General features: G+C 40.7%; 2 protein-coding genes and 1 non-coding gene across 6 annotated transcripts; all 3 read left to right on the forward strand.

The window, feature by feature from the left end:
• Nucleotides 1-16183: 16183 nt before the first annotated feature.
• Nucleotides 16184-46484, forward strand: VPS36 (vacuolar protein sorting 36 homolog). Its single transcript, XM_019447664.2, has 14 exons — nt 16184-16340; nt 22452-22520; nt 24583-24653; nt 27418-27532; nt 28598-28687; nt 29408-29494; nt 37177-37209; nt 37333-37410; nt 38046-38180; nt 39795-39860; nt 41257-41321; nt 41937-42021; nt 42928-43004; nt 43088-46484. The coding sequence occupies exons 1-14, from the start codon at nt 16245-16247 to the stop codon at nt 43179-43181; spliced, it is 1161 nt and encodes a 386-aa protein (XP_019303209.1). The 5' UTR covers nt 16184-16244; the 3' UTR covers nt 43182-46484.
• Nucleotides 46485-49565: 3081 nt separating this feature from the next.
• THSD1 (thrombospondin type 1 domain containing 1) lies at nt 49566-78162 on the forward strand. 4 transcript variants are annotated; one of them, XM_053899991.1, is made up of 5 exons: nt 49566-49701; nt 50501-52707; nt 57048-58013; nt 69394-69552; nt 76536-78162. In XM_053899991.1, exons 2-5 carry the CDS (start codon nt 52650-52652, stop codon nt 77903-77905), a joined length of 2553 nt encoding a protein of 850 aa, XP_053755966.1. In that variant the 5' UTR covers nt 49566-49701; nt 50501-52649; the 3' UTR covers nt 77906-78162. The 4 variants fall into 4 exon arrangements, with proteins under 4 accessions (XP_053755966.1, XP_053755965.1, XP_053755969.1 ...); XM_053899990.1 differs by having other exon boundaries at nt 49567-49701; nt 52557-52707; XM_053899994.1 differs by lacking the exon at nt 49566-49701 and having other exon boundaries at nt 49767-52707; nt 76457-77443.
• Nucleotides 75913-76014, forward strand: LOC128776650 (U6 spliceosomal RNA). Its single transcript, XR_008421824.1, has one exon. It is a non-coding gene; the product is annotated as a U6 spliceosomal RNA (small nuclear RNA).
• Nucleotides 78163-144179: the final 66017 nt, after the last annotated feature.

The raw sequence follows: 144179 nt of genomic DNA on the forward strand, positions 1-144179 counted from the left end.
TAAAGTTTCATGGGACAGGCTGGGTAGCCAGGGATTAAGTGACAGAGAACAGTTTAACAAAATACAACAGTAAAAAGAGTGACTCAAGAACCTTTAACCCATTATGCTAAGTGAAAACCAGCTGCAAAAGGTCACATATATGGTATGATTCCATATGAAATATCCATAATAGATAAATTCATAGAGAAATGAGACAGATTGGTGGTTGCCAGGGGTTAGGGGTAGGGGGGAATAGGGAGAGATCACTGAGCTGTTCCCTTTAAAATGGTAATTTTATGTTATGTAAACTAAAGTGTGTGTGTATGTGTGTGGGGCATGGTTAAAAACAGTGACCCAAACAAAACCCTGAAGAGCTCAAGAGGCTGAGATGGCAGGTTGGAAATCCTGCAAAACTGCTAGGTTTTCCAACATGGCACTTTCCCCACAGTCTCCAGACTTACCCACTCCAAGAGTGGTATCTCTTTAAAGACACTTTTCTAAAAATATCGTCATCCTACAATTGTTGCGGGAAAGGCAGACCATTCTCTAAAAAGATCCAAGAGAAGAAGTCCTTTCAGAACAATTTTTCAACAACACAGCTGACCATTTAACTGCAGCCACCTGGAGTATCTCTGACCATCCTCCTGTGAAACAAGGAGAGCCCCTATGGGAGAACAGGATAGGACCATCCAAAGGATAGAAGGAAGACAAAGGCAGGGCTACGACACAAAGTCCAAGGAGGAAGGTGGCTAAAGAAAGAGGTAATAGTCCAGCGTTGGGCACTGATGAGGTCTAGTAGGATTGAGACTGAAAGGAACCATTGGATTCAGAAGCTAGGAAGTTCTGGCAAAAGCATTCTGCAGACAAGTACAAAATATTGCTGAGAGAAATTAAAGAAACCCTAAATAAACGGAGACAGATAAGATGTTTTCGCATCACAAGACCCTATGTTCCTGAGATGTCCATTGTCTCCAAGTTGATCTATCCAATCCCATCCCAATAAAAACCCTAGAAGATTTTTCTATAGAAATCGACAGATTGTGAAATTAAATGGAAATACAAAGGATGTAGAGAGGCAAAACAATTTTGAAACAGAACAAAGTCAGAGGACTAACACTACCTGATTTCAAAATGTATTATAAAGCCACAGTAACCAAGACGGTGTAGCTGGCATTGGTGTAAAGACAAAGAAATCAATGGAATTCAATAGAGATGCCAGAGATATACTTAGACCTCTATGTTCACTTGATTTTCTGCAGAGTTTCCAAGACAACTCAATGGAGGAGAAGGATAATCTTTCCAGCTAATACAGGTAGGTACAGGGACAACTGGATATCCACAGAGAAAGTGTCAACCATGATCCTTAACGCACCTCTTGTACAAACAAACCTCAGAATGGAATGTAGACGTAAATGTAAGAACTCAAACAATAAAACCTCTAGAAGAAAACATAGCGGGGGGGGGGGGGGGACACCTGAGTGGCACCTGAGTGGCTCAGTGGGTTGAGCGTCCGACTTCAGCTCAGGTCATGATCTCACAGCTGATGAGCTTGAGCCCTGCATCGGGCTCTGTGCTGACAGCTCAGAGCCTGGAGCCTGCTTCAGATTCTGTGTCTCCGTCTCTCTCTGCCCCTAACCCACTCACATTCTGTCTCTGTCTCTCTCAAAAATAAATAAACATTTAAAAAAAAAAAAAGAAGAAGAAAACATAGGACAAAAATCTTAGTGATTTGTGTTAGGCAAAGTTTTCTTTCTCTTTTATTTTAAATATAATTTATTGTCAAATTGGCTTCCATACAACACCCAGTGCTCATCCCAACAAGTGCCCTCCTCAATGCCCATCACCCACTTCCCCTTCCCTGTCAACTCTCTGTATTTTGAGTTTGTTCTCTGTATTTAAGAGTCTCTTATGGTTTGCCTGCCTCCCTCTCTGTTTGTAACTTTTCCTCCCTTCCCTTCCCCCATGGTCTTCTGTTAAGTTTCTTAAGATCCACATATGAGTGAAAACATATGGTACCTTTTTCTGACTTATTTCACTTAGCATAATACCCTCCAGTTCCAGCCATGTTGCCACAGATGGCCAGATTTCATTCTTTCTCATTGTCAAGTAGTATTCCATTGTATATATAAACTACATCTTCTTTATGCATTCATCCATTGATGGGCATTTAGGCTCTTTCCATAATTTGGCTATTGTTGAAAGTGCTGCTATCAACATTGGGGTACAAGTGCCTCTATGCATCAGCACTCCTCTACCCCTTGGGTAAAGTCCTAGCAGTGCTATTGCTGGGTCATAGGGTAGTTCTATTTTTAATTTTTTGAGGAACCTCCACACTGTTTTCCAGAGCAGCTGCACCAGTTTGCATTCCCACCAACAGTGCAAGAGGGTTCCTGTTTCTTCACATCCTCACCAGCATCTATAGTCTCCTGATCTGTTCAGTTCAGCCACTTGACTGGTATGAGGTGGTATCTCAGTGTGGCTTTGATTTGTATTTCCCTGATGATGAGTGAAGTTGAGCATTGTTTCATGTGTCTGTTGGCCATCTGGATGTCTTCTTTGGAAAAGTGGCTGTTCATGTCTTCTGTCCATTTCTTCACTGGATTATTTATTTTTTGGGTGTAGAGTTTGGCGAGTTCTTTATAGATTTTGGATACTAGCCCTTTATCCAATAGGTCATTTGCAAATATCTTTTCCCATTCTGTTGGTTGCCTTTTAGTTTTGTTGATTGTTTCCTTCACAATGCAGAAGCTTTTTATCTTGATGATGTCACAATAGTTCATTTTTGCTTTTGATTCCCTTGCCTTTGGAGATGTGTTGAGCAAGAAATTGCTGTGGCTGAGGTCAAAGAAGTCGTTGCCAGCTTTCTCCTCTAGGATTTTGATGGTTTCCTGTCTCACATTCAGGTCTTTCATCCATTTTGAGTTTATTTTTGTGTGTAGTGTAAGAAAGTGGTCTAGTTTCATTCTTCTGCATGTTGCTGTCCAGTTCTCCCAGCAACATTTATTAAACAGACTGTGTTTTTTCCATTGGATACTCTTTCCTGCTTTGTCAAAGATTAGATAGGCAAAGTTTTCTTAAATAGGAGACAACACAAACTATAAAAGAAACAGTACACTGGATTTCATCAAAATGAAAACTTTTGCTCTTCAAAAGACACTTTAGAAAACTAAAAGACAAACTACAGAGTAGGAGAAAATATTTACAAAGCATATTAATAACTTATACCAAGATATGTAAGCCTTCTGACAACTCAATTTTTTCAATGTGCAAAAAAAAAAAAAAAAAAAAAAAAAAAAAAAAAAAAAAAAAAATTGCACTTCACCAAAGAACATAGGGACAAAAATAAGCACATGGAAAGATACCTAACATTCTTAGTCATCAGGAAAATGCAATTACTATCAATGAAATACCACTCACTATGCATCCACTAAAATGGCTAATACTTAAAAGATAGACAATACTAAAGTTTGGCAAGGAACTTGAACTCTTATATACCACTGGTACTGATACAAAATGATACAGCTACTTAAGAAAACAGTTTGACAGTTTCTTATAAAGTTAACCATGTACTCACCATATGACCCCGCAATTACTCTTCTAAGTATTTACCCAGGAGACATGAAAGCATGTACGCACATGTTTATACTATCTTTATTCACAATAGCCCTAAGCAGCAAATTACCGAAATCTCCATCAGCCAATGAGTGGATAAAAAAATTGTGACATAGCCATACAATTGACCATTACTTAGCAATAAGAAGGAACAAAATACTGAATAAGACAACATGGATAAAATGAAAAAACTCAGTTTTTTCCTTCCTGTACAGGGAAACATTCAGCTCTCCCTGATTTTGTTTATTTCCAGCATGTCTTAGCTGTTACATAGAATGTTTCATTTCTGACATCTCTGGTCACCAAAGGTGTGGAGGTTCTTTCTCCACAACAAGCAACTTGTGACACCAACTGGGTACCCTACAATTTAATTCAATTCTAACATGACCTGGAGAGAGTGTTAGCTCCCACAGGCCAAGGACTCGGTCCTACAAGACTCCTGCCCTTCAACTTTAGTTGACAGTGGAACCCTAGGTTATCACTTGTGCTTCTGACTGAACCTCTCTTTGGGGTTTGCTAAAATTTGCTGAACCCTTCTTTGGGGTTTGCTAAAATTTGCTAGAGCAGCTCATAGACCTCAGAGAAGTATTTTCATATGTTTATTAATTTTTTAAAGATAAAGGATACAGATGAACAGCCAGATGAAGAGATACATAGAGCAAGGTCTGGAAGGGTCCCGAGTGTAGGAGCTTCTTCTGCTCCCTGTGGAGTTGGGGTGTGCTACCCTCCTGGTGTGGATGAGTTCACCAACCTGGAAGCTCTCCAAACCCCAAACTATTGGGATTTTATGAAGACTTTCTCATGTAAGCACGATCGATTATTAACTCTGTTTCCACTCTCTCTCCATTCTCTGGAGAAGTGGGAGGCCACGGAAGGACCTGAAGATTCCAAGCTTCTTATCAGGGCTTGATCTTCCTGGCGACCAGCCCCCATCCAGAATCCCACCAAGAGTTTCCTCAAGAGAGTGAAAGGTGCTCCTACTGCCCTTATCACTTAGGAAATTTCATGGGTTTTAGAAGCTCTATGCCAGGAACCAGGGGCAGAGACCAATACCTATTTTCTATTATCTCACCACGAGTGAGACTCAAAAACATGCCATTACATTTAAGAAGCCAGATACAAAGGACTACATACCTTATGATTTCATTTACATGAAATTCTAGAAAAGACATAGATTGTACATGAGTGAAATCATATGGTATTTGTCTTTATCTGACTTGTCTCACTTAGCATAATGCCTTCTATATCCATCCATGTTGTCACAAATGGCAAAATTTCATGCCACCTCTTCTTTGTTAATCTATCAGTGGACACTTGGGTTGTCTCCATACTTTGGCTGTTATGATTAATGCTACAATAAATATAGAGGTGCATATATCTTTTTGAATTAGTGTTTTCATTTCCTTTGGGCAAACACCCAGTAGTAGAATTACTAGATTGGATAGTAGTGCTATTTTTGTTTTTTTGAGGAAACTCCATAATGTTTTCCATGATGACTACACCAATTTACATTCCCACCAACAGCGCACAAGGTTTCCTTTTTCTCCACATCCTCACCAACGTTTGTTTCTTGTCTTTTTGATTCTAGCCATTCTGACAGGTATAAGGTGATATCTCATTGTGGTTTTGATTTGCATTTCCCTGATAATTAGTAATGAGCAAGTTTTCATGGGTCTGTTGGCCATCTGTATGTATTCTTTAGAAAAATGTCTATTCAGGTCCTCTGTCCATTTTTAATGGGACTGTTTTTTGGGTGTGTGTGTGTGTGTGTGTGTGTGTGTGTGTGTGTGTGTAAAGGTATATAAGTTCTTTATATAATCCTTTATCAGATACCACTTACAAATATCTTCTCTCATTTAGTAGGTTGCCTTTTTGTATTGTTGATGGTTTCCTTTGCTATGCAATAACGTTTTATTTTGGTGTAGTCCCAATTGTTTATTTTTGCTTTTATTTTCTTTACCTGAAGAGACATATCTAGAAAAATGTTGCTATGCCCAATATGAAAGAAATTATTCTCTATGTTTTCTTCTAGGAGTTTTATTGTTTCAGGTCTCACATCTAGGCCTTTATTCCATTTTGATTTTATTTTTGGGTATGGTGTAAGAACGTGGTCCAGTTTCATTCTTTTGCATGTAGCTTTCCAGTTTTCCCAGCACCATTTATTGAAGAGACTGTCTTCCCATTCTTGCCTCCTTTTTCATAGATTAATTGACCATATAATCATGGGTTTATTTCTGGGCTCTGTATTCTTTTCTATTTGTCTATGTGTCTATTTTTGTGCCAATACCATATTATTTTGATTACTACAGCTTTGTAATATATCTTGAAATGTGGGTTTGTGATACCTCCAGCTTTGTTGTTCTTTCTCAAGATTGCTTTGACTAGTCAAGGTCTTTTGTGGTTCCATACAAAATTTAGCATTATTTGTTCTAGTTATGTAAAAAATGCTATTGGTATTTTGATAGAGATTGCATTCAATCTGCATAATGCTTTGGGTAGTATGGATATTCTTTTTTTTTAATTTAAATTCATGTTAACATATAGTGTAATATTGGTTTCAGGAGTAGAATTTAATGATTCATCATTTACATATAACATCAAGTGCTCATCCCATCTGGTGCCCTCTTTAATGCCCATCACCTATTTAGACCACCCCTCACCCACTGCCTCTCCAGAAACCCTGTTTGTTCTCTGTATTTAAGAGTCTCTTATGGTTTGTCTCCCTCTCTGTTTTTGTATTATTTTTGCTTCCCTTCCCTTATGTCCATCTGTTTTGTTTCTTAAATACCAAATTTGAGTATTTTGCTTAGCATAACATACTCTAGTTCCATCCATGTTGTTGCAAATGGCAAGATTTCATTCTTTTTGATGGCCAAGTAATATTCCATTGTGTGTATATATGTGTGTGTGTGTGTGTATACCACACCTTAATCCATTCATTAGTCGATGGACATTTGGGTCCTTTCCATAATTTGGCTATTGTTGGTAGTGCTGCTATAAACATTGGGGTGTATGTGCCCCTTCGAATCAGCATTTTTGTATCCTTTGGATAAATACCCAGTAGTGCCATTGCTGGATGGTAGGGTAGCTCTGTTTCTAATTTTTTGAGTAACCTCCATATTGTTTTCCAGAGTGGCGTAACCTCCATATTGTTTTCCAGAGTGGCTGCACCAGTTTGCATAACCACCAACAGTGTAAGAGGGTTCCCCTTTCTCTGCATCCTCAGCAAAATTATTGTTTCTTGAGTTGTTAATTTTAGCTGTTCTGACAGGTGTGAGGTGGTAGCTCATTGTGGCTTTGATTTGTATTTCCCTGATGATGAGTGATGTGGAGCATCTTTTCATGTGTCTGTTAGCCATCTGGATGTCTTCTTTGGAAAAATGTCTATTCATGTCTTCTGCCCATTTCTTAATTATATTGCTTGTTTTTTGGGCGTTGAGTTTGATAAGTTCTCTATAATTCTGTAGAATCTATAGATTCTCTATACTAACTGTTTACCAGATGTGTCATTTACAAATATCTTCTCCCAGTTGCCTTTTAGTTTTGTTGATTGTTTCCTTTACTGAGCAGAAGCTTTATATCTTGATGAGATCCCAGTTGTTCATGTTTGCTTTTGTTTTCCCTGCCTCCAGAGACATGTTTAGTAGAAAGTTGCTGTGGCCAAGTTCAAAAAGGTTGCTGCCTGTGTTCTCCTCTAGGATTTTGATGGTTTCATGTCTTACATTTAGGTTTTTCACACATTTTGAATTTATTTCTGTGTATAGTATAAGAAAGTGGTCTATTTTCATTCTTTTGCATGTTCCTGTCCAGTTTTCCCAGCACCATTTGTTGAAGAGACTGTCTTTTTTCCATTGGATATTCTTTCCTGCTTTGTCAGCGATTAGTTGGTTGTACATTTGTGGGTCCATTTCTGAGTTCTCTATTCTGTTCCATTGATCTGTGTGTCTATTTTTGTGCCAGTACCATACTGTCTTGATGATTACAGCTTTGTAATGTACCTTGAAGTCCAGAACTGTGATGCCTCCAGCTTTGGTTTTCTTTTTCAACATTACTTTGGCTATTTGGGGTCTTTTCTGGTTCCATACAAATTTTAGAATTGTTTGTTCTAGTTCTGTGAAGAATGTTGTGCTATTTTGATAGGGATTGCATTGAACGGGTAGATTGCTTTGGGTAGTGGTAGTATAGATATTCTAACAAGATTAATTCTTCCAATCCATGAGCATGGAATGTCTTTCCATTTGTTTGTGTTGTCCTCAATTTCTCTCGTCAATGTTTTAATAGTTTTCAGAGTATAGGGCTTTCGCCTCCCTAGTTAAGTTTATTCCTAGGTATTGTATTCTTTTTGGTGCAATTATAAATGGAATTGTTTTTTAAATTTCTCTTTCTGCTACTTCATTATAAGTGTATAGAAATGCAACCGATTGCTGTGCTTTAATTTTGTAATCTGCAACTTTACAGAATTCATTTATTCTAGTAGTTTTTGGTTGGAGCCTTTAGACCTTTCTATATATAGTATCATGTCATCTGTAAATTGTTTTTAATCCCCCAAACTACTCAAGTAAAACTTTTACCTGAGAATACTTTGTTCCATTAGTCTCACTTTATAGCTATCAAGATGAGTAATTTCTAATGTCATTTTTTCATGATCTCTTCTCTTAGAAAAAGAGAATTAGTGATGATGAGACTCCCCCACCCCGCTTTTTTTAAAGTAGGCTCCACACCCAATGTGGGACTTGAACTAATGACTCTGAGATCAAGACCTAAAATCAAGAATTGGATGCTCTACCAACTGAGTCACGTAGGTGCCCAGAGACTCCTTTCTTTATGAATGAGAATGGCCATGCTCCCTGGAGGCAAAAACACATCATGCTTGTTCAGCATCACTATTTATTAGGGAAGTGCAAATCAAAAGTACAATGAGATATCACCTCACACCGCTTAGATTGACTATCATTGAAAAAAAAAAAAACAACCCAAGTATTGGCAAAGATGTGGAGAAAAGGAAACCCTTGTACACTGTTGGTGGGAATGTAAATTGGTTCAGAAATATGTTTACTTCTCAAAACTTTAAGAATAGTACTACCATGGGGTACCTAGGTGGCTCAGTCGGTTAAGCATCTGACTTCGCCTCAGGTCATGATCTCACAGTCCGTGAGTTCGAGCCCCGCGTCGGGCTCTGTGCTGACAGCTTGGAGCCTGGAGCCGGCTTCCAATTCTGTGTCTCCCTCTCTCTGACCCTCCCCCGTTCATGCTCTGTCTCTCTCTGTCTCAAAAATAAATAAATATTAAAAAAAAAAAAAAAGAATAGTACTACCATATGACCCAGTTACTCCGCTTCTGGGTATTTATCCAGAGTATGAAAACACCAATTCAAAAATATATATCACCCCTATGTTTATTGCAGCATCATTTACGATAGTCAAGATATGGAAGCAACCTAAGTGTCCATCGATGGCTGAATGGATAAAGAGGTGGTGGTGTGCATACACACACACACACACACACTCACACATTGACAGTGGAATATTAGTCATAAAAAGGTTTGCAATCTTGCCATCTGCAACAACATGGATGGATTTGAGGGTGTTATGTTTAGTGAAATAAGTCAGAGGGAGAAAGATAAGACAACATATGATTTCACTCCTATGTGGAATCTAAAAATAAAAGAAAACAAAACAAATGAGCAAACAAAAGAAAAACTTATAGACACAAAGAGCTGATGGGTGGTTACCAGAGGGGAGGGGGGAGGGGTGGATCAAATGGGCAAAGGAGGTCAAATGTATGGTGATGGATGATAGCTAGACTTTCAGAGGCGATCACTTTATAATGAATAGAGAGGTCAGATTATACATACCAATTTCACCTCAATCAAAAAACAAACACATCCTGCTTTTAGTTAAGAACTAGAGTTCCAAAAAATATAGCAACTATGATGATCTATATAGTCTTTTTTAAAAAAATGTTTATTTTTGAGAGAGACAGACAGACAGACAGACAGACGGGGGGGGGGCGCGGTGGGTAGGGGCAGAAACAGAGGGAGAGAGAATCCCTAGCAGGTTCCACACTGCCAGCGCTGAGCAGGGTCTGAACTCATGAACCGTGAGATCATGATCTGAGCCGCAAGACGCCTAACCGACTGAGCCACCCAAGTGTTCCAATGATAATCTATATAGTCTTATAACAACAAAAATCTTCCCATTACGTACTTCAAGAAAATCATAATGCAGAATAATTTTAAGCAGTGATAGTAGCAATACATGTACCAGTTGTTTTAAACACTCTACCACTATTACAGAGGCATATCGTAATTAAAAAATTGTATTTTAGAAGGGGAACATAATGCCCACAGAAAAACAAAACTCAAAAATTAAGTTCTTCTACTATCTCTAGCTTTCTTCTCATATTTTTGACCTGGTTTTGGTCTCAAGTTTCTTGAGCTATGAAGATACTTAACTCAAAACATGTATAACCTGTGGTGTGTGTGGGGGGGGCGGGGAGTGTAGTTTTGGTCATGAGATTGCATTCTAGGGCTTTCTCTCCCACAGCTCACAAGACACAGGGGTCCTGTACCATTTTCCATACATGGAGTGGAACCCTTGGATCACAGAACTCAACTGTCTACACTTTTATTATCTCTCTTCTTTTTAGGGAGCCGGGTTGAACAATTTTAATCTTGATTGTTGCATCCTGAGGAAAAGAGGGTCTTTTTCCTGTCCCTGCTGGCTTCTCAGATTTCCTTCTCCCTGGCTCTCATGTTTGAGCACTTCTCCCAAGTCAGCCCTGGGAATACTGACAGCCCTGTGCATTGGATTTCAACAACTTTCTGATTTCAGCTAGTTGCTATGATGGTTAATTTTATATCAACTTGGCTGGGCCACAGGGTGCCCAGATATTTGGTCAAATATTATTTTTTTAAATGTTTTTATTTATTTTTGAGACAGAGAGAGACAGAGCATGAGCAGGGGAGGGGCAGAGAGAGAGGGAGACACAGGATCTGAAGCAGGCTCCAGGCTCTGAGCTGTCAGCACAGAGCCTGATGTGGGGCTCAAACTCACGGACCACGAGATCACGACCTGAGCCGAAGTCAGATGCTTAACCAACTGAGCCACCCAGGCGCCCCTGGTCAAATATTATTCTGAGTGTTTCTGTGAGGGAGTTTTTGGGTGAGAATGACAGTTAAATTGGCAGACTCTGAGTAAAGCAGATTGCCCTTCATAATGTGGCGGGCCTCGTCTAATCAGCTGAAGGCCTGGACACAATAAAAGTCTGACTCTCCCCATTCCCAGCAAGAAAAATTCTGCAACAGATGGCCTTCAGATTCAAACTGGAACATCTGCTCTTTTTAGTTCTCCAGACTGATGGCCATGATGGCCTTTGGACTTGTACTGTACCATTAGCTCTCCTGAGTCTCCAGCCTGCCTGCCCTTACTGTAGATTTTGGACATGCCAGCATCCATAACCATATGCATTAATTCTTTATTCCATCTCTTTCTCTGGAGAACTCTGACTAATACAGATGCCCTGTTCTCATTCTTGGACGAACTACCAGGCAGGTACTCTGGCCTACTCCATTCTTATCTCTTAACATGTCTGAGACACATGACATTTTTCCTTGCTCCAGCCTAGAAAGAGAAAACCCTTGTACAGGCGTCTATCCCAGCAGCTGTCATGTGTCAGGCACATTTGTTTACTGTGAAGTGTATGCCCCTCAAGGGTAGGGTAGAATGCATACCTTGTTTTCATGTCCATACTACCCAGCATTTTGATCATGGCAAAATCCAGGAGAAACTGCACAATTCCACATCAGACTAGGACACTTAGCTTACATGATGCCACTTTTAATAGGAGAAAAGGCAAAAAGATATAAATAATCTAACAGTAAAAAATCAGGAAATGACAGTAAATGGTCACAGGTAATGATGGCATATTACCATGATTAAAATGTCAAATAGGGGTACCTGGGTGGCTCAGTCATTTGAGCATCCAACTCTTGATTTTGGCTCAGGTCATGATCCCAGGATTGCTCCACACTCAGTGTGGATTCTTTCTCTCTCCCTCTGCCCCTCTCCCTTGCTTGCATGCTCTTTCTCTCTAAAATGAAAATAAAAAATAAAATGTCAATGTTTAGTGCTTTGGGATACAGTCACGATATAAAATGAAAAGTATGAAAAGACAGAAGAAAAGAGTCATAAATAGACCAGAACATACACAGAATTTTAGAACATGATATCGGTGGTGACTTAATTCAGTGGAGAAAAGATGGTTTCTGTATGTTGGAAAGAGTCTTACCTTTCTTATAAAAACTCTGCTACAGATCAGTGACTCCATGATTAGGAGAAATGCAGAGCCATGGGAAAAGAGAGGGAGTCTTTCCTCCATCCCTCGGTCACATGGGCTGGCATGCAGCTTTGGGACTTGAAGGACAGACCAGGGTAAGGCAAGTAAGTGCCCTCACATGCATGGCCTGACTTCACTCTCCTTGCCGTAGTCCTGGACTGTTGATTTTGCCTTTAAAATGAGTATTTTGCTTATCATAGATTTTTTTTAATTCATCTTGTAAAAAAAAAAAACAAAACATTGCTTTACTACACCAAAATAAAAAGCTTTTGGACAGCAAAGGATAGCATCAACAACACAAAACAACCTACTGAATGGGAGAAGTTATTTGCAAATGATACATCTGATAAGGGGTTAATATCCAAAATATATAAAGAACTTATACAACTGAACCCCCTCAAAAACAAATAACCCAACTAAAATGGGCAGGGGACCCAAATAGACATTTTTCCAAAGAAGATATACAGATGGCCAACACACACATGAAAAGACATTCAACATCACTAACCATTGGGAAAATGCAAACTAAAACCACAATGAGATGTCACCTTACACCTTTCAGAATGGCTACATTCAAAATGACAAGAAGTAACATGTGTTGGTGAGGATGTGGAGAAAAAGGAACCCTCATGCACTTTGGTGGGAGTGCAAATTCATGCAGCCACTGTGGAAAACAGTATGGAGGTTCATCAAAAAACTAAAAATAGAACTACCTTATGACCCAGTAACTCCACTACTGGGTATTTACCCAAAGAAAGTGAAAACGCTAATTCAAAAAGATATCTGCATCTCTATGTCTATTGCAGTATTAATTATAATAGCCAAGGTATGGAGGCAGCTCAACTGTCCATCGATAGACCAATGGATAAAGAGGTAGTATATATATACAAGGAGTATACACAAGGAGTATTACTCAGCCATAAAAAGGATGAGATCTTACCATTTGTGGCAACATGGGTGGATATAGAAGGCATGACACTAAGTGACATAAGTCAGACAGAGAAAGACAAATACCACATGATTTCACCCATATGTGGAATCTAGAAAACAAAATAAGTGAATACACAAAAAGCAGAAAGGGACCCATAAATACAGAGAACAAGATGATGGTTGCCAGAGGGGAAGGGGATGGGGGGAAGGGCAAAATGGGTGACGGGAGTGGGAGACACAGGCTTCCAGTTATGGAATGAATAGGTCATGGGGATACCAGGTACAGCATGGGGAATATAGTCAATTAAGAAAAAAGAATTAAAAAAAAAAAACACCAAACCTATTTCTTTAACATATCATTTTTCTCGATTACTGAATTTTTTTGGCACCTCCTCAAGTTTTGCACCTGTGAGGAGTGTCTCCCTCCCCTCGCCTGAGTGCCAGGCCTGCCCAGCTTGGGAGAAATCAGCGGCTTCTCTTGCCAGCAGCACTGGAAAGGAGTTGAACAGTGCCTGACACATAGCGGGTATTTAATGAGTAGTTTTTGAATACTGGTTTAATGAGTGAGTAGGTTGAAGTCAGAGAAGCCTGTCTTTAAATAGCTCCAAAGAGATGTTCTCAACTTACTGACCTACTTGCCTATGGTTCCCTGGGAAAAACCACCTGTCAGTCCTTGCCATGTGAGATCCTAGTAGGGTGCCTTGCATAGGCACCGGGAGATCTCACAGATATAGAAAAGCAAAAGCAATTATAAGACGCTTAAGGAAACAGCAGCTTTAAGAAGGAACAAGATGAATTAGAATAGGAGGCTACTGTGGAGTGTGAATTCAGGGATGTCATAGAAGAAAATGTTATTAAAAATGCGGTAAGAATTCTGTGTAGATATAATCAGAACATTCTAGTGTTTCTGGAACTAAAAAATATTTGAGAACTTCAAAAAGTCCCAATTAAAAAATTCAACAGAAGAATTGGAAAAATGAGTGGTCACTATTAACACAAATTTAGTCCCAAAATATATAGAAATGAACATGATAGGGTGAGAGGTAGGGGTCATGGGAAACAGCTATGATGGACCTAAAACACACAAGTAATCAAAGGTCCTAAAGGGGCAAAAAAGAACACATAGACCAGAAGTAATAATCAAAGAAATAACAGAGGAACACTTTCCTGAAGGGGACAGAAACTTGAGCCTTCAAATTTAAAAGGACCATCATCTCACAGGCAGGACAATGGAGAAGGATACAGGCCCACAATCTCTGACCTGGTGAAATTTCTGGACCTCAGGGGTAATGAGAAACTCTTAAACAGGTTCCAGGCAGAATGGATCACTTACAGAGAACGAAGTAATCTAGTACTGGGCTTGCTTATGCTTCGTTGCCTCTTTCAAGCCGTGGCGTGGCAAAACCACATGCCAAATCAAATCCATGTCTTTCCTACTCTCCCATTAGGTTTTGCCCCTGAATAGGGCTGGAGTATTGCTCCTCTGGCGTCACTTTAACTGCGTGTTAGCAAACTTCGAGCAGGCCAGGCAATCATAGTATCCTTAGGTATGCGCTCATACCTCCTCATGTTTCCCCCCCCTCTTCCAGTCTTGCTTCCTCCTCCGAGAAAATCAGTCCAGGGAATTTTTGCAGACTCCCACCGCAAAATCTCTCCGCCTCACATACCCTGCTCTCCTCTGATGATAGAAACGTCTCTGACCCTCTCTTGTGCCTTCTCATCTTCTCAAGGACGTCACCCAAGCACATCCCCCTCTCTCACCACCTACCAGTGCTTTGCCTTCAATCACTGCTCTCGGCATTCAGACATATGATTATTTTTTTCTACCTGGAAAATAAATGAACAAACAATCCAAACTTCTCAGCCTCACTCTGCCTTCCTGTTACCAACCCATTTCTTTGCTCTCCTTTGCAGCAAAGTCCTCAAAGGAGTGGTCTCTATTCCCTATCTACAATTCCTCTCCTCTTTTTCTCATTTAAGACCGCTCCATTAGGACTTGTTCTTCTGCCCCTCCATTGCACTCACTCTTGTCAAGGCCACCAATAACTCCACCAATAAGTCAACGCAGTGAGGAATACTCACTCCCATGGTCTTGACCCATGAGCAGATTTTTACACAGGCTCTTTCCTTCTCCTTAACAGTCTGTCTTTATTTGGCTTCCAGGACACCACGCTCTCCTGGTTGAATTCCTACCTCACCAGCGGCTCCTTCTCCATCTCCTTTTCTGTGCCTCTTCTTCTCCTGACCAGTTTAATTTGGTCTAAATTAATAATCCTATCCTCTTAAGTGGAGGCTGTCCAACTTCATATGGTGTTAGCCATTCTTCAGGACAAGGATTTTCTTTCGATTAAAAGGCATTGAGAAATAGCCTCATCAGTAAATGAAAAATAAAAGAATAAAATCACTATCAAGTAGCAAACATAACAAAAGTGATAACATCTAATATAGACAGAGCTACTTAGCCTGGGAAAAAGACCAATTTGCTGGTGGCACTGCATCCTGGTTAAATAAGTCCCCAATATGTAGCAAGCTAAAATTTGTGCAAACTCTTTAAAGCAATAATTCTATTTTGGAAAGACCCGCTAAGAAAATAATCCTAAAAGCCAAAAAATATATCAATTGTAGCACTACAAATAATGCAAAGTGTATAAATAAAAGGAAAGGGGTAGCGACAGAAGCCCTGCAGGTGGGAGCCGCCAGGGTTTGTGGGGACCAACGCACAGATAAATTATGGAAGATGTACACATTAAAATATCGTCTAGAGTAAACTCATGATACTGAAAATGTTTAAATGAAAATGACTTTTTTTTTTAAAAGCAGGCTCCACTCCAGTGTGGGACTTGCACTCACCACTCTGAGATCAAGAGTCACATGCTCTACCAACAGAGCTAGCCAGGCACCCCTAAATGAAAATGGTTTTAATGGGGAAAAAGGAGGGGGGGGGAACCAAGGTAGTACTTCCATACAGTGTGGAGAGAACAGTTCAGGCCACAAATCTTCATTTGGAAAGAAAAGTTCCAGTATTATTTACAGCCTTTTACGAACGTGGCAACATGCTGGGCAGTGACAAGAAAACGGCACAAATACAAGGGATAATGCACGATAAGGAAGTCCAAGCTGCGTCCTGGCCTCCCTTAAAGTCCCTTGCAAGCTCCGGGTTTGTGCCCGAACTGGACAAAGGATGGGGTGGACGACCCCGCCGGGCCACCGGCCGACTGACCGCCAGGGGGCGCTCCACGCACGACCCCAGGTTTCCCGGGCACGCTCCCTCCCTGCCCGCCTCCGCCCCGCCCGCCGCCAGGGGGCGCCGCAGGCTATTCAGCGCTGGGCTCGCGTCCCCGGAGCGCCGGCGCGGGCGAGCGGCGGAGGCCGGCCTGCCGGCGGCCATGGACCGCTTCGTGTGGACCAGCGGCCTCCTGGAGATCAACGAGACGCTGGTGATCCAGCAGCGCGGCGTGCGCATCTACGACGGCGAGGAGAAGGTAGAGGCGGCCTCGGGGACGGGTGCGGGGTCTGGCCAGCCTGAGGGGCCTCCGCCCGGGTGCCGGGTCCGCACGCCTCGGCGCTTGGGCGGCCGCGCTCAGGGAAGCGGCGGGGACGGCAGACGGCTTGGCCGGGTGCCTGCTCCTCGGGCCCGGATCCGGCGCGGTGACGGCGGGCCGCGCCGGGCCGGTGCCTCCTTTGTCCGGCTCGCTGGCCGGGGTGCCTCGCCGAGCCGGGTGCGGCCGGCGGGCGTGCGGTCTGCCCCAGCGAGCGGCGGGCAGTGCCCCGCAGGGGTTTCTGAGAAGCGTGTCCGGGTCTCACTGGTCGCCTTTCCGCGCCCCCCCCCCCTTTTTTTTCTTCCTGGAATGACTTAAGGAAGGAGTCTTGAGCGTTTGTTTAGTGAAGTGATGTGGTAGGCCATGCCTTGTCACCCGGGCGCAAACCTTGGGAGAGGCGCTTGCGAATGGAGACAAGTGTTACTAGCCCGGCGTGAGCGTCTGGTGGAGACTTCCGTCCGACTGTTACCTCCCGGGGAACCGGCTCGGCTCAGCCCGGGCGGCGCCCCGCGGGAAGATCCGTACTCCAGACACGAGCGCTGGGGGGACAGGCTGCTTTACTCAGGAGGCAGGCGGCCTGGGAGGACGGTAGACTCACATCCCGAAGCCTATCCTCCCCGTCCGGGCGAAGCCAGAAGGATTTAAAGGGGCGGGGGGGGGGGGCGAGTAGGGGAGAGGGAGGGGTGCTCCGTGCAGGAGAAGCAGGTGCCCTGGCTTTGTCCCAGGTGGACGTGACCCTGAACAGACTTGCTGGCCTCAGCCGCAGCTGTTTGCCAATGCAGTCAGGCCGTATCTTCTGGGGAAGTTTGGTCCTGATCAGAAAAATGTTCAAAACCCGCTTATTCTAACCAGGATTTTTAGTTTCCAGAAGTTTTCACCTGCTCTCTCATCTTCTTTGTGGTGTTACTGATGAAACTTCCTTCCGTACTTTTGCATTTGTTCCTTGACCCATAGCTTTTCCTGGTCGGTGCTTGCAGAAGCTCGAGGCTTCCTTCCTCCTAGGTCATGGAGGGCAGGGGTTACCCAGCTGTCTACAGGCGCAGCTGACATGACACCGGACCCAGGTGCTCTGCCTCCCTGAGGGCATTTTCCACGTACTGTTTCCTCTCTTATCAAGGCAGGGTCTTTTTCTTAAATAACTTGCTTGGTTTTACTCCATTTCCTGCCTCAGCACTTAGGTTAACTTGATCGCAATTAGGTTTGCATCTCTTGGTCGGAGTGACAAGCTAAATGGTTTTTGAATGAAGGTTACACCCTTGGAACTGTTTTAAATAGGAAGCATGATCAACTTCAGCATTCAGAACTGAATGCTGACAATGATAGATTGGTCTTCAGAAACTCCCCTAAAGACAGTCCATGCTGGAAGTCACACTTTTGCAGAACACCACCCTCTGTTGTTGTATGTAACTCCAGTATGCAAATTAGGAGCATCTTGGCCGGCACATAATACAACCACGTCCGTTTAAGACCATAACAAGTCAAAACCATTAGGACCTGTATATGCAAAACCATTGCTCAATCAGTGAATTCTAGTGTTTCCTTTAAGGTTTTTGTTTTTGTTTTTGTTTTTGCCTATTTTAATGGACAAGTAGATATGGTTATCAGAGGATTAACAAAAAAAGTACTGGGAAGAATTTAGTTAAGATCCTTTGATCTCGTGGAGAATTCTTAACTGTTCTAAAGGCTGAGGGGTAGTGAGGGAGGAATGTAGGTGTCCTGAAATGGAAGCAGAGCTCTAAGACAAGCTTGCTCACCGCTGTGGTCCCTGAGCTGCATCCAATGAGTCACTTGCTGAGCTGTCCCCAGTGTGACTGAGGGCTAGACTGATTCCTAGGGGGAAGTCCCATGTCCTGGCTTCCTCCATCTGCTGGAAAGCTTCCAGACCTCATGCAGTCTGAAGACTCTAGGAAGCTCCTTATCAGCCTCCAGATCTGGTCAAGTTCCCTTTCAGTGTCTTTCCCTGGCTCCCTTGGGCTAGGACACTCCAGTCCAGACTGCTTAGCCTTCGTAGCTTTGCGTCCCAACACGTTCCTCAGGCAGGCATGCACGTGGCTGTCTCATAGGCCAGGTGGACGCTCCTGGAGGGCAGAAAGTGTGCCTTACTCATCCTTCTATCTTTTGGCTCATCGTGGGTGTGAAATACGTGGAAAAAAAAAAAAGACCTGAATAATGGAGTACCTACTATGTGCCAGGAGCTTTACGTACAATCTCATTTAATCCTATTAGTGGGCATATGAGGTGAGTATTTTATGGATGAGAAAATAACTCTTAGAAAGTGACTTGCCCACAGAGTTGGTTATCAGGAGAGACAGGAGTTAAATCTCTGTTGATCAGACTCCCAAAGGCTCTGCTTGATTGACTGTGCTACAATGCTTTCACAAATGTAGCAGTCACCAGTGCCAGACTCTTTATGTAATGCTTAATATAGTGAATCCTCCCAAAGATGAGGGCACTCAGTTGACAGTTGAGAAAACTGTGACCCATCTGAGGTGACACATTTAGAGTAGACTGGGCTCTTCCCACCGCCCAAGCGTCTCTTGTGAATAAATGAGCACCTGCTTGTTTCTACAGGCACAGTTTTCATGGGCCCGTTATGACCACACAGTATGTTTTCTTAAGTAGCGTAGACAGGTCATTTGTTTAAATTCACAAAAGCTTCTATAGCCTCAGCTAATTTAAATAATAATGAAAGCAGGTTAGTAGTGTATCAAGTGGCAAGTTGGCAGCATATACTGGGAGACTTAGAAAATGTTTATTTTCTTCCAGCCAGCTGTTTGACTTTTAGGGATTTACCCTTGGGAAGTAATCAGAGATGCATAAACATATAATGAATGAGGATGCTCATCTCAGCACTATTATATATATTATATATTATTACATATAGGGAAAATTGGAAGCAATCTCAGTGACCACCGTAGGGTTTTGTTAATTAAAATGGGATATGCCTTAATCAGCATGAGGAATTACTAATGAGAGGTTGCTAACTGAAAAAAGCTACTTATAAAACTACAAATATAATGGCTTCATTTTATTTAAAGATTATTTACACCTGCACACACATATACACACACACATACACACACCCTGGCTGGTATGATTATGAGTGATTTCATTTTCTTTTTTAGACTTCCATTTTTTTCTTCAAATTTTCTACACTGTATTACTTTTATAAAAGAAAAATGTTGACTAAAAACAAAACAAAACAGGGTAAGAGCTTGTCCAGCAAAAGCCTAAGTTACATCAACTTTGAAGTAGTTAAAATTGTTCTAGCTCTGAGTGGCTGGAGCAAACCAGCCTAAACTTGTCTATCAGGTTCAGCTCATAATCCCTTGGAATCCCTGAAGGGAACTATTACACAATTTCTTCACTTGGAGCATCAGCATTACATGCGCACATTGTTAATTGACACGGTAATGGAATATACTCTGCCTTCAGCTTTAACTTACATCCTTAGGCTTGAATTTCAGTGCGAGAAAGTGCATCTGCTTAATCAGAACTGTTGTGCTGTAACGTAGCACCAGGTACTCAAGTTGATAAAGTACTTGCTTTTGGAAAAGGGAAATCTTACTCATTGACAAAAAAGAAGTTTTAAAAATCTCTTTTTTATGTGTATTTATTTTTGAGTGAGCGAGCGAGAGAGAGGAGAGGCAGAGGGTCCGAAGTGGGCTCTGCCCTGACGGCAGCAAGCCCGACGCGGGGCTCGAACTCAGTAATAGCTCATGCATGACCTGAGCCAAAATCATGAGTCAGATGCTTAACTGACTGAGCCACCCAGGTGCCCCTGTATTACAGTTTTTAAAAACATTTTTTACATTTATATTTTGGGTAGGTGATACAATCCCATGACAAAAATTCAAAAACCACAAAAAGTATAAAGTTAAAAGTCTCCCTTTCACCTTTGTCTCTTTGTCACTCAGTTCCCCCTCAGAGGCTAACCAGTGCATCATTCTGGAGAGCTGTGCATATGTATCATGCATAGGTATTTGTATAAATTGTGTTTCCTTTTTTAAGATGTAAATTTGTAATATGCTCTGCATACAGAGTGTTGCATCTGGCTTTTTTCACTTCATCTGTGTGGAGAATTTACCATATTTCATCAATTCTAAATGTCCATTCCCCACCCCCCCCCCCCACACACACATTTTAACAACCAGAATCAGGATGCATTTCGTAATCAGTGGCATCTTAGATTTTATCAAATACTTTACTATGATAGAGCCTCCTGATTTCTTTGTAATCACTGAGTAGTAGTTCATTGTGTGGATGTATATTTCTCTGTTGATGGGCATTTAACTTATTTCCTATATTTTGCTTTTCACAAACAGCAATGAATAACCTAGTAGTGTATGATTATGCACGTGTGGATTCATCTGTAGATAAATTGGATCAAAGGATATGTGTATTTGTATTTTTGATAGATTAATCTATTGCCCTCAGTGGAGGTTGTCCCTCCCAACAAGGTGTGCAAGTGCTTATTTCGCTAACATTTCACTTGCACGGTGTTACCAAGCTTTTGGACCTCTGCCAATCTCCTGGATGGACTGCCCTCATGTTCTCTTAATTGGCTTTTTTCTTGTTATCTGCAAGGTTGGGCATCTATTAATGTGCTTAAGAGTCATTGTAGTTCCTTTTATGTGAACTTTCTGTTAATAGTCTTTGCCCATTTCTCTGATGGATTACAGGCTATTTTTTAAAAGTGATTTGTAAGAGTACTTTATACGTTACAGAAATTAGCCCTTTGTCTCTGATGTGAGTTTCAGTTATTTTCCCCAGTCTGCCGTCTTCGCCTTGGTGTTTTTTTGCTACAAGGAATTTGTGTGCATGTGTGTGTGGAGTTCACTTTATAAATCTTTGCCTCTAATGCTAATGGGCTTAGTGTTTTCCTTAGAAAGACCTTCTCTTACATTATGTAAAAAATTCTCGGGGCGCCTGGGTGGCTCAGTCGGTTGAGCATCTGACTTCGGCTTAAGTCATGATCTTGCAGTACGTGAGTTTGAGCCCTGTGTCGGGCTCTGTGCTGACAGCTCAGAGCCTGGAGCCTGTTTTGGATTCTGTGTCTCCCTCTCTCTCTGCCCCTTCCCTGCTCATGCTCTGTCTCTCTCTGTCTCTCAAAAATGAATAAACGTTAAAAAAAAATTTTTTTTAATTCTCTCATTTTTTCTAGTGCTTTTATAATTTTTCTTTTTTTTAACTCTAATATTTGATCTAGAATTTAATTTGGTTAAGTATATTAGGTATAAATCCAACATTATCATTATTATTATTTTTTTTCTCTACTGGAGAACCCAGTTGTCCCAGTGTCATTGATTGAATCTCCAGCCACACTTATTTTTGTAGGTTTATGTCTATTTTCTTATTATTTAAAAATTATTTTAAAAAATTATATGAGTGTTATATACAAATTCAATCTCACGGTAAAAAATTCAATCAGTAATGAAATGGATAGTTTAAAAAAGGGGGCCTCTGCTTCTCTTCTTCCCATTTCTTCACACTTTTTTGAGATAATCATTGTTAACAGATCACTGAATATTCCATTTATATCTTTTTCTACTGTGTGTGTGTGTGTGTGGGTGTGTATGTGTGTGTAGACACATGCATATATCTCACATGAAGTTTGGGATATGGAGATTATTTCTGTCTGATTACATTATATGTAATAGGCTGTAAATTGCTTCTTTCCCCACTAACTCTGTCATATAGTTCTGTGATAGTCCATAGAGCTATACCTCATTCTTCCTAACCTCTGCTTGGATTCCACAGTATGAGTGTATCATACTTGATTTGACTACTACCCTATTGTTACTCATTTGGTTGTTTGCAATTTTTTCCTCATTTTATCAGGGCTGTATATATACATATATATATATATATATATATATGTATATATACAGCTTATGAAGCGTATAGCATTGCTTCTCTTTAATTTGTGGTAAGCCTAATTCTCAAATGTTTATTTATATGATTAACTTTTTTGTGTGTAATTTATGAGGAAGAAAATCTGGACTGCATTAAGTGATACATCATTAATATTTTGTGATGATCTTGTCTTTCTAGATAAAATTTGATGCTGGGACGCTCCTTCTTAGTACACACCGACTAATTTGGAGAGATCAGAAAAATCATGTAAGATAAAGGTTTTTTGTTTTTTTTTTAATCTGTTGTAGGTTTTAAATCCCTGAAGTCTCTTTCTGTCTGTCTGTCTGTCTGTCTGTCAGAATTAAACAGATGCAATAAATTTCCATTTTCACGGGTGCCTGGGTGGCTCAGTTGGTTAAGTGTCCGACTTCGGCTCAGGTCATGATCTCACGGCTCATGAGTTGCAGCCCTGCGTCAGGCTCTCTGCTGACATCTCAGAGCCTGGAGTCTGCTTCGGATTCTGTGTCTCCCACTCTCTCTGCCCCTCCCCTGCTTGCTCTCTCTCTCTCTCTTTTTCTCTAAAATAAATAATAAAACATTAAAATTTTTTTTTAAATTTCTATTTTCACGATGTCAAGAAGTGTCTCATATGATCTCTCTGAATGGAGTGCAGATAGAGGCTGTCCTTCATTCAGCTCAGAAAAGCTATAGTTGCTAAACAGAGAGAGACTCATGGTCACTCCATTTTTAAACACCAGTAGCCTACTGCATACCTGAATGTTCCGTGCGTAACGGCAGTATTTCTCCCACCTGTTGTCAGGGGTCCTCAAAACAAACTTCCTGACTGAGAATCTGGAGTATGGGTCTGCTGGGAAGTAGATACTTTAACCTAGATACTGATAAGAATGGCCTCAAAGTCATTCAGCAAGAGGAGAAACCTCCCTGTTTTTTCATTTCTAGGAAGAGAAAACAAGTTCCATGTATAAAGCTATTTTTATTCCAAAGAGCTTTAACTTGAAAGTGTGCGTGTGTGTATGTGCAAATTTCAGTGTTGCCAGTAAAATAAGCAATCTGTGTTATTTTCATAATTGCTGCCCCCCCACCATGACATTTTTATTTTATAGGCAAAGTATATACTGTACTGAGGCTCTTTAAAGGCCACTAACTATTGTAAAATCTGACTCTTTTTAGCCCCAAGAATCAATCTCCTTTCATGGGGATATTGACCTTGTTGGTAAGGCACACCCTAGAACTGTTAATGTTGTCTAATTCTTTTACTTTTTATTTATTTATTAAAAAAATTTTTTTTAATGTTTATTTTTGAGAGAGAGACAGAGCATGAGTGGGGAGGGACAGAGAGAGAGGGAGACACAGAACAGGTGTCTCACCCATATAGAACCACCCATATAGAACCACAGAATCACCCATATAGAATACTCCAGGTTTTGATTTACCTGTTCTGGGGTTTTTTTGTCTTCCCTATAAGAATATATATAAAAAGTTTTCATATAAGTAGTGCTTTTAAAAAGATGTACCTACTGTAAAAACAAAGGTAGATATAGTTTCTTTAAAAAAAAACTTTTTAATGTTTGTTTATTTTTGACACAGAGAGAGACAGAGTGTGAGTAGGGGAAGGGCAGAGAGAGAGGGAGACACAGGATCTGAAGCAGGCTCCAGGCTCTGAGCCCTCAGCACAGAGCCCGATGCGGGGCTCGAACCCACAAGCTGTGAGATCATGACCTGAGCCGAAGTTGGATGCTTAACCAACTGAGCCACCCAGGCGCCCCATTTAAAAAAAAAAAAAATTTAATGTTTATTTATTTTTAAGACAGAGAGAGACAGAGCGTGAGTGGGAGAAGGGCAGAGAGAGGGAGAACAGTTTCTCTGCAACCTCTTGTGTTCTTCTATGCAGCAAAATGCCACCACAGTACTGTTTCATTCAGTTTTTCTTCAGTTTACTTAAGGACTAAATTCATATTATAATTTTTAAAATTGTTTTTATTATTAAGTACCTTAAAGGTATATGATGCTGTATTAAATGCTATAAAACAAGGATTTCTGATGAGTCTTTTTTTTTGTAATGTTTATTCTTGAGAGAGAGAGAGAGAGTGAGTGTGCAAGTGAAGGAGGGACAGGGAGAGAGAGGGAGACACAGAATCCGAAGCAGGCTCTAGGCTCTGAACTGTCAGCAGAGAGCCTGACCCGGTGCTCAAACTCACAAACGTGAGATCATGACCTGAGCCAAAGTTGGACGCTTAACTGACTGAGCCATCCAGGTACCCCCTCTGATGAGTCTGAAGAGTCATATTTTCTGTTGATTTCCTCCTAGGAGTGCTGCATGGCCATTCCTCTTTCCCAGATTGTGTTCATTGAAGAACAGGCAGCTGGAATTGGGAAAAGGTGAGGTGTTATATACTGCAGTCTTTTTCACAAAAAACATTCCAGTCAAGCTATTATTATTAGCCTGGTAGATATATTGCTGTGCCATGACTTCATATGTGGGAGTGAACCTAATGATTGTGGTTTGGGGCTTTGTAAATAGTGGTCATTGGTCAGGAGCTCCCCTAAGAAGGTGTTTTCCTACATTAAACTCATGGGTAAATAGAAGTCATTCTTAAAGCACAAATCAAGTACCAAGGTTTGCTATATAATATCCTTGGATCAAAATAAATCAATGTCAGCCAGCTGTCACTGCATGTATTTCCACAAACATTTGCTTTTGCACCTCTGTGTATGTAGTACTTAAAATCAGAAAGGACTCATCTGAGAAAAATGACTGACTTTACTTCACTTTCTTTTAAAAAAAATTTTTTTAATGTTTATTGATTTTTGAGAGAGACAGAGAGCCAGAGTGGGGGAGGGGCAGAGAGAGAAAGAGAGGGAGACCTAGAATCCAAAACAGGCTCCAGGCTCTGAGCTGTCAGTACAGAGCCCCATGCGGGGCTCAAACTCGGGAGCAGCGAGATCATGACCTAGGCCAGAGTTGGACACTTAACCAACTGAGCCACCCAGGCGCCCCTTACTCCCATTTCTAGTTGATCAATTAAGTTTCTCCACTTTGACTTTTTCACATATAGAAAGTATCATAGAAGTATCATAATAGTATCACAGAATAGAAGTATCATAATAGTTATTGTCAAAAATGGGACATTTATAAAAGTAATAGGGGGTGCTGTTTATAATTGGACCAAGGAAGCATAAAATGGGGACTGTTTTAGGCAAACTGGGACATGTGATCACCCTGATTTAAAGTCAAATGTTCAAATGTTTCTGTTTAATCAAGTACATAAAAAATTCTGGGCTTATTTTTTCAGTACATGTAATTGAGGGCAGTTATGAACAAATATTGCTGATAACTTTTTTTTTTTCCATGTGGGCCCATCTTGAGCATTAGTATAGTTAACTTCAGTAGAGGTTAAATGGATGTTGAACTCCACTAGAAATGCAATGTGTCCCTTAATTATAATGTAGCTAGCATGAAAGATTGCTTATTTGACATAAAAGAAATTGACCAACATTTCAAAAAGATTAATAAAGGCATAGATTTTTAGAGTAGGCTATTTGTCTAATTTCTGTTTTTCCCCTTGTCATTTGTCTCCATCTCTTTAAGTTCTTTTTTTTTCAAATGGAGGTATAATTACATATAGCATTGTATGACTTTTAGGTGTACAACATAATGATTCAATGTTTGTATGTATTACTTTTTTTAAGTTCTACAAAGTAAAACTTTAAGGTGTTCCAGATCATTTGAATTTTCCTCTGCTGTCTTCCAAGGGAATCTAAACTGTAACAAAAATATTTAAAATATTTACTTTCCCATTAGTGTCTTATTTTTAACCATGTCCAGTGAGTAAGAATTTAATAATATGCCAGGTTAACTTTTCTCAAACATTCTCTTTAGCTCTCATCTCTTCCCTCCCAAGCAATTACCATATTTCATTGATTCAAAGACACACACACACACACACACACACACACACACACACACACACATATATATTTATCGTTTCACCTTTTAACATCTCATAACCTGGGGCGTGTGGGTGGCTCAGTCGGTTGAGCGTCCGATTCTTGATTTCAGCTCAGGTCATGATCCCACAGTAGTGGGATTGAGCCTTGTGTCAGGCTCCGTGCTAAGCATGGAGTCTGCTTAAGATTCATTCTTCCTCTGTCTCTCTCTCTTCTCTCTCCCTCTGACCCTCCCACACACATGGTGCTATCTCTTAAAAAAAAAACACACACACACACCAAAACACCAAACATCTCATAACCCAAGATGCTTCTTTGATTTGGTGGTTTTTAAACTTGAAATATGGCAATTGAATGACCTGTGAAATGAATATACTTAAAAACTGGCCTGAATATTTTATGCTGACTTTGGGATTTTTAACCTTCATTTGACAAAAGGCTCTAAGCTAGGTATCCAAGATATTTTGACTGAGTGCTTTGGTTTTGTTAATTTTCGGAAGAAGATTGTTTATTGAGTGGGCTGGGGGAAAAAGAGGAATAAAGGCTTATAAAATTGAACAAATATAGTGATATTTTTATTAGCATAGAACATAATGGTAGTCATAAAGATTATGGTAGTTTGTGTTTCTAGAGCAGCAACATTTTGAGAATTGTTTTTGCTCTTGGATTATCTTCTAGATCATGCTGTTGATTGAGTGGCATTTTCCAAAAATTATACTGTAGAATGTTAGTTTTGGACAGAGTTTTAACAAAATGTTAGCTAGCCGGTTTTATACAGATAAGTTTTCACGTTTTGTTTTCAAATGAGTAAGGTAGTATGCTTTGGCAGAAATTAGAGGCCCCCCTGGTAACCTCTGGGGATGATTCTGTCCATGGAAAACCCTAATCATAAGCCAATGTAATGAACTATCCCAAATTTTACAAACTTATTTTGAACTTATTTTTGAAACCACCTTCTGAATTAATCTATAGAACTAGTAACTTGAACGTCTTGGTTCGTAGCTTATAAATTATAAGTAGAGGTATTTTTGAAAGGTTCATTAATACTGATGTAATAAAAAATATAAAAGAATTCCTTTCAAGATGTCCCTTGTTTCTACATGAATTTTAAAAGTGAACTCAAATATATTAAAGGTTATGAAAATAGAATTAGTGATGCTTAAAGGTGATTAAATTCATTACATTTATTCCTTAGTGCCAAAATAGTGGTTCATCTTCACCCTGCTCCACCTAACAAAGAACCTGGTCCTTTCCAGAGTAGTAAGAACTCCTACATCAAACTCTCCTTCAAGGAACATGGCCAGATTGAGGTGAGCTTTTTTATGCATAAAATTGGACTAGAAATGTGTACTTGTGTGTATTTTTATTGTTTGTTAATAAGGTGGAAATCCGTATTGTACAACATACCAGGTTTCACCATATTTTTACAACAAAATTTTTCTAATAGATTAAGCCTTATCAGTAGAAAAATGAAGTTTAGGTTCCAGTGAGAACAGGAAGCAGGAGGGTGTGGTCACAAGGAAAACCCAGAAGCTGGCAATATGCTAAGTCATGCTATTAGGCCACTAATAAACTTTTCAGTGGTTTGGTTAAGGAGGCAGAGTATAATGCAGTGAAATGTTAAACTATCTTGGTATCTGATAGCTCATCAGCCTTAAATCAGGCAGTCTTTCTTTACGGACTCCGTATAGATCTAATCACTTACCTACTTACTCCATGATATGATAGTTTACAGGTTCTGATTAGTAAGGGACTATATAAGTATTCCTCAGACATTTACAAGGGTATGTTTATCTCCCCCATTGATATCCTAAATTATTTATGGTTTTTTTTTTCTATAACCCCTCACCGAGTGCTCCTCACACAGTAGGCACTAAGCAAATGTAAGTGACTAATTGCAGTCATGCTCACTGTCGGTAAAAAATATAGTTGATTTTCTGTGAGTGTAGTGATGTTTTGGCTCTCATTTCTGGCTTCACATTTTAACTAGACAAATTATTCTCCGCTTCCTTCATGGATAATGGTTGTGTATTTTTCTTGGCACTCTGTCTGTTTCACTATAGATTGAAAACAATCCACATATGCAGGATTGTTTAAAGTAAGTCTATTTATTCATTGTCACTCATCTCTTTGTTGAGAATAGCTCACTTAAATAGAAGGTCAGTTTCTTTCTTTCTTTTTTTTTTTTTCCTTTGTGCTTTCTGAAGCTGATCCAAGAAGAGAACTTCCTTTGGTTTCTTTTGATGTCTCTGAGAATTCTAGGCTTTTTGCAATGACTGAACAGACCTTTCAACTAAAGAAATGTTAAGTAATAATTTGTATAAGGATACTATAACCTGACTGACTCATTTAAAGTGTATGTATGTGCGCAACAGTTTTATAGGCGTTTGTCTGAGGAAATGACACAGAGAAGATGGGAGAATATGCCAGTTTCCCAAGCTTTACCGACAAATAGAGGACCCCAGGTATTGTTGGAACTATTTCTTAACCCAATGTTTTCAATTCTGTACTTGCATCTTAATTAAGGGAAAAGATTTCTATGATTATAGAACTTGTGAGAAACAAAATGGTACTCTGATAAAACCTTTATTTTCAGAGAACCTAGTTTAGTGCTCTGCACACAGTAGATACTTAGCAAAAACAAATGACTACTTACCAGAGTAACTCTTGGGGTGGTCACAGTTAGATTCCATTCACTATATTCTGTTCTTCCTAATCAGTCTGGCATCAGAGAACAGACAGTGCCTCTAGGTGATGTTTTTCAGACCAGTCTAAATTAACCACCAACTGTGGACAGACACTCAAATGTGTGAAAGTACTTTGTGTAATAACAGTCAAATACCAGAATTTTTAACCATAATTTCTTGCATGTTTGAGACCCTATTAAATATGATACGTATATAATAGTTTACCAAAGAACAAAAATGAATTTAATTTCTATCTAAAATACAGAGTAAAATATGCCAGTTATTGTATATACAGTTTTTTTTTAATATTGATTTGAAGATCACTATGTATGACAAGAAACTGACAAATGTTTTGAAAGGAAACTAGATGTAATTGTATGCTGTTTTTCTTTGGTTCTTTGTGGGTCCTTTTCCACCATTGAAAACACATTATGGTGGGTTGCAAAAGATTGTGTCCTTCCTATTTTGTATGTTTTATTTTCTACTTTTGTTTCTCAGCCAGGAAGAATAAGGGCTGTGGGAATTGTAGGCATTGAAAGGAAGTTGGAAGAAAAAAGGAAAGAAACTGACAAAAACATTTCTGAGGTAACTCTTAACATAAGTTCCGGTCAGCTGTCTTTTTCAGCCATTTGTGTTTATTCTTTTGGATGTAGCTGATGACTAATTCCATTCTGTATATTGGAATATATTTAGTTTGCCTGAAGCCACAGTCTCTTATTCCAGGTCTTCTTCTGGGTGGCATAATTTAGCCAAATCATGTTTTGAAAAGCCTTTTCCAAAAAGAAATAAAAACAGTGCAAATTTGTTTTCTCTGATGTTAGAAAACATGGTGTGTTGTTGTGTAAGTTTTAAAGTGTAGATGGAGTTGATTGGATAATACTGCTAATGAATTCAGGGTCCTCTGTATAATTATTTTGGCTGTTTGGTTAACTTAGTTGAGGGAAAAATGCTGTTCTGTGGCTGTTAACCTGGTTAGATACCACACAGCTTTATGCTGATGACCACTCGGGGACCAGACACAGAGATAGTAAGAATGGCTCAAACCAGTCCGTTATTTCCACTAGGAGAACAACGCTGAGCATGTGCATAACAGTGTTTTTGAACCTTCATCATATATGAGGAAGTTCAAGTGAAAGGGGAAGAATTCTAATTAAGGAAACCAGTTATGCATATTAGACTCTGTGGTTAGTTAATACATCTGAACATACCATTTGTTTTCCTGTGTTTATATAAAGATGGTCTCGGATTTTTATGAAATTACTCTATGAAGTAATTCTTTAGTTTTTAATAATAGTGTTTAAGTTAAATCCCATTGACTAGTGCTGTTCATAGAATTTCAAGGATGTGTATCAGTCACATAAAGTCTAAACTGCAAATAGTTATTGAATACCTGTATTAATCAAGATTCTCCAGAGAGAGAGGATCTCTTTTGCACTGCTGGTGGGAATGCAAACTGGTGCAGCCACTCTGGAAAACAGTCTGGAGGTTCCTCAAAAAATTAAAAATAGAACTACCCTATGACCCAGCAATTGCACTACTAGGTATTTATCCAAGGGATAACAGGTGTGCTGTTTCGAAGGGGCACATGCACCCCCATGTTTATAGCAGCACTATCAACAATAGCCAAAGTATGGAAAGAGCCCAAATGTCCAACGACGGATGAATGGCTAAAGAAGATATGTGTGTGTGTGTGTGTGTGTGTGTGTGTGTGTGTGTGTGTATAGCGAAATTAGAGAAAGAAAAGTATCATATGACTTCACTCATATGAGGACTTCAAGACACAGAACAGATGAACACAAGGGAAGGGAAGCAAAAATAATATAAAAACAGGGAGGGGGGCAAAACATAAGAGACTCTTAAATACGGAGAACAAACAGAGGGTTACGGGAAGGGTTGTGAGAGGGGGGATGGGCTAAATGGGTAAGGGGCATTAAGGAATCTACTGAAATCATTGTTGCACTATTCGCTAACTAACTTGGATGTAAATTTAAAAAATTTAAAAAATAAAGAAAAGTTCTCCAGAGGGGAAAAAACAATGGGAGATATATAGATGTAGATATCAGTATATACCTTTATATACATCTATCTTTCCATACACAGACACACACACAGACGTTTAAATTTTCTTTTAATGTTTATTTACTTTTGAGAGGGAGGGTAGGGGCAGAGAGAGAAGGAGACATAGAATCGGAAGCAGGCTGCAGGCTCTGAGCTGTCAGCACAGAGCTGGAACTCATGGACTGTGAGATCATGACCTGAGCTGAAGTTGGACATTTAACTGACTGAGCTACCCAGGTGCCCCCAAAGACATTTAATATAAGAAATCGGCTTGTTTGATTGTGGGGATTGAGAAATCCCACAATCTGCCAACTGCAAGCTGGTGACCCAAGAAAGTTGGTGATATAAATTCTAATCTGAGTATGAAGGCCTGCGAACCAGGAGCACTGACGGTTTAGGTCTAGTCCAAGGGCAGGGTAAGACTGCTGTCTTGGCTTAAGCAGAGAAAGAAAACGTGAGTTCTCCTTTCAACCTTTTGTTCCTTCAGACTCTCAGTGGATTGGGTGATGCCCGCCCACAGTGAGGAGAGCAGTTGTGCTTAAGTCTACCATTTCAAATGCCGACCTCATCTAGAAACATCCTCACAGACACATCAATAACGTCAAAACCTGGGAACCTCATCATCTGATCAAGTCGGCATGTAAAATTAACCATCATAGTACCAATTCTTGGCCCACTAAATTGAAAATATAGGTTATCATTGAGAAACCAAGGTCATTTGGCCTAGTAAGTGCCCGTGGTCTAGGTTTTGCTGATCTCACATTTATGGTAAAGTTGTACGTGTTCCTCGGCTCTGTGTATTTCCTGCAAATTGGCAGCTGGATCCAGAGGCTTCACCCGACCTCTCTTTGATCCCTTTGATAAGATTAGTGGTGATACTGTATTCTTTCCTCAGGAGGCACATCATGTCTTTGTTGATGTTGTCAGCAGCTGTTCACGTTCGGTGCATAGATCTTTTGGTTCTTTGGTGGTTACAAATGGCAATATTTTAGGATTTATTTTTTATTTATTAGTTGAAATCCTTTTTGAAGAGCTGCTTCCCTTCGTCTATTTGACTACTCATACGGGGCAAGATAAATGACTTTTTCTTTATCATCAGCATAATGAATTGGTTCCTTATCCTCCAATGGCAACTCATTGGAGTTTTTTACATATTATTGTGAACTCATAAATTGTAACGTATTTGGTGGGTTTCAATCAGTTACAATTATTATCCTGTTTAAAGCCCACATTGTCCCATGTTTGGCCAGTGGGAGCCTCTTCAGGTTGGCCCCTTAGTATTTTTGATGTGACCTGGTGGACTTTGATAGCTTCCCTACTATTTGATGTGACAAAAGTTCCAGAACCATCTTGTATGTTTCCTGCCCCAATCTGGAATCAATCGTTACCTAAGAATCTCTGTTTGTTTTGTTTTGTTTTAGTGGTAAGTTATATTTTAAAACACAATCTGCCTGCTAGGACTCTATCTCTGCTGGGCTGATCTTTATTTATTTCTAGTCCTTTTTAGTGGAAAGAGCTAGGTGTTTGTTTGTTTATTTGTTTGAGTACAAGTGCCTCATAAGGTTATAGTGATACTTCCTGTTCAAAGTCAGGACACCACTACCAAATAATTACTAAAACAGTCAAAAAGATTGTGTGTGTGTGTGTATGTGAACTCCCCATTATTCCCAATTTTAAACATAGATGTGCAGTATCTGAAGATTCAGCCACTGGGTGCACTCTCTCCGCTCTGGCTTTCAGTGAGTCCTAGTTGTACAGGTAACTATGTGTGACACCACCAGTCCTGATGTGGACCTCCCTCTGGTAGATTTTTCAGAAGTGCTCACGGGAACAGTATTCCCTGAGTTCTGGCATGTTTGTATCCCTTGTACATGAAGTCATTTGGTGGATTTAAAATCCTTGGCTCACGTGTTCTTTCCTTGAGTGCCTTTAATCGGTTACTTTCAGTTTTGTGTCTGGCATGAAGTGTTGCTGTCAAAGGGGGAGGCTAATCTAATTCTTCACCACCGTAAAAGTCAGTATTTTTCCTAGATGCCCAAAGGCTTTTTTCCCCCTTTTTTAGAAAGCCCAGTAATTTTAGCAGACTGTGTCAATGTGTTAGTCATTCTGGGTTGTTATTTTCAGGTACACGGGACGCTTTCAGAATTCGGTTCCAGAAGCTGTTTCTTTTAATTTCAGGGAGTTTTTTTTTTCAATTTTATAGTTTTTAATAATTGCTTTTAATTTTTCTTCGGTGACTCCTGTTAGCTGTATGCTGGAGCTCTACTGCCTAGCTTTACTGCTCGCAACTTTCTTTCAGACCCTTTTTATCTCTTTCATTTCTGTTCCATTTAGAAGATTTCCCTCTTTTTAAACTTTGTTTCTCTTAATATACTATCTGTTGTGTTTATTCACTTTTGCGTTCTAATATAGTCATTATTTCTGAATTGATTTTTTAAAAATTCTTTCATGAATCCCGTCACCTCATTTCTGACTTATTGTGTCTACTGATGGCTTGTGTCATTTTATTAACGTCTTTTAGCTCATGTTGAAATAAAAGGTTATTTGATCTGATCTATGAGCATGTCAGTCTGGCTTGCTTTTATTGTCTGTAATGTTAGTCTCCTTATTTTCTTTTTTCTCATAATAACTTTGTGTGGCATTTGACCTTGATGCTTGGCTGTTGCTATTTTTCTTTTCTTTTTTTTTTTGAAACAGCTCTTTTTATTTTTAAAGCTTATTACTTATTTAGAGAGAGTGTGAGCAGGGAAGGGGCAGAGAGAGAGAGACTGAGAATCCCAAGCAGGCTCCGCACTGTCAGCGCAGAGCCTGACACAGGGCTTGATTCAGAAACCATGAGATTACGACCTGAGCCGAAGTCAGATGCTTAACTGACTGAGCCATCCAGGCACCCCTGCTGTACTATTTTTTACGTTAAATTAGTTTTGCTGCCCTTTCAGAGGAAGGCCTAGTGTAGGGTAGCTGGTCTTATTCCACAGAGCCCACTTTTCTTCTGTGTTGATGCATTATTAAAAATGGTGGTGGCCTGCTTTCTGGTTTCCTGGCCCTATTCCCTTCCTCTGTTTTTTATCTGGACCCTTTTCCCCCCTTCCTCTCTCTCTCTTTTTTTTTTTTTTTAAGTTTATTTATTTATTTTGAGAAAGTGTGCAAGAGCAAGGGTGGGGCAGAGAGAAAGGGAGAGAGAGAACCCTAAGTAGGCTCTGTGCCGACAGCACAGAGCCCCACTTGGGGCTCCATCCCACACACTGCGAGACCATGACCTGAGCTGAAATCGAGTCAGTCCCTTAACCGGCTAAGCCACCCAGGCACCCCTATCTCGAGGTTATTATAGCTATTTTGTCATTTCGTTTTATAGTATATGCTGCCTATGGGTTTTTGGTTTTGAGATCTAGTTGCGCTGTCTTGTTTCATGTTGGGATTTAGAGAGATTAAAAAACTATGCTGCCATAGCCACCATCTTTCCAGAATCTTTAAATTCATAAAATTCCAGCATTTTGGCATCAAAGGGGTTTTTTTCTATCCAGAGAAGTAGTCATCTCAGAGCTAGTGACTAGATTCAGAACCAGGGTTATGAGAACTCAGTCTTCTGATTTGCAGACAAGCGTAGTCGACTGCATCATAGCTACTCTCTTCATCATTCAGAAGGTACTATCACTGCCCTCTTTCAGTGACATTTACTGTCATCCTCTTGTGTGACACTTCTGGAGACGGCACAGAGCAGTGAACTAATTTTGAATTAGTATTCTTCTGAATTGTGCCATACTAATTTGGTGTTCAAAATAATGTTTTTCTTGGGGCGCCTGGGTGGCTTCGTCGGTTAAGCATCGAACTTCCGCTCAGGTCATGATCTCAAGGTTTTGTGAGTTCAAGCCCGATGTCGGGCTCTGCGCGGATGGTACAGAGCCTGCTTGGGATTCTCTGTCTCTGTCCCTGCCCCACTCATTCTGTCTCTCTCTAAATAAATAAGCTTAAATTTTTTTTTTAATTAAAAAAACCCAAAATAATGTTTTTCTTAATTTATGAAATGCTGCTGTGTTTCAATCTAATTTCCATGGAGTTGCATAGCTCAAAGGATTCAATACAGTTATCGTGCTCGTTCATGCAGGTCAGTGATTTATTCAGCAGGTGGTCCTTGCTCTCCACTTTGTGCAAGCCCTGCATCAGGTTGATGTTTTAGATATTGTGATGATGCACCAGACGGGCAAGCAAACAGGCATTCTCTACAGCAGGAGAAATGCTGCGTTAGAGAAAATGGCGGCTGCAGCAGGAACACAGTATATGGCCTCTAACTTCCTTGGGGTTCAGGGAAGTCTTGTTAGCAAAAGTAATGGAAGTCAAGGCCTAAAAGTTTAGCAGGCACTAACAGAAGACTAGTAGAGATAAGAGGATCCAGGTAGAGGGAACAGAATATGTAAAGGTACAAAATCAAGAAAACCAAAACAGAATATTCAAGAATATATTAATAGTTACTAAAGCTGATAACCAAATTAATCACTGGAAACAAGAAATAATGCTATAAATCAGCATACGAGGGTACTTTTAAAGCAGATGTCATTGTTTTTTTAATTGGAGTAGAAATTTGACTGTGGACTTGGTAGAGGGTTAGAAAGTTCTATAAACTGGCAGATAAGATAGCAGAACGGGCAAATCATCTGTTTTGCATTTGCACATGTGTTGCTTTTATTGTAGGTAGTTTCTCTACCTCTTTTTTTGGATAATTGGCTGATTGCTTATTTTAGAATAATAATATGGATAGATGTGAGGAAGCTTTCATTTGTGTTTTATGATTACTTAAAATATAGATAATTCTTCTAAGACACTAAAATATTTGTATTTGTCTTTTACAGACTGTAAGCAACAGGGCTAATTGATGTATTCTGTGTGGAATCACTATTACTTTTAGCATATTTTTTCTATGGAAATGTAACCTAGTAAATAAAGTGATTTACCATATAAAATTTTTAAAGTGTTGTCTTACTAGTGTTCCCTACCCCGGTAAAAGAAATCTGTAAATATTTTGTATATTCAAAGTAAAACTCTAAGTGTGTAAAGTGTTTGTGTCTTTTATTTTTGAAAACTAGGTTGGTGTGTGATTTGCCCTCCATTTAAATGTTAGAGTGGACTTAGTTTCAGAGCTGGTGCCCCGAGTTTCCCACAAAAGGTTTCCTGCATCTGCTGGCTGTTGCTGATAAGAATCCAGTGTTTAAGCCTTTTGTTTATCTGAGGAAATTCCTGTTAGGTGTGTGCACATTCCCCTTTGTTCTCAGTATTAGCCTTAGTAAGTCTGGCCATAAGAATCTTACACAACACTCTATTCTTTTAGCAAAATCCTTTTGCAGATGGGGGATACTTTTCTGTATGTGATTACGATGGGCATGGGCTTATCAGAATCTGCTGACCATTATTCTGTATCGACCAAAAGATTCTTCAGTTAATGCGAAGTTGCTTAATTGGCTTAAAAAATAACATTTGTGCACATCATTTGGCAGATGTTCTTCATTGGAAGTATGTTTTCGGCGATATGAAATAAATTTACTATAAATATGTCTGATTAAAGTTTGAAGAGGCCTTTGAAGTGGATATTCATTGTAGTAAATCAAACAATTAATGGGTTTTATTTAGGTATATTTTGGTGGTATTTGAATGTTTTTCTTTTGTGATATCCACTACATCCCAAGCTACAAGTATAAACTCTTCAATATTTAGAGGCTGAGGTTTACAGTTTCAGTTAAGTCACACCTGCTATTAAAGCCAAAATTGTTGTGCCCAAAGAAGTATTCTGGCAGCTGCACATTGCCATTTTCAACCAGGAAAGCTTTACAATGCCTTTGATTCTTGACCTCCCATCAGGAAATGGTTTTGGCAAGAACCAGTGACAAATTCTCTTACTTATGTGAAAGAACAGTAAACAATATTTTCTGAACGATTTATTACTTATGTCACCTTTTGTTTGTTTAATCAATCATAACCTTTTTCTTTGAAAATTTGAAAAGTTGTTTTTTGCAGTTTGTTTTGGAAAATTAATGGTTTCTTAGCTAAACTGAATCCTTAGAATAAGATAGGCTTATTACTTATGTAAATATTTATATAAATAGATATCTGTAAGAAGTTTTCATAAATTTTTGTCAAAGGGAAGAAAACAGAGTGCTTCATTGCTTAAAAACATCTTTAATCTTTAGATTCCAACAAAAACTCATTTCTCATTTCAGGCCTTTGAAGACCTCAGCAAGCTAATGGTCAAGGTATATGTAATTTATACCTATTAAATTCTTACCAATTATCATGTAAGTTTTGAACTTGTGTTTTGTTAGCAAGGCACTTTGGGGACTTTTTTTTTTTTCAGTCTTTTACTGTTCTCTTCACAGGCTAAGGAAATGGTGGAGTTATCAAAATCAATTGCTAATAAGATTAAAGACAAGCAAGGTGACATCACAGAAGATGAGGTAAATAGATTGCTTTTTTAAAGCATTAGAAACCAGGTTACACAAATAACACAGTGATGTTTCAGTGGTTTAGCAGTTTCTTTCTTAATGTAGTGTTTTCTTTTAGGACTTGCAGGTATATGAAAGTGCTAACGAAAAAGTCAACCATAAAAACTTTGTTGGTTCTAGTAGGATTAAAGGATACTTCTGTACGTTCTCTTAGAGTGTGGAAAAGAGAGATATGGAAATGTGGAAGGAGTGGTTGTTTTATACATATCCATAAATTTGATACTTGTTTCGGTAAATTTCAGTACAATCTGGTCACAGCCATTTTCCTTTCTAAGTTTTTGGCTCTATCATTTGGTTGGCATTAAATACAGCATGGTTGTTCCCTAGCCACTTCTCACACCAAACTCATGAGCTCAGTGGAGTATGAGATATCAAGATAGAAAAAAGAAGAAGAATTAGCTTCACACAGGGAACTACTGGAAATCCACTTTCTTAGAATTCACGCTATCAAAACACAGTAGAAGAAATGGGTAGATACAGATATAATTGAGTAGCATTGAATTTATGATAGAAAGATTTTCAATGTTGGGGTGGAAAGACTAATTCTGCTTTTTAGTCTTTTTGTGCATTTTCTCCTCTTATTATAGACCATCAGGTTTAAATCCTATTTGCTGAGCATGGGAATAGCTAACCCAGTTACCAGGGAGACCTGTGGCTCGGGCACACAGTACCACATGCAGCTGGCCAAACAGCTGGCTGGGATACTGCAGGCGCCGCTGGAGGTAAAAACAAAACCTGAGTGGTCTCTTTCAGTTGTGTTAAATTATCTCCGTGTCATCAGAAATCTTAACAAGAGTTTAACTCCTTTCACAGTATGGTTACTATTCAACCAACATGTTATTTTTTGTTCAGGAATATTAAATTACTGTTTTTTGTTTTTTTTTTGTCAAAATCTAAGTTGTTTTCAATTCCCATTTCAGATATCTGTAACTTCCTAAATCTATTTGATATAAAGTTTTTCTTCTCTCCTGTTTTCAAAAGGAAACATATGATCTCTAGATGTTTACATATATTTCTATATATCTAGTCTGAATATATAGTGTACTGTTATAATTTGATAACACAGATATATCTTCTAACATGACTCAGGCAATCAAAACTTTACTTATTAAAGCACTCATATTAAGACGTATTTCCAACATGACAAAATAAGAAAAATATAATGAATCCCTGCATGCCCATCATCCAGGTTTATCTGTAAACATTGTCCACTGCAAATTATTTTAAAGCAGGGGCACCTAGGTGGTGGTTTAGTCGGTAAGTGTCCTGACTCTTGATTTCAGTTCAGGTGATGATCTCACAGTTGGTGTGTTTGAGCCCCGTGTAAGGCTCTACACTGACAGTGCAGAGCCTGCTTGGATTGTCTGTCTTCCTCTCTGCCCCTCCCCGACTTGCAGGCCCACACTCACGCACTCTCTCAAAGCGAATAAATAAACATTAAAAAAATATGATTTTAAAGCAAATCCAAGACATCACATTACTTTATGTGTAAATTTTTCAGTATGTAATTACAAGGATAAAGATGCCTGTAATGTAATTATAATCCCATTTCACAAATTAAAAATTATTTTCAATATAATCAAATATCTACTTAGTGTTCACATTTTTTCTTATAGTTAGTTTGTTCAAATCAGGATACTTTGCAATTGGTTGATTTGCCACCCAGGTGTTTGTTTTTTTTTTTTTTTTAATTCCGTGGGTTTCCCTCTCCTCTTTTTTTCTCTCCTATAAAATTTATTTATTGAAGAAACTAGTGGTTTTTCTTATAGAGTGTCTCAGAGTCTGGATCTTGCTGACTTGTATGTTAACATACTTCCCTGCCTTATGTATTCCCTGTAGACTGGTAGTTATATCTAGAAGTTCTTTTTTTTTTTTTTTTTTCCTGCTGGATATTTCATAGAGGGTGCTGTGCACTTCCATCAGCAGGCACAGAATGTCTTTTTTTTGTGTGATGTTAGCAGCTACTAACACTCAATGTCTAGATCTGTTACTTCATTAGAGATTACAATGGTGATATTGCCATTTAATTCTATAATTTTTTCATTTATTAGTTGTAATAACTCAAAACATTTAAATACACTTTTTGAAACTTGGTGTAGAGGCCCTCTTTTTATTTATGTAAATGTTGAAACAGTAATAATGATGTTAAAGTCCAAATATTGAATTTGAAATGCTTCACGTATCTGGCTAGGTTTTCCTGTGTGCAAATTTAGTTTTTAAAAGGCTTCTTAGGAAATTTTATGAATCCTGATTTCACTCTGCTTATGATTTCTGTTAAGGAATGCTAACTTGTGTGAACTATAACATAATACTTTTTAAATTTTGTATTTTAACAGGAACGAGGGGGAATAATGTCACTTACGGAGGTATACTGTTTAGTAAACCGAGCTCGAGGAATGGAGGTAAGAATAGAACATTTAGATATTCTTTTAACTAAATATAGACTTTCTTAACATAATACAAGTTCCCCTACAGTGAATACAATTTGAGGAAGGGCTGAGAATATCAAAACCATCTGAGAAGTAGTGTGGTGCAGTGACAAGAATACTGTCCTGCTCTGGGGATCTAGGAGGTAGACACTCTTCCTGGTTTTACCAGTGACATGATGATTGACCTTGAGTAGCTTACTTAACTTCACTGAGACTCGGTTGTCCTACGTCTAAAACAAGGATTTGGACTGATGGATACCTTCTGGCTTTAATATTCTGTGTTTGTATTGTGATTAGTAAGGTTGTGTATGAGGCCTTTTCCCTGTGACAGTTCCGTGTTTGGACTAACTGGGTTGGACACAGATGGCCTGGAGAGAAACAGAGGGAAAGCTGCCCTCTGCCTTTGGCCGTGAATCAGCAGTGGCTGCTCTTCAGCTCTCATTGCCCCTTCACACCCACATGTGTATGGTCCGTGCACTCTTTGTGCCCTTCAGTCAAACAGTTTTGCGGTGTCAGCAGTCACCTCTGTGCAGAGAACTCCTACATCTTTCAAGCGCCCACCCCAGGTTCACGAGCAAAGCCTCTGCTCTGTTTTTATTTGAATAGTCCTCAAGACTGCCGTCAGTGAGTACCTCCTACTGACCAGGCCTCCCAGTACCTCAGTGAGGCAGCTACTTTTACTGTCCCCGTCTTGGGAATAATATGAGGATGAGGAACTTGAGGCTTCCAGAGATTAAATTATTTGACCAAAGCTGCACCTGGAAATAGAGGTTTGACAGGCATTTGGACCCAGGCTGGGCCTATGACTCAAAGCTGTATTTGTCAAACGCCACAGTGGGCTGATTCTTTAAGGTTGCATGGGTCTGGAAGGGTGGCCACTAGCTAGCTACATGTGACGACTGTGAACTTGAAATACACCTAATCCAAACTGAGATATGCTGTAAGTGTAAATTACACACCAGATTTAGAAGACTCGGTACAGAAGAAAGAAATGTTAAATATCTCATTGATAATTTTTATATTGATTATATGTTGATGTTTTAGATTTATTGGCTTAAATAAAATACATGTTTTAAAATTAATTTCACCTGTTTCTTTTTATTTTATGAATATGACTACCAGAAAACTTAGAGTTACATATACGGCTTGCATTGCTTTCTGTCGGATAGCACTGCTTCGCTTCTTTGTTAATCCTTTTTTCCTTGTGGTGATTAAGGCAACATGAAAGCCTTGATAAATGATTATTTATTTATTTATTTATTTATTTTAAATTAAAAAAAAAAAAAAGACTCCACACCCACCATGGGCCTTGAACACACGAGCATCACTCTATTAATTTGTAGTATAAACTGGATTTTCTTTCTATTAGTTGCTCTCACCAGAAGATCTAGTGAATGCATGCAAGATGCTGGAAGCACTACAGTTACCTCTCAGGTAAAAGAACCTCTGCAGGAAGCGTGCCAACTTGAGCCACTGTTCCTCACACAGTAGACAGGAAAACCCTGCCAGGTCTGCCCACACAGGTCTGTGCGTGGTGAACCAACACATCGCCCCTCTGGGAATTATACCGTGTGAGCAGAATTCACTTGTTCTCCTAGCTTCCCTCCTTACCCGGGCGGTACATGGCCTGAGGGGCTAGTGGGCCAACTCTTGTTGATTTGGGGCAATGAAAGAAGAATGTGGGCTCTCCTATGAGGTCAGAATAACCAGCCCCTCTGCTAGACATTTCGTGCTTGTTTCTGGAGATTTAAAACTACAGATGTTCAGCTGTGAATTGTATTTTCCTCCCTTCAGATTAAAAAAAAAAAAAAAAAGTGCCAGACATATTTTATTTAGCCTGTGGATTATAGTTCATAATGTTATTAACTGTATTTATTCGTGAGTTCCTAGTTATGCTGTAATTGCCTGTGGTTGTTACGTTTTAGATGCTGTTTTGTGTTAATATTGCCCTCATGCCCAGCATAAAAGAAAGTACAGGATATTTGTACCTCCTTAGTGGTTGAAGATCCTAGATACTCACAGCTTGGTTTTCCCATCTGCGGTTTTCAGGCTCCGAGTTTTTGACAGTGGCGTCATGGTAATTGAGCTTCAGTCCCACAAGGAAGAGGAAATGGTGGCCTCAGCCTTGGAGACCGTATGTGAACCAGTTTCCTCATTAGTCTGCCCACCAAGACGTGACTCCATAGCAACTTGAGAAACAGGCTTTCCTTTTGAATTTAATTTTTCTAAAAAGTAATGTTTGTAGACCCAATTAAAAACACCTATTAACACTAGTGAATACTAATCAAAATGATACTTTTAAAGCTTTTTGAGACTTGCCAAGGAGAATTAGAATTCCTGAGGTGTTATCTTTTTGTTTGAAACTCAGTCTTGTGGACAGGTTTTTAACTTTGTTCATCAGAATGTTACCCTTGACTGAACTTTTTCTGTCAGTACCACCTACGTAAACAGTCTTATAAAACATCACAAGTTGTTTTATGAAATAATTGCTTCAAAAAAACACGAAAAGGAACTGTAGTTTAGATGGATTTTACCAGCCAAACTGCTGCTGTTACTCATTAGGAGACTTGAAACATTACTGCCTTCATAGCCTCTGTGGCGAGCCTGCCTAATTTAAATATTTATTACATTTATTTTAAATTAGAGGAAAACCTCAAGACTATAGATATTTCTACCGTATATTTTAAGCTAAACCTATATATAAGGACCCTATATGTGGGACATGCAGTATGTACTCCATTAGAATTTATTATATGTTCCTTTTCAGAATATCAAGGGTTATTTTGGCGGTTTAGTACAGTGCCTTTGTAACTTTGTAGAGGGCTTCGTGATGTTTTAGGCTCTGCTATATTCATTCTGGGCCCTTCCGCATTTGTGGAATTGAGCATTAGTGAAGAAGATTTAGTTCAATATTGAATATTCTTGAGTTTTATTAGGAAATCCAATATATTCTTTCCTGAGCATAATGGTAGACATTCTCCCTAGGTTAGTACCTAGGTGGCCAAATTATCATATTTTTTTCCTGCTGTGTTTCTGTTAGGTTTCAGAAAAGGGATCCCTGACATCAGAAGAGTTTGCTAAGCTGGTGGGAATGTCTGTCCTCCTGGCTAAGGAAAGGTAAGCGAGTCCTTGGTCTTCATTACAACTGTGTTTGTGTTTCTGAATGGACAGATGATTGTGGTTTTCCCCTTGATTCCTAGGTTGCTTCTGGCAGAGAAGATGGGCCATCTTTGCCGAGATGATTCAGTGGAAGGCTTGCGGTTTTACCCAAACTTATTTATGACACAGAGCTAAGGGTTTTGTATTTAAAATACTTCGTGTCCATACACTTGTATCATGTAGAGGTTGTATGACATTGAGCTCAGAGTAAACCGTGATGAACTGAGAATTTCTGGAACTTTACACTATAATATAAAACCCTTTTAATTTCTCCCTAAATATTACGGTCCAGGAAGTTTACTTAGGATAAATATAGGAAAATACAGAAAACTGAATGCCATAGTGAGTTGGAAATCATGCTGCAGTTGTATAGAGCCCTCAGGGTTTAACTTGAAATATGGTGAATTTTAACTTGATCCTCAAATCTGTTTTTTTAAAGAAGGGAATCTAGTTATTAACGGGGGAAGAAGTTGAGTGTTTGGACAGGTTAGATCATTTTTCTGGTGTGACTAAAATTCACTGAATTATAAACAAAGTTTTTCCTCTGCATGTAATGTGCCCATTATGGGAGAGTGTTCATGAAGCAAGTCATACGTACAGTGTAGCTTAAGTGACAACACTGAACAGGACGTGAAACCACAGAACGCCACGTGAGGCTTCTCCTAAGTAAGGGCTTTTCTTTAGAAGCAGTTATAAGCATGTCTTCAACAGACACCTTAAAAAAGGAGAGAGTTGTATTTGACTTACGTATGTATAGTCTGGCTAGTTTTTTTTTTCCAAGTAATGATTTCATAGCTGGCATTTAAAGAATGCAACTATGTCATTTTGTTTTAAAAATGCTGTGGATTTTGAAACTGAATTAATGAGCTGTATAGACACGCCCAGAGATGTGATTACAAATTTGGAACTTAGAGGGTTCAGGAATTCCCTAGGGTTGTGTGGGGGAGGGGCCGGGAGAACCTTTAGGTCGCTTAAACAGGAACCTTGGTGCTCTTTGACCTGGAAAGCCAAGGACAGGAACATTGAAAGGGGACAAGTAATTGGTCTCCTTTTCCTACTCTTAAGGAGTTTCAACACTGCACTTTAAAAAAATATTTCATATCCCAGCAATATTTTTTTTCTTTACCCCATATATTAGAAGCTGTGTTGAGAAACTATGTCACTAGCAAGTATTACCAAGATAACAAAAACTGGCTACTCCTGAATTTCGATTGTTTGAGTTCTAAAGTGGGCTGCCTGACTTCATATGTCGGTGTGTTGGCATTACCTCAAACTCAGGGACCCCACAGGGACGCAAAGAGATCCCCTTCTAAGACTGCGTCGAAAGTGGGAAGCAGGGATGGTTTTCGGCCAAGCCTCCAGAAGGGGTAGCGTCTGCACTGAGAGACCCATGGTGACCAGCAGGTGGGGATACCCAGGCTTAAGCTCTGGGATCCCTAAGATGTCACTGAGTGAGGTGGAGGGCCCCCTGCAGATGCCCTTTGGGGAGTTGCAGGGATCCTCAGCTGTAGACCCAGGGAATCCCTCCCACTGCAGCCAGAGTCAGTCTCTGATCCCCACCTGCAAAAGTGGCTGTTGCTGCTTCACATCCTCCAGCCTTACGGGAATGTCTTCATTTTCCAAACTTGTCGCTCATTCTGTATCGTGATGACAGATAGCCCCTAATGTCCTCATTGTTCAGCCTCAGGTTTGTTTTGGGGGAATTCAGTGTCTAGCCAAACAATGGCCCCATGTCTTTCAGGCCACCGTGCAGACGTGTTTGTGTGGCACTCCTGTTTCTGGGTTACACTCACACTGCTCTGGCAGACTTGTACACGCATGTTCACACGCACTTGCACACACGCTTACACACATGATGTCTCATCTGGCTAAGGCTTTTCAGAAATTACAAAGGTAAATAATAATCTGTTTCAGCGGTTGGGATGAATTGCAGTTGAGACTGTTTGAGCTACTGGATCTAGCTCTTAGGATTTGGATTCATTACAGCAAACTCCCACGGTTCAACATATTTGTTTACATTAGTGTGACAACACATTAACAGAAGTGGAGCAGTCTAAGTTGTATAAAGTGAACTAGGAGGAAGAAAAGTGACATGACTATATTTCGCACATGTCACATTAATTAGAAAACAAGTATGATTGATTTTACTGTTAAAGTGGGCATTCTTCACTGTTTCTAGACTTATATATGTATATTTTTGATTCCACCCACCCACCCATTCCCTCCCCCTCCTTTTTTTTTTTTTTTTTTTTTTTTTGCCAAATAAGATGTTATTTTGGTCTTCTATTGGTAGAAGTTATGTTTAAATACAACCAATCAGGCCCTAAATGCAAAAAAATTCATCTCGGTGCTTATCACTGGTATAATTATTATTTTTGCTTTACTAACTTTGCTCTTAGGAGCATAAATTTGTAGCTTTATGATAATGGAATTTTTCTAGTCACTATCAAAGATTTTTTTACACTGTACAAGTGCAGGTTGTTTTCAGGATTAAATGATTGGAATTAATGTATATAGAGTAAAATTACTGGAAAACTTGTAAATGATTTTTCTTACCTTGGTGTTCTTTTTAAAATACTCTTTGAAAAACATATGAAAATGATAAACTTTTAATCAGAATAAGCCAGTACGTTAAACATTTTTTCTTTATTTTTGACCTCAAGATCTTACTGTTTTAGTTGTTCTAAAAGAATGGGAAATGGCTCATGAACTTTTTTTTTTAATTCTTGATGTGAATTTCACGGTTGACTAACCCTGTGCATTCTCGTGAATGTACTGTCTCTCCAAGTATTGGTTCCCTATAACCAGACTCGCCTGACCAGACATGGATTCATCAGGTGGTCATTCTCATGCTCTGCCCAACAATATCAGCGTTTTCACTTTGGTACAGTAGAGTCACACATATAAGCTGGTTAGATTTTTAAAGACTGTGCCTTGGAATGAAATCAAGCATGCTTAAAATGATCCCTGAAACTCTTAAATTGCCAGCGAAGTTCTTTATATCGTCTTACAGGTCGAATCCCTATAGAGTGATACATGGGTATGAATATATTATGAATATAGTAAGTACAATATACAATAAAAACTACATAGCAACAGTAGACATTTATAACACCAATAAGTAAACTATTTAAATGTGTGTCTTGTTTTTGTTTTTTGGCCAAGAGTTATGGTTGAATTTCTGTGAATTTATTTGCTAATCCCATCCCTTATTAAGACAGATCTAGAGTGTGAGCTCCGTAAGGGGAGAGCTTTTTGTCTGGTGTGTTTGTGGATATATCCTCAGAGCCTAGAACAGAACCTGGCACACAATAAGCATTCAATAAATATTAACTGAATGAATGAACTCTCATGTATATACCTATTTATAACCTGGCTCCATTTATCCTACTTTATCTCCCATTCAATTCAATAAAAAATTTTTTTGTTAAAAATCCATATTGACTGTGTGAGGAATTACGTGGGCTGCCGGTGGGGGGTGGAAACAAAATGAATAAGATACAGTCCCCACCTTTAAAAGGGTGGCGCAGTTAGGGAAATAGACATGTAAACAACCTTACCTGAAGATGGAATGGAAGGGGCACAGGTACATGCTGTGCAAGACAGAAGGAGGATCCTTTAGTTCTTGTGGGAGAGGAAGAGCCTCATAAACTAGGCTCGCAAGGACCAAGAGATCGTCAGTAAGTGGAGGCTGTTGGGTTAGAGGAACAGCATGAGGTGTGCCCCTTCCCATTCCTGGGGCATACTTCCTTTGACTCTGCAGACTTCCCTTTCTTAACTGTTTCCCCATTCACTTCTCCATCTCCACCCCAATTATCATACTGTGCTCATTCCTACCTGCTTTAGAAAAATCTGTTTTCAGGGGCGCCTGGGTGGCGCAGTCGGTTAAGCGTCCGACTTCAGCCAGGTCACGATCTCGCGGTCCGTGAGTTCGAGCCCCGTGTCAGGCTCTGGGCTGATGGCTCAGAGCCTGGAGCCTGTTTCCGATTCTGTGTCTCCCTCTCTCTCTGCCCCTCCCCCGTTCATGCTCTGTCTCTCTCTGTCCCAAAAATAAATAAAAAACGTTGAAAAAAAAATTAAAAAAAAAAAAAAAGAAAAATCTGTTTTCAGTATATGACTCTATTTCTAAATTCCATAATAGTTATTATCTGTCCTGTGTACATGACTATATTTTGTCTTGGAGCCATAAAAAAATAGAGGAATTGGGTTTCTTTAAAGTTCAAAGATTCAAGGGGCGCCTCGGTGGCTCAGTTGGTTAAACATCCGACTTCAGCTCAGGTCATATCTCACAGTTCATGAGTTCGAGCCCCGCATCGGGCTTTGTGCTGACAGCTCAGAGCCTGGAGCCTGCTTTGGATTCTGTGTCTCCCTCTCTCTCTGCTCTTCCCCTGATCATGCTCTGTCTCTCTCTCCTTCAAAAATAAATAAGAACATTAAAAAAAAATAAAGCTCAAAGATTCATATAATTGAATCTTTTAAATCTTTTCTGGTTTAGGTCAGTGATTGTACATGGTAGGCTCCTAGTTAAGTATTAGCTGAATACTTGAATGATTTTTGGATTATGATGTGTCATGAATTTACTCGCAAACCTAAGTCTGTGTCCTTTACCATATGCCCAAGAGGTTTCTCAACCAGACTTGTCAGGACTCAGCCCGTCTGAGATACTGTGTCTTACATGACATGGGGCATATCCATGATGTGGGAAGCATGCCAGAAATCAGGTTAACACACGTGTAAGATCTTGTTATTACAGGTGAAAATTGGGTCATTTGTGTTCTTCCTTGAGTCCTGATAATCATGAGTCAGTTAAAGCTTTTCTCTCAGAGCATTATCTGAGGAAATAAAAGATCTCTCCATGTGTGTAAAGGACACTGTTGAGATTGTGAATACGTTTTACACAATTTGCACAAAATTACTAGACCAGTCACTGACCCTGAAAGAGAATTAAAGGTACCTTGACAGCAGCTTGTTTTAATTAATCCCAGCAAGACCATATCACCGTTCTTTTGGAAGCTTTTTTTCCCTACACGCCTATGCTGCGTTCCTTTACCAAAAATTACACCCTTACATGTGCAACAAAGACAGAAACACAGTCTGGCAAGAATTCTGATTAAGACAAAAATGACCAAGCATCTCAATACAGCTGTTACTTAAAAAGTGTCCAAGTGCACTGATCCAGTCACTTGTACCTGGATTTAGGTCCTCCTAAATTCCAAGGGTGGATTTGTAGGGAGAGTGTGTGTCTGCAAGATTAATGCAGAGCAAGTTGCTTTCTATATATATATTCCACTTCGTCACCACACTACGTCAGTACACCTATGCCTTTTATGCTGGGGGAGAGGAGGGATTAAACGTTTGCCAAGGTTACTGAGGTAGGGCTGGAACGAAGCTTTCTGTAACTCCAAAGCCCACTCTTTATGTTGAGCTTTTACTTTCAAAAACGCCAAGGACTGTGGCATGTATTTGAAAAGAAATCCCGACTTGAGCTGATGAATGGATGTTGGACTAGATGATTCTGTCAGTGAAAGCTTGGATGGATTGAGTTGGTACTGATAGGATTAATTATTGGACAAGATAAGTACTTAGCAAATTTGGTACCTCAGACAACCTCTGATAACTCTGATAAAGAATTGTGCTATCTTTTCAAAGATTAAGTGACGGATTCAAGCACCTGCAAATGCTGTATTTTTGTTTGAAAAATTGAGGTAAAATTTCAGTGAAATGCACAGATCTTAAGATGGACGCATTTTAACAAATGCGTAATAGATCATGTAACTCACACCCCAGCCAACAGAACATATCTGACATCCCCAAAGTTCCCTGGTGCCTCTTTCCAGTCACCTGTTCCCTAGAGGCCACCACTATGTTCTGATTTCTATTACCACACACTACTTTTGTCTGTAAAATGGTATATTTTGCGTAAAAGAAAAGCAAATGGGAAACTATTCACATTTTTTTTTCCGTGTACTGAAAACCGAGCACAGCTGTTAAGGTGCAGCTCTATCCTCTAGCATTCTTTTCAAAAGACAACTTTAACACTTGAGAATTAAGAGTTTATTAAATGTCACTTTTTATGTTTTTAATTGAACCAACTCTGGCTCCTGAGAGAGAAAAATCGAAACTGAGATGCACTTGACCTGATTCTCTTTTGACAATCCCCAAGAACATTTGGGAAGCCAAAGTTTACTGCCCACCATTTAGGCCACTTGGATGACCTACTTTTGTGGTCCCCCAGAAGAAAATGACACCGGGGGAGAAGTGACAGAATCGGAACGAGGGGAGACCGCGGCTCGCCCTTGGCCCCGGCCGTGGGCCGTGGGCCGTGGGCCGCGGGCGAGGGCGCGTCGGGGCTCTGCCCGGCTCCCCGAGGCTCCGCCGGCCGCGCGCGCTTGGGAGGATGCGCAGCCCAGAGCGGGCGGGGTTGACTTCGCCCGCTGCCCGGCCCCCCGCCCTCCGGTGCCGCCCTCCCTGCGCCGTCCGTCGGGGGCGGGCCTGGGCGGGGCAGCGGAGCCGAGCGCCAGCGGGCTCAGGCGGGCAGTCCCGGGACGCGGGATGCTGTGCGCGTTTCCTCGCGGCCCCTGAGGCCACCAGCCCGCCGCCCGCCGCCCGCCTCGCTCGCCCCAGCTCTGGCCGCTGCGCCCGCCGGTCCCGAGAGGTAGGAAGACCCTGCTGCCCCCCAGCCCCCGTGGGCGCTGCTGCGCTGCCGGAGTCCCCGGCGGCTCCGGGGGGTGGGGGTGGGGGGTCGGGCAATACCCGTTGGACCCTGCCCGCCCCGCCCTCCCCGCCGGCTCGGAGCGCAGGTGGAGGTGCTGTTGCAGCTCCCTCCGCCGCTGGGTGCTCAGCCTCCGCCCCAGGGGATTCTCTGTAGAAAGTGTCCGTCTGCGCGTCTCGGAGTCCCGGCTCTCTTGGCACAGGTGTTGGCGAGAGACCCGGGCTGGCTGCAGACTGGTGTTGAGTCCGGTGGGTTGGGACCCTTGAAAGATAGCGTCTTGGGGGTGCTCCGCGTTTCTGAACAAGTTTGCCTATTTCCAGAAAGAAATCTTTTCTGGGGTACACACTGTATGAGATTTCAGCATTTCAGAACGGTCCTCATTTTAATGGAGCTCTGTGCTGACAACTTGGGCAGGGCTAGATTTCCAGGCATGAACTTGACTTGCGGGCCCTTGGGAAACTGTAGATGTGGGGAGCGCACCGCCTCCTAGGGAAGCTGCGTCCAGTCCGTGGGACCAGGGCAGAGCCCGCTGCACTGAGTGTATAAATAATGCCTGTTTACACAGGCTGCTTTGGAACTAGGGATTTCCGGTTAATAAATATTATTAGATGGATGCACACGAGCGTGTGCCTGTTTGTCAGAAGGGATAGAGTCACTTTGCTTCTTTTTGTTTTCCCTTTAATTCTTTGATAAATCATTGGTCCTAGTAGAGTTTAGGTTAATTCCTTTTCTTTTTCCGCAGCAATGAAGACACCGTAGGAATCAATCTTAACTGGTTTCAGCAAAAACAGGGGATCTGAGCTTGGCGTGATGCCATTAGCCACTGAAAATATTCACTACTTCTCCCTACCCTCTAGCTGATGCATTTGGAATTTTTCTGTAAATGTTTATGTCTGAATGCTATATAGAAGTGTTTTTAAATGTGTGTAAAATAGACGTAAGTTTTTATTTTCTCAAAATGATTCTCAAGCCAAACGTTGTAAAAGTAGACAGTCTTGGTATTGGGAACAACATGTTGGAAGACAATAAGCAAACAAAGTAAAAAGAGAGAGAGGAAGGAAGGAATCTTATTTTTTTAAAAAAATGTGCTTTTTACCCAGCGTTCCATTCCATTGTGGGGTGCTCTCTTAAGGTCTTCAAATTAGTGAATGGGATAGTAAAACTTAAGCATTTATTTTCAAAAGCTTAAGAACATTTTAAAAATCCTTATGATTTTTAGGTAGGCTTATTTTTCCATTTCCATTCAGTTCTAAATACAGATTATCACACTATTCTGTGTTTTACTCATCATTTTTATAAGAAGGAAAATGTGTTACAATCACATCAGTTGCGATTAGGAGCTTCTTTAAAAAATGGTTATCATGGAAAATCAAGCAATTTGGGAGGAGCCCATTCAACTTTTGGGAGCCAGGGATCCTTGCCCCTCCTTACTGTGGTTACTTGAGCATCAGTAATTCAAAAGGAAGCGTTTTATTGCCTTAAGTGCCCAAACTTGCCTGGGGGATACGGTGATGTTCACCTGCTGTCTTCCACCCTGTTTCCCAGTCCAGGTTCAAGGAAAAGATTGGGTCAAATCTATGCCTAATTCCAGCAAAGTGGAATTTTCTTTTTATGTTGGGGAGGGGAGTGGCCCTTAATCATCTGCCTAATTACACTTCAAATCTCTGCTTCCCTTTGAGGAAGTACAGTGTTTCCTTTGTTCAACCAACTCCTACTGAAAGAAAGCTAGTAGAGACAAATCAGTACCCCCCCGCCGTTGATTTTTTTTTTTTATTATTATTTCAACAGGCCTTTTAATTCCATTAATTTCTGTCTTTTCTGAAGAGATGTACATATATATTTGGAATATAGTATATTATTAAAGTAGACTGTGGATAATGGGGAAATGTAAACATTAAGAAAAGACCTGGTTGATTATGCTTACTAGCCCATAGTTTAGTAGATTTCAATCGAAAAAAATTGACAAGGGCCCTGGATCTTATTCTACAGTCTAGTCTATTTATAGACTAGTCTATTTATAGACAAAGTAAGTGCCCCCTCCCACAAATCGTTCTGAAGCACAGGCCAGCAAGGTATTTCCTACCCTCCTAGGTGGTCTGGCAAGACTGCTGCATGAAATCATCTGCCTCCTGATGCATTACTGACAGCAACAAGTATTGGGAAACTGACAGAAGATGATAATTGTTATTTATTTGTTTTCTCTTGAGAGTACCCTAAACAATGGAAGTCAGTGTCACAGGGAGTTCACATTTAAATGCAACACTCTGAGTATCTTTTTAAAAGGCTTGATAGTTTTGATATAGCTCCTAGGCATTAAGAAATGAAGCAATCCAGATAACGTGCAGGAAAGACAGTGGTTGTAAGTCCATTTGTAGAAGCGAGCCCGGTCCATGCAGCACAGTGCAAAATGAAAATTCGGCAAAATTTTAGCAAATTGATTGGCGTGAAATGCCAAACAGATAAATAGGTGAAAGTGTGTTATCCAGACTGGCTCTTAACTTTGATGAAATTCAGCACATAAACTCTCCACTTAAGCACACGTTACAAAGATGAGAGACTTGGTGTTTTGCAAAAATAAGCTTGGTGTTGCACACACCTGAATGTGCTTAACAGGTGAGCTGTAATGGAACCAAAGGGACGTACAAGCACAAATCATTTCCCCGGGGAAAGTTAATGTCCTCCCTATTTTCAGTGGCACCCATGAAGTTTGACTTCTCAGAATGGTTTTGCCATTTCATGATTACTATTTTGTGAATCACATTGAACAGAGGCATCATTTTTTGAGATTCTAATTTCAGGTGTTTTTGAAAAAAAAAACAACACAAAAAAACACAGTTTGGATGTGAGAAAGGACATGAGGAGACCAAAGACCTGGGATTTTGCTGATCAGAATGAAACAAATGTTGAAAGACTTTTCAAATCTACTCTTGGTGGTACTTTGTGACTATGGTGAGTATTATTAAGTATACATCATGCTGTCAGTGTCAATGAAGAAACATAAACGTGGGGTTTATAAATGCATGGATGTTGATGACCCTGCATGAAGGAGGCAGGGCACGTCTATAGTGCAGTACCTTTTAAACTGGAATCCTTGCAACCCTGGGTTCTCTTAAGGTTCTATATATATTGATGCAAAATTCCCTTTAAATATATTTTGAAGCCTTTAAAAAGAGAATTTAAAAAAAGGCATTTCATTTATTAATTTTTTGAAAAATTTTAATGTTTATTTATTTTTGAGAGAGACAGACAGATAGACAGACAGAGCATGCATGGGGATACAGGCAGAGAAAGAGAGAGACACAGAAACCGAAGCAGGCTACAGGCTCTGAGCTGTCAGCACAGAGCCTGATGTGGGGCTTGAACCCATGAACCTTGAGATCATAACCTGAGCCCCCCAAGTGCCCCTCATTTTCATTTAAGCAAACTGGAGACAAGCATGTTATGTTGAATTTTCTTTGACTGATGTCCTAGTAATTCAGTATTATACATTGAAACTCTCAGACACACATGAATGTGTGGTTGTTTGTTTGTTTGTTTGTTTTTTTTAAATTGGGATTCTCCGTTTGATTTCACTTTACAGGAGAGTTTTGCTGTTAAAATATCTTTGGAACCAGTCCAAATTTCAGTCCTTGCCAGTTGTTTGCCTTGGACAAGTTTCTTGTTGACATCACAGTGCTGTTGTGATGATAAAATAGAAAGGGAAAACACCTTGTCTGAGCCTAGAGTAGGTGATTACTGTTACTTTTCTTTATTCACTTTGTTTCAACTGAAAATTGAGTTCGTTACTCAGAGAGTTTTATGCAACTACTGAACCTTAACAGATTCAACAATGTACTACTTTTCTTTTGATGATTTCCAAATATTTCATAGACATCTAAGCAGTTCATGGTATAAGAGTGGAAATTGTTTTCAAATTGAAGAAACATGATCCAAGGGATCATGGCTTGTGTGATATCAGTGACACATCCACATAACTGGACCAGAGTGTGGACTGTTCATTTTGTCCATTGAATCGCTTTCCTCAGCCTTTTCGTTTGAAGAAGTTTATTTAAACAAGAAGATGCTTGATTTGTTGAAAATGAGCCTGGGATTCAATTATCTTAATGTTATTCATCCCTACTTAAAATCCCTATCACTCCATGTGTAACAACAGCCTCATACAAAAAATTACAAACGTGTCCTTGGTTTCGTAATGATAAAGACATCAGAATTTTCCATTTGTACACAGTGTGCAAGGATGTTTGTCGTTGAGACTAAATATCTTACTGGAATATGAGAATAAAAGTTCAATGAGCATAAAATAAGAACATAGAAGTTGAGTGCACATGCTGCTAATGGAAAAGGAAGTATTTTCCTAGACCTGGGTTTTTTCCCTCTCCATTTGATATTGATCAAAATATACCATTAACAGTTGTTGTTTTTAATGCAACATGCTTATATTGAGACACCAATTACTTTAAATATAATAAAGGAATGGGGAGAGGCGATCTAAAAGAATGGAGAAAACCACACCGTGGTAGCCAGAATGTGGTACAATTCAATTGCAGTTTTCTAAATGAGGATGTATTCTTGTCTATGAAAATAAGAGTTCTATAGTAAAGCAAGTTCTCTCCTCAGTACACCTGCTCTCTGGGCTGCTGGAACCCATCAACTGTATCTTTTTTCTCCATTACTGACTGGGCCTGTGTGTCTTTTCAATTTATTGGATGCCCATCAAATCAGAGTCTTATTTGCCTGGTTGACAATCTCTATCATGTTTGTTAGTTATCCTAAGTTGTGTGTGGTCTCAATCTTAAAATGCATTAAAAACTGTCCTGCCCCATGAGATTCAAGTCAATCTGATCTTTGTTCTCAGTCGTAACTCCTTCCTCGGTCTTAACTGCTTCTCTTTAGCCACCTGTTTACAAATAGGTGCTGGGTGGCCTCTGAACCAGGCACAGCTGTGTCAGAATCAGCACCCTTCCTCAACTTTGACTTCTCTCCCTCCAAACGAGAGTATCTCTCAACTTCCGTTTTAACTGAAGGAAAAAGAAAAAAAGAAAAAAAAAACCTTCATTCTATTATGGTTTTCAAGCAAGTGTTGATCAAGCATTCCAGGTTATCCAAGTTTTATATATTTGATTTCGTCTCATCTCAAATAAGAAATGTGTAAAGCACTGAGCTGTTTAAAAAGGAAAAACAGGGGCATGTGGGGGGCTCAGTCGTTAAGCATCCGACTTTGATTCAGGTCCCGATCTCACGGCTCATGTTCGTGAGATGCGGTTTGAGACTCGCATCCAGTCTCTGTGCTGACAGCTCAGAGCCTGGAGCCTGCTTAGATTCTGTGTCTCCCTCTCTCCGTGCCAGTACCCTGCTCATGCTCCGTCTGTGTCTCGGTCTGTCTCTTTCACAAAAATAAATAAATAAACGTTCAAAAAAACACAAAAAACAAAAAAAACCTCTATGTGCCAATATATTCATGTACTGATTCTAATGATCATTAACCGAATACACGTCAGGGTGTATTTAAAGACCACCAGCCCAGATAACACTTTGATGGCCTTTGGACATATATGATATGTATGCCATGATATGTGTATATTATGTATGTATAAGAGAATCACAATAAGAATAATAAATTCATGCTCACACATGTTATTTTTCAAGCCAAAAGAACCCTGGAGTGCCTTAAATCTAGAATTGTTTCTTACCCTAGCCATGGGCCCGCTGATTGTTGCCCTGCCAAATGCTGTCTCCTTTGATACGTATTTGGATAGGATTCAAAATAGAAACAAGGATTCCTGTGTGTCTGTGTTTTTTCCACTCTTTACTTGAGCTGCTCTGATGGGTTTCTTTTTTAAAAAGATATGATTGATCTTAACTGAGTGATAGTTGTGGGCTAGCAGTCATCTATCACATCGAGGCTAGCAATGGTTACTGTGATGTCACTAAAATTGCCGAGAAGCCTGGCTATTTCATAAACATTCACTCTATCCCTTGGATGACCTGTGCAGAAGAAAGTGTCAGCAATTCTTATTCATCTAAAAATTTCTGCTTCATACGAACCAAGGGCACTGGTTCCTTTACTGGTAGAAATGCTTAAGTACTTGGCTTGAATATCAGAAAATAACTTGGAAGTATATTTATGTCTTCCATTTTAAGTCATCTACAGCCGTCTGTATTGCATCATGTAAATCAAGTTTTCTCACTTTACTGTTTATCCATTTCCCCCAAATACCTAGACACCAGACTATGATTTATCAAAACAAAACACAACACAACTCAACTGAGTGAATTTGAAGATCTAATTGGCTTTATGAAGCAATTCCTGAATCAGGCAGCGCCCCATCTAGCGAGTAGCGATGGTCCTAAAAGTTGCACAAAATGGAAGGTTTTTATGGGAAGGAGGGTGGGGCAAGAAGTTCTTAGCAAAAGAACAGAAGGGATTATTTTCAGGCCAAGATGTCTTTTTTACCGGGGGGGGGGGGGGGGGGGGGGGGGGAGGTGGGGGGGGTGGTGTGGAGTTGGGTGTCTTTAGCAGGTATTTTTTATCATGGAGATAACCTCTCTAGTGCAAGAAATTTCAGATTGACTGTGAAAAGATCTTATTCCCAGGTAGGTTGAAACTATGAAGTCTGGGTTTGCCGTCCTGGGGGGCAAATGTCTCCATGTAGGGCTTTTTTTTCCTCCCCTTTTCTTTTTAACAGATTAAAATGAGAAAAGTAAGGTATTGGATTTACATCTTGAGAATTATCAATTGTTACTCTCGCTTTATAGATTTTCATTGCAGACGTGTTGCTTTGTTGAATGTGGTGAATTCAGGGTATTTGTCTCTAATTCCTTGTTTTAAGCATAACCATGAAAGAGGATGAACGTGCAGAGCCACTTTAGAATGAAAACAGTGCAGGTGCCCAACTAACAGAATCCGCACTCAGCATCACTCACGCACCCTTTGGCTGAGTTTCACACTTCTCTTATGTTTATTTTTTATTTATTTATTTTTAATTTTTTTTTTTTTAACGTTTATTTATTTTTGAGACAGAGACACAGCATGAACGGGGGAGGGGCAGAGAGAGAGGGAGACACAGAATCGGAAGCCAGCTCCAGGCTCTGAGCCATCAGCCCAGAGCCCGACGCGGGGCTCGAACTCGCGGACCTCGAGATCGTGACCTGAGCCGAAGTCGGACGCTCAACCGACTGAGCCACCCAGGCGCCCCTCTCTTATGTTTAAAGTGCTGCTTTCTTTGATGTCTCCAACAGTGCTGCTCAGAGATCCCTTTGTAAAACCAATTCTCACCATTTCATTTCAGTTCTTGCAGAAGCTGAATACCTCCTCTTGGGAAAGCCCGGCCATGTAGCACTAAGCAACAATACAGTATCGGTGGGTTTCCAGTATGTCAGTGGGGTTAATGGGACGCTGAGGAATGTATCTATCCTGTTGTTGGAGGCCAACACCAATCAGACCGTTACCACCAAATACCTCCTGACCAACCAGTCCCGGGGAACACTGGAGTTCGAATGCTTCTACTTCAAGGAGGCGGGGGACTACTGGTTCACCATGACTCCGGAAGCGGCAGACAACAGCACTCCAGTCCACCTGTGGGAGCAAAGTGCCTTTCTCAAGGTGGAATGGCCTGTCTTTCATGTTGACCTGAATAGGACATCCAGGGCAGCGGAAGGCACCTTCCAGGTGGGACTTTTTACCAGTCAACCACTGTGCTCATTCCCTGCGGACCAACCTGACATCTTGGTGGATGTCATCTTTACCAACAGTCTTCCCGAGGCAAGAACGAGTCCAGGACAGCCGCTGGAGATAAGAACCAGCAAGAGGACACAACTCTCTCAAGGTCAGTGGGTTGAGTTTGGCTGTGCACCCGTGGGGCCGGAAGCCTACGTCACTGTGGTGCTGAAGCTGCTCGGCCAAGACTCGGTCATTACCTCCACGGGACCCATTGACCTGGCCCAGAAATTTGGATACAAACTGGTGACGGTGCCGGAACTCACGTGTGAGTCGGCAGTGGAGGTGGTGGTGCTGCCTCCCCCGTGCGTCTTCGTCCAGGGAGTGATCGGGGTCTTCAAGGAGGCCCCCAGACGCCCTGGGGAAGGGACCATTCGGCTGGCTGAAAACAGCCTGACCTTGGGAGAGAGGAGAACAGTATTCAACTGCACTTTATTTGACATGGGGAGGAATAAATACTGCTTTGACTTTGGCGTTTCAAGCAGAAGCCATTTTTCCACAAAGGAGAGGGAGTGCATGCTAATCCAGAGAAACATAGGTTTGTATTGAGATTTTGTTTTTAAGTTTATTTATTTATTTTGAGAGAGAGCACGCGTGCGCAAGGTGCGGAGGGGCAGGGGGGAGAGAGAGAGAGAGAGAGAGAGAGAGAGAGAGAGAGAGAGAGAGAGAGAGAGTGTTCCAAGCAGGCTCCGCACTGTCAGCACGGAGCCTGATGTGGGGCTTGAACTCACAAACCACAAGATCATGACCTGAGCTGAAGTCCGTTGCTTAACCGAAAGGGCCGCCTAGGCCCCCGGGTTGGTATTGAGATTTCAAAAAATTTTTAATCAAACTGGTGCATTCATGCAGTCAAAATTATTATTTTGAATTTAGGTGAGCTGTACCGTTGTTATGGTTCCCTTCTCATAATGTGGCAAATGGCATTGTCCATCCTTATCTGAAAAACTAGGAGTAATGATAAGCAGACCCAGCTCCCTGCTTACCTCTCTAGGTCTCAGTTTCCCCACTAGTAAAACAGGGATAATAATGGTTTCTGCCTCAGAGTTGTGAGAATTCAGTGAAATACATGTGCACGGTTCTCCGCATTGTGCCTGGCATATAGGGACCAGGTGCTTCCAATAAACCTTAGCTGCTGTGCATTATAGTTAAAAAAGTTATATTATTACATCATATGGCAAATCCATGGCAGGGAAGAGCAGAATTCAAAGCTAAATCTCAAATTGTATGTAGTTAACTTCTGGCTTCCTCTAGCGGATCATGTCTCTTTACTGTTACATCTTTCATTCACAGGAATGAGTTTCTTTAGAAGTGAGATTTCAAAGCAAGATTTCCCAAAAGTTCAGATTCTAAATTCTTTGCATAATGCCCTACCTAATCACAAAGAAGTGGGGCTATTACCATTCCATCCATGCCCCATGCTCCTCTTTGCATTTCTTTTCCTTTTCCTGGGTGCAGGCCTGGTCTTGGCGAGAGAATCATCCGGCAGGGATTGTCCCGTTTGCTTACGTCTTCATCCCCGCTAAGCTCCATGCACCCTGACGGCCCAAGCGCCTGTCTGTCTTTGGAACCCCAAGTGTTTCTTGCTCCAAATTCACCCACTTTCTCTCCTTGGAAGCTCATTTCCTTTGACTTTCTCTGCACCCTGTGGTCACTTCTCTGCTTGCACTTACCTCTCTGTCCAGCCTAGATTCTATGGCCCGTTTCGTCTCTCTCCTACCAATACCCGAAACTCCTGTGCCCTGTTATCCTTCTGATGCACGAATCCAGCTGCCTGCCCACTGCATGGAGGCTGGACAAGAAGGTCACACCCGGGAGACAGGGGCACTGTGAGTGGGTTGCACCTCCCTCCTCAGCCGGGCCCACCATGCTACCCTGGCCGGCGCTGCTCCCATTCTCTAGAACACCGCCCCCTCAGACCTCAACCCCTGCCCCATGGCTGACTCTCAGAGCTGAGTTTGTCTCCTGCCACACAGGGCAGCTGGCAGCCATCTGGTACGAGCCACCTCACCCTCCCACTAAAATATCTGTGCGCCTGCAGCCATCGGTCCTCCTTTGTCACCACCGTGGAAGAAGTGTCACTCCTCCAGTGCGAGGTCAACCTTGCCCTCTGCTGTGGACCCCAGTGTCTTTGCTCATATCAGGAATCCTCTGTTAATCCTGATCCCCTCTCCCTCTTCTGTCTCTAACTGTCCCTTGATGGGCTTCTCCCCAACAGTTTTGAAATATGCTTAATTCTCTTATCTAAAAATACAGCCAACACCACCCCTCATCCCCTGGTTCTCCCCCACATAATACCGTCTTTCTCTCTCCTTCCTTTTATAGTCCAGGTTCTTGAAAAAGTCACCTATACACTGCGGTGTATTTCCTCACCTCACGTGTACTTTTCAGCCCACATCTAAGGCACACTCCTCCCCTGAAAGTGCTCTCACTAAAGCAGCCAGTGGATGACTTCCAAGGTCCCAAAACCCAGGGGCGCTTTGCAGCCTGTGTCTTCATTGACCTTGATTCCGTGACCTCACACTCGCCTCGCTTACCTCCCACCTGCCTGGCTGTTCCTTCATGGTCTCCTTCGCCTGCCAGTTCTACCACCTGGTCTCATCCATTAACTATTGGACTTCCTCGCCTTTTTTTTTTTTTTTTTTTTTTTTTTAATGTTAATTTTTGAGAGAGAGACAGAGTGTGAGTGGGGGAGGGGCAGAGAGAGAGACACACAGAATCCAAAGGAGGCTCCACTCTGAGCTGTCAGGAGAGAATCCGATGGGGGGCTCGAACTCACAAACCATGAGATCATGACCCGAGCCAAAGTCGGACACTTAACCGACTGAGCCACCCAGGCGCCCCTGGACTTCTGCGCCTTATACTATTTACACACCCACTAGGTGACTACCATCCTGATGCCAGTGACTCCAGACTGGCATCCCTCCCCTGCATCTAAGTGCTGCTGCACAGCTGTCACCCCTCACGGGTCTCCCATCTCTCTCAAAAGCCACATACCTAGAATTCGACTCATCATCTTACCCCCTAAACCTGCTCCTCGGTAAGGCCTCCGCCACCCCTTTCATTGTTCAGACCGGAAGCCCAGGAGTCTTTCTCTTCTCCTTCACCTCCTATAAGTAATAAATCACCAAGTCCTATGAGTTTTGTCTCCTCGGTGTCTGAATCTCTCCACGTCTTCCCAATTCTGCGGATACGACTTGGTTTAAACCTCTGTCATCCCTTAGCTAACCTATTGCAACAGATTCCTAATCGATTCCAGCTCCCTCCGCTGTCCACTTCGTTCTCTCACTGCAGCCAGAGAGATTATGTAAAACTCAGGTCTGCTGAGGTTGTTCCCCCGCTTAAAATCAAACTGTCAGTTACCTCAATGGATATGATGAGAATCCGCAGGGCCCTTTGTGGCCGGGCTGCCCAACCCACAGTCACCATCCCTGGGCGGGAGCCTCCTCCCGCCTTCACCTGGTTGACGTTAACCTGTCTCCCAAGTCCTCACTTGGGTCACTCTTCCTTGACCCCAAACTTGCTAAATTCCATTGCCGTAAGCTGGCACGGCATCCTTCATTCCTCTTTCATGGCATTGATCATTTCTGTCGTGGTTTGTTCAGTGTCTTTCTCCCCCCGCCCTCAGCCTTATGCCCACCCTCACTCTCATGGGGGAAGCTCATTTGGTGGGAAAAGCCAACTTGCGCTGCCATGAAGCTATTTATGATATTTATTTGGCCCACTTAGTAGGCCTGGCACTTTAATAGCTGTTCAATACATGTTTTATTCAAGTGAAAATTGAATGCAAATGTGGCCGGTCCAGATATTAGCATAGAAAAATTATATTAAGCTAATTTAATCATTCAAGCTACACTTGCCTTTTCAAAAGAAGTTAAGAGAAAAAAAAGTCTAATTGAATTTAGTGGAAACAAACCAAGGGATATAAAGACATTTGAGCCATTTGATCAGAAACACTGGGAGCAGGAGGTCTACCTTGTGGTTCTCCCAGCTGTTGGGGTTCCCGCTGATTCTTCTGCTCGTTTAAAGACTGAGTTTTCCCCACAGCAGCAGGGAGAAGACATTGGAGAGGGGCAGAAGGAAGGAGTGGTTCTCTGAGGTTCCAGCCTGAGGGTGGCGAAGGGCTCCCTATGGGGCTGCAGCAACCAGACACAACTGGCCACCAGGGCTGGACGCAACACCTGGAGGGACTAATGCTCCTGGAGACTCCAGGAGTGTGGCTCCGACTCCGGCTAATCACTGACATTTATGCTAGTAATGGGGACCTCAGTGCCTTCTCTGGTTTTAGTATAAAAAATGTATGACTGAATCGAGTTCTCTTCTTTTCATTTTCCATTTAAATTGGCAGCTGACTTTTTTTTTTTTTTTTTTGGTAAATAGTATCATTTAGGGACCCCATTGAACCCACCATGACTTGTGTGAGCTGCTGCCTCCACTGAATTTCTTACTAGTTCCTTTGGACAATGGAGTAATGTGTTTGACATGTTTGTCTCTTTTTCCAAATATATCTTCAGACCTGAAGATAGTAAGTAAATAACAGTTTACAGGAAATGCAAAATAGATGTGCTGCATTTAAACCAAAAATTATTTATGATCTTCATTAATCCTACTTGGTGTGAATGTTCATATTTTTCTCTGCAGAAATGTTAATGTGTTTGGCTATGGGATGCTGCCTGAGATCCTGGTAGGGGAGTGTTAGTAATCTTGGCATAGCACTGTAATAACTTACAAAAATAAGTTGAGAAATCCTAAATTCTGAACACATCTGCCCAACATCCCGTTTCAGACGGGAGTATATAAATTTAGGGTAAAAGTTGATAATGAATGATAGAGGATATGAAGTCATAGTCACATAATTTTTTTTAACTTAGGTTTTTTTTTTTTGGTAAATAAAAAGTGTATATATTTATAGTTTCCTTGATAATTTAATTTTTAGGCCATCTTCTTGTTTCTGTGATTAAATGGTATGGTTTTTCTTTCATGATGACTGAACAAGAGCTTTTTGCCAAGGACAGAACTATCAACCCTGTCAGTTCCTTCCTGTTTGCACGTTGTGCAGTATCTTTAATTCTCCGCCAGAATCTTTTTTAAGCTACTTGTCCACTTTGGGAGTTAGTTTACCTAAAGCTAGAAAATACAGTTGTAAAAATTCATGTAAGTAGACCCCTAGATGCTGCACTACTCCATATTCTTTGAAAGTGAATGAATATGTAAATCCTTCCAAGAATAAACTCTTCTTTTGGGATTCCTTAGGAATATCCTGTAGGATATCTGACATCCTGTGTGCGATCATCTGACATAATAAAGCTAATGTTTATATAGTGATTACTTTGTAACCAGGCACTGTTCTGAGTGATTTATAAATATTAACCTGTTTAATCTTCATAACAACCCTATTAGTTAGGCTTATAATTTTGTCAATTTTATAGGTGAAGAAATAGAAGCACAAAATAAGTAACTTGCCTGAGCTCAATTGACGGTTAAGTGGCTTAACCACTACTGATGGTTGACTGGCTTTTACCCTTATTCTTCACTGCCTCCCATATAATCAACTGTCAATTCATGTATTAAATAATGTAAAATGTTTAAATTGAAAAAAGTTATACTATTTTCTCATCTCACTGGCTTGTCTTGTGCTGTCCACCCCTCTTGAAACACACATAACCCACTTTGGAACCCACAAGCATGATTTGGCCGATATAAATGAGCCTTGTTCTGTGCACAGAGAGTCTGAACTGCTTATCCAGGTGCCTTTGCTCCATCTATTGCTTTTAGTTACTCTTGTCTAGAGAACTTTCTTTTCTTTCTTTCTTTCTTTTTTTTTTTTAAAGCTAATGTCTTTTTTTTTAATGTTTATTTTTTAAATTTATTAAAGAGAGAGAGCACAAGTGGGAGAGGGGCAGAGAAAGAGGGAGAAAGAAAATCCCTAGAAGGCTTTGCACTGTCATCGCAGAGCCTGATGTGAGCCCATTGTGGGGCTTGAGCCCACAAACTGTGAGATCATGACCTGAGCTGAAACCAAGAGTCAGATGCTCAACTGACTGAGCCACCCAGGCGCCCCTAAAGAACTTTTTTTAGAAGCGTGTTTTGTTTGGTTGCTTTAGTTTCTTGAGCAAAATGTCTTCCAGTTGTGAATGTTTCATGGGCTGTATTCTTTCAGATAGTCTTGAGGGGTGGAAACAAATTTCCCTTTTCCTATTCCAGACAAATTTGGCTCATTCAGAATTAATATCCTCTATAGTAGCCTGAAAGGTATTTATGCTGGCCAAACAGGTTTGTTATGTAGTGTGAGTGCATGTATGGACATCTAACCAGGACAAAACAAAACAGCTTTCATTCATGAAAAGTATTTGAAATACTGATCATCTTGCTCTTTATTTCTAAAACACGAACTACATTTATCTAATGACTTTTCATTTAGCCTGGTATTTCCCTCAAAGTTATTGGTAGAAATCTTCAGGGAACAGACAGAATTACTTAAAGCATTAAAAATGTTTGCCTGATTAAATTTGTTAATTGCTTTGATTGATTTCCTATGTTCCTGTTTGATTAATGTGGCTTAAAATTAAAGGACATAAGATGTAGCCTAAATGTTTACTTTTTATTGTTGATTGTCCTACAAACCATGATTTTACTTCCAAGGGAAAAAGATACAACATTTCAAAATGAAAATTGTTTTTATATAATTTATTGTCGAATTGGTTTCCATACAACACCCAATGCTCATCCCAACAAGTGCCTTCCTCAATGCCCATCACCCACTTTCCCCTCTCCCCCACCCCCATCATCCCTCAGTTCTCAGTATCCAAGAGTCTCTTGTGGTTTACCTCCCTCTCTCTCTTGTGGTTTGCCTTTTTTTTTTTCCCTCTTCCCCTCCCCCATGGTCTTCCGCTAAGTTTCTCAAGATCCACAGATGAGTGAAATGAAAACATATGGTATTTGTCTTTCTCTGTCTGGCTTATTTCACTTAACCTAATACCCTCCAGTTCCATCCATGTTGCTGCAAATGGCCAGATTTCATTCTTTCTCATTGCCAAGTAGTATTCCATTGTATATATAAACCACATGTTCTTTATCCATTTGTCAGTTGATGGACAGACATTTAGGCTCTTTCCATAATTTGGCTATTGTTGAAAATGCTTCTATAAACATGAAATTTTTGACGTTAATATTCATGCTTTTATTAAAACTTTGATTTTTTTTTTCCTGGCCACTACTAGTGGAATTTTTGTTTTTAGTTTGACAAATAACTTTATATATTAAATAAATTATATTTATGTAAAGTAAATGAGAGTTTACAAAAAGATTATTAGCATTTGTAATTCTACCTTTTGTGGTCTTAAATATGAGCAGAAGAGAAGGATAAACTATGCACTGACTTAATTTTCAGTTTAGATTTCTCAGTAGTGGAATTCCCAGTTGATTTTTCAAAAATAAATCACCATACTTTCATTCAAAGAGAGTTTAATATGAGAGCCCCAAGGCTTTGCAGGCACGAGGGGCTTAGTGTCTGAATAGCTCTGTAGCTTAAGGACAAAGCTGGCTTATTGTTCTTCCATTTGCGGAGCTGCAGTGTAATCTAGAGACACAGAACCAATATTGTGTTCAGTTGGACCTCTGGATGGAACATAATTACCACACCTCAGTTGATGTTGGTCCAGGATCGTGGTTTGTAATGCTCCCACTCTTGTGAAAATCCCAGAGACTTTTAATTGCTTTAAAGAGCTCATACTCCATGACTCATTTCAAAGATTGCACCACTTGGATTACCTGAGAATGTATCTGCCCTATGTGTTCTTATGTTTTCCTAGTGCTTTATATACCTGTGACTGTATTGAACTTTTGTCCATAAATGATGAAGAAAGACTTTTAGGCAGCGGGTGTTTTGGTGCCCAGGGTTGGTATGACCTGGGTCTTGAGGTTGGATGGGTACTGATAGAGAAGGGTCTTAGAACAATTTTTTTTTTGTAGGAGACTACTTAATTATTCTATCTGGCAGTGATTACATATATGCTTGGAAGAGATGCTTGCATGTGCCAGTCATTAAACTGTTCTGGGAATATTTGGTATGAATTTGAAGCTCTGGTGGTAGGTGCACCCCCATTTAAGATTGTTAAGACTCCTTTCTAGATTAACCCTTTTATCATTATGTAATAATGTCCCTCTTATTCCTGGTAGTATCCCTTGTTCTGCAGTCTACCTTGTCTGATGCTAATATCGTTACTCCAGTTTTCTGTTAAGGAATGTTCATGGGTTTAACTTCTCCCAACTGTTAATATTTAACCTATTTATGTATTTAATCTTTAAAGTAAGTTTTTTAGTGAAAAAATTTTTAACTGAGTATAGTTGACACACAATGTTACTTAGTTTCAGGTGTACAACATACATAGTGATTCAACTTCTCTACATGTTATGCTTAGCTCAACACAAGTGTGACTACCATTTGTCACCATATGATGCTATTACAATGTCTTTGACTATTTTCTCTGTGTTGTGCCTTTTATTCCTATGACTTACTCATTTCTTCACTGGAAGCCTGTATTTCTCACTTCCCTTCATCCATTTTTCCCATCTCATCACCCCCTTCCTTCTGGCAACCATCAGGTTGTTTCTGTATTTATACATCTAGTTCTGCTTTTTGTTTGTTTATTCATTTGTTTTTTAGATTCCACATATGAGTGAAATCATATACTGTTTATTTTTCCCAGTCTGACTTATTTCACTTAGCATGATGCCCTATAGGCCCATCCATATTGGTGCAAATGGCAAGATCTCATCCTTTTTTGTGGATGAGTATTATTCCAGTGTGTGTGTGTATGTGTGTGTGTGTGTGTGTGTGTGTGTGTACCTACCTTACATCTTTTTTATCCATTCATCTATCAGTGGACACTTTGGTTACTTCCATATCTTGGGTATTGTAAATAATGCTGCAGTAAATATTGGAATGCATATATCTTTTTGAATTAGTGTTTTAAGTGAGTTTCTTTTAAGTAACATATAGTTAGGTCATGCTTTTTTACCCAATCTCACAATCTCTATCTTTTAAGAGGTGTGTTTAGATTATTTATATTTAGTGTAACCATTATATGGTTAGATTAACATCTGTCATCTTGGTAGTTTTCTGTTTCTTCTGTTCTTTGTTTCTTTTTCCTCATTTCTGCCTTCTTTTGTGTTAATTGAATATTTTTTATGAGTTAGTTTAACCACACTGTTGGTTTATTGTTTATACCTTAAAATGTTTTTTTGTGGTTGTCCTGGAGTTTACAATATATATCTTTAATTATTCTTGGTCTACCTTTGAGTAATAATGTTTTGCTTCACATGTAGTGTAAGGACCTTATTAATAGTACACTCCCAATTAATTACTCCCATTCTTTGTGTGATTATTGTCATACATTTTACTTTATATATGCTCTGAATACTATTATTCTTTAGCAGTTATAGTTTAGAGCATTTAAAAATAAGAAAAAATGAGTATTATTTTTACCTTTATAAATGCCATTTCCAGCACTTTTCAGTTTTTTGTACAGACACAATTTTTTTCTGGTATCCTATTCCTTCTGCCTGAAGGATTTTCTATTAACATTTCTTGTAGTGAGGGTCTGCTGGTAATTAATTTTATTGATTTTTGTTTGTCTAAATCTTTATTTCTCCTTAATTTTTGGAAGAATTTGGGATTGGTCTTTTTTTTTCTTTCATTACTTTAGAGATACTACTCCACTATCCTTGGATTACACGACAAGAAGTCTGCTGTATTTCTCATCTTTATTCTTCCATATACAATGTGTTTGCTCTTTCCACCTTCCCTCCTCCTCCCACAGCCTTAAAAGTTTTTTTTTTGTTTGTTTGTTTTTATCAGTTTAAATATAGTGTGTCTAACTTCTTTTAGTTTATTTGCTTTTTTGTATTTATTCTGCCTGATGTTTTCTGAGCATCTTGGATAGAGCTTAGTATATCTCATTAATTTTGGAAAATTCTTGGTCATTATTTGATTCTCTTTTTCTCTTCTGGGATTCTAATAACATGAGCAAGAGATTATTTGATATTGTCCCCCAGATCTTGGATATTCCATTCTGTTTTATTCACTCTCTCTTTTTATTTTTTTAATTTAATTTTTTTATTTTTTAAAAATGTTTTATTTTCAAGAGAGACAGAGACAGAGCACAAGCAGGGGCGGGCAGAGACAGAGGGAGACGCAGAATCTGAAGCAGGCTGAGCATGTCTGCACACAGCCCGACATGGGGCTCAAACCCACGAACCATGAGATCATGACCTGAGCCAAGGTCAGACACTCAAGCAACTGAGCCACCCGGGCACCCCCACTCTCTCTTTTTAATCTTTGTGTCTCAGTTTGAGTGATTTCTATTGACCTATATTAAATTTACTGTTTCTTTCCTCGGTAAGTCTACTTATGAGCATTCTAGAAGGCATTCTTCATCTTTGTTCTGTGTTTTTCATTTCTAGCATTCCATTAACCTCTTCTTAGTTTATAACTCTCTAATGAAAATTTTTATCTATTCATCTTGTTTACCTTTCCACTAAAGTCTTTCATGTTAATCATAGTATTTTAACTTCTCTCTGATAGTTCTAATACCCGGATCACATTTGGGTCTGGTTCTCTTGATTATTTTATTTATTGGTAGTTTTTTTCTTGCTGTTTGTATGTCTCATAATTTTTGGTTGAAAGTTGCACATCTTATTTAGAACTGTAGACAACAATAAATAGTACTTATGTGGGGAAATGGGCATACTCTATTTTTACTAGTCCATTAGTGTGGGGATTGGGTCAGTGCACTAAGGAATTAAGCTGTGTTTGGGTTTGTGCTGTTGCTATGGCCATCCTCAGTACATGATAGAGTTCATCAGAATTTTCTAATGTTACTTTGCAGTTAGGGTAGGAGTTGGCTTGCCAGGCTTCTCCACCCTCAGCTTTAGGCTTGAGCCTGCACACAAGAGAGGTTGTCATCTGTCGCTCTTGCCCCTGCACTAGCAGTGGGTTGTTATTAGTGATACTTGGAAATTGCTAGCATGGTGCAGGGTAGGGTTTGGGTGATGGGAGCTGGAGAGCTTTTTCTTGTTCCATTTCATCCTTAGTCTTAGATAAATGCTGTGCCCCTGAGTCTCAGGGATGGGGCCTTCTTGATCTTGCCTCTCTTCAGTGGTGGAAGCTCTCTAATAGTCTGGACTCAGTATATTTTCTGCTCCTCTTCAGGGGTGAAGGATTTCCTTCTTTTTGCATTCCTTAGCAGCATTGTGTCTCACCTGGTGCCCTTAAAGTGACAGGGCTGCTGCTTTCCCCCCAGTGGTTGAGGCTTTTGTTGGTAGAGCAGATGGGGAGGAGAATCCACATGAGGTTTGTCTTTCCCACAGTGCCACTCCTTCTATCCTTAGGCCTGAACTAAAAGGAAGGCCCTCTCTGGCCTTGCACTTACCCTCAGTCCTTCTTGTGAGCATTTGATGAGATCCATGAAGAACCTGCAAGTGGGTACAAATGCCCATTGGATATGTGGCTCCCAGGGATTCTATATTCTCATGCTAGCCCACACTAGGCTTCTAGCAGTTCATATGTTTTCAGATGACTTCTTTTCACTAGCTTTTATGAGACCTGGTATCTATCTCAGGAAACAAGGTTTGCATCCTGTCTTGCCTTAGAGGAGGCTGTGTTTTCTTCAGGCCATTTGGTTGTCCTGTGACCTTTGCTCTCTGATGAGTTCCAAAAAGGTTAATATTTTGTAAATTATACAGCTTTCCTTTGTTTTAAGGGTGGTTACACACCCTTTCCAGCTTTCTGCGTCTTTGGGAATATTTTCATTTACTGACTTTTCAAGGCCTGAGATTTGAGTTTGCTGCTTCATTTGGGTACAGTTAAATTCTGATTCTCAAATGAACTAGCATTAAAAGCATGGCTAATGTCCTTGCAGAAACTTGGGGACTGTGGCAGCCGTGGAGCCAGTGTAGTGCCACGTGTGGGGATGGTGTCAGAGAGCGACGCCGCGTGTGCCTGACTTCCTTCCCCTCCAGACCTGGCTGCCCTGGAATGTCCTCGGAGACCTCCCTGTGTTCCCTGGAGGAGTGTGCTGGTAGGTATGCTTCTTTCTTCGGGAATCTCTCCACAGAGGGACTGTTGAACCTAGACCTGCCTGAAAATCACCAACCTGAGTTCAGAGGTGGACTCATTGACACTCTGTTATTGCTGCTGGCTTTACTAAGGCTATGCTCAGTAGTTTTTCTATGACTGGGAGTAGCTGGCCAGTGAGATGGCGGGGGATTTCACACTATGGAAGACAGGGAAATGACAAGGAAATCATTTTTAAAAATACAAAAATAGGAGGGATGATCTTTTCTTCCCGAGATATTTTTGGTTGTGCTTTTGTTTTCTTATTTATCCTTTACTGCTTCCTGCTAAAGTTGTGGAAGAACATGTAAAAAATGCTTTTTCTCATCATCTCAGAGAAGCTCGAGGGGACCATATAGACGGTTATTTGTCAAAATGGGTCAAGTCACCCTGTCTTATCCCTGAATGGCCTTACATTTCCTCTTTATTACCCCTATTCAGGAGGAGAAGGTGGGGAGATTTCTTCTTGTCATCATCTAGAGACTGGCCTTTCTGTCATCCTCTCAGCATCTTGAAGGCACTCGTGGGTGTTCAGTGAGTTTTGATATGAATGGTTTATAGATGTAATGCTGACAAGCTCGGTTAGGTGTGCTTCAGCTTATGGAGTTGAATTCCATTCGTTTGCTACAGGTTACAGTAATACTAATCCTTGTTCTTTCCACACACCATCTCACCTACTGATCTACAAACAGCCCCCCACATTTAATTTGACAGCCTTTGCTTTGGTCCTGACCCTTAGATAAAGTCCTTCTGTCAAGTCCTGACTTCTTCCACTCTCCAATTCCAGGTTAGAAAACCATCCCTAGTTCTTTGTCCCTTAAGATCTGGGGGAGTTAGATTTTTTTCTGTGTTTGGATCTCAGAGCATCTTTAAGCAAAAACCACAGGCACGTGGCAACACCTTGGCCAGTGTCCCCCACATGTGATCTTACAAATTCATTTTTGCTGTCTCATTTTTCCAGCCAGACTTGTTCCCTTTATTCCAGCATCCTGAGGATGTTCTTTCTTCTGATTTCCCTCAGACTTAAGCTCTTCTGCTAGCCCTTAGCCTGCCCCTCTTCTTTCATAAGCCCTTGACCCCACTCTGAATCTGTTCTATCTCGAGTTATATTTTGTATAATTTTCTAGGCTCTATTCTCTGTCTACTCTTTCTTTATAAGCCCCCTTCACTTTCACAGCTCCTTTCTTGGGTATGAGTACCTTCAAATATATCTGTTCCTCTCAATTCTGGGATGGCATGTTGTGTTAAGATATTCTATCTAGAGTTCCATAATGAAGGAATAAATGAGTGAATGAATGGATGAACTCAATTGAATTTAAAATCAATTGTCACTGGCTTCTGTACCTTAGAAGCGACAAGATATAAATGGTTTGTTGACCATTTGCTATGTGCCAGCACTTTAAATACATTATCACACTTAATTGGGACTCTGTAGCATAGAGAGGATAACTGACCTTCCCAAGACCATAAAGCTAGAAAGCAGAGGATTAGATCTGACCCTTCTAAGCTACCTATCTTGAATAACTTGCCTTTCTGCACCGGCCAGTCTAGCTTTCTGGAAGCATCAACAACCTGGAATTAGCAATTAATTTTGAGGATATATGGAATTATTTCATGTTCTTTTGTCTTAACTCTTTAATATTGGGTGGGAACTAGAAATTTGTACTAGATTTTTGGAAAATTTGGGAACTAGAAATTATAAATTAGCAAAAAGGTCCTCAGATACATGCTTATGTGGATAAAGATGATAATTTCTTCCAAGTGTTCATCTTCGTATTCAGTCTATTTCACACTCCTTGGAAATGTGAAGATCTGTTCGTAGGCTGCTTAGCATCTGGAAATCTTCACTTCAAGTGAAAGAGGGAAGTAGATGAGGCAGAGAGGGGTGAGGTCAGCAGCTCTTGGGCTTTTCTCCAGCCATGGTTTTGAAGGGAGCCAGCACAGTCAAAGATAACAGCTAAATAAAGCGACCATGATGTGCAATTGAATTGCTGCTCCCCATGGAGGTAAGCAGCCACTGTACTTGAATGAAGTGATGTCAGGAAACAAGTCTTTCATCATTCAGCCAGGTTCACTTGGTTAAGAGTTTAGTTTTATTTGGCTTTGAAGGATGTTTTTTTGTCAAGTTCTATGTTAATTTGACCATCTCGTTCAAACTTGAGAATGGGAGGATCCACTGCCATATGTCCACATTCTGTCAGGTGGGATATTGATCATTTTGCTATTACCTTTTTAATAATGAATTAATCTAACATTTATTGGATACCAGCTATGTGTAAGTTACTATGACTGGGGTTGGGAATATAGTAAAATCTTAGATTGCGAGTAACTCGTCTACGAGTGTTCCACAAGACGAGCAAACATTTCTAATAAATTTTAACTTGATAAACAAGCAATGTCTTGCAGTACAAATAGTACATGATGCCAAATGCCACATGATCACAATTGAGCCAATGGTTCTTGAAATTTGCTTTGATATACAAGTGCCTTGGATTACCAGCATGTTTCTGGAATGAATTATGCTCGCAAACCAAGGTTTTACTGTATGAAGATAAGGCATTGTTCCTATCTGGAAGGCACTTAGGATATAGTAGCTCAGCAGACACACAGGAATAATATACAGCACAGTGTAGAGCCTACAATGAAAAAAGTATCCACGGCTTTCTATGGAAGCTTTCCGGGGTGAAAATCCATGCTGGGAATAACTCCTTTGTTGGAGGTGGTGATATCTGAGCTAAAGTTTGAGAGTTGAGTAGGTGTCACTGAGGTGAACCAAGTGAGAAAGGGAATTTAGCAAGGGGAACAATGGATGAAAACATGAAAGAAGATGGCACATTAAGAGAGCCAAAGAACTGAAAATAGTTTAATGTATCTAGAGCATAGTGTACCAGACGGAGTGGTAAAAATGAACCCAGACAGGTAGGTAGGAGCCAGATTCTAAGGGACTTTCAAGGTTTGGCCTGTATTTCAGAGGGATCTCTTAGCTATAGTATGGAGAATACATTGGAAGGGGTAGGAATGGCAGCAGCAAGGCCTGTTAAGTGTTTTTCAGGTGAAAACTCAGGTGAAAAATGAAATGATGACAGTGGAGAGGCAGAGGAGGGAAGGGGTCAAAGACTCTGGACGTGGAGAGGGATGGAGAGGGGAGTATCAAGGATTAAAACCAGGATTCTAGTACTGGCAACTTCATGGACAGCAGTGCCATTTCCTTGAGATTGGATATATTGGATGAGAGCCAGGTTCTGGGGGAAAGAGGATGAGTCTTGGGCATGTGAAAGTGAAGGTGTTGATGGGACATTGGTGGAGAGAGTAGAGCTAATGGAGCCAGGATAGGATCTAGATCTCCTTGCTCCAAAGTCGATGTTCTTTGCTCCAAATTAAGTGAGTACTATCGTTGAAGCCAAGAAGAGAAAAAGTTTCAGGAAGTATTGGGAAGTAGCCAATACTGCAGTCAAGGAATATCAGGACTAAATTTTTTTGAATTTAGCTACTAGATCATTAATGACCTCAGCAGAAATTATTTCACTGAAACTAATTCTGGAGGCAGGTTGCAGGACTCAGAGGTGATGATGTGGAAGGAGTAAGTCAGCAAATATAGACTCTTCTTTATTTAAGCTTTGCTGGGAGGACAAGGAATAAGATATGGTTGTGGCAGTAGTGAGAGGGTTCTGGAAGGGTCTTTTTAAAGTGAGAGCTTAAGCATGTTTGCACGGAGCTGCATAGGGGAGAAGCTGGAGAGAACTGGTACAGAGGGTTGATCCCCCTGGAGAAGGGTGACCGAGCGCACTTGGTGGACCCACCTTTCTAGGAAGATACTTCTTCCACTCCATAGAGAAAGAAGTAAATAGAAGTGTGGCTGCTCCCAAGTCTGCATGGGAGAAGAAAATGGCAAAAGAAGCTGGGGGTGTACTTTCCAGATAGCTTCTATTTTTGTGTGAATCAGTGGCATTCTGAGGAGGAGGGTTGGTAGGGGACTTGAGAAAAGTGGTGAAACTTGTAGGGAATGAAAGAATTGAGTTGCTTAGGAGCCCATGCTGCCCATGCTGTGGGCAGCTGAGGTTGGGGGCTGTCGGTAAGCAGAGGCGCTGACCCACACAGGTGCATTATTTTCTCCACCAGTGCTCCGCACCTTGGTGCAGCAGCTGGTAATTCACGTTTTGGTTTACCTAGGGATGGACTTTTGCTGTAGATCGGGGAAAGGAGTATGGCTCACTACTAAAGGTCAGAGAGAGGTTATTGGTAAGATAATGGTTTATGTAATGGATCATAAGTGTAGGGAGAGAAGTGAGGCCAGGAGTTGGCTGGCATATGGGGAGAAAATAAATGGATGAGTTGGGGAATCAGAAATTGCAGTGAGGTTGAGAAACCAGTGTAATAATATTGGCCGAGTGAGAGGAGAAGAAAATAGGCTATGAAATTCAATATTCATAAAATAGCTTGAAAATAGGCTCTGAAATTGAGTATTTCAGAAGAGGAGCAGCTGCAAACAATGGTAAGGCTTTATATGTTGGATGGGCACTGACATTGCCCAGTTGGGCCTACCTGTAGGATGGTAAGGAAGACTGAGACCCAGGTGCTAGTGACTGATGGCTGCCACAAGGTTGGAGGATGGCAATGTTGAGGGGGCATTAGGCGGATGGTCTGGGTAGATGGCATGGGCATCAGAAGAGTAGAAGACACCTTGGATATCACCCTTAGTAACATATTTATGGATATTTATCCTCAGACAAGGGAAACAAAAGCAAAAATAAACAATTGGGACTACAAATAAAAAGCTTTTGCTGCACAACAGAGGAAACCATCAACAACACAAAAGGGCAACCTACTGAATAGAAGATATTTGCATATATCTGATAAGGGGTGAATATCCAAAAAATATAAAGGACCGACAAAACTCAACACCAAAAAAAAAAAAAAAAAGACAAAAACAAAAAACAACAACAAAGAATCCAATTCAAAAAGGGCAGAGGACATGAACAGACAGTTTTACAAAGAAGACGTACAGATGGCCAACAGACCCATGAGGAGATGGTCAAGATCACTCATCATCAGGGAAATACAAATAAAAACCACAATGAGATATCACCTCACAGCAGACAGAATGGCTAGTACGAGAAAGACAAGAAACAGTAAGTGTCGGTGAGGATATGGAGAAAAGAGAGCATCTTGTGCACTGTTGGCAGGAATGTGAATTGATGCAGCTACTGCAGAAATACTATGAAGGATCTTCAAAAATTAAAAAAATAGAAATATGATATGATCTAGCAGTTCCACTACTGAGTATTTACCCAAAGAAAATGAACACTAATTCTAAAAGATACATGCACCCTCTGTTTATTGCAGCAGCATTTACAATAGCCAAAATATGGAAGCAACCCAAGTGCTCATCAGTAGATGGAATGGATAAAGGAGAGGTGTTAAGATAAGTGAGACAAATACCACCTGGTATCATTTATTTGTAGAATCTAAAAAACAAAACAAAAAAATGAATTCTTAAACAGAGAACAGACTGCTTGTTGCCTAAAGGAGGTGAGTGGGGGCAGATGGGCAAAATAAAGAAGATTAAGAGGTACAGACTTTACAGTTATAAAATAAATAAGTCATGGAAGTGAAAGGTACAGCATGGAGAATTTTTTTTTTTTTAAGTAGAATTTTGACACGGAGGTATCAAACAGCTGAAAATGGCAATCAGGAATGAGAAGAGTGAGGAACACTCCGTGCTGCTGGTCTTGTTTGCTTATTATAAACAAGTGTGCATCACAGCTTCCACACAAGAGGGTGGGCAGGGGAAGCCGTGCCCCGCAGGAGATCCAGTCCCCTCAGGTAAGGCAAGGAAGGAGGCAAAGGGAAAGGTTCTGGATGCTGAGGAGTTCGGTTATCCCATTGGTGGGGGGAAGCAGAAAAGACAGGGAAGCAGTGGGAAAGTGAGTTATGGACATGACACACAGAGCTGGTAGTGGTAAGACTTAGGGGGGCAATGGGACAGGACAGGTGACTGGAAGCCCCTGAAGGGTGGTCAGTGACAAAGAGGTAAGAGAGGGGAGGCCTGGTGGCATTAGGTGGTCTCAGTTTCCTGGGTATTTCAGTGGCAGTACAGGCTGAGGCCCCAGCTGGTATCTGAAGCTTGGTGAAACATTTTGATGACCATGGGACAAAGCAGTTGGAGACAGCAGGGAAGAAAAAGACAAATCCACACCCCACGGAAGGAGGCAAGAGGAGAGGACAGCTGGAAAGAGAAGAGTGAGCCGAAGAGGCTTCAACCAGGAAAGCAAATTCTTTGACATTAGAAGGGAAACTGGAGTTGCATTACATTACCTAGAGACTTGTGCTTGTCTCCGCAGCACATGTACTAAAATTGGAACCATACAGAGATCAGCATGGCCCCTGTGCAAGGATGACACACATTCGTGGAGCGTTCGCTATTGCCTAAAGACTTATTTTCACCTATTAATTTCTTCAGATATGCGAACTGAGATACAACCTACCTGAATCATTTTGCATGTCAGGTTTTAATACTTGATAGGAATTTTCTGCTGTGCATCTCAAAGGTACATTTAACTATAGATATCCCGTGTTCACCGTATCTTGATTTTACCCTGACACTTTCCTTATGCTGCTACTTTCTATGTGGAACATTTGAGACACGTGTTAGCAGGAGCCAGTGAGCCCCGAAGTCACCCCTGATTGTGGTTTATCTGCTCACCTCATTTCCGTGTGCCTTGGTGTTTTTTGTTTTGTTGTTGTTGTTGTTGTCGTTGTTGTTTCTGTTTTGGGGGTTTTTTTTGTTTTGTTTTGTTTAAGCTGCCAGCAGAGACACGTGTGTTAAGACCCGAAATCCCAGTCCTTGTTTATTTTACGTTTTTTTCTAGAACTGCTAGATAATCAGAACCTTAAAACCACGCAGAGAATCAATACCAGAGAATACATTTGCTCTCCCTTGTCTTGTAGCTTTCCAGCCATCCAGTGCATCCCCTCTTCAGCCCCAAGGTCCGGTGAAGTCCAACAACATCGTGACCGTCACTGGGATTTCCCTGTGCTTGTTCATCATCCTCGCCACCGTCCTCATCACGCTGTGGCGGAAGTTCGGCCGCACCCCGAAGTGCCGCACGCCGGCTCGACACAACTCCATCCACTCCCCCAGCTTCCGGAAGAACTCGGACGAGGAGAACATCTGCGAGCTGAGCGAGCAGCGCGGCAGCTTCTCGGACGGGGGCGACGGGCCCGCGGGGGGCCCGGGGGACGCGGGCATCCCCCTGACCTACAGGCGCAGTGTGCCCGCGGCTCCCGAGGACGACGCCTCCGGCAGCGAGAGCGTGCAGTCCAACGCCCAGAAGATCATCCCCCCGCTGTTCAGCTACCGCCTGGCCCAGCAGCAGCTGAAGGAGATGAAGAAGAAGGGCCTGACGGAAACCACCAAGGTGTACCACGTGTCTCAGAGTCCCCTGACAGACACGGCCATCGACGCCGCCGCCGTGCCCCCCTTAGACGTAGAAAGCCCAGACGAAGCCGCGGCAAACAAGTTCCGGATCAAATCCCCGTTTCTGGAGCAGCCGGTGGGCGGGGCCGCGGCCAGGCCCCCCTCCAGGCCCGACCACCCGGCGTGTCAGGCCAGTTGCGCCGTCAGCCCCAGCCAGACGGTGATCCGCAAGTCAGCCACGAGGCACGTGGGCGGCAGAGGGGCGCTGCCGGAGAGGAGCCACCCCAGGGGCTCCCACTTCAGGAGGACCGCTAGTTTTCACGAAGCCAAGCAGGCCCGGCCGTTCCGGGAGAGGAGCATGTCCACCCTGACTCCACGCCAGGCCCCGGCCTACAGTTCTAGGACGCGGACCTGGGACCAGGCGGAAGACAGATTTCGGCCTCACAGTCGAGGCGCCGCCCCGTTTCCCGAGAAACCGGAAGGGGCGGGTGCAACCAGAGGTCCATTGAGCCCTGCCCCTAAGTCCTACACCCTGGGGCAGCCCGTGAGGAAACCAGACCTGGGGGACAGCCAGGCAAGCTTCGTGGTAGGAGGTGAGAGAACAGAGCCTCACAGATCTCGGAGGGGACCGTCCCCAAGTCACAGGAGTGCCTCAAGGAAGCAGCCTTCCCCCACTGCCCCCAAAGACAGCTACCAGAGGGTCAGCCCCCTGAGCCCTTCTCAGGGTAGAAAAGACAAGTGTCAGAGTTTCCCAGCCCACCCTGAGTTTGCCTTCTATGATAATACGTCATTTGGCCTCACGGAGGCTGAGCAGAGGATGCTGGACCTCCCGGGCTATTTTGGGTCAAATGAAGAGGATGAAACCACGAGTACTCTCAGTGTGGAGAAGTTAGTCATCTAGACCCACATCAGCCTGAGACTTCATACAGCTGGGGTCCTTTGCCCAGCTCCTGGTATCAGCTGCTCACAGAGCTCTATGGACTGTTTTGTACAGCTGTCTGTACATCAGGATTGGGTGGGGAGGGAGTAACTCAAGTGTGTGCATGTGTTTTCATTCATAAGGAAGAAGTTACTTATCTTGAACGTTTCCCTTTGTTATCCTAGTTCTATTGGTTTATTACTAATAACCACAATAATAAAATTTAAACAGGAGTGAAATAGGGCTTGGTCTCTCATGTGGATGTGAAAGGACAAGATGTGACTTGTAAGCATTAAGTGCTTTGAACACTTTGTTGGCGGTGTCGGACATGAAGGAAATTTGGAAGTCTCAACTATAATAAGGGCTGGAACAAAGCTAACTTTGTTTATTAAGTTGTAAATAAGAATTTGACTCCTACAGGGGCAGTACTGAATGAGTTTCATGTTTGGCAGATCAAGTCAATTTTGACTGGTATGTACTAGACTACCTAGAAAATGCTGATGCCACAAGAGATTTCAGAAGAACCTTTCATGCTAGAGTTGGGTGATATCTTAATGTTTTTTATGCAACAAAGAGTCCTGGTGACTTGACACAAATTAGGCGAGTTGATTCTGCTTTGGATAAATAATATAAGAAGCTGATTGTTCAGGTAGTCAAATGAAGACCTATTCATATACTCATTGTTCGGAGCAAAGAGTATACATTTTAGAAAGGAAAGTATTGTCTCCTGAGAGAGTATCAACTAGAACATGGGTAGTGAATGCTGATAAGGACGCAGACTGGCATTAAGATTCTGACCGTGTGTGCCTGGACCAGACTGGCAGCCAAGACCCCAGAGGGTGTCCTTCTGAAACCAGTGTGTATATGTTTCTAAAGATGACTTTATCATGTTACTCAAAGTATGTGAATTAATCTCAGGTACATGGAAAGCAGGTAGACTAGACTGTTTTTAGTGCTTAACTTTTTTAATTGGAAGAACGAAGTAAAGGAAGTAGAAAAAATAAGTCTTTTAGAAATAAATCTTTTGTTTTCTGGTTCAATCTGCCTACCACCCTTTTCAGGTGAAGAATGGGAGGCTCAGGGAAGGGAATTAACTCTTGCAGGATTAGATGGACAGAGACTCCTATTTTTATTCTAATGGCCATTATGCACGATGCCATCACAGCCTTTGCAACTCTTCTCTGACAGCAGGGACCTCAGGAGAAAGCTGGCCCTTTCGGCAAGAAGAGGGCATAGAGAGATGCTTTTACTAGCTTTTCCCAAAGGAAGGAAAACTTTCTACTGCTTGATGTTACGACTGGTCTTGCAGCTTGCTTTGTTTGGAAGCGAGGGCTAAGCAGAAAAACCTAAAGGTTGGGCTCTTTCCCTGGAAGTCTGTCATCAGGTGTCATGTGGGCAGTCTTCAATCTGGTGTACTTCCTTTCAGCCCTAGAACCTAATGCCTTATCTGCATACATTTGAGTAGCTGCACTTCTGGTTCACCAGGACCTCTTTCGCAGCCACACCCACCTTGCCTTTTACATTGTTTTACTTCTTCCTTGTAGAGTTTATCAGGATATCAGCCTGCTGGTGAAGGTTCAAGGACCACCGGAGAGAATGGAATGAGGTGGGACAAAAAAAAAAAAAATCACAAATGCAAATACTGTACTTTTTAAATTTTCTCTTTTATTGTTGCATTACCACTTCATTTGTGCCATTGTCCCAAATTAAAACATACTTCCTTTTGGAAATGCTTTCATAATGACATCTACCTTTCAGGAACAGGAGGAGTAGATTATTCAGTGGTATCTGACAGCTGTTATGTGCTGATGCAAAGAAGAGGAAACCAGGCTTCTTAATCTACATTTTCTTGGTTTACCATATTAGAAAGCTTTGTTCTCTTTCCAGGTTCACAGGCTTGCATGCCAACTTTTGAGGACAGAGGGCACATGCTCACTTGTTCCATACTTCACAGTGAATTTCCCTACAGTGTCAGACTAAAACCGAAACAGACAAAAAGAAGGTGAAAATTAGAGAAAAACACTATGAACAGAAAGATTTGCGTTCCAGTGATGTTCTTTCCCAATATATCATGCATCTAAATTAATGTAACCGTGAAATAATATCAGTGTGTAACCTGTTCACCATCTACCTAGCACAGTTTTCTGTGGCTCTAATCCAAAGCCAACTTTACCATTCTAAGTTAAGCTAATTTGGCCCTTGTCTCGGAGAAAGAGAAAAGTAGATATTTGTCTTTGGCGGATAAGTGATAAACTTCATCAGAAATAATCTCCTATAGAAGAATATGTTCCAAATGAAAGAATAAGATAAAACCTCAGAAAAAGACCTTAATGAAATGGGTATAAGTAGTTACGTGATAAAGAGTTCAAAGTAATAGTCATAAAGGTGCTAATTGAAAATGGAACAAAAATGGATGAACACAGTGAGAACTTAAATAGATAGAAAACATAAGAAGATACCAACCAGACTTCTGGGCAGATGGTGTAGAAGGAGGAGTATAAGGATTCTGAGTTTCCCTCATCCCACAGGCACACCTAGATAACAGCCCCATCCGTGCAACTAACCCAGAAAACAACCCAAAGTCTGGCAGAACAGACTTGCCACAGTTAATCATAGGGAGGAGACCACACTGAAAAGAGTGGGAGAGGTGGAGATGTGGTCAAGAACCACACTCCCAGTGAGACTTACCACAAATGGGAGGAAGAAGAGAGAGGAGCAGACCCCACAACAGTCACCACAGGCACAGCAGACCTGCACTGGGAAGATGAATCCCCATAACACTTGGCTTTGAAAACCAGCTGGGCTTAACTTACTGACCTTTTAAACTGTGGAGCTTAATTCCAAGTTCTTCAAAACCCAGCAGGCTTAGCTCTTTGAGAGCAAGAGGACAATCAGAAACTGAGTCCCTACCCTTGAAGAAACAGAATGACAATCCCACCAAGATAAGCATAGAAGCAGCAGTTCAAAAGTGTTTGGGATTTTTCTGAAGGAGATTTATTTACTAATCTCAGAGTGTGTGCTGGAGAGCAGGGATCTTTAGGCAACTTCTCCAAGAACAAATATCTAGTAGAGAACCATTTCTCTCCCCTGCCCTCCCAGCGTAGATACCTGGACACCTGTGGATACCAGCATGGACACTCCACCTACCTTGCTAACACCATGTGCCCCATCCCCACCTTCTCCTGAGGATCCCTCTAACCTGCCCCACTCAGCAGAAGTTCCTCCAAAGTTCCTCCTGCCTCCTGTCATCCTGTAAGCAGCTCTGGCAGGAATTGGTGCCACTCTAAAGTGGCTCCTGCCTTGGGGAGAGGGAAAGATAAACACACACACCACTACACTTGCAGTGCCAGCAGCCAAACCCTATAACTGGCAGTGCAGAGAGAGGGCCCTGTCAATTAGTGTGTCTGTAGCCCCAGCAGGTGGACTGGGGACAGGCGTCTGATCTGACTGCTGGCCCCACCCACCAGCAAAAACCTCTCAAAGTGCAGTACACAGGGAAAGCCCTGCAGTTTGGGAGGCTGCAGCCCTGGTAGATTGGGGACAGGCATCTGGTCTAACTGCTGGCCCCATCCGCCAACAAAATCCTCTCGGGGAAGAGACAGAACACCCCACAGGTTGGCGCTACCGTAACCCCAAAAGACAGATGGCGGACAGGCATCCGGTTTGACTGCAGGCCCCATCACCAATGAAAGCTTCTCAGGGGACAAGGTGGGGAGAATGCCCTGCAGTTTGGAGTGACAGCAGTGACAGCAAATGGGCTGAGGGCAGGCATCTGGTCTGACTACTGACACCGCCTAACTAGAAGCCCATAGCAACTCCAAACTGGCTCCTTAACAGTACAGGGTCCAAACCCTGCCTACAACAAACTGGGCCATTGCAGATGACTAGACTGAAGGCAAACCAGGCTCAGCCACAACAATAAGGTGCACAAAACCCATACAGGAAACCAGAAGTGCCTGGTTCTGCTAAATGGGACGTTGCACTACAGGGCACCACAGGACTTCTCTTTCATAAGGTTACTACTTTGAAGATAAAGAGACATAGCTGGCTTTTCTAATACATAGACACAATGAGTTAGACAAAATGAGACTGAGAACTGTGTCCCAAATGAAAGAATAGGACAAAACCACAACAAAAGAGCTAAATGAAAGACAAGCAATATTCCTGATACAGAATTCAAAATAATGGTCATAAATATACTTACTGGACTTGAGAAAAGAGTGGAGGACCTCAGGGGGACCTTCAAGAAAGAGATATAAAATATTAAAAAGAACCAATCAGAGATGAAGAAATGAATAACTGACATGAAAAATACACTAAAGGGAATCAATAGCAGATTAGAGAAGGCAGAAGAATGGATCAGTGAGCTGAAAGAGTAATAGAAAACAACCAAACTGAACAGCATGAGATAAAAAGAATAATAAAAAATAGGTTACGGGAATTCAGTGACATCATCATGCAAAATAACATTTGCATTACAGGAATCCCAGAAGGACAAGAGAGAGAAAAGGGGGCAGAAAACTTACTTGAAAAAATAATAGCTGAAAACTTCCTGCAACTGGAGATGGAAACAGACATCCAGATCCAGAAAGGACAAAAGGCCCCAACAAAATCAACCCAAGAAGGTCCATACCAAGACACATAGTAACTAAAATTACAAAATGTAGTCATAAAGACAAAAATTTAAAAGCAGCAAAAGAAAACAGTTATGTACAAGGGAAACCCCATAAGGCTATCAGCTGATTTTTCAGAAGAAACTCTTCAGGCAGAAGGGAGTAGAATGATATATTCTAAGTGCTGAAATGACTAAGCCTGCAATCGAGAATATTCTACCCACCAAGGCTGTCATTCAAAAAAGGAGACATCAAGAGTCTCCCAGACAAACAAAAGTGAACCAGACTTACAAGAAACATTAAGAGAGTTCTTTAAGCGAAAATAAAAGGCCATTATCAAGAATAAGAGAATTATGAAAGGAAAAAAATTCCACAGGCAAATACAAACATAATAAAAGTAGTAGATTGACATAAAGCCAGTATAGAGGTTAAAGCACAAAAGCAGTAAAGTCAATTAAATCTATAAAAATTAGTCAAGGATTTCACAAAATAAAAGGATATAAAGTATGACATCATATACATAAAATGGTGGGAGTTGAAAAAAGAGTAGTGTTTCTAGAAAGGGTTCAAATTTAAGTGACCATCAACTTAATATATAGACTGCTGTATACGTAAAATGTTATACATGAACATACTGGTAACCACAAATCAAAAACCTGTAATAGATATGCAAAAAAATAAGGAAAAAAGAATCTAAGCATACCATTAAATAAGCCATCAAACCACAGGGGAAGAGAGAAAGAGAAGAAATGAACAGAGAAAAACTATAAAAACAACCATGAATCCAATAACAAAATGGCAGTAAGTACATCCCTATCATTAATTACTTTGGATGTAAATGAATTAAACACTTGATTCAAAATATATAGAATGATGGAATGGAAAAAAAAACAAGACCAATCTCTATCCTGTCTACAAGAGACTCCTGCCAGGCCTAAATACACATCAAAAGTGAAGAGAGAAAAAAACATTTACCACGCAAATGGAAGTGAAAAGGTAACAGGGGTAGCAATACTCATATTGGAGAAAATAGACTTTTTTAAAAAAGACTATAATAAGACAATGGACGCTACATAGTGATAAAGAGAACAATCCAACAAGAAGATATAACAATTGTAAATATTTATGAACCCAACCTGGAAACAACATAAATACATAAAGCAGCTATTAACAGATATAAGGGAAGAAATTGACACCAATACAATAATAGTAGGGGACTTTAGCACCCACTTACATCAATAGATAGATCATCTGGATAGAGAATCAACAATGAAATAGTGGCTTTGAATAACACATTAGACCAGATGGACCTAAGAGATATCTTCAGAACATTCCATCGAAAAACAGCAGAATACATAATCTTCTCAAGGGCACATGAAAAATTCTCCAGAATAGTTCATATGTTAGGCCACAAAACAAGACTCAATAAATTTAAAAAATTTGAATCATATCATGTGTCTTTTCTGACCACAATGGTATGAAACTAGTTATCAATCACAAGAAAAGATCTGGAAACACACAAATACATGGAGGTTAAATAACATGCTACTAGAAAATGAATGGATCAGCCAAGAAATCAAAGAGGAAATTTTAAAAAATGGAGACAAATGAAAATGTGAACACAAGGGTCCAACATCTTTGGGATGCAGCAAAACTGTTCTAAGAGGAAAGATTATACCAACAAGGGCCTACTTCAAGATGCAAGAAAAATTGCAAATAAACAACCTAACCTCATATCTAAAGGCGCTAGAAAAGAAAAATGAAGGCCAAAGCCAGAAGAAGGAAGGAAATAACAAAGAGCAAAAATAAATGAAATAGAGACTAACAACCAAAACAAAACAAAACAAAAATGAACAAACAAAAACAATAGAACAGATCAATAAGACCAGCAGCTGCTTCTTGGAAAAGATCAACAGAATTCTTAAACCTTTAGGCAAACACATCAAAAAAAGAAGAGTGAGAAATAAATAAAATCAGAAATGAAGGAGGAGAAATAACAGATACCACAGAAATACAAAGGTTTTTAAAGAATATTATGAAAAATTATATGCCAACAAGTTGGACAACCTAGAAAAATGGATAAACACCTGGAAACAACCTCCCAAAACCAAATTAGGAAAAAATAGGAAATTTGAACAGATTGATTACTAGCAGCAAAATTCAATCAGTAATCGAAAAAATTCCAAAAATACAGAAGTCTAGGACCCGAAGGATTCACAGGTGAATTCTCCCAAACATTTAAAGAAGAGTTAATCCCTATTCTTCTCAATCTATTCCAAAAAAAAAAAAAAAAATAGAAAAAAGGAAGCATCCAAATTCATTCTACAAGACCACCATTACCCTTATACCAAAACTAGATAAAGACACTGCAGAAAAGAGAACTATAGCCAATAGCTCTGACAAACTCAGATGCAAAAAGCCTCAATAAAATATTTGTAAATCAAATCCAATAATACATTAAAAAATTCACTAACAATGATCAAGTGGGATTTATTCCAGGGATGCAAGGATAGTTCAATATTCATAAATCCATCAATATGGTATATCCCCTTAATAAGAGAAAGGATAAAAACTATATGACCATCTCAATAGATGCAGAAAAAACATTAGACAAAGTAAAACATTCATTCATGATAAAAACTCTCAACAAAGTAGGTTTAGAGAGAACATACCTCAACATAATAATGGCCATATATGATCCATTTGTGGATAAATCCACAACTAACTTCTTACTGGTGAAAAAATGAGAGGTTTTCCTCTAAGATCAGGAACAAAACAAAGATGTCTACTCTGACCACATTTATACAAAATAATATGGAAAGTCCTAGCCACAGCACTCAGGCAAGAAAAAGAAATACAAGACATCTTGTATTTCTTTTCTTCTTTTTTTAAATAATTGATTGTCAATTTAGCTAACATACAGTGTATACAGTGTAGTCTTGGTTTGGGAGTGGATTCCCGTGATTCATCACTTACATACAACACCCAGTGCTCATCCCAACAAGTACCCTCCTCAATGTCTATCACCCATTTTCTCCGCCCTCCCATCCCCCCACCTCCATCAACCCTCAGTTTGTTCTCTGTATTTAAGAGTCTCTTATGGTTTGCCTCCCTCTCTGTTTATAACATTTTTCCTTCCCTTTCCCTATGGTATTCTGTTAAGTTTTTCAAATTTCGCATATGAATGAAAACATATGGTATCTGTCTTTTTTTCTGACTGATTTATTTCACTTAGCATAATACTCTCCAGTTCCATCCACGTTGTTGCAAATGGTAAGATTTCATTCTTTTTCATCACTGAGCAGTATGCTAGTGTGTGTGTGTGTGTGTGTGTGTGTGTGTATACAAGGCACGCATGCGCACACACACACACACACACACACACACACACAATATCTTCTTTATCCATTCATCAGTTGATGGGCATTTGGGCTTTTTCCATAATTTGGATATTGTTGATAACACTGCTATAAACATTGTGGTACATGTGCCCTACGATTCAGTACTCCTATATCCTTTGGATAAATTCCTAGTAGTGCAATTGCTGGGTCATAAGGTAGTTCAATTTTTAATTTTTTGAGGAACCTCTGTACTGTTTTCCAGAGTGGCTGCACTTGTTTGCATTCCCACCAACAGTGCAAGAGGGTTCCCCTTTGTCCACATCCTTGCCAACATCTGTTGTTTCCTGAGTTGTTCATTTTAGCCATTCTGACTGGTGTCAGGTGATATCTCAATGTGGTTTCAATTTGTATTTCCCTGATGATGAATGATGTTGAGCATCTTTTCAGGTGTCTGTTGGCCATCTAGATGTCTTCTTTGGAAAAGTGTCTAATCATGCCTTCTGCCTATTTCTTCACTGGATTATTTTTCAGGTGTTCAGTTTGGTAAATTCTTTATATTTTGGATACTAACACTTTATCCAATATGTCATTTACAAATATCTTTTCCCATTCTGTTGGTTGCCTTTTAGTTTTGTTGATTACTCCCTTTGCTGTGCAGAATCTTTTTATCTTGATGGGGTCCCAATAGTTCACTTTTGCCTTTATTTCCCTTCCTTTTAGAGACATGTCAAGTAAGAAGTTGCTGCAGTAGGGGTGCCTGGGTGGCTCAGTTGGTTAAGTGTCCAACGTCGGCTCAGCTCATGATCTCATGGTTCATGAGTTCTAGCCCCATGTTGGGCTCTGTGCTGACAGCTCAGAGCCTGGAGCTTGTTTCAGATTCCGTGTCTTCCTCTGTCTCTGTCTCTCTCTCTCTTTGCCCCTTCCCAGGTTGTGCTCTTTCTCTCAAAAATAAATAAACATTTAAAAAAATTAAAAAAAAAAAAGAAGTTGCTGAGGCTGAGGTCAAAGAGGTTTTCTCCTCTAGGATTTTGATGATTTCCTGTCTCACATTCAGGTCTTTTATCCATTTTGAATTTATTTTTGTGTTTGGTGTAAGAAAGTGGTCCAGTTTGATTCTTCTGCATGTTGCTGTTCAGTTCTCCAAGAACCATTTGCTAAAAAGACTTTTTTTTCCCCATTGGATACTGTTTCCTGCTTTGTCAAAGATCAGTTGGACATGATTTGTGGGTCCATTTCTGGGTTCTCTATTCTATTCCATTGGTCTATGTGTCTGTTTTTGTGCCAGTACCATACTGTCTTGATGATTACAGTTTTGTAATACAGCTTGAAGTCTGGGATTATGATGCCTCCAGCTGTGGTTTTCTTTTTCAACATTACTTTGGCTATTTGGGTTTTTTTGTGGTTCAATACAAATTTTAGGATTGTTTGTTCTAGCTCTGTGAAGAGTATCGGTGCTATTTTGATTGGGACTGCATTGAATGTGTAGATTGCTTTGGGTAATAATTGACATTTTAACAATATTTGTTCTTCCAATCCATGAGCATGGAATGTTTTACCATTTCTTTGTGTCTTCTTCAATTTCTTTCATAAGCTTTCTATAGTTTTCAGGGTACAGATCTTTCACCTCTTTGGTTAGGTTTATTCCTAGGTATTTTATGGTTCTTGGTGGAACTGTAAATGGGATCTATTCCTTTATTTCTTTTTCTGTTACTTCATTATTGGTGTATAGAAATGCAACTGATTTCTGTACATTGATTTTATATCCTGCAACTTTGCTGAATTCATGTATCAGTTCTAGCAGTCTTTTGGTGGAGTCTTTTGGGTTTTCCATCTACAGTATAATGTCATCCATGAAAAGTGAAAGTTTGACTACTTCTTTGCCAATTTGGATGCCTTTTGTTTTATTGTCTGATTACTGAGGCTAGGACTTCCAATACTATATTAAACAACAGTGGTGAAAGTAGACATCCCTGTCATGTTCCTGATCTCAGAGGGAAAACTCAGTTTTTTCCCATTGAGGATGATATTAGCTATGGGCCTTTCATATATGGCTTTCATGATATTAAAGTGTGTTCCTTCTATCCTGACTTTCTTGAGGGTTTTTATTAAGAAACGATGTTGTATTTTGTCAAATGCTTTCTCTGCATCCATTGACAAGATCATATGGTTCTTATCTTTTCTTCTATTAATGTGATGATCACATTGATTGATTTGAAGAAATATTGAACCAGCCCTGCAGCCCAGGAATGAATCTCACTTGATCATGGTGAATAATTATTTTAATATACTGTTGAATTTGATTTGCTAGTATCTTGTTGAGAATTTTTGCATCTATATTCATTCATCAGGGATATTGGCCTGCTTTTTAGTGGGGTCTCTGGTTTGGGAATCAAGGTAATGCTGGCTTCATAGAATTAGTCTGGAAGCTTTCCTTCCATTTCTATTTTTTTGGAACAGCTTGAGAAGGATAGGTATTAACTCTGCTTTAAATATCTGATAGAATCCTCCTGGGAAGCTATCTGACCCAGGACTCTTATTTGTTGGGAGATTTTTGATAACTGATTCCATTTCTTTGCTGGTTATTGGTCTGTTCAAATTTTATACTTCTTCCCATTTGGGTTGGTAGTGTGTGGGTATATAAGAATTTGTCCATTTCTTCTAGATTGTCCAGTTTGTTGGAGTATAATTTTTCATTGTATTCTCTGATAATTATTTGTATTTCTGTGGTATTGGTTGTGATCTCTCCTTTTTCATTCATGATTTTATCTATTTGGGTCCTCTCTCTTTTCTTTTTAAGAAGTCTGGCTAGGGGGTTATTAATTTTGTTTATTCTTTCAAGAAACCAGCTCTTAGATTCATTGATCTGTTCACTGTTTTTTGGGCATTCTATATTGTTTGTTTCTGTTCTAATTTTTATTATTTCTCATCTTCTGCTGGCTTTGGGCTTTCTTTGCTGCTCTGTTTCTAGTTCCTTTAGGTGTGAGATTAGGTTCTGTTGTTGGGATCTTTCTTGTTTCATGAGATAGGCTGGGATTGCAATGTATTTTCCTCTTAGGACTGCCTTTGCTGCATCCCAAAGGGTTTGGACTGCCATGTTTTCATTTTCATTTGCTTCCATATATTTTTTTTTATTTCTTCTTTAATTTCCTGGTTGACCCATTTATTCTTTAGTAGAATGTTCTTTAACCTCCATGTATTTGGAGGCTTTCTAAATTTTTTCTTTTGGTTGATTTCAAGTTTTATAACATTGTGATCTGAAAATATGCATGGTATGACCTCAATTCTTTTATATTTTTTGAGGGCTGCTGTGTGACCCCATATGTGATCTATTTTGGAGAAAGTTCGATGTGCACTCGAGAAGAATGTGTATTCTGCTGCTTTGGGATGAAAAGTTTTGAATATACCTGTCAAGTCCATCTGGTCCAGTGTATCATTCAAGGCCATTGTTTCCTTATTGATTTTCTGTGTAGATGATCTTTCCATTGCTATACGTGGAGTATTAAAGTCACTTACAATTACAGTAGAATTATACAGTATAATTATCAATAAGTTTGCTTATGTTTGTGATTAATTGATTTATATATTTGGGTTTCTCACATTTGGGGCATAAATATTTACAATTATTACCTCTTCTTGATGGATCGACCCCTTAATTTTGATATAATGCCCTTCTTCATCTCTTGTTACAGTTTTGGTTTAAAATCTAGTCTGTCTGATATAAGTATGGCTACTCCAGCTTTCTTTTGACATCTAGTAGCATGATAGATGGTTCTCCATCCCCTCACTTTCAATCTGCAGATGTTTTATGTCTAAAATGAGTCTCTTGTAGGCAGCATATATATGGATCTTGTTTTTGTTTTTTGTTTTTTTTATCCAACCTGATATCCTGTGTCTTTTGATTGGGGCATTTAGTCCATTTACATTCAGAGTTATTATTGAAAGATACGAATTTAGTGTCATTGTGTTATCTGTAGGTTTCATGGTTGTGGTGATGTCTCTGGTACTTTTTAGTTTTTGCTGCTTTCCACTCACAGAGTCCCCTTTAGGATCTCTTGCAGGGTTGGTTTAGTAGTCATGAACTCCTTTAGTTTTTTGTTTGTCTGGGAAAGACTTTATTCTGAATGACAGTCTTGCTGGATAGATTCTTGGCTGTGTATTTTTCCTATTCAGCACATTAAATATTTCCTTCTGGCCTGCCAAGTTTCAGTGGACAGGTCTGCTACCACCCTTCTGTATTTACCCTTGTAGGTTAAGGCCCATTTGTCCTGAGCTGCTTTCAGAATTCTCTCTTTATCTTTGTATTTTGCCAGTTTCACTATGATATGTCTTGGTGTTACCTGTTTTTGTTGATTTTGAAGGGAGTTCTCTGTGCATCCTGGACTTGGATGTCTGCTTCCTTCCCCAGATCAGGGAAGTTCTCAGCTGTAAATTGTTCAAATAAGCCTTCTGCTCCTTTCTCTCTCTCTTCTTCTTCTGGAACTCCTATGATATGGATACTACTTCATTTTGTTGAATCACATAGGTCTCTAATTCTCCCCTTGTGGTCTAGTAATTTCCTATCCCTCTTTTTCTCAGTTTCATCATTTTCCATAATTTTATCTTCTATTTCACCTATTCTCACCTCTGCTTCTTCCATCCTTGCTGTCACTGCATCTAGCTTATTGTGCATTTGCATCTCAATTACAGCATTTCTTAATTTGTCGTGACTATTTCTTAGGTCCTTGATCTATGCAGCAATAGATTCTCTGCCGTATTCTATGCTTTTTTCAAGCCCAGCTATTAGTCTTATGACTATTATTCTAAATTCATGATCAGATATATTGTTTATATCTGTTTTGAGCAATTTGCTGGCTGTTATTTCTTCCTAGAATTTCTTTTGAGCAGAATTCTTCCTTTTGAACACTTTGGCTAGTTTTCTGTCTTTTATGTATTTTAATAGCTTGTTATGTGTCCTGAACCTGAGAGTACTACTATATTAAAAGGGGATCATACACTGTCCAGGACCTGGCAATTCAAGAAGTGTTTTTGGAGTGTGTTGGTACACTGTTGTGTCTTTGGTTGCTTTATCTCACTGGTTGTAGTGTTGGATTGGACCAGGTGTGTTTTGATTTGTTCGTTGAAGTAACCCTGGAAAAAAAGGGGTGAGGGGAGGGAAGAAGTCTTATCCTATACAAAGACAGAAATGACAGGGGCAGAAAAAAATGAGACCAGGCAGAGAATCAAACAAACTATAAGGCTTAATCCAGAGAGAGGGAGAGAAAGGAAAATAAAGGAGATACAGGAAAGGTATAAAAAGAATAGAGTAAAAATGCTTGATTAAACAAAGAAACATCCAGAACAGAGAAAGAAAGACAAGAAGAAACAAACAAACAAAAAACCCCAGACTAACATGCAAAACTGCAGGACAGTTGTCTCTTGGTGCTTGGGACCCGTGGCTGTGCTGTTCTGGAGGAGAGGCCGTCTGGTTCAGTCAGGGTCAATCTCACTCTCATACATAAGCATTTACAAGGCACGGGAGGGGCTGGGTTTGGTGTAAGCAGTCCTGCCTCCACTGGGGGCCTCTGTCCTGTTCCCTGAAGTCCCACCGTGCTGGTGATGGGGAGAACAATGGTGACACCCCAATCTCTCCTCTCCCCACCTGGTGTCTCAAATCATGCAGTCCAGGCAGCCCTCACTGAGTAACACTGACCGGCTGACTTGTCCTGTTCCAGTCTCCCACACCTCCTAGGTGCTCAGCTGGGATTTAAAACCCGATGTCTTAAAGAATCCTGTTCCCTATGGACCCGATTCTGGAATAGTGCCACTCTGCCCAGGTGACAAAGGGCCTCTGGCTGGCACCTGCAAGTCTTTTGTCCTTGGAGGGGCAATATATCCTCTTCCCACGGTATTCAAGGGAGGGGACTGCTGTTTCCCAGTGCACCGCAGGAAATTGATACTGAGCCCCGGGCTGGCTCCCCTTCCCCCGGGAGCATGCACACGGCCAGCTGCTCTGGTGGGAGAAAGTTGTGCAACCCTGAAAACTCCGATCTTCACTCCTAAGGCTATTTGCAAAGTAGGAACTGGCTCTGTCCATATTTTTTTCCCCCAATCCATAGTCTAGAGAGGTTTTTCTCTTGTCCAACTACAATCCCACACTTCCACAGCCTCTCTTTTCCCTTTGCTTCTCTACCAAAAAAGATCCCCCTCCAGTGCCTATGCCACCCGTTTTATCTCTCCCAATTTGCAAACACACACACCTCTGTCCCGCCAAATTTTTTCCATCTGTGGATATTTTTCTGTCACCCTGTATCTGGGATTCCTGGTATTCCAAGTGTTCTGACCTCAATACTGCTGCATTTGAGGGAGGAGGGAAATTCTGATCCCCCTACTTCTCTGCCACCTTGACTCACCCTTGGCATCCAAATTTTCAAGGCAGAAGTAAAACTTTCACTATTTGCAGAGGCCATAATATTATATATATAAATCCCTTAGGACCCCTCCAAAAAATTACTAGAACTGGGGAGGCCTGGCTGGCTCATTTGATAGAGCATGCAACTCTTAATCTCAGGGTTGTGAGTTCAAACCCCATGCTGGGAATGAAGCCTACTTAAAAAAATCACTAGAACTGATAAATAAATTCAGCAATGTTGCAGGCTACAAAATTAATATACAGAAATCTGTCTTACTTCTGCACAATAATAAAAAATAATAAATAAAAACATTTTAATAAAAACATTTATTTTTAATAAATAATTTTTAATAATTAAATATTTTAATATTTACTTTAATAAAAATATTTATTTTGTTTAATAAAAATACATAAAAATGATGAAGTATCAGAGAAATTAAGAAAATAGTCCCATCTACAATTGTACCAAAAATAAAAACTATAAAAGACTAAACTTATCCAAAGAGGTGAAAGACTTCCACTCAAAAACTATAAAACACTGATCAGAGAAATTGAAGATCACACAGATGGGAAGATATAACATGCTCATGAATTGGAAGAACTAATCTTGTGAAAAAGTCCATAGTATCCCAAACAATCAACAGATTAAATGCAATACCCAACAGCAGTTTTCACAGAACTAGAACAGATATTCCTAAAATTTGTATGAAACCACAAAAGACTTCAAATAGCCAAAGCAATCTGGAGAAAGAAGAATAAAGCTGGAGTTATCACTATCCCAGAATTTGAGACATACCTCAAAGTCACACTAATCAAAATTGTATGGTATAGGAACAAAAATGAACACATAGATCAATGGAACAAAATAAAGAGTTCAGGAATAAACCTATGCTTGTATGGTCAATTAGTCTACAATAAAGGAGGCATGAATATCCAAAGGGAAAAAGATAGTCTTTTCAACAAATGCTGGGGAAAAATGGACAGCTACATGCAAAAGAATGGTACTAGACCACTTTCTTACCTTACACACAAATAAAATCACAATGGACTGAAGACCTAATGTGAGACCTGAAACCATAAAATTCCTAGATGAAAACACAGGCAGTAATTTCTTTGACATTGGCTGGAGAAACATTTTACTAGATACATCTCTGGCAAGGGAAACAAAAGCAAAATTAAACTCTTGGGAGTACACCAAAACATTTTGCACAGCGAAGGAAACTGTCAACAAAACAAAAAGGCAACCTACTAAATTAGAGAAGATATCTGCAAATGACATATCTGATAGGGGGTTAATATTCCAAATATATAAAGAACTTCTACAAATCAACACTAACCCTTCTCCACCCATAATAATCCAATGAAAAATGGGAAGAGGACCTGAATAGACATTTTCCCAAAGAATACATACAGATGGCCAACAGACACACAAAAAGATACTCTTCATCACTAATCGTGAGGGAAATGTAATGAAAGCAATGAGATATTACTTTACACTTGTCAGAATGTCTAAAATCAAGAAGACAAGAAATAACAAGTGTTGGTGAGGATGTGGAGGGGGAAAAAAAAAACCTTCATGCACTGCTAGTCATAATGCAAATTGGTGAAGCCACTGTGGAAAACAGTCTGGAGGTCTCTCAAAAAATTAAAAATAGTTTTACCATATTATCCAGTAATTCCACAACTGGGTATTTACCCAAAGAAAACACGAACACTAATTTTAAAAGATATCTGCACCCCTATGTTTATTGTAGCATTATTTACAATACCGAAATATGGAAACAACCCATGTATCCATTAAAGATGAATGGCTAAAGAATAGGTGGCATATATATACAATGGAATATTATTCAGCTATTTAAAAAATGAAATCTTGTCATTTGCAGCTATATGGATGGATCTGGAGATTATAATGCTAAGTGAATTGAGTCAGTCAGAGAAAAACAAATAACCATATGATTTCACTCATATGTGGAATTTAAGAAAAAATAAATGAACAAAGAGAAAAAGAGACAAACAGAAAAACATATTCTTTTTTTTTTTTTTTTTTTTTTTATTTATTTTTGGGACAGAGAGAGACAGAGCATGAACGGGGGAGGGGCAGAGAGAGAGGGAGACACAGAATCGGAAACAGGCTCCAGGCTCCGAGCCATCAGCCCAGAGCCTGACGCGGGGCTCGAACTCACGGGCCGCGAGATCGTGACCTGGCTGAAGTCGGACGCTTAACCAACTGCGCCACCCAGGCGCCCCAAAACATATTCTTAAATACAGAGAGCAAACTGGTGGTTGCCAGAGAGAGGTGGGTGGGGAAACTGGTGAAATAATAAAGGGCATTAAAGTACACTTATCCTGATGAGCATTGAGCAATGTACAGAATTGTTGAATCATCATATTGAATGTACACCTGAAAGTACTATCACACTGTAAGTTAATTATACTTGATTTTTTTTAAGTGAAGATACTAGACAATTCATAGAGCTAAAAAGTACAATAACTGAACTGAAAAATTCACTAGAGGGATTCAACAGCAGACTAATGAAGTAGAACAAATCAGTGACTGGAAGATAGGTCGGTGGAACTCATCCAAAAAAGAGCAACAAAAAGAAAAAGGATATTTAAAATGTGAATATAACTTAAGGGAAATGTGAGACAACATCAAGCAGAATAGCATTTGCAATATAGGATCTTAGAGGGAGAAGGGAGGAAGAAAGGAGCAGAAAATTTACTTGAAGAAATAGTGGTTGAAATGTTCCCTAACTTGTGGAAGGAAACAGATATTCATGCGCAAGATGTACAAAATTCCAAATAAGACGAACCCGAAGAGATCCACACCAGGCGCATTATAATTAAAATATTAAATTTAAAGAAATAATTTTTTAAATGGCAAGAGAATAACAACTTATTATGTATAAGATAACCAGCTGATATTTCATCAGAAGTTTTTCAGGCCAGAATAGAGTGGCACAATATATTCAAAGTGCTAAAAGCAAAAAAAATTTACAACCAAGAATACTTTACCTGGCAAGGTTATTGTTCAGAATTGAATATGAGATAAAGAGTTTTGCAGACAAGTGAAAGCAAAAAGTCATCACCACTAAACTGGTCTTACCAAAAATGTTAAAGTGTCTTCTTTAGCAGAAAATAAAGTGCACTAAGTAACAAGAAAACATATGAAAGTGGAAATCTCACTGGTAAACGCAAAAATATAGCAAGGTTAGTGAATTAACCACTTATAAAGCTAGTATAAAAATTAAAAGACAAGAGCAGTAAAACTAACTATAACTACAATAATTACTTAAGGGATACACAAAATAAAAAGATGTAAAATGTGACACCAAAACATAAAATAGGAAGAAATGTAGAGTTTTCAGAATGGGAAAAGATTTCATTCTTTTTGATGGCTTGAGTAATATTCCATTGTATGGATATGTGTGTGTATATATCTATATGTAGATATATACCACATCTTTTTTATCCATTCATCAGTCAATAGACACTTGGGCTCTTTCCATAATTTGACTATTGTTGATAGTGCTGCTATAAACATTGGGGTGCATGTGCCCTGTTCGAATCAGTATTTTTTATCCTTTGGATAAATACCTAGTGGTACAAATAATGGATCGTAGGTGTTTCTATCTTTAACTTTTTTTTTTAAGTTCAATTATTTATTTTGAGAGAGACAGAGATGGCATGAGCAGGAGAGGGGCAGAGAGAGGGAGAGAAAGAGAATCCCAAGTAGACGCTGCACTGTCAGCATAGAGCCTGAGTGGGGGCTCAAACTCAGAAACTGTGAGATCATCACCTGGGCTGAAACCAAGAATCCTACATTTAACCGACTGAGCCACCCAGGAGCCCCTCCATCTTTAAGTTTTTGAGGAACCTCCACAGTGTTTTCCAGAGTGACTGCACCAGTTTGCATTCCCACCAACTGTGTAAGAGGGTTCCCCTTTCTCCACATCCTTGCCATATCTGTTGTTTCCTGATTTGTTAATTGTATCCATTCTGACAGGTGTGAGGTGGCATCTCATTGTGGTTTTGATTTGTATTTCTCTGATGATGAGTGATGTTGAGCATCTTTTCATGAATCTGTTTGCCATCTGGATGTCTTCTTTGGAAAAGTATCTATTCATGTCTTCTGCCCATTTCTTAACTGGATTGTTTATTTTTTGGGTGTTGAGTTTCATGAGTGTTTTATAGATTTTGGATACCAGCCTTTTATCAGATATGCCATTTGTAAATATCTTCTTTCATTCTGTAGGCTACCTTTTAGTTTTGTTGATTGTTTCCTTTGCTGTGGAGAAGCTTTTTATCTTGATGAGGTCCCAATAGTTCATTTTTGCTTTTATTTCCCTTGCAACTGGAGATGTGTCTAGTAAGAGGTTAGTGTGGCTGCGCTCAAAGAGGTTGCTGCCTGTGTTGTTCTCTAGGACTTTGAAGCTTTCCTGTCTCACATTTAGGTCTTTCATCCATTTTGAATTTATTTTTGTGTATGGTGTACGAAAGGGGTCTGGTTTCATTCTTCTGCATGTCGCTGTCCAGTTTTCCCAACACCATTTGTTGAAGAAACTGTCTTTTTTCCATTGGATATTCTTTCATGCTTTGTCAAAATTGAGTTCACCATACAGTTGTGGGTCCATTTCTGGGTTCTCTATTCTGTTCTATTGATCTCTGTGTCTGTTTCTGTGGTAGTACCATCTTGTCTTGATTATTATAGCTTCCTAATACAGCTCAAAGTGTGCAGTTGTGATGCCTTCCACTTTGCTTTTCGTTTTCAACATTACTTTGGCTATTCGGGGTCTCTTCTGGTTCCATACGCATTTTGGGAGTATTTGTTCTATCTCTGTGAAAAAATTCTGGTAGTATTTTAATAGGGATTGCATTGAATGTGTAGATTGCTTTGGGTAGTATAGACAGTTTAACAATGTTTGTTCTTCCAATCCATGAGCATGGAATGTTTTACCATTTCTTTGTGTCTTCTTCAATTTCTTTCATAAGTATTTATAGTTTTTGGAGTACAGATCTTTTACCTCTTTGGTTAGGTTTATTCCTAGATACGTTTTTGGTGCAATTGTAAATAGGATTGATTCCTTGATTCTCTTTCTGCTGCTTCATTATTGGCATATAGAAATGCAACAGATGTCTGTATGTTGATTTTATGTCTTTCAACTTTGCTGAATTCATGTATCAGTTCTAGCACATTTTTGGTGGAGCCTTCAAGGTTTTCCATGTAGAGTATCATCCATGAAGAATGAAAGTTTGACGTATTCCTTGCTGATTTGGATGTCTTTTATTTTTTATTTTTTGTTTTTGTCTGATTGCCAAGGTCAGGACTTCCAGTACTATGTTGAACAACAGTGATGACAGTGGACATCTCTGTTGTTCCTAACCTTTGGGGAAAAGCTCTCAGTTTTTCCCCATCGAGGATGATATTATCTGTGGGTCTTTCATACATGGCCTTTATGATATTGAGATATGTTCCTTCCATCTCTACTTTCTTAAGGGTTTTTATCAAGAAAGGATGCCGTATTTTGTTAAATGCCTTTTCTGCATCTATTGAGAGAAGCATATGGTTCTTATCCTTTCTTTTATTAATGTGGTGTATCACATTGATTGATTTGTGGATATTGAACCACCTGTATAGCGCAGGAATGAATCTCACTTGATCGTGGCGAATACTTTTTTTAATGTACTGTTGGATTCAATTTGCTAGTATCTTGTTGAGAATTTTTGCATCAATGTTCATCAGGGGTATTGGTCAGTAATTCTCCTTTTTAGTGGGGTCTTTGTCTGGTTTTGGAATCAAGGTAATGCTGGCCTCATAGAATGAATTTGGAAGTTTTCCTTCCATTTCTATTTTTTTGGAACAGTTTCAGAAGAATAGGTATTAATTCTTCTTTAAACATTTATAGAATTCCCCTGGGAAGCCATAAGTCATTCAGAGAAAGAAAAATACCATGTGATTTCACTCATATGTGGAATTTAAGAAACAAAACAAATGAACATAGGGGAAGGGAAGGAAAAATAAAATAAGATACAAACAGAGAGGGAGGCAAACCATAAGAGACTCTTAAATACAGAGAACAAACTGAGGGTTGATGGAGGTGGGGGGTTGGGAGGGCGGGGAAAATGGGTGATGGACATTGAGGAGGGCACTTGTTGGGATGAGCACTGGGTGTTATATGTAAGCAATGAATCACTAGGTTCTACTCCTGAAACCAATATTACACTATATATTAACCAATTTGAATTTAAATAAAATCTCAGAAGAAAATAAAGGCTCAAATAAGTCAGAGAATAAAGAGGAGTTACAATTGATACCACAGAAATACAACAGATAATGAGACACTACTTGAACAGTTATATGCCAACAAACTGGACAACTTAGAAGAACTGGATAAATGCCTAGAAACATACAATCTTCCAAGACTGAATCATGAAGAAATAAAAAATATGAATAGGCTAATTACTAGTAAAGGGATTGAATCAATAAACAAAAACCTCCCAACAAACAACAGCTCAGGAATAGATAGCTTCACTGATGAATACTATCAAATATTCAGAAAGATTTAATAGCTATCTTCAAAATTTTCCAAAACATTGAAGAGGATGGAATGGTTTTATACTCATTTTATGAGACCAGCATTACCTTGATACCTAAACAAGGACACTACAAGAAAATAAAATTACAGGTCAATATTCCTGATGAATATAGATGTAAACATCCTCAACAAACTATTAGCATACCTAATTCCCCGATACATTAAAAGAATCATACATCATGGTCAAGTGAGATTTACTCTAGGAATGCAGAGATGGTTCACCATTTGCAAATCAACCAATGTGATACACTACATTAACAAAATGAAGGATAAAAAGCATATGATCATCTCAATGTATGCAAAATTTTTTTTTGACAAAATTTAACATTATAATAAAAACTCTCAACAAGGTGAATATAGAGGGAACATACCTCAGCATAATAGAGGTCGTATATGACAAACCCACAGCAAACGTCATACCCAACAGTGAAAAGCTGAAAGTTTTTCCTCTAAGATGAGGAAGAAGACATGGATGCTCATTCTCACCACTTTTATTCAACATAGCTTTGGAAATCCTAGCCAGAGAATTAGGCAAGAAGAAATAAAAGGCATCCAAATAGGAAAGGAAGAAGTAAAACTGCCACTATTTGCAGATGACAAATCCCAAAAACTTCACCAAAAATTTGTTAGAATAATAAATGAATTCAGTAGAAGTTGCAGGACACAAAATAAATATACAAAAATTGGTTGTTTCTATACACTAATAATAAACTATCAGGAAGAGAAATTAAGAAAACAATCTTGCTTCCAGTAGCATCAGAAAGAATAAGCACTTAGATACAATTTAGACAGAGAAGTAAAAGACCTGTACACTGAAAACTCTAAGACGTCGATGAAAGAAATTGAAGAAGGCACAAATAAATGGAAAGATATTCCATGCTCATAGGTTGAAATAATTAATATTGTTAAAATGTCCATACTACCCAATGCAAACCTCCAATGGCATTTTTTTTTTACAGAAGTAGAACAAATAAGTCTAAAATTTGCATGGGACCTCAATAGCCCAAACAATCTTGGGAAATAAGAATAAAGCTGGACATATCATGCTCCCTGATTTCAAACTATACTACAAAGCTGTAGTGTTCAAAACAATATAGTATTGGCATGAAAACAGACACATAGATCATTAGAATGGAATACAGCCCAGAAATAAACCCATGCATATATGGTCAATTAATTTATGGCAAAGAAGGCAAGAATATGCAATGGAGAAAGGGCAATTTCTTCAATTAATGGTGTTGGGAAAACTGGACAGCTACATGCAAAAGAATGAAACTAAATGGCTATCTCACATTACACATAAAAATTAACTCAAAATTGATTAAAGACTTAAAATAAGAACATAAACTACAAAACTCCTTGAAGAAAACAAAGACATTAAGCTCCTTGACATTGGTCTTGGCAACATTTTTTTTTTTTTTTGCATCTGACTCCAAAGGCAGTGGCAACAAAAGCAAAAATAAATAAGTGTGACTACATCAAACTAAAAAGCTTCTACACAGTGAGGGATATCATTAAAAAATACATAAATAAATAAATAAAAAGAGAACCTACTGAAAGGGAGAAAATATATCTGACAAAGAGCTAATATCCAAAATATATGAAGAATTTATGCAAATTAGTAACAAAACAATCTGATTAAAAAGTGGGAAGACGATCTGAATAGATTTTTTCCAAAGAAGACGTATAAATGGATAAGAGGCACATGAAAAGATGCTCAACATCACTAATCATCAGGGAAATGCAAATCAAAACCACAATGAGATATCATTTCATACCTGTCAGAATAGCTATTAACAAAAAGACAAGAAAGAACAAGTGTTGGAGAGGTTGTGGAGAGGAGAGAACCCTCCTACATTGTTGGTGGGATTGTGAATTAGTGCAGCCAGAATGTAAAGCCAGATGGAGGGTCCTCAAAAAATTACAAATAGAAATACCATATGATCCAACAATTCCAATTCTGGGTATTTATCTGCAGAATAGGAACACACTAATTTGAAAAGGTATATGCACTCCATATGTTCACTGCAACATTATTTCTAATAGCAAAGCCATAGACACAACCTAAGTGCTCATCGATGGATGAATGGATAAAAGTGTGGCATATATACACACAGAATACTACTCAGCCACAAAAAAGAAGGAACTCTTATCATTTGTGACAACATGGATGGCCTAAAGGGTACTGTGCTAAGTAAAATAAGTTAAACAGATAAAGACAAATACTTTATGGTTTCGCTTACATGTGTAACCTAAAAAACAAAACAAAAGAACAAACAAGAAAAAACTCACAGATACAGAGAACAGATTGGTGGTTATCAGAAGGGAAAGGGGTTGGAATGTGGACAAAAGGTGTGAAGGGGTCAGTCTTACGGTGGTGAATGATAACCAGACTTATTGTGGTGATCACCTTGTAGTTTATACAAGTATCAAATTATAATGTTGTACACCTGAAACTAATATAATGTCAATTTTACCTCGATTAAACCAACAGACAGATAAAGTGGATTTCATGGATGTGAGATAGCCTGAGTGTGCTATGCCTTTGCCATAACTACCCAAGTATTAATTAATCCCGCCCTACCCGCCAATTTTGTCTCCTCAAGCTGTATTCTGCTCCAAGGTCACCCCCAAAATACAAAACCATCTTATGATTTTAATGATTTCCCATTTTATTCTAGACATGTAACTTATCAAATGATATTTCACAGTTTTTAGTCTGGACAGTTTCCGAATTACTTTTGTACATAAATAACATTGTATTTAAAACTCATAGTATGATGTAAAGGCCTTATTCTCCAGGTCACACCAGCTGAGTCATGGTTTGGACAAAAAGAAGTAGTTTGACATAGTCAAAAGCATGGAAGTTTAATTTTGGCCCTTTCTGTGTGATCTGAGGCCAGTCACTTAATCACATGAGCCTCTGTTTTCCAACTGTAAAATGGGAATAATCCCTACCTTTTCTAACTGGCTCAAGATGGGGACTTGAGCACACATATTTATTCCCTCTTCCTCTTAGGGCTCAATTATAATTATACAAAGGAATATAAAAGTTACAATACCAAAAATGGTTTGGAGAACAAAGGATAGGTACTATCCATAAATTTCTGGAAGACAAATGGGACAAGACTGAGTGCAAGAAGCTGTAGCCCAGGATATGCTTGGAGGGTCTTGCAGAAGATGAGGAAGCCTCTGTATGTGCTAGGACCTGGCAGAGGTTGGGGACTCGGAGAAGTTAGTAGAGTGCAGAGAAGACAGAGGACAGTGAAAATCTGTATGTGAAACAGTCATCCTCCACACTACTCAAGTCTGGTGCCAAGAACGCCCAGGAACTCGGTGCCCAACTACACACAGAAACCAACCAATAAATAACCAGAGGGGACCTTCCGAAAGACACTGAAGGATCTGTCTGAGAAAACGTGGGCAGTGGAGTCGTGGTTGGCGTCTAGCACAAAGCCATCTACATTCTGGCCTTTGAGAGACCTCAGCATAAGGATCAGGCCTCTAACTAGTCACCCTATATTGACGCCTGCCACTCAGCAAGGTCCACAGGAGGCCTTACCCCTGTCTCATCTTTAGGAACAGCCTGGTAACTGAGAATCACCTGAGAAAAGCCTACAATATGATGAAAAAAAGATAAACATAGAAAAACCAACCCCAGAGGAAAACAGAATTCAGGGAATATAACAAGAGTCAAATAAAAACCCTATAAAATTAACTATTTGTCCCTAAGGAGATGTGAAATGATACTCTATTAAACAAAACTATGATGCCATAGAAAGGAAAAATCAGAAAATGGGATAGATGGGGTGCCTGGCTGACTTTGTTGGTGGAGCATGCGACCCTTGATCTTGGGGTTGTGAGTTCAAGCACCACATTGGGTGTGGAGATCACTTAAATATAAAATCTTAAAAAAAAAAAAAAAAAGAAAATGGGACAGAACCCTTGGAAATGAAAATTCAAGAGAGGATTCTAAGATAGATTAAAGGAAATCTCTCAAAACCTGGAGCAAAAAATATGTAAAATATGACAGCATGAACACACAAAAACACAAAGGGTAGATCCAGAGGGGATCCAATAAGAGACTAAAAGGAATTCCAGAAAGAACAGAGAAACTGAGAGGGAAAAGATCCCAAAGAAGTAATACAATGAAAATTCCACTACTAAAGCTATGAGCTTTCAATTAAAGATAACTGCCTGAGGGGCGCCTGGGTGACTCAGTCAGCTAAGCTGCTGACTCTTGATTTTGGCTCTGGTCATGATCTCCCAGTTTGTGAGTTGAAGCCCCACATTGGGATTCTCTTTCTCTCCCTTTCTCTCTGTTCCTCGCCCACTTGTGCTCTCTCTCTCTCTCTCAAAATAAATACACTTAAAAAACAATGTTTGAAAAAAAGGGCCTCCTGAGTTTTGATTAGGGGGAGTGGAAAAGGCCACACATCATTTGGAAGTTTTAGAACAAGCTATAGAGAGGAGATCCCAAGAATTCTCCTGGGGTGAGGGAACTGCAGCTCCTACAAGAAACAAGAATCATAGTGGCATTAGATTTCTCAGTAGCCCCACTAGTAACAGTGGCATAATAGCCTCAACATTTGGGGGAATAATGATTTTCAACTTTGGAAACCTATACCCAGTCAAATTAGTTGTGAGGGCAAAATAAAAACTTTGTTAGGCATGCAGGGGCACCTGGGTAGCTCAGTGGGTTAAGCATCCGACTTTAGCTCAGGTCATGATCTCAAGGTTCATGAGATGGAGTCCCACATTGGGCTCTGTGCTGACAGCTCAGAGCCTGGAGCCTGTTTCAGATTCTGTGTCTCCCTCTTTCCCTCTCTGCCCCTCCCCTGCTCACACTGTCTCTGTCTCTGTCTTTCTCTCAAAACTAAATAAACATTAAAACACACACACACACACACACACACACACACACACACGTCAGGCATGCAGAAACTCAGAAACCTTACTGGCCATACACCTTTCTTAGGAAGTTATTTGAGCCTGTCATCTAGTAAAATAGCCAAGTAAAGGCTCATGGGATCAGGAAACACATGTTACCAAGAATATTAGCTGTGTGGTGTCTCGTATTTGAAGAATAGGGCTCTAGGAAATAAAGGAATTTCATAGAGCATAGAGCTGGAGGATTCCAAGTATAGCATGGGCAAGATGGCACAGATTTTCTCTTTGATTAAAAAAACACTAGGAAGAGAAAAAGAAGGAAACTAATCAACTTTGAACAGTTGAGTAGTACAGGGTTGTGACACTGAGTACAGCCAAGGAGTCACATTTCTTGGCTCTGCTGTGAAGGAAAGTTTTCATAAATATAATTGTGTTAATGCCATTTATTACAGTAAGTCTATTAGACTATAGTCTATAGACTGCTCTGACTCTACCCTAAGCACAAACTTTAGGAGACAATAATGGTTACAGAATGGAATGTAAATGTTCTCAGTCGTGGAAATCTAAGGCTCAGAGCACAGCTTTACGAAATGTTTGGAGATGGAAGTGGAGATGGGGGGTGCTTGGCTGGGTCAATCAGAAGAATATGTGACTCCTGATCTTGGGTTGTAAGTTTGAGCCCCACCTGGGCATAGAGATTACTTACATAAACAAACTTAAAAAAAGATAGAAGTGGAGGTGGGAGTTGTAAGAGTCACCGAGCTCAAATATCCTCTCACAAAAATCCTCCTCCACAGCACCAGAGATGCTGTTTCTATTTAAAAGAACTGAAAGCAAAAGTTTAAGGAAATTAAAGTTGCAAAAATAAAAAATAGAACTAAAAATAGTGATGAAACGTGTGTGTGTGTGTGTGTGTAGTGGGGGGTGATATTAAATGAGCTGCATCTTTACCTGTCATTCATTGCAAGAGTCCATAAGTAATGTCTGAAAAATGTGGCTCGGTCATATTTGCATGGTTGGAGAGCACCAGCAAGAGAATTTGAAGCCAGGGAGTTAAAAGAGGTTTGCATGTACAAAGTAAGACAGAGGCTGGAACTAACAAGCAAGGAACTTTTTGTTGTAAATCTTCCTGTACTATTTTCCCCTCCCCACTTGTTAACACAAAACCCAAACATAACAATCCTACCTTACAGGGTTATGGTGAGGGTCAGGATAACCTATTACTAATGTCTGGAAATCTAATCCGTGAGCCATCTTGTGGCTGTCATTAGCACAATTAGCTCCTGGTGTTGTTGCTGGACCTTGGCCCTCCCCACCCTGTTTTTTGTTTTTTGTTTTTTGTTGTTGTTGTTGTTGTTGTTTGTGTGTTTTGTTGTTGTTGTTGTTGTTGCTTTCCCTTCCTTGGGGAAACTGGATGGCTCCTACCTCCAGCTGCCCTGTCCTGTCTACTCTTTCTCCCAGCATCAGCTGTGAGACTTGTCTCTCACTGCCCACCTCTGCCCCGGATGCCACCCCCGCAGGATCCTGCCTGAAGTTACTGCTGTTGTCAGTTTCTCCCTCAGCTGTTGCCAAAACAATCAAGCAGCATTTTATTTTTCTTAATTGATGGACATAAATTTATAAGTTCAAATGCATGCACTGAAAATTTAATATTTAGGTCACAATCATATAACTAACTACTCAATTAAAAATACAGCTCAAAATATACAAAACCTTGTATCTGTTTTTTGGTGTTTCTGAGCTTTACACTGCAGAACTGCTTTAAAAACAAAGTTCATTTTGTATGCTCGTTACAGAAGATTTGAAAAATAGATGTACTTGTTCCATTCATCGTCATCAGCTTGGGGCACAAAAAGAAATCCCATTGTGTGAAAATTAGGTAACCCTGAGCCCTTGTACCACTTCTGAAGAAGAGCCTCTTTTTCCTCCTTGAATCCTTTGGCCTGAAATCCTTCCCAAACCCCCAGGGAGGCTTACATCTCCTCTTTCTGAGGTGTCACTCTGGCCAGAAATCTGGAAGTCATCCTAAACTTCTCCCTCCTCTTCATTCTTCAGATCTACTCAGTATTAAGGCCTTGGGGAAATTAAATACCCTGCCCAGGTCACGTAGCTTCTTGTGGGTGGGCCCTAGGGGTCAAAATCTAGTATTTAGGAGGCTTAGGTTAAAGCACACTGCTCTTTGGTAGGCTTGTGCTTAGTGGGGCGATGTGGGTGGGGGCCCCACAGAAGATGTGAATGGAATAAAGCCTCTCCCAATTCCCCTCCACTTCCCTTTCCAAGAACCTTCTCTTGGCATCATTGCCCTCCTACCGCTACTAAGTGGCAAAGACAGGATTCACTGCCTTGGTGCATTTTCATGTCAAACTCTCATCTTTTTTCTTATTTTTTTCCCAAAATTTTATGAATAAAATGTTCAAATAATCAGAAGAGTTGAAGGCATGTACAGTCACACTCATCTATCCACCACCAGACTTCAATAACTGTTAACATTTGGTATATTTGTTTCATTGATCGGAAACAGTTGAATAGAAACAATTTCCTAGAGTTCAATCTTGGGTGTGTGTGTTGCTGAACAATTTGAAAATATGTTGCAGGTTTACATGACCCTTCAAAATGTATCTCCCAAGAATGACATTCTACAAAACCCATATTATTATCACCCCTAAGAAAACGATTCTCTAAAATAATCTGATATCCAATCCATATTCAATTTTCTCCAATTGCCCCCATGGAGTCTATTTCTGATTCAGGATGCAATCAAGATTTATGCATTGCATTTGCTTATGTATTCTTTTACACTAGATCATCCCTCCACATACTCTTTTTATAAAATGATATTGAGGAGCACCTGGGTTGCTCAGTCAGTTAAGTGCCCTGCTCTTAATTTCAGCTCAGGTCATGATCTCACGGTTCATGACACCAAGCCCCATGTCAGGCTCCATACTACCAGAGGGGAGCCTGCTTGGGATTCTCTCTCTCCCTCTTCTGCCTCTCTCTCTCTCTCTTAAAATAAATAAATAAATTTTTAAAAGAATTTAAAAACTAAAAAATGACATTGGCTTTTTAAATTGGGTCACTTGTCCAGTGCAGATTTGTCTGACTGCTTCCTGATGGTGGTAACTTATTCCTCTATTCCCTGTATTTTTTGTAACTTGGAAATTATGTCTAAAGACTTAACCAAATTCAACTGAAGATTCGTAGGAGTTTCTGTATTTTGGGTTGCATCACATCAGGAGGCACAAGTATTCTATTATTAATGACGCTAGGTTTGAACTCTCGATTAAGGAGGCAGTGGCCAGATCTCTCCACTGTAAATATGAATGGGGAAACAACTCTCCATGGTCTCTCACTTTTCTGTACAACTTATAAGCAAGGCACTGACAGCCTCCTCCCACAACTCCTCCCCCCACCCCACTTCTTTTCAAGGAAGTTTGAATAGCAAGCAGCCTTGGAAGATACAGATCCTTTCTCCATCTACAGCCAAGGGAAGGCATGCTTACTGTCTGGTATAAAAAGTTAGGGTTCCTTAAGCTCAGGGTTCTTTTATTGTTATACAGTTCACTGTGTGCCGGTATCATCTGGCCCTCTTCACTTTGCCCTGTGGATTTGGGGAAACCAGCACAAAAATACTGATACATTTTGAGGAATGAACCCTCACTAAGGTATCCAAAAACTGGCAGACTAATTTGTCTATTTGCAAGTAGGGTTTTCTCAGACCCTTCACAATTATTGATGTTTCCCTTGGCAATTACTTAAGTAATCTGTGGGTGATAGGGTGTACATGGGCACTGTGTCCACATCCTGTTCCCCCAAAACATTTTACCTAATGGTTTTAGATTCCATTTATAATTGCTTAAATCAATCAATTTGTTGGAGATAGCAAAATAGTGATTTTTTTGTTTCTATTATTCTTTCCACATTTATTAACTGTGTTTTTGGCTGAGTTTCCCTTCATCCACTGGCAATGAACTACAGTTCCTTACAAAAAGGTAGGATAAAAACCCACTTTCCCCCCATGAATTATCAATCTGTTTGAGAAGGAGAGACAGAGAGAGAGAGAGAGAGAGGGAGAATATACAAGTGGGGAGGGGCAGAGAAAGAGGGAGAGAAAGAGGGCAGAGAAAGAGAGAGAATCACCAGCAGGCTCCGCACTGCCAGTACAGAGCCTGATGTGGGGCTCAAACCCATAAACCCTGAGATCATGACCTGAGCCAAAGTTGAATGCTCAACCGACTGAGTCACCCAGGCACCCTAATTATTATTATTTTTAAATATAATTTATTGTCCAATTGGCTAACATACAGTGTGTGAAGTGTGCCCTTGGTTTTTGGGGTAGATTCCTGTGGTTCACCGCTTCCCATACAACACCCAGTGCTCATCCCAATAAGTGCCCTCCTCAATGCCATCACCCGTTTTCCCTCTTCCCCACTTCCCATCCACCCTCAGTTTGTTCTCTGTATTTAAGTCTCTTATGGTTTGCCTCCCTCCCCTTCTGTTTGTAACTATTTTTTCCCCTTCCCCTCTCCCATGGTTTTCTGTTAAATGTCTCAAGGTCCACATATGAGTGAAAATATATGATATCTGTCTTTCTCTGACTGACTTATTTCACTCAGCATAATACTTTCCATCCACGTTGCTGCAAATGGCCAGATTTCATTCTCCCTCATTGCCAGGTAGTATCCCATTGTATATACAAACCACATCTTCTTTCTCCATTTGTCAGTTGATGGACATTTAGGCTCTTTCCATAATTTGGTTGTTGTTGAAAGTGCTGCTATAAACATTGGGGTACAAGTGCCTCTATGCATCAGCACTCCTGTGTCCTTTGGATAAATTCCTAGCAGGGCTATTGCTGGGTCGTAGGGTAGTTCTAATTTTAATTTTTTGAGGAACCTCCACACTTTTCCAGAGCGGCTGCACCGGTTTGCACTCCCACTGCCAGCCAGGCACCCTAATTATTAAATTTTAAAGTAAGTCACTAGTATAATCATTTCTGTATACATGAACTAACTCATGGAGTTTTAAAACAAAGTAATAGTTTATAATCAGTTATTCCTTTTGATGTCCAAACTGTTTGAATCTATCCAGTGGGGGCCTCTTCAGACTGGCTACTGTGTCCTCTTGGCAGATCCCTGTTAATCTTTCTAACTTAGAGCTTTCTTGCTTTTTGGCACATTAAGATGTCCTGGGTTCAACTTGCATTTCTCTGCCCAGGGCTGAAATCAGCCATGTGTTTAAAGAGTTCTGCTTTCTTTTGGTAGGAAATAGTGTTTAGAAACCAAGATCAAGGGTGCCTTTGCTTCTGGCCTTTTCAAAGGATAGTACTGGGAAACATATTTTTAAAAATCATGAGGTCATAATGCTATTTTGATTCAGGCTTGTAAAAATTGTGGTAAAATACTTATAAAATTTACCATCTTAATTGTTAACTGTGCAGTTCAATACTGTTAAGTATATTCACATTATTATACTTAATCCCCAGAACTTTTTCATCTTGTAAAACTGAAACTCTATACCTGTTAAACAACTCCTTGTCCCTCCTATTTCCCCGCAGGCACTAGAAACTACCATTCTATTTCCTGTCTTTACGAATTTACCTACTCTTGTACCTCATATAAGGGGAATCATACGGTATTTGTCCTTTTGTAACTGGCTTATTTTACTCAACATAATGTCTTCAAGGTTCATCCGTGTTGCAGCATGTGTCAGAATTATCCTTCTTTTTAAGGCTGAATAATATTCCATTGTATGCAAAAACCAATTTTGTTTATCCATTCATCAACTGATGGTCATTTAAATTGTCTGACTATTCAGAGTGGCCAAAATGAACAAATCAGGAGACTATAGATGCTGGAGAGGATGTGGAGAAACGGGAACCCTCTTGCACTGTTGGTGGGAATGCAAATTGGTGCAGCCACTCTGGAAAACAGTGTGGAGGTTCCTCAGAAAATTAAAAATAGACCTACCCTATGACCCAGCAATAGCACTGCTAGGAATTTACCCAAGGGATACAGGAGTACTGATGCATAGGGGCACTTGTACCCCAATGTTTATGGCAGCACTCTCAACAATAGCCAAATTATGGAAAGAGCCTAAATGTCCATCAAATGATGAATGGATAAAGAAATTGTGGTTTATATACACAATGGAGTACTACATGGCAATGAGAAAGAAGGAAATCTGGCCCTTTGTAGCAACGTGGATGGAACTGGAGAGTGTGATGCTAAGTGAAATAAGCCATACAGAGAAAGACAGATACCATATGGTTTCACTCTTATGTGGATCCTGAGAAACTTAACAGAAACCCATGGGGGAGGGAAAGGAAAAAACAAAAAAAAGAGGTTAGAGTGGGAGAGAGCCAAAGCATAAGAGACTCTTAAAAACTGAGAACAAACTGAGGTTTGATGGGGGGTGGGAGGGAGGGGAGGGTGGGTGATGGGTATTGAGGAGGGCACCTTTTGGGATGAGCACTGGGTGTTGTATGGAAACCAATTTGACAATAAATTTCATATATTGAAAAAATAAAAATAAAAAAATAAAAAATAAAATAAAATAAAATAAATTGTCTGACTATTGTGAAAAATACTGCTATGAACAAGGATGTGCAAATATCCCTTCAAGATCCTGCTTTTTATTCCTCTGAGTATATACCCAGAGGCAGAATAGCTGGATTATATGATAATTTTGTGTTTAACTTTCTGGGGAACCACCATACTGTTTTTCATAGTGGCTGCACTATTTCACGTGTCTGTGGATAGTGTGCACAAAGGTTCCATTTTCTTTACATCTTCACCAACACTTGTTATTTTCTTTCTCTTTTTTTAAACAGTCGCCATCCTAATGGGTGTGAGGTGATACCTCAGTGTAATTTTGATTTGCATTCCCCTAATGACTAGTGATGTTGAACCAATATACTTATTGGTCATTTGTATATCTTCTTTAGAGACACATCTATTCAAGAACTTTGCCCATTTTTAAGTAAGATTCTCTTGCTTTTTTGTTGTTAAGTTGTAGGAGTTCTTTGTATATTCTGTATATTAATCCCTTATCAGTCAAAATTTATAAATATTTTCTTCCATTCTATAGGTTGCCTTTTGACCTCTGATCGTGTCCTTTGATGCATAAATCAATTCAGATTTTAACATTATTATATTTTTTAAAACTCTTAGACTTTTTTACACCATTTTCTCTTGCTAAACCTCTTGGTTCCTAAAAATATCAAAATATTAATTTGCTTTATCCCTAATATACACAAAATAGTCTCAAAAAGTGCTATAATTATAACTCAAAGTATAGGATGAAGTTTAGGATATCTTCAAAATTTCTTTTGCCCTTAGACTGTATTGTAATAAGGTATATAATTAGAGCATTGTGTTCAAAAATTCATTCAGGGGCACCTGGGTGGTTCAGTCAGTTAAGCATCCGACTTTGACTCAGGTCATGATCTCACGGTTCTTGAGTTTGAGCCCTGCGTTGGGCTCTGTGCTGACAGCTCAGAGCCTGGAGCCTGCTTTGATTTCTGTGTCTCTCTCTCTCTCTACCCCTCCCCTACTTGTGCTAGCTCTCTCTCTCTCTCTCTCTCTCTCAAAAATAAACATTCAAAAAAACATTCAAAATTCTTATCTCTGTGTGGTTATCTTATCAGTTTGATACACTGGTTGGTTTGTTTCACTCTGTTTTTAATTTTACAAACTTCTTGTTTCTTTTTTAAATAAATAAAGCATTTATATGGATCATAAATAAAAACTATAAAAATGTATACTCAGAAAAGTCTCACTTCCATCCCTATCCCTTCTAATCCATTCCCCATACACCTTACCTGGGAGGTTTCTGATTTGTCCTTCCAATGTTTCTTCACGCAGAAGTAAGATCTATGTTCATATCTATGCATTTATGTTCTTATTTCCCTCATTCTTTACACAGAATGTGAAGGTTTTGATATATTGAAGAAGTTCACTTTCAAAGTATGCATCTTAACCTGTCTGTTTTTAAAATCTGCATATAAGGCTCACAGTAACCAACCACATATAAACTTAAGAAATTGCTGATGTTAAATGATAAGTGTTGGATACACATTTTAAAAAGAAAGTGGCATTGAAGGATACTCACTGTGTCATCATGAGAATTTATTCATATTTTGCCTCTGTCATTCCTGTTCTCCCTCCTGGCTGACCACAAACACACAACTGCCTGGGAGAATTTACAAGCCTGTATTCCCACAGCACGTTGCTCATAAACCAGTTTCGCATTCATCTCATTGTTCTATAGTTGTTTATATGTTTTTATTCCCAATAGAGTGTGAGAGCTGAGAGCAGGGATTGTATCCCATTCCCGTTTGTATCTCAAGCAGCGTGTTGTAGGGGAAAGCTCACTCTGTCTGGAACCTTGGCATTGCTACCTCCCAGCTGCGTGAACTCGTGCACGGTGCCTCAGCACCGTGGGCTTGTGTTTTCTTACCATCAAGTAAGAATAGTCTCTTCTTGCCAGACTGGTGATAACATTAAGCGAGATGGTGTGAGTGAAAGGCCCAGTGTGTGGCCCAACTGTCCTCCAAGCTCTCAGTGCCACTTGGCCACCTAGATTCAACTTCCATTTCCATATCTGACTTCAGCTCTTTTGATACATTTTACATACTTATTTCTTTATAGCCTGTGTCCCAGCCAGTTGAAACCTTCCAGGACATCCCTGTGCTCTGCCTTTGAAAATAGATGTTCTTCCTAGGGTGCCTGGGTGGCTCAGTTGGTTGAGTGGCTCAGGTCATGATCTCGTGGTCCGTGAGTTCGAGCCCGGCATTGGGCTCTGTGCTGACAGCTCGGAGCCTGGAGCCTGCTTCAGATTCTGTGTCTCCCTCTCTCTCTGCCCCTCCCCCACTCATGCTCTGTCTCTCTCTGTCAACAACCTCCCTATTCACACTGCACCCACACCTCTCCCACACCCAACGCCAGACCTCCTGACCTGTTTTACTTCGCTGCAGAGTACTTATACAGCATATTAAAATTTCACATATTTCCATGTTTATTGTCTGTGTCCCTCACGAGAAATAAGACTAGAGGCAGGGATTTTTATTTTCTAATTCGTTCACGGATTTATCCTCAGCGCCTTGAATAGTGTGTGTACCTAATAGGTGCTTCACGTGTATTTGCTGACTTGAACAAATACGTGATTTTCTTGTTTCCAAACTCATTGTCTCCTTTTCAGACTGGGACCTACTTGGCCTCCCGGTGACATTTGACAGTTGCCACCCTGTGTTTCCAGGACCACAGTCTCTCCTGGGTGTCCTCCTATTTTCAGACCACTTCTTACTTCCATTTGTCAGCTTCTTCTCTTCTTCTTACTCTTAAATATTGGTCCTCCTGGTATCATCCTTGTTATTTTTCTCCTTTCATTCTCCATACTTTTCCAGACAGGCTTATCCGCACTCAGGGCTCCAACCACCATCCATGAAAATTCTCAAACATGTATTTATAGCTCTTGGCTGTGCTCCTTCACCTCCAATCCGGTGATTTGAAGAAGATCATCAAAACTGTATCAATGTTACCCCTGCTTGTTTCAGCCCTATTGCACTGCCTTATAGTTTCTTGCTTGTACTGTTTCATTAATTTTCCAAAATTTCCCTGCCTCTGTCTTGCCCTCCTCTAATTCATGTGGCCCATGGCAGCCAGAGCATTCTTTTTATTGTTATTATCTTTTTAAAAATTTTTTTTTTAAACGTTTATTTATTTTTGAGACAGAGAGAGACAGAGCATGAACAGGGGAGGGGCAGAGAAAGAGGGAGACACAGAATCTGAAACAGGCTCCAGGCTCTGTGCGGTCAGCACCGAGCCCGACGAGGGGCTCGAACTCACAGACCGTGAGATCATGACCTGAGCCGAAGTCGGATGCTTAACCGACCAAGCCACCCAGGCGCCCCCAGGGCATTCTTTTTAAAGTGCACATCTGACCATGACAGTCCCCTTAGGGAAACCTCTGTAGTGATTTCCAACTGTCTGCAGAAATCATCCAAACTTCTTGGCATGCTTTGGAAGACCCTCAAGATCTGGCACAGATTTCCTGCGTTGACACAAATATCCTATACATTATGTGCAGTTCCTTAAAGAAGCCACACTCTCATTTCCTAGGCTTTGCAATGCTATTCCTGAAGTACGGGTGCCCTTCCATGCTTTGTCCATCTGGTGAACTCCTACTTAGGGCCTCCCTGATATTTCTGAGCAGAGATGAGGAGCTTCCTCTGTGTCCCCTCCCACCTTTAAGTACCTCCCTTACAGCATACGTAGTCGCATTTGTTTTTCACATGTTTGCCTTCCTCAAGAAAATCAACTTTGTTAATAGTGGCCGGCACACAGGTTTCACTCAAATTTATTAGATTGAACAAAAAGAATACTCATCACCGTCTCATGCTTAACATAGATCCCTAAAACACTCTCTGGATGGCCCAGAGTTAGGCGGTTGTTATTATATGCAGAAAGAAGGAAGCCATCCATGCGCACTGCAGAGAACAGCCTATCAGTCAAGAGCCTGAGTTCTCTCTTGGCTCTGTGTGGACTTTGCAGAGATTTAACTGGGTAGGCTTCAGTTGCCTCACCTCCAGAATGAGGAAAGGAACAAGGGGTTCGAACAAAAAATGTAAGTGGAACTAAAGTAACAGTCACAGCTCTGTTGTGACAACCAATTTACCATTCCAAATTCAGTTCCGTGTATTTCATGTGTTTGTGTCGCAATTACAATTCTCTTATCTGTTGTATGTCTACCAGAGTCACAGGTGGTCGTTTTAGATTGCAAACTCCATAAGGAAGAAAAGCCTTATAATCCTCTGCCTAGGGCGGAACAGGGTATCTGGGCCTTCGTGTACACTGGCCGAGGCTACTTGAACAGAGTTCAGAACAACTTTAGAGAGCAGGCTTGGAAATGGCAAGATTAGACTCAGATTTGCTGTGATTGTGTAATAACAAGGAAAAAATGTTGTGCTTCTGCTAAATGGGAAGGCAGCAGTGTATCTAAAGAAATAAGAAAGGAAAGTGATGGCATGATTTGCTAAATCCAAACCCTTTTAGTAAAATAGGGGCTGAAAAATAGAAAAACCTGCCTGGCTGCCCTTGTGATGTTTGGTAACGCGCAGGGTAGGCACTCCTTGAACGAATGTTGTTACTCCACTGGGTAGGGCTGCCGTGAGCTCCTAGGAGGTGCTAGCCACATCGCTGAATAGGGCCTTATTGCCGGCAGCTGCAAGATATGTGGTGTTAGCTCGTTGTTAGATGGTGCAGGAGGAGAAAGGCCAATCCTGAATGCACATCTTGGGGAATTCTGGGAGGATGGAGTTAGGAGTGTTACTGGTGGGAGAGTCTGTGCTGTATGAATGGAGATTTTGGCCCTTGGAATCCCCATGAGAAGATTTCCATGAGGATCCGTGCTCGAATAAAGAGGGGCAGAAGGAAAGTAGCAAGCAAAAAGTTTATTAAAGCGAGAGTACACTCTCAAGGTGGGAGAGCAGACAGGCTCCTCAAGGTGGGACCGGCCCTAGGTTGTTTTGGGATTGGATATTTGTTGCTAGTCTCTGGGCTGGGAGGAGCTGTGACGCATAGCTGGGTGGTCTCTAATGGAGGCTGATTCCAAACCTATGGGGGACTCCTCCCACAGGTTGGGATGGGGGGAGCTTTTGACCCTAGGAGATAGTACCAGAACCAGCAGAGCAGACTTGGGTCAGCGTCAGCGGGCAGGGCTGTCCCGCTATGCAAATGTATTATAATGAGTGTAGGGGTTACCCTGGGGCAGCGGCGGAAGAGGAAAGCGCATGCTCCACACCTGTGGCGCTTGAACTTTCAGCCCCAAGGTCAGGCTGTCGTGCCCCAGGCTTCTCATGTGTAGCTTATTTCTTACCGTCCTTCCTAGGTCTACCAGCTCAGGCCTGTCATTCCCCTTCAAGAATTTGGGACTCTGCCTCCTGTCGTTCCTTCCACTGCTCATATCTAGCTTCTACCTAACAGAAGGATCCTGAGCTCACCTTGTCCCACCGACACAAGGAGATAACAGCCACATCAGAGCCGCTAACTCTGAAAGCAACCCAAAGACTGGCGGAACAGACTTTCCACAGTTCTTTGTAGAGAGGAGGCCACGTTGAAAAGGGTAGGTGGGGAGGAGATTCAGTGGGGGAACAAAACTCCTGGCAACACTAACCACAAACAGGAGGGGCCCCCCACAAGCGATGAGAAGGGAGAGGAGCGGGCCCCACAGGGGGTACCCCAGACACAGGGGGGGCTGCACTGGGAAGATGAGCCTCCATAAGATTTGGCTTTGAAAACCAGTGGGGCTTAATTTCTTGAGTTTTTACAACCAGTGGGACGTAACCCTGGGTACTGAATAATTCTGTGTATTGCATATAGAATTTAGTAATAGTAGTTTAACAAAGAACTAATGTAAACCTCATTCTGTGGTAGAGCCCCTTCCTGAGGAACGTGATGGAGGCTTTCTCAGAACGAAGGAAGGCAACCTGCCACGTGGCCCAGTCAACTCCTATACACGTAAGCATAACCCTGACACGACTCTGTAACTTGGATTGTGTCCAATCAGACTATATGTGTCACCAGAAACAGGAGACAAAGAAGTAGAAATTGCATAAGAGGCTGCACCCCGCTGCACTCGGGGCTCAGTCTTTTTGCGGTCTTAGCTGGCTGAGCCCGTGCTGGCACGGATAAAGCTGTTTCCTGGAAAGAAGAGCCTCAGTGTCCCGTCTGTGTAAGAATCCCGCTACATTTCTTGGGGTCTTGCGTCCAGGATTCGGAGACGGTGCGTTTCCTCCTCCTTTGTCACTGGGGTGCGAACCTCAGAGCGCTGGGAGAAGCCACCTTTCCTGGTGCCAGCGGACGGCTTGATCTGTAGAAGACTAGCCCCTCCGGGTGTGCCAGGGAGAGGACCTGGGACGCACAATGGAACCGGTGAGGCCCAGCAACCAGCTCAGGGAGCGCCACATGTCAGACTGATAGGACCCCAGGTTCCTTTTGGTAGACCTGCCCCTAAGAGGCAGAATGGGGTGGGGGGCCTGATCACCTCCCAGAGTTGCCTGAGTAGTCCCATAAGGAATAAGGAATAAAACCACAACTCTAAGGCGCCGGGCGTTCGGCGATGGGTTGGAGTTGCTGTGTGACTGTGTGTGAATGAGAAGGAGAGCAGAAAGTTTCCAACCTGATCAAGGGGCCAAAGCTGGTGTTGAGTGCTGATTTGCGGTTCCCTGGCGACCTCATATGGCTTAAGGCGGTGTCAGACCTTCCTCGGGTGTCTGACCCGGGTCAGGGCTTGATACTGGACCTGCCAATGCTAAGACGCGCCTGAAGTATCTCCTGGAGGATGGAGAGTCCTGGCCTCCCAAGGGAAGTATTCAGTGTAGTGCTATCTTACAGTTAGATCCATATTGTAGAAGAGAGGGTAAATGGTCAGAAGTTCCTTATGCTGCACGTCTTCTTTGCCTTAAAGGAGCCAAGAAAGGCAAGTACTCGCAGACTCACCCCCTGAGGCCTCTCCTCAGGAAAAGCCACTTGTTAGACCCTCATGACCTCCTTATCCAGGATTGCCAGGGATAAAAAATTCTCCCCCTAAAATCAAGGCATGTTCAATGCATCTATTGACTACAATGCGTTATGGTGGATTTGGCCCCGTAAAGGTTCCATTTCCCTTGCAAGATTCTAAGCAAATAAAAAGCACCTGGGCAAATTTTCAGACAACCCTTATCAATATATAGAAGTGTTCCAACACCTAACCCAGGTTGCTAAAAAAACAAAACAAAACAAAACAAAACAAAACACAGGCCATCCCTAACAAAGGAGACTGACACTCTCTCTCACTATTTCTCCTCTTACATTCCCATAACTCTAACCGTAGGTGGGGGCTTCTCCCTCCTTCATTTCCTGGGTCAATGACTATGATAATTAGAGCCAACTGACTCTCGTTAGTCTACCTCAGGATGGAGACATTAAGGAATATTCCCAAGCAGCTGCCAAAACTCCTTTTGTTTCGGGGAAATTCCCTGTCTTCTCTAGATCTATGTGGACTGCCTAATTCCCCTTGGTGGTGGAAAAAATCTGCATCTGTTTTTTCTGTCTGAGCTGACAGGCTTTAGGACCAGGAGACCTCTTTCTCTGCCCTCTGGCCTTTTATCTGCCTCCAGGCCTCTTGGTGGCACCTACCTCCTCTGCCTTCCTCTCCCCATCCTGTTTCTGCGCCACCTTGGGCGAAGCTTCCATATCTGGCTCCTAGACCATCTGGGTGCCTCCATCCCTTGCTGTCAAAGAGCAAAGAACATCCCCTTAGACTTACCCTAAGTATAAATTGACAATGGTGGACTTTTAAGTAAACACAGGTGAAACAAGATACCTCTGTTACAATTTGTCAACCAAAAAAAACCATGGCTTAAATTGATGGTTCATTTTGTCTGGCTCAAAGTTTTCATGGGTAATTATTAAGATAACTTTCAGGGTCTTTGGTAACCTAAAGCGTTAAAGGTTTGCTTATATAATAAACTAAATTAAATCCATTGGACATTTAGGCCTTTTCCAAATCGAATGGAATGCTAAAGCTTATGGCCAAAAAAAAAAAAAAAATTCTGATGTAACAGTTCACAACTGGTTACTACTTAGTTTTCACTGGAGACTAAGGTTTCTAAGAGTTAAAATTCTGCTAAATGTAATTAAGACTGAGAAAAATAAGAAAAGTAACTCCGTATGTAGAAAAGTAGGAGATATGTAAGAAAGGTATAAGAAATGGGAACACATTTTTGTTGAAGGTAAAAGAAAGTAATTTTGTCCTAAATGAGACTGGTTGTTTGGAGAAAAAGGGCTTAGGTCAAAATCTGAAAGCAAAGAAGAGTTGTAGAAGGTTTGTGAAGGGAATTCTTTGGAAAGAAATTTTATATGTGGTCAGGATGGACTAAGGTTAAAATAAATGGATTTTAAAAGTACGCTGGTATAAGATGAAAATTCTGCTTTACTCTTTGTTATAAAAAGGCAAAGTTTTCTTAGATGGTTGGTATGCTTTTAATAAAAAAAAAAGAGGTAAACAAAGTTTTCCCTTTTTGTCTGCCCAAAAAGATGGAAAAAAAATATGATTTTTAACCAGAAGGGCAGGACAGCATGCCCTTTTGAGTTGTTTTATTCAAGGCTTGATTGAAATTGCCCCTCCTTTGATCCAAAGGCTGGGGAGAAGGTGACAGCGTCCTTGCTGCCAGCCTCCAAATGCTCCACATTTGTGTTGTTTCTGTCTAGCAAAGAAAGGGATGCCTGTGCCATATAAGAGGTAGATGACTATAATATATAAAGGGCTTTTACTGGAATACATAGGAGCCATTTTGCTACATTTAGCCCAGGGTGTGCCAATTTGTAACCCTAGATACTCTAAAGTGGATATCCATGTGGCTAGAACATATTTATGTGGGCACTGCTGACAAAGGCAAGGAAATAGACCTCGACTTTGGCCCTTTTAGCCCCCTTGATGACCAATTTTATCCTTACAAAAATGGTTTTCCCCAGCCTTTTAAAATGTATTTGTACATTGTTAAAAATGTATTTGTATTTGTAAAGAGGATTACTGTTGGGCCAAAATAAAATTAGTGCGTCCTCTACAACCAGGGAAGTCTTGCTTGGCCACAGACGATACCCCCAAATTCCCGCAGGCAGAAAACAAAGGGATAGGAGAAAGACGAGGTCAATTCTTGGAGGTAGGGTCAAGCCTGGATAAGAGCGACTGCTCCCAGCACCTCATGAGACTGACAAAGCTTTTGGCTGCCAGTCGAATAGCCAGCCAAAACGCAAGGCCAGGAGATGAGGCTTCTCCTGGCCAACTATGAAAATTAAGGGATGCCTCTTCCTCCTTTTTCCTATAGATGGACAATTCCCCAACCAAAGCCAATACTCCTTTGGGATGCATTCTGAAAAATTGGGATGATTTTGATACATAAACTCTAAGAAAACAAAAACAAGCAAACACAAACAAACAATAAAAAAACAACTCATTAATCATCATGGGACTGGAGGTACTATAGGGAACTTGCAGTTTTCCACCAGGGCCCAGGTAGTTCCATCCCAAGATTCTAACTGGGACTATGACCATCCCATTAAGAAATGGTATTGCTACCACTTCCAAACTTGTGCTGTAGAGAAATTAAGGAAGTCTAAGGTTAAGCCCTTAAATTATGCTAAATTAGCCACTATTTTACACAGAATGAGAGCCCAATGGCCTTCCTGGAGAGGTTGAGGGAGGCTCTCATTAAATATATGGCTATTCCCCTGACACCCTTAAGGCTGAGATGATTTTAAAGGACAAATTTGTCACTCAATCAACCCTAGATAGAGAAAATGCAAAAATTGGCTGTTGGCCTTGAAGGGACCATGGAGGAGCTTTTACAAGTGGGTTATTACAACTGAGATCAAAACAAACAAACAAACAAACAAAAACAACAACAACAACAAAAAAAAAACAGGAAAAGGGCTTAAGAAAAATCTGAGACCTTGATTGTGGCCTTATGCATTATGCATTAAGACCAGACTTCCCGAGGTCTGGGGACCAAACGCTGCTTACGTGGCCAGTCAGGGCACTGGAAACTGAGGCTGCCCTCTGAAGGGACCACAGAAGTCAAAGCCCTCCTAGCCATACCCCTTATCTGGAGACAGTCACTGGAAGTCTAAATGCCCTCAGGGACCTCTCTCTGTAAGGGCTCAGATAACCAGTGTCCCTGAAAAGGACTGATGGGGCCTGGGGCTCTTCGAGGCGGCTCCTGGGAACCAACAGTTTTTTGGAAGCCCCGGGAGCCTCGGAGCCTGGGGGAACTCTGGAAAACTCAGGTGACTAAAAGGCTGGTTCATTTCCTTCTAGATACCGGAGCCACCTTTTCTGCCCTCCTTTCCACTCCGGGGCAACTATCCAAATGTAGGATAATGGTCAGAGGCGTCTCCGGAAAACTTTTAACTAAATTTTTCTTTCAGCCCCTGGGATGCATACGGGGAAAACTAATTTTTTCTGCTTCTTTCTTGATACTACCAGAGAGCGTTACTAAGAAGGGACATTATAACAAAATCAGAGACTATAGTGATCCAGGACCGATCAACAATTGTGTGAGTTTCTGGGAATTACTGGATTTGGTAGGCTGTCGATCCTGAGTTCAGAAAATAGCTTGCCTGCTGTATCAATTTTTTTTTTAAATTTTTTTTTCAACGTTTTTTATTTATTTTTGAGACAGACAGAGCATGAACGGGGGAGGGGCAGAGAGAGAGGGAGACACAGAATCGGAAACAGGCTCCAGGCTCCGAGCCATCAGCCCAGAGCCATCAGCCCAGAGCCTGACGCGGGGCTCGAACTCACAGACCGCGAGATCGTGACCTGGCTGAAGTTGGACGCTTAACCGACTGCGCCACCCAGGCGCCCAAAGTATCAATTTTTAAAGGGAACTCAATCCCACCTACTCTCCCAAGGAAATAAACTGGGGTCTGACTCATGCACCCTGTCTCTAGCCGTCGGGATGGTTACAAACAGAGCAGGGGCAATAACTCTTAATGAGCTCACAGAGCTAAAAGATCATTAAAGCACTGCATCAGGCCTTTCATTTAGGGAGGAATCAAACTTATCACATGGCCCAAAGGATGTTTACCGGGAAAAATTTGTCAAGGACAGTTCAGCAAGTAGTGTCAGCCTGTGAAGTATGTCTTAGAAACGATCCTCTCGACTACAAACTGGCTCTCCCAGGCCATCAAGGAACTGGAGGCTTAGGGAAGACTGACAATTAGGTTTCACTCATATGCCAACGTCGAAGGAATGCCAACATCTGTTGGGATGGGTTGATGCTTTTACTAATTGGGTAGAGGCCTTCCCCTAAAAAGCAAAACAAAACGAAACAAAAAAACTGAAAAGGCACAAGAGGTAATAAAAGCTTTGCTTTATGAAATAATACCCGGGTTCAGCTTACCTAAATGTTTGTGAATTAGTAATGGTAAATGGCTACCTTGACTCTTTCTCTGGTAGGACCCCCAGCTCTTGAAAAAGTCTTATACCTCGAAATAAAGCAAACTATCTGCTTATACTCAGCAAAACTCTAAATAACACCTCACAAGCTTTAGATGCTTTAAATAAAAAAAGTTAAATCAAGTTAGGGCCCCACTCTTGGAGAATAGAGCCACCGTTAAGTACTGCTTCTCCATCACCTGGATTATGAGAGATTCCCTGACCTGTGTTGTTTCAATATAACTGATAATTCTCACATAGTCTTAGAACTGATAGATGACATTTGGCCATAATTGGTCAAAGTCAGGGTCTCTCCCGGATTCTTTGACTGATTTGGGAACTGGGGACAGTATCTTAAGATGCCGTCTTGTTGGTCAGTATAATCTTTACTTTGTGTTTTTCTCTTTGTGTCCGCCAATGTTTGTGCCGCCTCGTGCCTGTCAGCCTTTCTGCAGAACCCTACGATGGGCCACTTGACAGACCCTTGGGTAGGCTCTAACTGCTGTACCCTGACACAGTCCCTTATCAGCTTGAAGAAGCCAGAACGGTCATCATCCCTGTTCCCTAAAGGCAGTTTAGGGCCCTATTCCAGGGGGAGGAATGAGTAGGGGAAGGGTTAACATTAGGCAGGGAGAGATAAGTGACCTTCAGGAGGCAGACTATAGCGGCAAGTGAAAGGCTGCAGAAGCAGATGGGGTTCTCCACTTATAAAATCCTTTATGGGTGCCCTCCCCATTATCAAGGGCATAAGGGGGGGATCTAAACAAGATAGGCAATCTAACCCTGAGGCAACAGATGCGGGCCCTTGTCTTCACTTTAACCACCTTACACCACCGGGTTAGGGAGCGATTATATGTGTCTGACCACAGACGCTCACCCCTTTATTTTTTCTTATTTTTATTTTTTAAAAATTTTTTTTAACCTTTATTTATTTTTGAGACAGAGACAGACAGAGCATGAATGGGGGAGGGTCAGAGAGAGAGGGAGACACAGAATCTGAAACAGGCTCCAGGCTCTGAGCTGTCAGCACAGAGCCCGATGCGGTGCTTGAACTCACGGACCGCTAGATCATGACCTGAGCCAAAGTCGGACGCTTAACCGACTGAGCCACCCAGGCGCCCCTAGACGCTCACCCCTTTAAACCAGGAGATGCTGTATGGGTAAAGGAATGGAATGTCCAACCCCTAAGGCCCCTCTGGAGAGACCCATTCATTGTCCCCTTGTCCAGCCTTACTACAGTAAAGGCAGCAGAGGTGCGTTCCTGATTCATCAACGCCGCGCAAGCTGACCATATGAAAGAAGCAATCTGCAACTCCAGGGGCTCGGGGAGACTGCAGCCCTGCTTTAGTCACTCTGGAAGCTGACCACGCACGGCAGAAGCTTGAAGAGTCCACAGTCTGGTGGAACAAATAGACCGTCCTTATCTTCTATATGTTTCCTTACTGTGATGCGCTGTCACCCCTTGTGTCTCGCTGTTACTGGGATCTTTGCTCCACTTTTCGCCATAGGATTGGCAGAAGCCACCCAGACCAGCTGGGAGTGTGGTGAGAGGTTTCTATTAGCACTCACCTTCCTTTTGTGGATAGGATGCTTCGTTGGTACTGTTGCTTCTAATCTGGACCCCTTCTGTAGACCTAGATTCCTCATCATGTGACCCACGTATCTGCATAACCAGGTCAGGCCAAGGAGTCACTTGGACCTTACTATACCATACCCACTTCTCATGCCAGGGAAAGATCCTGGGGACCTGCAAACGCGATAAGACCACCTATTCTATCTACCAACGGGAGAGTCAATACACTTGTTTTGACCCACAGTGCTCCCCAAAGGAGGAATGGCTAGAGGTCTGGAGTCACCCCAAGACAGGCACCACCAGTGTGGGCCGACTAATGAACAAAGCTCAAATTCCCAATCCAAGCCAGCCGGTGTCCATATGCTTTGACGCGTGCACAGCCTAGGTGACATATTGCCATGTGGTGTGTGCCACGTGGAGGTCTGGCATGGGATCGAGACTACCAGCGCAATGACGAGCACATGTGCGAGGAGTCTGGTTTATGTGGTCACTGACCCCATCCACCTCAGTCTTTCTGTCCTTATGGAAGCTGTGTCACCTGGGCCACCTGGCAGACTGAAGACAAAACAGCCCTCCAGAAGTGTGTGGCTGAGTCAAACTGCCAGTCAGGATCCTGTAACCTCGTTAATTTTGCCATCCTTAACCCAGGAGACTCAAAATGGAAGACGGCCGTACGTGTGATGATGTTATGGAAATAGAAACCTCTAAACCAAGATGATGCTCTTTGACCCAAAATGTGAGGTCTGAGCATCCAAGGGGGGAATGTGGTAGAGCTCCTCCCTAAGGAACGTGATGGAGGCTTTCTCAGAACAAAGGAAGGCAACCTGCCACGTGGCCCAGTCAACTCCTATACACGTAAGCATAACCCTGACACGACTCTGTAAGTTGGACTGTGTCCAATCAGACTATATGTGTCAACCAGAAACAGGAGACAAAGAAGTAGAAATTGCATAAAAGGCTACACCCCCTTGCACTCGGGGCTCAGCCTTTTTGGGGTCTTAGCCGGCTGAGCCCGTGCTGCCATGGATAAAGCTGCTTTCTGGAAAGAAGAGCCTCAGTGTCCCGTCTCTCTGTGTGAGAATCTTGCTACAATTTGGCTAGCGATACAAATTCAAAAACAACCACAAAAGTTGATGTCTGGTTGCCTGAGGATTAACCTTGGCCTACAGATAATTTTTAGACAAAAAGTTTTAAATAGAATGCTTTTATTGGTGCCTCTACAATCCACATTTTCACAGTTCCTAACACTCTCTTTTAGCTTGCTTCACTCATTTACATAACTGGTGAGACTCCCTCCAGGCAGGAACCCCTGGTTTACAGGAAGCAGAAACCAGAGGGAGACATCCTTTGGGTGCCAAACTTGCCTACTGTGAATTTAGTGTTCCAAATGGGTTTAACCAAGCTTTCAGAACCATTGGGTACTGTTTCTTTATCTAATTTATCTGAAGAGCTTTTTTGATGGCGGTAACTTGTGGGAACTTAGAAAAGAAGGGCTTGCTATGAGTAATTTCCAGAGGATCTCACAGATATGCATCTTTCCAGTCAAGAAGTGCTTACTGTGTGAGCTCTGTGTAGCAGCCTGGGTGCATAGGTGTAAGGCAACTCATTGAATTTGCATGGCCGTGGGAGACTCCCGGAGAAAGGACTTGCTCAAGGTCACACAAGCATCACTATGGCTGAGGAAGATTCACTGTTGGCCAATCCATTCCACAGGTCCCTGAGGCAGCACATGATTTTCCATCACACTGGGCACTGACAAGGATAGGAATTTCATAATCCAGAAATCATCAGCATCAAGAAAGGTCTGTGTAAGGTCTTAAACTAAAGACAGCTAACATTTATTGAGTGCCTACTATGTGCTGACACTGTGTGTAGGTGCTTACATGTATTATTTAATTCATACATCGACCCTAGAAGGCATTCTTCTCAGTTTACAGATGTAGAGAGTGAGGTACAAAGAAGTTAAATAACTTGTTTGCCCAAGAGCACAATTAGTGAGTGGCTGAGTCAGGATTTGAACCCAGGCTGTCAGGCTCCAAAGTTCACATACGCACAATAAACTATGTTGTAGCTATTTGCCTTTTATCTAAGGTGGGGTAAGGATGGTTGGATGTAGCAAATTCAGCACTAGCCTGCATTCAAAATATTCATAGGATAAAGATGAGAACATGATCTTTATTGATATTTTGATTGACATTCAATGCTTTATTACTATGACACCCCGTGATACGAATGTACAATTTCTTTGGAGAGTCCTAGAACAAGATAATATTTTTGAAGCTAATTAGATGGAGACATTTAAAATAATATCCTTGTTTTCCTAGGTATTTATTATTTCCTGTTAGATTAGGAAAACAAGGGGGAAAAAACGTGGAGTGAGCAGCTCTGGGCTGTCAAAGGGCCACAGCTCTCCTTCTGCACAGTCATCATCTGTTTCTACTCTGCCACTGTGAGTCCAGATGTCCTCCTAGCACAGTCTTTATAGTGAATGCTTTCCAACGAGAACTTCTTGTTCAAGAAGATCAAGGCAGAGCAATGTTTTATGTAGGTTGGACTTTGACTGTTTTGAGCCACTTGTTATTAGGAGACCGTTCTATTGCTTCTGTGTTGTGTTGTCAGTCAGTAACTTGTCACCCTTATTCATTAGATTAAACTTTGGTTATTGCGAGTCAGGAAAAAGATTTAAATTTCAAGTCTGACATTTTACAGGAAAAATTCGTTCCGAAATACAAGAGGTAGCAGAACTTGCTATGGGTTCCTTGATCACAGTTGGAAAATGTAACATTATGAAAAGGAAGTTTGCTTGACCTAACTGTAAAGACCAATTGATTCTGAGGCTCCGTGAGGCGATATTCAAAAGTAATAAATAATAATTGTTTGAAAGTTATTTGAGTCAAAAGAGGAAATTTGTTAATGAGGAATTTTAACTTAATTTCCATATGTTTCAAATCTAGTTTAAGACTAAAGGCACTTTTGAAGAAGAAAAGGGCTGTCACAGATCCGTAACACCACTTTTCATTTTTCAACGTTCATTTCCAGCCTATGACATTGGTGAGTAATCTATAGATACATATAACGCAGGATGTACTGATAGTGTTAGCAAAACCTATCCAAAGTCCTACTACTTAGTTTAAAATTTATGACCCACTCAATAAGACTCAACGCAAGTGAAAGAAGGTTTTTTTCATTTAAGAACAATTTTAAAATACAAAGTTTGCTTTCAGGGAATTTGTTTTCTAGCGTTCAAGAGGGTGTGGTGACTATAAAAATCAACAGCTGTTTGTTGTCTCTGTGTTGAAGTAATAGAGGCTTTGGCAAAGCAAAATGTCGGGAAGCATTAAAGAAGCCAATCTTTGGTAAGAAACAGCAGCAGCAAAACTGGGGAATGATTGCATTTTGGACGGGCTGGAAGCCATGCTGAGGCAGAGTCTGGAGTTGGCAGTGATGGGCAAAAGGCAGGAGGTGAGAGTGGAACACAAGAGGGAGGGGCTGGATCCAGTTGGAATAAGCTAGGTCCTGAAATTAACATGTGGAATCCCACATCTATGGAGAAGTAGCTGTGAGGCCATATATTATTTATACTTATTATAGTGTTCTAGAATGTTAAAGAAATAACTCGTCAATGTTTCTATGGGAAATAGGGACCACTGTTTGGATTTCCAAATACTAGAGCTAAATGTGTGTGATGTGGGCATTAAAAGGTTAAGTAAGTCCAAAGAGAAACTGGTCTGCTTGGCATTTGCTGTGAGGGCACCGGTGCATGTAATCCCAGCTAATATCTGTGGAGAGTTTGCTATGTGTGAGGCACAGGTCAAGGCATGTATTAAATAATTTAATTTTATGCCAATTTTGTGAGCTACATGTCTCCAGACAAGGACACTGAGACCCGGTGAGGTTAAAGAGCTTGTGCAAGGTCACATTAAGAAAATGTGGAGTTGGGGAGCCTGGGTGGCTCAGCCGGTTAAGCGGCCAACTTAGGTTCAGGTCATGATTTCGCGGTCCGTGAGTTTGAGCCCCTCGTGGGGCTCTGTGCTGACAGCCTGTTTCAGATTCTGTGTCTCCTTCTCTCTGACCCTCCCCCGTTCATGCTCTGTCTCTCTCTGTCTCAAAAATAAATAAACGTTAAAAAAAATTTTTTTAAAAAGAAAAAAAAAAAGAAAATGTGGAGTCAAGCTCATACCCCTGGCAATTTCCTCCATGGTTCACACTCTTAGCCACTGTGTTATACCTGCCTCCCTGATGTGTGACTTCTGGAGTGGTGTCTAAGGAGTCTTGCCCCCGGAAGGGCTCACAATATTCCCCTCTAAAAGACTCACATCTAACCGTAGTGTGGTGGATGATAGGATTCATTCACTGAGCTGTCCTCTTCCACCTGACTTTATGTGGGCATACAGTTTGACTTTTACCTGCTCAGTTTTTAGGCTTTGTTTCCTGGCTCCCTGGGATGTTCCAGCCACCAGGATCAGCACAAACGTTAGCCTTTCCTTTGGATTTGTTTTCTAGTACTTTCTGGTCCTCTTACTAGCTGTTTTATTTTTATCCCAATGTAGCGTTTAAAAATATGCCTTTTGTGGTAGCATATTTAGATTTTTTTTTTTTTTTTTTTTTTTTGCAGTAGCATTTTTTAGATATTCTATGCTGGGAAAAGTGATTCTAAATGTTTGCTTCTGTCAATAGTTCTCTTCATTTATCTGAGATGCTCTTCTCCAATATTACTGTGTAAGAGTTTGGACTCATCAAGACCTACCTATATCCCACTCATCCAACAGCAAAAGGGATTCAGGCTAGTACGGAATGGTGGCTGTTACTGCTTTGGAGTAACATAGAAGCATAGAGCACTACTTCTCAAAATGTCTGGGAATCATAATCTTCTTGGGAATTAGCTTAAAATGCAAATCCCCATCCCTAGCCTCCTTGAGACTGAGATTCAATAGGTCTAGGGTAGAACCCGGGAATGCACGCTTAATAACCCCCAACTGCCTCTGATACAAGTGAACAGCTGACTGACTTTGAAAAATGCTTAACCATTGGAAGATTGGGAAACGCTTATTAATATGGAGAGAGGGCTTTTCATTTAGCTTTTCTCTTTAGTCTCATTTCTTTTAGCTGTCCTGGAAATACCTTTTAATGACTCACAGAAAATAAGCCCATACCAAAAAGGTGATAAATTTAAGATTTCAAAAGTAGTCCTTGGAAATCTGTTTAACTTTATTCTATTTTTTACTTGGAAATTCATTGGGTGGGTGCCATGAGCTCAAATTCTACCTCCAAATTATGTCTCACATATGCCCATATTTCTCCATCTATAGCTAACGAAGGCCATGCCCATCTCCCCAGAACTTTACTGCTGGAAATCTGTCTTCTTTTCCCTTTACACTTCCATCTCCTCCATGGAGAACAATGGACCATATTACTTGGCTTCCTAAAATCATTGGTTGGACGCACTTAAGATACAATCCAGCATGCTTAAATGCAGACTGCTAAACTGCATGATCTAACCCAAGTCATTCCTCATCAGCTTCATCTACCACTGTTCCTTCCAACGTTAGGTCCCAGCCACATGCCCTTCAGTCAGATCCTCAAGTACATCAAATAGTTTCCTCCCTGGGGCCCTCACGTGTGCTGTTCCTTTTACCCACCTGCTCATTTCTCCACTCTTTTCTCTAGAACTGTAGTTATGTTTCACTTGTTTTCTCTGTAGGTTAATTCTAAAACTTAAAAGCCAAGCAATAACATTTAAGGGATGAACATGTATATATGTAAACACAAAAATAAGTGGTAAGATTGGGCCTATTAAAAAAAGTCCACTCAATCTGGAGACACTTAACAGAAGTCCATGGGGGAAGGGAAGAGGGAAAATTAGTGACAGAGAGGGAGGGAGGCAAACCACAAGAGACTCTTAAATACAGAGAACAGACTGAGGGTGGATGGGGGAGTGGGGGAGAGGGGAAAAATGGGTGATGGGCACTGAGGAGGGCACTTGTTGGGATGAGCACTGGGTGTTGTATGGAAGCCAATTTAACAATAAATTGTGTTGGGGAAAAAAAACACAACCCCCCCCCCCTCAAACAGCAACAACAAAAACAAACCCTCCACTCTTAAGTATTTACCCAAGACAAATAGAAACATAAGCCTTCAAAAACACTTATACTTAAATATTCATAAGGCTTTACTTATTAGAACGCCAAATTAGAATTCCAAATTCCATCAACAGAAGAATGGACAAATTGTACTATATCTGTGCAATGGATTACTATTCAACAATAAAAACAAATGAACCATGACTATATGCAACAAATTGAACCTCCAAAACATTATAATGAACTAAAGAAGCCAGATATAGAAAAGTATATGTTGTATGATTCCATTCACAAGAAGTTCAAGGGTAGGCAAATGAATCTATAGCAATAGAAATCAGAACACCTGCTGCCTCTGTGTGTGTGTGTGTGTGTGTGTGTGTGTGTGTGTGTGTGTGCTGACAGGAAGAGGGACATTGGCTTGAAAGGATACAAGGGAGTTTCCAGGGTGACGAAAATGCTCTACATCTTGCTTTGAGTAATGGGGTCACATGGGTATATTCATGTGTCGAATACTTACAGAAGTATACACTGAAGATCTATGCATTTTATTGTATATGAAATATACCTCACTGAAAGAATGTTAAAATCTCTTATTTTTGTAGGCCATTCAAAGGAGCCTTTTTCAATAATCAAGTCCAGTGCATCATTTTAGTTTCTTTCTAGCTTCCTTCACTTCTTCTGAATCATACTCAAAGCTCATGTATGTTAATAACGTAAAAGGTTATGTCTCCCTCTGGCTCTATAGACTTATTTTATATGCAACATTATGATCCCAGATATTTCCTTCTTAAGCTTACACCAGATTAGAAGTAGCTGAAAAGTACATAGGCCGGCACATTGGTAACAATGAGTAGGCTAACACCTTGACAGTTAAGGAGAAAAAGAAAAATGAAAAACATAACCTAGAAATTCAAAAGAGTGTGGGCTTGGAATAATTGAAACAAAACCAGACATGCTATACATGTCCCATTAAAATAGGGCTCATCCAGAAATATTAACTTATATGCCATATACTCTATTATTTTTAAAAAATTTTTAATGTTTGTTTATTTTTGAGAGAGAGAGAGAGAGAGAGAGAGAGGGAAAGACAGAGTGCAAGCTGGGGAGGGGCAGAAAGAGAGGGAGACACAGAATCCGAAGCAGGCTCCAGGCTCTGAGCTGTCTGCACAGAGCCCGACGCGGGGCTCGAACTCACGAACTGTGAGGTCATGACCTGAGCCCAAGTCGAATACTTAACCAGCTGAGCCACCCAGGTGCCCCAGTATACTCTAAGTGCAAGGATGGGTAAATACATGAACATTCTATAGAGAATACTTCAATATTTTTGTTTTGGTGCTTGAAAGGATAAATCTTTCAGATATGTGGACTAACCCGGTCAGGGATTAAAGCCACTCCCTGGTAGAGCCAGGACTGGTGGCAGAGGAGCCACCTTTGAGTAGATGACTACTGTGAAATAGGTGAGTAGAGTTCTACACGAAAAGGGGTCATGTAATCCCAACAAGTACTGACTTAACACGATTACCACCAACATGTAATTTCATTACTGCTGTAACAATGCTGAGTAATTCTGAAAACATGTGCTTTCCTTGGGGCATATGGTTGTGAGCACTCCATAGGGTAAGGCCCATGAAAAGTCTTGCTAGTTTTTCTGAAAGTGAATCATTCTAAATGGGCTTCTAGTGAGTTTTCTGGGTGATTTCTACTCTCTTGAGATTTGACTGCAAAAATCTTCCAGGAAATTTTAAAAACAAACTCAACTTCCTATGACAGTTAGAAACTGTACCACGTGGGGTGGAGTATTAAAATCGCTTGTTGGGGGCACCTGGCTGTCTCGGTCAGTAGAGCACACAACTCTTGATCTTGGGGTTGTAAGTTCCAGCCTCATGTTGAGTGTAGAGACTATTTAAAATAAAATCTTAAACAAACAACAATAACAACAACAACAAAATACTTGTTTGTTGCATTGAAGGAGAAACTTGATGAGTGGAACTTTGAAATGAGAGCAAAAAGTGGATAAATAAAGAGGATGAAAATTTCTGATTATCAGCAGCTAAAGAAAACTTCGCCGAACTTGGAAATCACCATGAAAAGGCGATCTCTTCTAGTTCGAGGCATTGTATCCTTGAGCTCAGATTCATGCCTGAATTAGAAGCTGTGTATCTGCAGGGATAAAGGGCCCACAGGAGAATGAGAACAGGGAGGCGGATACTGTTGGAAAAAGAGCATGGAATGTCCGTAGTGGTCAAGAGAAATGCATCTGTGGGTGTGTGGGAGGGTGTCGAGGGAAATGAACTCTGCCAAGCTGATTTATTTTTTAACTGCCAAAGCATTCCTGGGACACTCTCCCTAGATGCTAGGATTAGAGAGGTGGCGAGTTTCAACAATATGCTTCTCCATTACAAGTACAAGCATTTTTTTTTTCCAGATGTATTGTTAATTCTAAAAAGACAATGATGACATTAAAGAAACTTTGAAACAAAATGACTCCTCATGATTCCACTATTCTTTAATAACTGAAAACAAAACAAAACAAAACAAACCTCTAACTAGTTTATGTTTTCTTCTAGACCAGAATTCTCTTCCTTAGTAATTCTTTCGGGCCAGTAAGTTACCTCTTGGCATAACTGGGAAAGCAGCTCCTTACCCCTAACAAGCTGGGAACAATTCTCCAGTGCTGTATAATTTTGCCTTAAATTGGAAGCTTGAACTGAAGAGATAGATGACCTACAATGATCATTTCATGACTGTTTTCAGGATTCTTCCTTTCAGCAACTGATCATCAATGATCATTTGGTCTGCAGAAGGAAGGGAAGGCAGACTGCAACTCTATAGTTCTCTAGAATGGGCTTGGGGACCATCCATCCTAAGTTCCTGTTTAGTAAGGAAAACGAGGCCCAGGAAGGTCATGGAACTAATAAAGGTTTGGAGCAGATATTTGAACTAAGCTCTTAAAAATTAGAACTTCTAATTTTAAATAACTTTAGGTTTATAGAAAAGTTTTAAAAGTAGTACCTGGAGTTCAAGTATACCCTTCATCCAGCTTCCCTTAATGGTAACAATTATACAACCACAGTTTGATTATCGAAACCAGAAAAGTAGCATTGTTATAGTACTATTAATTAAACTCAAACCTTATTTGAATTTGATCAGTGTTCCCTCTGGTGTCTTTTTGTCTCCCATTCTGGGATTGAATCCAGAATCTCATATACATTTAGTTGTTATGTCTCCTCAGTCTCTTCCAATCTGGGAGAGTGTCTCGGTCTCTGCCTTCCATGACCTTGACACTTTTGGAGAGTACTGGTCAAGTATTTTGTAGAATACCCCTCATTGGGGTCTGTCTGATGTTTTCCTACAATTAGACTGAGGCTATATGTTTTTGGTAAGACTACCACAGAGTTGAAATGTCCTTCTCAGTGCATCTTTTCAGAAAGCACACACTGTTGTTATGTCTTCTTACTTGTGATGTTAACCTTGGTCACTTGGTCGAGGCGGTGTCTCCACTGTCGACTTATAATTTTTTCCCTTTGTAATTGATAAATAACCTGGAGGAGATGCATGGAGACTATGCTCATATCTTGTTTTTCCTCAGACTTCCACTCACAGATTTTCGTGTATCTATCGGTGGATAGATCTCGCCTGCAACAAATATTCTTGTGATGTTCACCTACTAGTAACTTTGTAGAGTAGTTATATTGGTATGTATGAACTTGTGGATATTTATTTTATTCTGTAGGTTATACTGTCATTATTTTGTTGCCCAAATCGCTCCACCTTTGGCCATTGGAAACTCCTTTAGATTGGCTCCTTTATCATGCCTTATCCTCGTGGGGTTGCTGTTTTCAGTCTTTCCTTATTTTCAGACACAAGGTTTTCCAGGCTCAATTAGATTTCTCCCACCCCAGCCCTAGAATCAGGCACTCCTCCAAGGACACTCATGAACCAAGACCTTTTGATATAAACCTCTTAGGTTACGTCTATTTTAAAGCGTTTATTTACCTAGGGGCGCCTGGGTGGCTCAGTCGGTTAAACGTCCGACTTTGGCTCAGGTCATGATCTCACGGCTCATGAGTTCGAGTCCCATATCGGGCTCTGTGCTGACAGCTCAGAGCCTGCTCCAGATCCTCTGTCTCCCCCTCTCTCTGTCCCTCCCCAGCTTGGGTTCTCCCTCTCAAAAGTAAATAAGCATTTTTTAAAAAACAGTGTAGTATTGGTTTCAGGAGTAGAACCCAGTGATTCATCACTTGCATGTAACACCCAGGGCTCCTCCCGGCAAGTGCCTTCTTAAACAATGTGACTTGAGCCCTTTATAAGCATTCCTGGAAATATAGTGTAAAGGTAGGTGGAGTGTGTCCTTGCTGAGCTTGTCCTAGTCAGCCTGCATTGCCTGCGGTGAGTCCCAATCTTTCTTTGTCCGCTCTACTCATACTGCTGGGATGAGGCAGCAGGCAGATGAGAAGATACAGGAGCGGATTTGAGTGTGAATAAGGGTACAGCTGTAGGCAGAGATGCTGTGGATACAGACGAAGATATGGAGAAGGAGGCTGGGAGAATCTCAATAGGACTCAAATATACACATCTAAATTCTTTCTGCTTACCACTATGAAAATTAAAAATCACACAAGTTTCATAAGTGAGTCAGAATTTAGAAAGTTTCATTTTTATCAGGCGTTTGATCCACTATGTCCATAGGGAAGGTGCTCCTCGTGAGTTCAGCTCTCCTCCCTTTCTCTCCCTCTCAAGGTGCCCCCAGCAGATGTCTGAGCTGATTTATGGGGTCATGGCAATCTGCTTCTCGCAGTCACACCCTCACTGGGTATGTATCATTATCCTCTGTGTTAGGGGTGGATGCAGTTAAACATATGGATGTGAAATGAAAACAGAGCTGGGTTCACAGTGGAAATTAAAAGACTGAAAACAGAAACTACTGAAAACAGAAATTCCAGATTTCTAATCTTTTGTATAAAATAATAGAACTGAAAAAACCACTTAGAAAATCATTCCAAACGGGTCAGTATGCATCAAGATTTAAATACCTGCAGGAAAGCTCACCTTCTATTCCAGGATGGAAGAACACTTAAGGGTAACAAGCAGAATTTCTTGGGGTTTGTTATCTGTGCAAGATGGCTCTTCTGCTGTAGGAACAATCATTTCGTGTGTTTGTTTTTGTAATTTTCTACAAATGACACTCTACTTTTTCTATGTACATGTCCCTGTGTCTCTGTGGGTTTGAATGTGTATGGTGTATGTGGGGTGTGTGTGTGTGTGTGTGTGTGTGTGTGTGTGTGTGAAAGAGAGAGATGTGACATACTAGTTTCTTACTTTTACAGGAAATTTAATACATGTCAGCACAACTCTGAGACTGACTCACTTGGCAGGAAGAATAGGTTCACACGCCAGAGCAAACAGAACAGAGATCTCAAGGAGAGGGAAAGGGTGGGGGGAGGCAGCTTACAATTTAAGATATGAGTAAAGGTGCTCTATTAAAATTATTTTCCATTTCTCACACTCATGTTGAATTTTTATCCTGACCTCCGGAGCACTTGTCTTCAACTGTCCAGGAAACTCCTCCCCCCACCCCCCCCCACCCTACCCCCCGCCCTGCTCTGAGCCTCACAATCATCTAGGCATGAAGTCCAACCTCTTCTGCCTCCTCCAGATTTATCCATTTTTCTCCTCCTTTATCCCCATGGGTACCCATGTGATTCAGGCCTTCACCAAGTTTTGTCTGGACTATGGCTTTCATCTTCTTTTCATCTTCCATTGTCTCTGAATCATTCGTTCCTTAGCACACATCCCAGGCCTCTCTTCTGAGGCAGTAAGAGCCATTTGTTCTTTATGCCACCTCTGAAACTCGTGTTAACCCAGTGAATCCGCCCCAGGTGTATTCTATTTGGTAGTTTGTATACTTAATCTGCCCTACTTGACCAAGCCTGTGAACTCCATGCGGGCTGGGATGGTCTCCTTGTGTCTATATCCTCCATGCCTAGGAATGTTGGGCACAGTAGATGCTTGGTAAGTGCTTGGCCAGTGAATGAAAGTCATGAACAAATGGATGGGTGAATAAACGAAGGAGTCTACTCAGTTCCCTGATGAGCTATTATTAACCAGTAAACTATTCATTGTCAAATCCCAGCAAATGTTTCTCTTTGGGGCTGATAATTCATTCTATAGAAGATTAAACCCTTTAAGATGACACCTTTATAAGTGATAGCTTCTCGTCTACAGATATTTTCTTGGGGCGCCTGGGTGGCTCAGTCGGTTGGGCGGCTGACTACAGCTCAGGTCATGATCTCGTGGTCTGTGAGTTCAAGCCCTGCATTGGGCTCTGTGCTGACAGCTCAGAGCCTGGAGCCTGCTTCCAATTCTGTGCCTCCCTCTCTCTGCCCCTTTCTTGCTTGGTCTCTCTCTCTCAAAAATAATAAACATTAAAAACATTTACAAATATTGATATCAGGAGTTATTTTTCCTCTCTGAAGTGTTTGTAATATGCCTCATACCTCCATCTAGTGAAGCAAATTGGTAATACAGCAATTAAAATGTCTCATTTATGGAATATTATCCTTCCTTCTCCAGGTTCAAAAACCTCCCATTGTGACTCCTTTGTATTTTCCAGAGTTCAGCAAGTTTTTCTTGCCCAAATGACCTATTTCTAAATATCTGGACGGCGTTAATGCTGCTGAAAAATAATGTGGATGTATGAAAAACATTTACAATTAGCCTTTCACCATCTTTATTTTTTTATGTTTGTTTGTTTGTTTGTTTATTTATTTAGAGAGGGAGAGAGAGAGTGTCTGATCAGGGGAGGGGCAGAGAGAGAGGGAGGGAGAGAGAGAATCCCAAGCAGGCTCTGCACCATCAGCACGGAATCTTACATGGGGCTCAAACTCATGAAACATGAGATCACAACCTGAGCCAAATCAAGAGCTGGCCGCTTAACAGACTAAGCCACCCAGGCACCTATTTTTCACCATTTTTAAATCAAAGAGCCATTGCTATTTATTAACATGGAATGTTATTTAGATATTTTACAGAATAACATTTGTATAAATTGTGCAAACAGTTAACGGTTAAGTCAACTAATATTTATTGTGTGTTTTTGAGTAATCAAGTTGTGCTTCAAGGTAAATATTATTTCATAATGACTCCCATTTTTATAAAGCTAAAATTAAACGTAACAAAATAATCTTTGTCACCTAGCTATCTTTCTATCTATCTAGACTATAAAGAAAAGCAAGGGGGTTATGAACATAATGGTCAGATAGGTGGTACCCTCTATAAAAAGGCAAGAGGAATGGATCAAGGAGGAACCTCCAGTAGCTTCCCCAGGATGAATGTTTTCATTCTGTGTGAAGTCCTGGGTTTATGGATGTTTATTTTATTGTTTTGCTTCCTGACTTAAATGAATGTATTCATTGATCTAGTAATACTACTTTTAAGAATACCTCCTATGGAAACGAAACGCCAACATATAAGGATACGCATTAAAAAGGGAGAAAGAAGAAAGAAAAGCTAAGGGGCACCCGGGTAGCTCAGTCGGTTAAGCGTCTGACTTCAGCTCGTGTCATGATCTCACAGTTTGTGAGTTCGAGCCCCACGTTGGGCTTGTGCGCTGACAGCTCAGAGCCCGGAGCCTGCTTTGGATTCTGTGTCTTCCGCTCTCTCTCTCCCGCTCCCACACTTGTGCGCGTGCACATGTGCGCTCTCTCTCAAAAATAAATAAATGAAAAACATTTAAAAACAAAGAAAAAAATAACAAAGAAATGAATACAGTTACTACATAAGGTCTGTATATACTCTACTTCTGTACTCTTATCTAAGTGCGATACTTAATGGTTTTTCATAAAGGCAAAATTTAATGATAACTATTAAGAGCATTATCATACAATACACTTCAATAAAAATCATGTTTAAAAATTTTTTAACTTCAAGCAATGGTATAACTTAAACATTGTTTGATATGAATAGATACATATACATAAATATAATGTGTATTATATTGCTAAAAGAATCTTGAATATGACAGAGTGGAGAAAGTCTGGTAGCAAACAAAAGAGGTAAGTGAATTACAATGCTTTTATATGGGGATTCAAGAAACTTAAAGTTTAATATCATTCTTGCTCTATATTTTAAATATGCAATGTCCTATAGTATTTCCTTCAGCCTATCACTTTAGTATGAACTGGTAACTGTTCCCCCAACAACATTTTATATAAAGAATGAATGTCCCAAATCAAATGTATTTCTATTCATCAGTTTTTTGGGTTTGGTTTCTATTAATAGTGACACAAATAAATAATGGTATTATGGTCATGAATCTAATATTTGCAGCTGGATGAATAATTACATGACTCATTAACTTATAAAGGAAAAACAGTTGTATTTCTATATGCTAGCAAGAAACCATTGAGGGGTGCCTGGCTGATTCAGTCGAGGGAACCATGTGATTTTTGATCCTGGGGTTGTGGGTTCGAGCCCCATGTTGGGTGTAGAGATTACTTAAAATAAAATCTTTAAAAACAGAACTATTGAGAAATGAAATAAAAATTACCACTTGCAATATCATCAAATACATAAACTTGTTTAAGACACAAACCTATATAAATGGAGATGTATGTCATGTCGATGGAGTGGAAGATTCAAGTTTGTTAGTCTCTCCAAATTGGTCTCTGGATTGAACACAATTGCAATAATATCCAAGTGGCACTTTTTGTAGAAAATCATAAGCTGGTTCTAAAATTAATATGGAAATGCAAAGCACTAAGATTAGCCAAAACAATCTCAAAAAAGAAGAAAAGAGCTAGAAGATTATACTATTTAAGACTTCCTATAATCAAGACAGTGTGGTATTGGCATATTAATAGACAAAGAAGCCAATGGAACAGAATAGAGTCCAGAAAGAGACCCATATATATAGATAGATAATTTTTGCCAATGGTGCTAAAGCAATTTAATGGGGGAAAAAAGTCTTTAAAACAAATGGTGCTATTGAAAGTGGATAAACGTATGTAAAAGGAAAAAAATGAAACTTGAGGCCTACCTTACACTGTACACAAAAATAAATTTGGGGCGCCTGGGTGGCTCAGTAGGTTGAGCATCTGACTTCAGCTCAGGTCATGATCTTACAGTTTGTGAGTTCAAGCCCCATGTCGGGCTCTGTGCTGACAGCTCAGAGCCTGGACCCTCCTTCGGATTCTTTGTCTCCCTCTCTCTTTGCCCCTCCCCTGCTCATGCTCTGTCTCTCTCTGTCTCAAAAGTAAATAAAAATATTTTTTAAAAAATCAAAATAAATAAATAAATAAATAAATAAATAAATAAATAAATAAATTTGAGATGGTACATGTATCTAAGCCAATGTTTCTCAACCTTTTTTCATTATTACCTCATCCCCTTAGAAGGCTTTTAAAACATATTTCTTCCCTAATTATTCCCCACAGTGGCCAAAATGAAAAAGAATAGACTATTTTAGGGGTGCCTGGGGGGCTCAGTTGGTTAAGCATCAGACTTTGGCTCAGCTCATGATCTCATGGTTCGTGGGTTCAAGCCCTGCATCGGGCTCTGTGCTGACAGCTCAGTGCCTGGAGCCTCTTCAGATTCTGTGTCTCCCTCTCTCTCTGCCCCTCCCTCACTCACACTCTCTCTCTCTCTGTCTCTAAAAAAATGAATAAATGTTAAAAAAAATTTTTTTAAAAAGACTATTTTAGTTTAGATTCTCACAGAAGTGAGCCCTGGAACAGGATTTAAAACACCAGTTGGGGAGTGGGAAAAGGAGAGGAGGAAGGCAAAGCAGGGCAACAGATAAAGGATCTATTATCAAGCAAGTTGTCACTCTTGCCAACTGGGGCTTAGCCTTACTGGGGAACTCCAAGGGCAAGTGTAGAAGAAGGAAAGGGGCCTTGAAGCATGATAATATTGGGTGTCTTCTTATAGGAAATGCAGGTATGGAGCCAGATTTAATTTTCGTTTGGAAAAAAATTAATGGGATGATTTTTGCATCTCAATGTTGTGGAGCAAATGTATGTTTTTTTAAGAAAATTATCATCCAGGGGTGCCCGGGTGGCTCAGCCAGTTGGGCGTCTGGCTTCGGCTTGGGTCATCATCTCACAGTTCGTGGGTTTGAGCCCCACGTCCGGCTCTGTGCTGACAGCTCAGAGCCTGGAGCCTGCTTTGGATCCCATGTCTCCTTCTGTCTCTCTGCTTCTCCCCTACTCACGCTCTGTCTCTCTCAAAAATAAATAAACATTAAAAAAAATTTAAAAAAATTTATCATCCATTTAATCTTACAACTCTATGTATTGTTCATCCCCTTTGACAGAAAAAGAAACTGAGGTACAGAAAAGTTAATATTCATTTAGCAAGTTAGTTCAGAAGCAGGAGCCAGGGATGGAGAACCTTCTGGTATTATGAGGAATAATCTGGGTGTAAGAGATTTAAATACAATTCAGTGGCCTCTATACAAAAGAGAATATATTGACTTGTGTCACTGAAAAGTCTGGATAAGGACTGGCTTTACACAGCAGGGTTGTTAAGCTTGTCAGGATCTTCAATTTATCAACCTTTCCACCGACACCTTTGATCATCAGCAACTTCTTGTCTTAATTTTCTCCGTCTGTGGTAGATTTCAAGGTTTATCACTTACCAGACGTCACCTCCATCATGTCCCTTTCATCATTCCCACCTGGCAAAATTCCAACTCCGATTCTTCCAGATCTGCCCTCTAAGAAGTGGTTCAGCTCTATTTGATAAAAGCACACCCACCAGGATACTGGTGCTACCATAAGCTCATGGTCACAACCAGTAACCTGTGCCAACACCACGTGAAAATCATTCACCCACTACCTCATTTACTACATTGATGTTAACTACCTTCAAGGTGCTAGGCACTGTTTTTAGCCCCTGTGAACCCAGCACAAAGCTTCCTGCCTCTGGAGCTCACATCATCCTCTCCTTAGTCACTTCCTCCCGCATCCTACTCAAGACCATTTCAAATATTCTCCACTTTCCTCAAATTTTTGTTCCCCGAGTAGATGGGCTGGAGCACCCACTTCACAGAAGAATCATAAACCATCAGATGGGAGCTTTTCATCAACAAACCATCAATGAGACTCACATGCCAGCCCTTTCCTCTTTACTTCCTTATATTGTGAAAGTGGTGGCCCTCTGGGAGAGCTTTCTTGTCCCTTCCTTTCTCCATCACACTGTTGTAACTTTCAGCTTGGTTCTCTGTCTTGCCCACTCACTGCCTGCCCCCTGCACCTGGTGCTCCACACGTGCCGTGCCTGGCCCTCAATGACCGGGAGAGTTTGTAAACCACAGGAGGGATCTCTGGAAGGAGGGCCTCGCCCAGCACGGCCTGGGGCGGGGCCAATGCTAGGATCCCTGCCTTATGGGCGCCCTCCTCTAGCTTCATGGTGGAGGTTTTCACAGACTTCCCTTGAGTGTACTGGTCAGCACCACTGTCACTTCCACGACACAAGAATTGGGCACATAACCTCCCAGATCAGAGTCAGGCAGGCTTTCTGGATGCCTGAGGGTCCTATCAGCCTTCACCGTCTGGAGGTGTTTGTTGTCACTGGAGCCCTTGGGGGCTCTTGCTCTTCCAGGCCTCAGCAGGTGCTCCAAAGCCTGCCCAGGGGCGGGAGCCCCTGGGTGTGGACCCCCAACGCTGGAATCCCAGGGACTAGGGAAATAAGGTAATAATAATATTGACTACTGTTTGTAGAACCCTCCTGGGCTTGGGTGAGCTGGGAACCTAAGGCCCAGATTTCGTCTGTCGGTTAATACAAATGTGGTGAGACAGAGAACAAATCGGAGAGGTGCTTTAGACAGTACCAGAGTGGAGGGCTTGGCCTGTGGCCTTGCTGCTGTTGCCACATGGTGTTGGGGAACAGCCTCCTCCCACCCTGAGGGAAGTCTGGACTGGTCAGAAGGAAGCTGGGACCTCAGCCTTTGCCCCAGCCCCCCTTTGAGGGGTCCTATCCCGAACTTTCTTTGCAGGATGCATAACCAGAATGTGGAGAATCCATGTCAGGGCACAGTCCTGCTGGGGCTTGCTTCCAGGAAAGCTGATCTTCCGTGAATCTCCCTGGTGCCCAGTGAGGCCCCAGGTTTAAGACCAGAGACAAGGCTATGAACCCTGCAGACTTCAGGACTATGTCTCCTGTGGCTGTGGTGACATTGGCAGCAGACAGGACTGGGGGTTGGGGGGCCAACCGTGTACAAAGGCAGGAAATCAGAGGCCAGCGCCCTCATTCTTCATTGGATGCGTTCCGCACTTACGGAGGGCCTACCGTGCATCAGACATGGTATTGGGTAGGATGTGTTGCTGTGTTTGTCTCTCCTGGGGGTAGATGGAAATGACGTGTTTTTTTGTTTTTAGAAGCTTTTATTGAGCTAGAACTCATACCCTATGATCCACCCTTTTAAAGAATGCAGTTCAATGGATTTTAGTATAGAGTTCCACATCATCATCACTCCAGAAACACCATGACTATTACTTATCTTCCCTAATCCTCCTCCCCTCTCTCCACCTCAGACCTAGGCAACCTCTAATCTACTTTCTGTCTCTATTGGAGCACCTGGGTGGCTCAGTCGGTTGAGCATCTGACTTCGGCTCAGGTCATCATCTCGGTTCGTTGAGTTCGAGCCCCGTCTGTGCTGACGGCTCAGAGCCTGGAGCCTGCTTCAGATTCTGTGTCTCACTCTTTCTCTGCCCCTATCCTGCTCACGCTCTCTCTCTCTCTCTCAAAAATAAACATTGAAAAAAAAATTAAAAATAAATACTTTCTGTCTCTATAGACCTGCCTATTCTGGGCATTTCCTATACGTGGAATCTGACAACTTGTCTTTTATGTATGGTTTCCTTCATGTAGCATGATGTTTTCAAGGTTCACCCAACTTGAAGCACATGTCAGTCCTTCATTCCCTTTTATTGCTGAATAATATTACATTGTTTGGATATCCCATATTTTGAATAATCATTCATCAGTTGATCAACATTTGGACTGTTTCTACTTTTTGGCTATTAGGATTTTGCTATGAACATTCACATACAAGTCTTTGTGTGGATATATGTTTTCATTTCTTCTGGGTATATACCTAAGAATTGCTGGGTCATATGGTGGCTCTCTGTTTAACCTTTTGAGAAATGACCGAACTGTTTTCCAAGGTGGCTGCACCATTTTGCATTCCCACCAGCAACCTATGAGTGTTCCAGTTTACTTCTGTCCTTATCAACACTTGTTAGTCTGTCTATCTTTATGATAGCCATCCAGCTGTGCGGGGTGTTTTCTCCTCGTGGAAAAATGTGTTTTTAAGAGTTGTTTTCCCATTATAAGAATTTTACAGGGAGAACTTTGAATAATTTGAAAAAATTACTTTTTTTGGAAAAATTACTTCTATTTGTGTCTTTCCAGACTTTACTATACATCTTGTTACATTATTTATATAATACATAGTTTTTGAAGTATGATTAAATGTTACTTTTTTTTTTTTTACCTTTAAACACATTTATATGAACTCTTCCTACACATTACTTAAAAGAACTGATATTTCAGCTTGGAGCCTGGAGCCTGTTTCAGATTCTGTGTCTCCCTCTCTCTGACCCTCCCCCATTCATGCTCTGTCTCTCTCTGTCTCAAAAATAAATAAACGTTAAAAAAAAATTAAAAAAAAAAAGAACTGATATTCTCGGAGGTGAATATATCATATTAACCATTCTAGTTTTCTTTGACATTTAGGTAATTTTTAATATTTTGATATTATGAGAATTGCTTTACATTTTTTTGACCTAATTGTGTCTGCTTAAAAACTGTCTTATCCTAAAAAGAATCCAGCTTTTCCTGCATTTCAGGAAAACCCAAGGTACAACCCATAGATGCTGCTTTCTTTTTCTTCCGAGAGTCTCCTTAGGTGAGTTATCCACTCAAGCTGTTGGCTGTCAGTGTTGACTTCTCTGAGCTTCAAGCTTCAGTTGCTTGCTAAACATTCCCACCCTTGGTTTCCCACAAGTACCCCAAGCCTAAAACCTTCACAGCTGAACCCATTATCTTTCTCTACCAACTTGTTCTCCTTTCTTATTTCCAGTATCAGTAAGGAGAACCCAGTCATCTAAGGAGGAAGCTGGGGAGCCATTTCCCCCTTCATCTTCCACATAACTAGTCATTCACAAGTTTTACAGAGTTTTTGGCTGTTATTTCTCCAGTCTGTGTCTCCTCTCAATTCTTACTGCTACTCTGGGTTTTTCAGCATTCATCATCTCTCACCTAAGCTGTTGTTCCTCTTAAATTCTTTCCCTCACTATTGCTAGACAGCCTACCTAAAACAAAATGATCATGAAATGCCCTTGCTTAAAATCCTTCAGCTGACCCTGGATTGCCTACTAAAGTCTTTACTTTTTTGTTTGCTTTTATTTAAATTCCCATTACTTGAGAGTTTTATATTAGTTCCAGGTGTACAATATAGTGATTCAACACTTCATACAACACCTGGTGCTCATCTCGACAAGTGCACTCCTTAATCCCCATCACCTATTTAACCCATCCACCACCCACCTCCCTTCTGGTAACCATCAGTTTGTTCTCTACAGTAAGAGTCTTTTTCTCGGTTTGCCCCTTTCTCTTTTTTTTCCCCTTTCGCTCATTTGCTTTGTTTCTTAAATTACCATATGAGTGAAATCATATGGTATTTGTCTTTCTCAGACTTATTTCACCTAGCATAATACTCTCTAGCTCCATCCATGTCATGGCAAAGGGCAAGATTGCATTCTTTTTTATGGCCGAGTAATAGGCTATTGTGGCG

This window comes from Panthera pardus, unplaced genomic scaffold, assembly GCF_024362965.1.
Source record: "Panthera pardus isolate Hobbes unplaced genomic scaffold, ASM2436296v1 HiC_scaffold_1, whole genome shotgun sequence".
Classification (NCBI taxonomy): Eukaryota; Metazoa; Chordata; class Mammalia; order Carnivora; family Felidae; genus Panthera; species Panthera pardus.

What these genes read in the sequence shown, in the direction of transcription:
- VPS36 (XM_019447664.2), top strand. Translation starts at nt 16,245, where the DNA reads ATGGACCGCTTCGTGTGGACCAGCGGCCTCCTGGAGATCAACGAGACG. An exon ending in TCTACGACGGCGAGGAGAAG is followed by an intron (nt 16,341 to 22,451) that starts GTAGAGGCGGCC and finishes TTGTCTTTCTAG; the next exon opens with ATAAAATTTGATGCTGGGAC. An exon ending in TCAGCAAGCTAATGGTCAAG is followed by an intron (nt 37,210 to 37,332) that starts GTATATGTAATT and finishes TTCTCTTCACAG; the next exon opens with GCTAAGGAAATGGTGGAGTT.
- THSD1 (XM_053899991.1), top strand. Translation starts at nt 52,650, where the DNA reads ATGAAACAAATGTTGAAAGACTTTTCAAATCTACTCTTGGTGGTACTT. An exon ending in GGTGGTACTTTGTGACTATG is followed by an intron (nt 52,708 to 57,047) that starts GTGAGTATTATT and finishes ATTTCATTTCAG; the next exon opens with TTCTTGCAGAAGCTGAATAC. An exon ending in GCTAATCCAGAGAAACATAG is followed by an intron (nt 58,014 to 69,393) that starts GTTTGTATTGAG and finishes ATGTCCTTGCAG; the next exon opens with AAACTTGGGGACTGTGGCAG.